We start from the raw sequence: 133,636 nt of genomic DNA on the forward strand, positions 1-133,636 counted from the left end.
GTTTGATTAGAATTCAACAGGTTATAGGTTTGAATCCTGGGTATGGTAGTTTGAGATGTGTTATTTAATAAAGTATGTTGTTCTGACTGCCGGCATCCTATCACCTGGGATATCATACTAAATAAATGGAGTTGATCAATTTTTTTTAATTTATTTTTTTAAACTAGGGACAATTTCCAGATACTTTTCTTTATAACTGAGATTGCCCCCTGGAACTTCACATCAGTTGACAACTATGCATGAGTGGGCAGTGCTTGCTCTGGATCTGCCCACCCATTTATGTGCCGTCATAAAAGAAAGCACAACTGACAGTTATCCTGGGCGTACACTACACAATTATCTGTCAGGCTATCTATCCAGTCTGGATGGATGGAATGAAAATCTGGTAATGTATAGGAGCAAATGTCAATTAACCATTTGCTCCCAAACACTAGAAAAGTGGTCAAAAATGGTCATTACACAAATTGGTTAAACCCAAAATTTAACCAATTTGTTTAGGGGACCATTTTTTGTCCATTTTCTAGTGTTTGAGAGTAAATCGTTGATGGTCATTTGCTCACATAGATAACCGGATTTCTATTCCAACCAGCCAGTGTTGGAGATATGGTCTGCCAGATTACATAATGCATACCAGAGCCATAACTAGACTTTTTGGTGCCCTGTGACAGATAATTATATGCCCCCCCCCTCCCCATTTTTGCAATATGGACAAAAGGCGCATGCCTTGTGGGGAAGGGGCATAACAAGATTGGTCTCAGAGAAAGCACATGAGATATGAAGATATATCTAGTATACTTGACACTCAATGGTTTGTGGTATTGCCGGGGTGCCCTCCTTAAATGCATATACAGTCACACATGGCGTGTTTGTGCAAATGGCATATCAGCAGTCAGCACTAACTGGTGACATGCCATTTGTACAAGTAAGCCATGTGTGACTAATATATAAACATACTTTATTAAATAACACCTCAAACTATCATACCCAGGATTCAAACCTATAACCTGTTGAATTCTAATCAAATACCCTACCCATTGAGCTACTTGATCCTGCATCTATTCTAACCTCCAAAAACAGATTCAGTTGCTTTTTCCAGCGTGTTTTGTTTGCGCCTTTGCAAATGTCTTACATCGACAAACTTATTTAGTACTATTTTGCAAATAGGGTTACATTGTCGCAACATTGTGCTCCCTAATTGCTTGATTTTTTTAAATGCAACAATTGATAAAGACACCTAATAATTGCTCTGTGGAGTCTTATTTTGTGTCTACTTCTTATCTACATTTAATTCCCTACCTCTAATCAAGGCATTTTTAAATGCTGGGGGCTGCCAGGACGTGAGGCCTACCTAGACTTTAGATCTGAATTTGAATGTACTTGTGAACTAACTTAATTTCCTACTTCTAAATTCATTCCTAAATTCACTACTTACATTAATCCTGTAGTTGGGCATTTTGAGCCTTCAATTGTGGGCATTGTTTTGTGTCCAGACCAGCAGCTGGTGGTGTGCATTTGCTGGAAAGGCATCGAAGACCTCCGATATGCTGCATCTCCTGATGTGTGTCTCCCTCAAGTGGCTGTCAGCAAATGCCTGCTAGACACCCCATTCCAAGCTGATTGTGACATCACGGAACATGCATCATAGAACAGGCATGCTAGAATATGGGTCTTCAACCTGCGAACCTCCAGCTGCTGTGGAACTACATATTCCAGCATGCCCTGCCTCAGTTTTAGCATACCTTAATAGCAAAACTGTGGCAGGGCATGCTGGGATGTGTAGTTTCACAGCAGCTGGAGGGCCACAGGATGAAGACCCATGTGCTAGAGCCAAGCCGCAGGTATATTGAATGCTAGCAAGCTGAATGTTTAAATCATTTTTGTTCCGCAGCATTCCAATGCGGAAGATTCCATGGAACCAGAGATTATTCCATTGAGAAGGACATGCTGCCTGGATGACTGCACTGTGCAAATTAAATCACGGAGCCAGTTGGCTTGTGGGTGGCTCTGGTGACTGGGTGGTTGGGTGGGCGGTGTGTCGGAGGTGGAGCACATGCAAATGAATGTGTATCATCCAGCTAGTGAGAGTGAAAACTTATGCAGGAGTGTGCCTGCTTGTCAGTGGGTTATGCACCTTGCCAGGCGTCAAATCTACATGGAGCAGCTGGAGGGGACAAGAGCAGGTTTGCAAAATATAGATAGAAGAGCATATATGCTGGCGCATTCTCCATGATTGTGTCAGCTTATGTTTTGGTGCACTGCACTTTCCTCCACTAAGTTTTAGCTATTTTGGTTAAACGCAAGTGTAGTTGCTTCTCGCCCTTTTGGCTGTGATCTTGTATCGTGGTTGAAGAGTCTGCTGGAGGGATTGTTTTCTTCATTGGCGAGAGACTGAAGATATTCCAGGATGGAAGGCTTGGGAACACTATCCGTTTTTCAGTTGTGGAAGAGTTGAAAGACCGGATTGGACTACATTCTATAGTAAAGGATATCTTTGTATTTATTAATCCTCCCTTTATATGTGTCTGTCTTTCAATAAAGCTTCGGGCTTGTGATTCCTTCACCCTCTTACACTCCACACCCATAGCATTATTAACTGTTGTATTATTGTATTGTTTAAATGTATAGTGCAGTTCATGATTTATAGTGTAGGCTGGCCTGTGCTGTAGTTCTTGAACTGTACTATACCGACAGCATTTGTATTGTGTTTTGGCTGTGCTGCAACACGGTACTTATGTGTGTAATGTTTATGTATGTTTTTTTGCTTCTTTAGGTCAATAAAGACTGCTTTTTCAATCCAATATCTGAAAACAATCAATGTTTATCTTTGATGGCAATAGAAGTGGTATGATATTTGCTGCTTTTGAAAGGCAATATCTGATATGTCCCCTATCTGGGAACCATATATTAAATGGCTTTTCAGAAAAGGGAGATGGGAGAAGAGCTTTCAGTACTTGTAGGACCGATGCTCATTTCCTATTCTAGCCTCCAAAAACAGATTCAGTTGCATTTTCCAGCGTGTTTTGGATGCGCCTTTGCAAATGTCTTACATCGACAAACTTATTTAGTACTATTTTGCAAATAGGGTTACATTGTTGCAACATTGTGTTCCCTAATTGCTTGATTTTTTAAATGCAACAATTGATAAAGACACCTGATAACTGCTCTGTGGAGTCTTATTTTGTGTCTACTTCTTATCTACATTTAATTCTCTACCTCTAATCAAGGCATTTTTAAATGCTGGGGGCTGCCAGGACGTGAGGCCTACCTAGACTTTAGATCTGAATTTGAATGTACTTGTGAACTAACTTAATTTCCTACTTCTAAATTCATTCCTAAATTCACTACTTACATGAATCCTGTAGTTGGGCATTTTGGGACTTCGATTGTGGGCATTGTTTTGTGTCCAGACCAGCAGCAGGTGGTGTGCATTTGCTGGAAAGGCATCGAAGACCTCCGATATGCTGCATCTCCTGATGTGTGTCTCCCTCAAGTGTCTGTCAGCAAATGCCTGCTAGACACCCCATTCCAAGCTGATTGTGACATCACGGTACATGCATCATAGAACAGGCATGCTAGAACATGGGTCTTCAACCTGCGACCCTCCAGCTGCTGTGGAACTACACATCCCAGCATGCCCTGCCTCAGTTTTAGCATACCTTAATAGCAAAACTGTGGCAGGGCATGCTGGGATGTGTAGTTTCACAGCAGCTGGAGGGCCACAGGATGAAGACCCATGTGCTAGAGCCAAGCCGCAGGTACATTGAATGCTAGCAAGCTGAATATTTAAATCCTTTTTGTTCCGCAGCATTCCAATGTGGAAGATTCCATGGAACCAGAGATCCTTCCATTGAGAAGGACATGCTGTTAGGGTCTCCTGCCCTGTGCTGCCACGTCGTCATGGCAACCGGGAGACAAGTGCTAGTGGAGTAACCTGAGCGCAGCTGATACTCCGGTTCGGGTCTTTTGCTGTGCAGTGGTTATAGGCTCTGTGCACGGCAGGGGATCCGGTGCTGGTTTTTGTGCTCACAGTCTGTGAGGTCTGAGTGGGGCGTGGACAGCACCTGCTTTATAAGGCCTCTTTTCAGGGTAAGCAGATGCTGCTGAATCTCTGTTGGTTAGTCAGTTCATGAAAGTTAGCCAGTACTGTGTAGCTTTGTATTTGTTTGTTGCTTACTGCAAATAGGCCTGGGGATTTGGTATTACACTCTGCCAATCCAGACCTAGCAGTAAGACTGGAGTCAGTCGTTTAGCTTGCTGGGGTTCTGTTATTACTCTGTGAACTTAGCAAGTTTGCGGCTGTATTCTAACACTTGCCTGTCTAATCCTGTCTCACTGTGCTAGGTGTCAGGGGTCAGTTTAGTGGCAGTAAGCTTAAACCTGTGCACTGCAAGTGAGAATCAGGATTGTGGAGGCTCTCCTTGTGTCTATCATTCCATCTCTGACCAAGGAGTTTACTGCCACACCCGTTGGTAACCCTTTAGGGTTTTGCTGTTGCCCTTAGCAACAGCATTTCGGGTTCTCTACGTATTAAAACACAACATCTTGCTTTTTACATCTGAGCAGTTCTAATACAAGGGAGATACCCAGTTCCTTAGCCTCTGGGCTTCTCTGTTCACTGTGTGTGTATTTTGTTACCCTATCACCTTCTGTGTACGTTATGTCATATTCCCCAGTTTGTCTGTGAGTCCATTTGTTTTGCATAACAGTTCAAACACCAGTACATTCCTGCAGACACTGGAGTGCATAACAGTTCTGACACTAGTACTTTCCTGCAGGCACTGGTGTGCATAACATATTCAGCAGCCTAATACTCCTGTTGAAATTTTGTGGGAATATGGAGCATACCCCTCAAAATACGTTGCAACAGGTGGTCGATCAGGTGCAGGTCCTGACTCGACAATTTAATGATTTGTCCATTAAAATGCACACCTCCCAGGCTGCTGGCGGAGCTCCCGCAGCAGCAGCACCTGCAGGGGTTAAGGAGCCGAAAGTAAATCTCCCGGATCGTTTTTCTGGAGATCGCTCGCAGTTCTTTTGTTTCAAGGAGAGCTGCAAGCTATACTTCCGGCTTAGGCCTCAGTCTTCTGGGTCGGAGATTCAGCGGGTGGGCATAGTGATTTCCTTGCTACAAGGAGACCCACAGGTCTGGGCATATGGGTTGCAGCCTGACTGTCCGTCGCTTAAAAGTGTTGATGCTTTTTTTACGGCACTGGGCATGTTGTATGATGACCCTGACAAGACGGCCTCAGCCGAGGCTCAGATTTCGATCCTTAAGCAAGGGCGAAGGCCAGTTGAGGTTTACTGTACGGAGTTTCGGAGGTTGGCCCATGATACCCAGTGGAATGACCCAGCCCTGAGACACCAGTACCGAAGAGGTCTTTCTAACCAGATAAAGGACCAACTGGTACAATATCCCTTGCCTGATAGCTTGGATCAGCTCATGCAGTTATCCATCCGGGTGGATAGACGGCTGAGAGAGCGTAGGCTTGAAAGGGAGACTGAGATTTCCTTCCTTCCCAAGGGAACCTCAGACTCTGAGGAATTTTCTGAGGAGCCTATGCAGATTGGGGCTACCCGCCTCTCCTCGCGTGAGAAGACGCGGAGGAGACAGCAGGGGTTGTGTTTGTACTGTGGGAATAAAGGTCATGTGGTAGTATCATGCCCAGAAAAGCCGGAAAACTTCAGGGCCTGAGGGTGATGGGAAATATCCTGTCAGGCCAGAAGTCAGAATTTCCCAAGAAGACTTTTATCATTCCGGTGACCTTGAAGATCCTCGGTCAAACTGTCAAGACTGAGGCCTTTGTGGACAGTGGGGCCGACGGGGTTTTTATGGACCGCCAATTCGCCCTAAAACACTCTGTTCCCTTAGTACCCTTGGCATCGGAAATTGAGATTTGTGGGTTAAACGGGGAACCATTATCCCAAGGTAAAATTACCTCTTGCACTAGCCAGATTTCTTTGTTTATTGGAGCCACACACTCTGAAAAATTGTCCTTTTATGTGACTGTCTGTACTTTTGCCCCATTGGTGTTGGGGTTACCCTGGTTAAGGGCCCACAATCCTCAATTTGACTGGGTCTCTGGGGAGATTCTTAGTTGGGGTACTGATTGTTTCAGGAGTTGCTTGAGCCTTCCAGTCAGGCTCTCGCAGCTAAGTTTGCCAGGATTGCCAGGGTGTTATGCAGATTTTGCGGACGTGTTCTCCAAAAAAGTTGCAGAGGTACTACCTCCCCATCGCCCCTATGACTGTGCCATTGATTTGTTGCCAAATGCTAAGCTTCCCAAGAGCAGGTTGTACTCCCTGTCACGTCCTGAGACTCAGGCTATGGCAGAGTACATTCAGGAGAACTTGGCTAAGGGATTTATCAGACCTTCACAGTCTCCAGTTGGGTCAGGGTTCTTCTTCGTGGGTAAAAAGGACGGTTCGTTGCGACCCTGCATCGACTTCAGGGAATTGAACCGTATCACGATTAAAAACTCATACCCACTGCCTCTCATTTCGGTCTTGTTTGACCAGCTTCGTACTGCCACCATTTTTTCTAAGATTGACCTACGCGGTGCGTACAATCTAATCCGAATAAGAGAGGGGGATGAATGGAAGACTGCCTTTAATACCCACTCAGGGCATTATGAATATTTGGTGATGCCTTTTGGGCTCTGTAATGCCCCGGCAGTCTTCCAGGATTTCATGAATGATGTGCTCAGGGAATATTTGGATAGATTCTTAGTTGTATACTTAGATGACATCCTAATCTTCTCCCATTCCCTGGAGGAACATCGGAAGCATGTACGCTTAGTCCTCCAGAAACTCAGAGACCACCGGCTTGGGGCGAAGCTGGAGAAGTGCGAATTTGAAGTTCAGCAAATCGCATTTCTAGGATATATTATCTCCCCAGAAGGTTTCCAAATGGAGGGTTCCAAGGTACAGGCAGTCCTGGATTGGGTGCAGCCCACTAGTTTGAAGGCGCTTCAGCGTTTCCTGGGCTTTGCGAATTTTTATAGACGATTTATCGCTGGATTTTCGTCTATAGTGGCGCCCTTGGTGGCACTCACTAAGAAAGGGGCGGATGTTGCTCACTGGTCTTGTGAGGCTAAAGCGGCTTTTGCCCGTCTCAAAAGGGCATTTGTTTCGGCCAAGGTGCTGCGACACCCAGATCCAGAGCGTCCTTTTGTGGTGGAGGTGGATGCCTCTGAGATGGGTATTGGGGCAGTGCTTTCTCAGATGGGAGTGTCTGATAATCGCCTTCATCCCTGTGCTTACTTTTCCCGTAAATTTTCGCCTGCCGAGATGAATTATGACGTGGGTAACCGGGAATTGTTGGCTATTAAGGATGCACTCGAGGAGTGGAGACACTGGCTTGAGGGGGCTAAGTTTGTGGTCTCAATTCTCACTGACCATAAGAATCTGGCATATTTAGAGTCAGCGAAGCGTCTCAATGCCAGGCAGGCACGATGGGCTTTGTTTTTTGCTCGCTTTAATTTTTTGATAACATATCGCCCTGGGTCAAAAAACATCAAGGCTGATACGCTCTCGCGGAGTTTTGCTCCAATCCAGGAGACCACCGAGGAGCCGTTGCCCATTGTTTCCCCATCATGTATTAAAGTGGGCATTACCCAGGACCTCTTATCATTAGTCCTTAGAGCACAGGAGCAGGCTCCTCCAGACCTTCCGGTAGGTCTTTTGTTTGTGCCTCCTAGGTTAAGACAGCGAGTGTTCCTGGAATTTCATGCCAAGAAGTCGGCAGGTCACCCGGGTATTGCCAGAACTCGGGAGTTGCTATCTAGGGCGGTGTGGTGGCCCTCGGTGGCTAAGGATGTGGATCAGTGGGTTCGGGCATGTGACATCTGTGCCCGAAATAAGACTCCTAGAGGGGTTCCTGTTGGCCCATTACATCCACTCTCTATCCCATCTAAGCCATGGACCCACATTTCAATGGATTTTGTGGTGGACTTGCCCAAATCCTTGGGGATGACAGCCATCTGGGTTGTCGTTGACAGGTTTTCGAAGATGGCGCACTTCGTTCCACTGGTTGGGCTGCCATCAGCCAGACGCCTGTCTGAATTATTTATGCTGCATGTTGTGCGTCTCCACGGGTTGCCACTTGATGTGGTCTCTGACCGCGGATCCCAGTTTGTGGCCAAATTCTGAAGGGCATTTTGTTCCGATCTCCAGATTTCTGTCAGCTTGTCGTCAGGCTACCATCCACAGTCTAATGGGCAGACTGAAAGGGTGAACCAGTCCTTGGAGCAGTTCCTCAGGTGTTATGTCTCCAAGTGTCAGACTGACTGGGTTGCTCATCTGTCCATGGCGGAGTTTGCCTATAACAACGCGGCTCACTCTGCTACAGGGATCTCTCCCTTCCTTTGTGTGTATGGGCATCATCCTAAGGCCAATTCTTTTGACCCCCTGGACTCCACGCCTGGTGGTTCCTCTGTGGTTTCGGTCCTTAGAGGTATTTGGCGGAAAGTGAAGAAAGCCCTTGTGTCTGTGTCATTAGTGACCAAAAGGGTTTTTGATAAGCGGAAAAGACCCTGCAGCTTCAAATTAGGAGACTTCGTCTGGTTGTCTACCAAGAATTTGAAGTTGAGACAGCCATCTCATAAGTTAGGGCCCCGGTTCATCGGCCCTTATAAGATCACCAGGGTTATCAATCCGGTGGCATTTCAGTTAGATCTGCCCCGTTCTTTGGGTATCAATAAAACATTTCATTGTTCCCTTTTAAAACGGGCGATTAGTAATCCTTCTTCCAGTGGAAGACCTTCCCCTCTTCTGATACGTGGCCAGAGGGAGTTTGTTGTTGAAAGGATTCTTGACTCCAAGGTGGTTCGGGGTCGGCTGTCATTTTTGGTGCACTGGAAGGGGTATGGCCCGGAGGAGCGGTCATGGGTGCGCAGTTGTGATCTTCATGCCCCCAGACTGATACGCTCTTTCTTCTCGCAGTTCCCCGATAAACCCGGTGGTAGGGGTTCTTTGACCCCTCGTCAGAGGGGGGGTACTGTTAGGGTCTCCTGCCCTGTGCTGCCACGTCGTCATGGCAACCGGGAGACAAGTGCTAGTGGAGTAACCTAAGCGCAGCTGATACTCCGGTTCGGGTCTTTTGCTGTGCAGTGGTTATAGGCTCTGTGCACGGCAGGGGATCCGGTGCTGGTTTTTGTGCTCACAGTCTGTGAGGTCTGAGTGGGGCGTGGACAGCACCTGCTTTATAAGGCCTCTTTTCAGGGTAAGCAGATGCTGCTGAATCTCTGTTGGTTAGTCAGTTCATGAAAGTTAGCCAGTACTGTGTAGCTTTGTATTTGTTTGTTGCTTACTGCAAATAGGCCTGGGGATTTGGTATTACACTCTGCCAATCCAGACCTAGCAGTAAGACTGGAGTCAGTCGTTTAGCTTGCTGGGGTTCTGTTATTACTCTGTGAACTTAGCAAGTTTGCGGCTGTATTCTAACACTTGCCTGTCTAATCCTGTCTCACTGTGCTAGGTGTCAGGGGTCAGTTTAGTGGCAGTAAGCTTAAACCTGTGCACTGCAAGTGAGAATCAGGATTGTGGAGGCTCTCCTTGTGTCTATCATTCCATCTCTGACCAAGGAGTTTACTGCCACACCCGTTGGTAACCCTTTAGGGTTTTGCTGTTGCCCTTAGCAACAGCATTTCGGGTTCTCTACGTATTAAAACACAACATCTTGCTTTTTACATCTGAGCAGTTCTAATACAAGGGAGATACCCAGTTCCTTAGCCTCTGGGCTTCTCTGTTCACTGTGTGTGTATTTTGTTACCCTATCACCTTCTGTGTACGTTATGTCATATTCCCCAGTTTGTATGTGAGTCCATTTGTTTTGCATAACAGTTCAAACACCAGTACATTCCTGCAGACACTGGAGTGCATAACAGTTCTGACACTAGTACTTTCCTGCAGGCACTGGTGTGCATAACACATGCTGCCTGGATGACTACACTGTGCAAATTAAATCACGGAGCCAGTTGGTTTGTGGGTGGCTCTGGTGACTGGGTGGTTGGGTGGGTGGTGTGTCGGAGGTGGAGCACATGCAAATGATTGTGTATCATCCAGCTAGTGAGAGAGAAAACTCATGCAGGAGTGTGCCTGCTTGTCAGTGGGTTATGCACCTTGCCAGACGTCAAATCTACATAGAGCAGCTGGAGGGGACAAGAGCAGGTTTGCAAAATATAGATAGAAGAGCATATATGCTGGCACATTCTCCATGATTGTGTCAGCTTATGTTTTGGTGCACTGCACTTTCCTCCACTAAGTTTTAGCCATTTTTGTTAAGCTCAAGTGTAGTTGCTTCTCGGCCTTTTGGCTGTGATCTTGTATCGTGGTTGAAGGGTCTGCTGGAGGGAGGGATTGTTTTCTTCATTGGCGAAAGACCAAAGATATTCCAGGATGGAAGGCTTGGGAACACTATCCGTTTTTCAGTTGTGGAAGAGCACAGAGGTTGGATTGGACTACATTCTATAGTAAAGGATACCTTTCTATTTATTGCCCCTCCCCTTATATGTGTCTGTGTTACCATAAAGCTTCGGTCTTGTGATTCCCTCACCCTCTTACACTCCACACACATAGCCTTATTAACTGTTGTATTATTGTATAGTTTAAATGTATAGTGCAGTTCATGATTTATAGTGTAGGCTGGCCTGTGCTGTAGTTCTTGAACTGTACTATACCGACAGCATTTGTATTGTGTTTTGGCTGTGCTGCAACACAGTACTTATGTGTGTAATGTTTATGTATGTTGTTTTGCTTCTTTATGTCAATAAAGACTGCTTTTTCAATCCAATATCTGAAAACAATCAATGTTTATCTTTGATGGCAATAGAAGTAGTATGATATTTGCTGCTTCTGAAAGGCAATATCTGATATGTCCCCTATCTGGGAACCATATATTAAATGGCTTTTCAGAAAAGGGAGATGGTAGAAGAGCTTTCAGTACTTGTTGGACCGATGCACATTTCCTATTCTAGCCTCCAAAAACAGATTCAGTTGCATTTTCCAGTGTGTTTTAAATGCGCCTTTGCAAATGTCTTACATCGACAAACTTATTTAGTACTATTTTGCAAATAGGGTTACATTGTTGCAACATTGTGTTCCCTAATTGCTTGATTTTTTAAATGCAACAATTGATAAAGACACCTGATAACTGCTCTGTGGAGTCTTATTTTGCGTCTACTTCTTATCTACATTTAATTCCCTACCTCTAATCAAGGCATTTTTAAATGCTGGGGGCTGCCAGGACGTGAGGCCTACCTAGACTTTAGATCTGAATTTGAATGTACTTGTGAACTAACTTAATTTCCTACTTCTAAATTCATTCCTAAATTCACTACTTACATGAATCCTGTAGTTGGGCATTTTGGGACTTCGATTGTGGGCATTGTTTTGTGTCCAGACCAGCAGCAGGTGGTGTGCATTTGCTGGAAAGGCATCGAAGACCTCCGATATGCTGCATCTCCTGATGTGTGTCTACCTCAAGTGGCTGTCAGCAAATGCCTGCTAGATACCCCATTCCAAGCTGATTGTGACATCACGGAACATGCATCATAGAACAGGCATGCTAGAACATGTGTCTTCAACCTGCGACCCTCCAGCTGCTGTGGAACTACACATCCCAGCATGCCCTGCCTCAGTTTTAGCATACCTTAATAGCAAAACTGTGGCAGGGCATGCTGGGATGTGTAGTTTCACAGCAGCTGGAGGGCCACAGGATGAAGACCCATGTGCTAGAGCCAAGCCGCAGGTACATTGAATGCTAGCAAGCTGAATGTTTAAATCCTTTTTGTTCCGCAGCATTCCAATGCGGAAGATTCCATGGAACCAGAGATTATTCCATTGAGAAGGACATGCTGCCTGGATGACTGCACTGTGCAAATTAAGTCACGGAGCCAGTTGGCTTGTGGGTGGCTCTGGTGACTGGGTGGTTGGGTGGGCGGTGTGTCGGAGGTGGAGCACATGCAAATGAATGTGTATCATCCAGCTAGTGAGAGTGAAAACTCATGCAGGAGTGTGCCTGCTTGTCAGTGGGTTATGCACCTTGCCAGACGTCAAATCTACATGGAGCAGCTGGAGGGGACAAGAGCAGGTTTGCAAAATATAGATAGAAGAGCATATATGCTGGCGCATTCTCCATGATTGTGTAAGCTTATGTTTTGGTGCACTGCACTTTCCTCCACTAAGTTTTAGCTATTTTGGTTAAACGCAAGTGTAGTTGCTTCTCGCCATTTTGGCTGTGATCTTGTATCGTGGTTGAAGAGTCTGCTGGAAGGATTGTTTTCTTCATTGGCGAGAGAAGATATTCCAGGATGGAAGGCTTGGGAACACTATCCGTTTTTAAGTTGTGGAAGAGTTGAAAGACCGGATTGGACTACATTCTATAGTAAAGGATATCTTTGTATTTATTAATCCTCCCTTTATATGTGTCTGTCTTTCAATAAAGCTTCGGGCTTGTGATTCCCTCACCCTCTTACACTCCACACCCATAACCTTATTAACTGTTGTATTATTGTATTGTTTAAATGTATAGTGCAGTTCATGATTTATAGTGTAGGCTGGCCTGTGCTGTAGTTCTTGAACTGTACTATACCGACAGCATTTGTATTGTGTTTTATCTGTGCTGCAACACAGTACTTATGTGTGTAATGTTTATGTATGTTTTTTTGCTTCTTTATGTCAATAAAGACTGCTTTTTCAATCCAATATCTGAAAACAATCAATGTTTATCTTTGATGGCAATAGAAGTGGTATGATATTTGCTGCTTTTGAAAGGCAATATCTGATATGTCCCCTATCTGGGAACCATATATTAAATGGCTTTTCAGAAAAGGGAGATGGTAGAAGAGCTTTCAGTACTTGTAGGACCGATGCACATTTCCTATTCTAGCCTCCAAAAACAGATTCAGTTGCATTTTCCAGCGTGTTTTGGATGCGCCTTTGCAAATGTCTTACATCGACTAACTTATTCAGTACTATTTTGCAAATAGGGTTACATTGTTGCAAAATTGTGTTCCCTAATTGCTTGATTTTTTAAATGCAACAATTGATAAAGACACCTGATAACTGCTCTGTGGAGTCTTATTTTGTGTCTACTTTTTATCTACATTTAATTCTCTACCTCTAATCAAGGCATTTTTAAGTGCTGGGGGCTGCCAGGACGTGAGGCCTACCTAGACTTTAGATCTGAATTTGAATGTACTTGTGAACTAACTTAATTTCCTACTTCTAAATTCATTCCTAAATTCACTACTTACATGAATCCTGTAGTTGGGCATTTTGGGACTTCGATTGTGGGCATTGTTTTGTGTCCAGACCAGCAGCAGGTGGTGTGCATTTGCTGGAAAGGCATCGAAGACCTCCGATATGCTGCATCTCCTGGTGTGTGTCTCCCTCAAGTGGCTGTCAGCAAATGCCTGCTAGACACCCCATTCCAAGCTGATTGTGACATCACGGTACATGCATCATAGAACAGGCATGCTAGAACATGGGTCTTCAACCTGCGACCCTCCAGCTGCTGTGGAACTACACATCCCAGCATGCCCTGCCTCAGTTTTAGCATACCTTAATAGCAAAACTGTGGCAGGGCATGCTGGGATGTGTAGTTTCACAGCAGCTGGAGGGCCACAGGATGAAGACCCATGTGCTAAAGCCAAGCCGCAGGTACATTGAATGCTAGCAAGCTGAATATTTAAATCCTTTTTATTCCGCAGCATTCCAATGTGGAAGATTCCATGGAACCAGAGATCCTTCCATTGAGAAGGACATGCTGCCTGGATGACTACACTGGGCAAATTAAATCACGGAGCCAGTTGGCTTGTGGGTGGCTCTGGTCACTGGGTGGTTGGGTGGGTGGTGTGTCGGAGGTGGAGCACATGCAAATGATTGTGTATCATCCAGCTAGTGAGAGAGAAAACTCATGCAGGAGTGTGCCTGCTTGTCAGTGGGTTATGCACCTTTCCAGACGTCAAATCTACATGGAGCAGCTGGAGAGGACAAGAGCAGGTTTGCAAAATATAGACAGAAGAGCTCTCCAGCTTAGTTTGCTGTCTGTTTCCACTTCTCTTTTCTTGAGCCGCTCCCTTCTATGCCCTTGCGCACTATCCTGACTTCTCCTCCTGTCTGCTTACTTTGTGCCTTCCAATGCACAATGCAAACTACAGGTAGTGCTGCAGGGCCCACAAACTTTTACTTGCATTACAGAGCAGCTCTGGAGCTGTTACAGTGCCAAGCTGCTGCAAGAAATCAGCTTGAATGCTTCAGGGGCTGGGGCATTGCCAACATGAGCCCCACACCGAAGGAGGGTGGGGGTGTTTAATGCGAACTAAGGGTCATCCAAGCGCCGCAAAAGGCCGCCATTCCCTGCATACCCCTTTTCTCTTTTCATATGCAGATGAGGGTTCCAGCCAACTTTGGCCCACTGCTTGGATGACATCACTGTATGCAAATCCGTCTTCTGCAGACCTTCCCCCAGGAATGCTTGTACTAGTTGTTGCATTTGGTTTGTTGTTTGGGGGTGCTTCAGTATTAGGCAGCCTTCTGCCCTCCCATGTTCATCTGAAAATATGTGTTCTCCCTGCAGTTGTTGTCCCCAGATGAGAGTTCCCTTGTGCTGCCTCAGTTGAATCTCCTTTACTTGACAGAGATGTGCCTGAGCAGCGGCCCTCCCCAGCCCTATCCCAAATCATACTTATTTTGCATAGGAGATATCATGGTAATGAAGACTGTTATCCCAGGGTGAGGTTCATTCATTGCATTCTGGGTATGCTGACCCCTGTGATTTCCCCAAATGTGGGAAACTCGACTTCATTATTTGTGGTAGTGGGGGGACTGTGTTTGTGCTTTCCTCTGGTCAGCTCTGGTAAAAGTCAGATTTCTTTGTCTCAGATCTTCCTCTAGCCTTGTTCTTCTTTCGAGAGTTCCCTTGTGCTGACTCAGTTGGATCTCCTTCACTTGACAGGGAAGTGCCCGAGCAGCGACCCTACCCAGCTCTAGCCCAACTCCTACTTACCTGCCAGGTGAGATACTATGATCATGAAGGTGCTTCTCCCAGGGCAAGGCTCACCCATTGCACTCTGGGTGTGCTGCTCTTGCGATTTCCCCAAATGTGGGAAACTTGACTGCATAATTTGTGTTTCCCCTGGTCGGCTCTCGTATAATTCAGATCTCTTTGTCTCAGGTCTCTCTCCAGCCTAGTTTGCTGTCTGTCTCCACTTCTCTTTTCTTGAGCCGCTCCCTTCTATGCCCTTGTGCACTATTATGACCTCTCCTGTCTGCTTACTTTGTGCCTTCCAACGTCAATGCAAACTACAGGTAGTGCTGCAGGGCCCACACCCTTTTACATGCTTTACAGAGCAGCTCTGGAGCTGTTACAGTGCCCAGCTGCTGCAAGAAATCAGCTTGAATGCTTCAGGGGCAGGGGCATAGCCAACATGAGCCCCACACCGAAGGAGGGTGGAGGTGTTTAATGTGAATTAGGGGTCATCCAAGCGCCGCAAAAGGCCGCCATGCCCTGCACATCCCTTTTTTCTTTTCATATGCAGACGAGGGTTGAAGCCAACTTTGACACACTGCTTGGATGACATCACCATATGCAAATCCATCTGCTGCAGGCCTTCCCCCAGGAATGCTTGCACTAGTTGTTGCATTTGGTTTGTTGTTTGGGGGTGCTTCAGTATTAGGCAGCCTTCTGCCCTCCCATGTTCATCTGAAAATATGTGTTCTCCCTGCAGTTGTTGTCCCCAGATGAGAGTTCCCTTGTGCTGCCTCAGTTGACTCTCCTTTACTTGACAGAGATGTGCCTGAGCAGCGGCCCTCCCCAGCTCTATCCCAAATCATACTTATTTTGCATAGGAGATACCATGGTCATGAAGATTGTTCTCCCAGGTTGAGGTTCATTCATTGCATTCTGGGTATGCTGACCCCTGTGATTTCCCCAAATGTGGGAAACTTGACTGCATTATTTGTGGTAGTGGGGGACTGTGTTTGTGCTTTCCTCTGGTCAGCTCTGGTAAAAGTCAGATTTCTTTGTCTCAGATCTTCCTCTAGCCTTGTTCTTCTTTCGAGAGTTCCCTTGTGCTGCCTCAGTTGGATCTCCTTCACTTGACAGGGGGGTGCCCGAGCAGCGACCCTCCCCAGCTCTAGCCCAACTCCTACTTACCTGCCAGGTGAGATACTATGATCATGTAGGTGCTTCTCCCAGGGCAAGGCTCACCCATCGCACTCTGGGTGTGCTGCCCCTGTGATTTCCCCAAATGTGGGAAACTTGACTGCATAATTTGTGTTTCCCCTGGTCGGCTCTCGTATTATTCAGATGTCTTTGTCTCAGGTCTCTCTCCAGCCTAGTTTGCTGTCTGTTTCCACTTCTCTTTTCTTGAGCCGCTCCCTTCTATGCCCTTGCACACTATCCTGACTTCTCCCGTCTGCTTACTTTGTGCCTTCCAACGCACAATGCGAACTACAGGTAGTGCTGCAGGGCCCACACCCTTTTACTTGCCTTACAGAGCAGCTCTGGAGCTGTTACAGTGCCCAGCTGCTGCAAGAAATCAGCTTAAATGCTTCAGGGGCTGGGGCATAGCCAACATGAGCCCCACACCGAAGGAGGGTGGAGGTGTTTAATGCGAACTAGGGGTCATCCAAGCGCCGCAAAAGGCCGCCATGCCCTGCACGCCCCTCTTCTCTATTCATATGCAGATGAGGGTTAAAGCCAACTTTGACCCACTGCTTGGATGACATCACCATATGCAAATCCATCTGCTGCAGGCCTTCCCCCAGGAATGCTTGCACTAGTTGTTGCATTTGGTTTGTTGTTTGGGGGTGCTTCAGTATTAGGCAGCCTTCTGCCCTCCCATGTTCATCTGAAAATATGTGTTCTCCCTGCAGTTGTTGTCCCCAGATGAGAGTTCCCTTGTGCTGCCTCAGTTGAATCTCCTTTACTTGACAGAGATGTGCCTGAGCAGCGGCCCTCCCCAGCTCTATCCCAAATCATACTTATTTTGCATAGGAGATATCATGGTCATGAAGATTGTTTTCCCAGGGTGAGGTTCATTCATTGCATTCTGGGTATGCTGACCCCTGTGATTTCCCCAAATGTGGGAAACTGGACTGCATTATTTGTGGTAGTGAGGGACTGTGTTTGTGCTTTCCTCTGGTCAGCTCTGGTAAAAGTCAGATTTCTTTGTCTCAGATCTTCCTCTAGCCTTGTTCTTCTTTCGAGAGTTTCCTTGTGCTGCCTCAGTTGGATCTCCTTCACTTGACAGGGGGGTGCCTGAGCAGCGACCCTCCCCAGCTCTAGCCCAGCTCCTACTTACCTACCAGGTGAGATACTATGATCATGAAGGTGCTTCTCCCAGGGCAAGGCTCACCCATTGCACTCTGGGTGTGCTACTCCTGCGGTTTCCCCAAATGTTGGACACTTGACTGCATAATTTGTGTTTCACCTGGTCGGCTCTCGTATAATTCAGATCTCTTTGTCTCAGGTCTCTCTCCAGCCTAATTTGCAGTCTGTTTCCACTTCTCTTTTCTTGAGTTGCTCCCTTCTATGCCCTTGCGCACTATCCTGACTTCTCCCGTCTGCTTACTTTGTGCCTTCCAACGCACAATGCAAACTACAGGTAGTGCTGCAGGGCCCACACCATTTTACTTGCCTTACAGAGCAGCTCTGGAGCTGTTACAGTGCCCAGCTGCTGCAAGAAATCAGCTTGAATGCTTCAGGGGCTGGGGCATAGCCATCATGAGCCCCACACCGAAGGAGGATGGAGGTGTTTAATGCGAACTAGGGGTCATCCAAGCACCGCAAAAGGCCGCCATGCCCTGCATGCCAATTTTATCTTTTCATATGCAGACGAGGGTTGAAGCCAACTTTGACCCACTGCTTGGATGACATCACCATATGCAAATCCATCTGCTGCAGGCCTTCCCCCAGGAATGCTTGCACTAGTTGTTGCATTTGGTTTGTTGTTTGGGGGTGCTTCAGTATTAGGCAGCCTTCTGCCCTCCCATGTTCATCTGAAAATATGTGTTCTCCCTGCAGTTGTTGTCCCCAGATGAGAGTTCCCTTGTGCTGCCTCAGTTGAATCTCCTTTACTTGACAAGGGAGGCATTTTGGATTTTTTCTTTGGGTACCCTTACACCTGATGGTCTGAATGAGAGCATCGAACTGAACAACATTGGCAGTCTCTGAAGATTTTATCTATTGATTTACCTAATATATTATTTATTGAATATCCATTTATTGTATGTTTAATAAATAAACAAAATTATTAGAAGTAGCTATTTTGGAAACAGCTTTCCTCTTAGGATGAAACTGTATAATCCTGTTGTGTGTGTTCCTTTAACGTTCTTTAGTAAAATCCACTAGTAATGATGAACATCAGATTTCTTCCTCCATCCTCTTTTTACACTTTCTCTTGGTTCTATATATATATATTTTTTTTTCTATTTTTATTTTTTCCCCCCTCCCTGTTTTAAATTTTAAAATCTTTAAATATTTAAATCTTCGAATCCTTAAATTGTCTGTTTAATATTTATTTTTTCTTCAATTCTTTTTGTTGTTTAAACAGCAATGTAATTATTCCAGGGGTTAAGATAATGAAATATAGAAATAATATTAACAAAAATTAAAGGTAAAAATGAATTGATAGAATGATCCCATTAAAAGTAAATAAATAATATGGATGTTAAGCTGAGCGGGTTGGATTCGAACATGGGACTAGCTGCATAGAGTGCAGGTGATGTTTCCCCTGCGCCACAAGAACTGCTTTAGTAGTGGCATGGATTTATGTTACCCTAAAAGGTTTTATATAAGTAAATGGGGATCCTTAGTGCTGAGTCTCTGAATTATGTATATGTGATTATAGATATGAGGTATTGATTGAAAGATTATAGGTTAATCTGTATATAGATTATATATTTTCTGTTATTTTTTAAACCACCTTGTTGCTTATTTTATTATTATTTTTAATCACCATGTTGCTTATTTTTATATTATGAAATGCCTTTATATGTGCAATTGCAATTAGAAAGTTGTTCCATATGTGAGTCATTACATGTATGCATCCAATTAGTACATGTATGTATCCAATCAACTAATTAGTAATGCTATTGGTCCGGTGCATTTTAAAAAGAGCCTGCTAGGCTGCTGATGTATCCTCTGACGAAACCGCTCTTGGATAACAGCGGAGAAACGCGTAAGAAAGGTGATTACCGGACACTCTGATTGCTGAGATATAAGCCCGTTCATAAACGAGATACATCACGGCGGACGTCTGATGTAAAGACAGCGGTGAAGGGGAAAAAGCAATTTGAGACCGAGCAAAAGGAGGTCTCTACCCCACGGCAGGGAGAAATATCCCGACCGCGAGTGCCAATAAGATCCAGCCACGGTTAACGGGGGTCGTAGCATACCGCTGTGTTTCACCAACCATCACAGCGCTCTCCCCCTGTTTTCTTTCATTACTCACGTGAGTTACATATGAACTTTAACTGCAGTAAATAAGAGGCGTTGGTTACAACTGTTGCTGTTCATCCACAAGAAGGAATTTAATGTATCAATTACAATTGGAAAGTAACGATTAAATTACAACAGCTGTATCCAGGAGGATTTTTTGGACACTTTAATAAACATTCCGTTGTCATCAAGGGCAATATGAAATAGATCCTGATTACATTTAGATATGGATAGTGGTGCCTATATATGTTGACTCCATTGTATTTTATTGAATGTGGGTTTCTTCTGTCTATATATATTTTTTAAAAATAAAGAGCTTGTATATTTTATTTTTTGCGCTCCCTTGATAACAAGTGTGATTATCTTTAAAATTTGGTTTATTATTGGTAGAACAGTACTACCTATGGGAGCAGCATTTTATAATATATGGTGAAAATTAATAGATGTATAAAGATTAAATAAGCAACAAATTGGTGAAATAGATAAGTTTTGATAGGAGCGCTGGGTTCTATATATATATATTGACATTTGGTTATATATATGTATAGACTTTATAAATTCTTGACAGAGATGTGCCTGAGCAGCGGCCCTCCCCAGCCCTATCCCAAATCAGACTTATTTTGCATAGGAGATACCATGGTCATGAAGATTGTTCTCCCAGGGTGAGGTTCATTCATTGCATTCTGGGTATGCTGACCCCTGTGATTTCCCCAAATGTGGGAAACTCGACTGCATTATTTGTGGTAGTGGGGGACTGTGTTTGTGCTTTCCTCTGGTCAGCTCTGGTAAAAGTCAGATTTATTTGTCTCAGATCTTCCTCTAGCCTTGTTCTTCTTTCGAGAGTTTCCATGTGCTGCCTCAGTTGGATCTCCTTCACTTGACAGGGGGGTGCCCGAGCAGCGACCCTCCCCAGCTCTAGCCCAACTCCTACTTACCTGCCAGGTGAGATACTATGATCATGAAGGTGCTTCTCCCAGGGCAAGGCTCACCCATTGCACTCTGGGTGTGCTGCTCCTGCGGTTTCCCCAAATGTTAGACACTTGACTGCATAATTTGTGTTTCCCCTGGTCGGCTCTCGTATAATTCAGATCTCTTTGTCTCAGGTCTCTCTCCAGCCTAGTTTGCTGTCTGTTTCCACTATTCTTTTCTTGAGTTGCTCCCTTCTATGCCCTTGCGCACTATCCTGACTTCTCCCGTCTGCTTACTTTGTGCCTTCCAACGCACAATGCAAACTACAGGTAGTGCTGCAGGGCCCACACCCTTTTACTTGCCTTACAGAGCAGCTCTGGAGCTGTTACAGTGCCAGCTGCTGCAAGAAATCAGCTTGAATGCTTCAGGGGCTGGGGCAAAGCCCCACACAGAAGGAGGGTAGAGGTGTTTAATGCGAACTAGGGGTCATCCAAGCGCCGCAAAAGGCCGCCATGCCCTGCACGCCCCTTTTTTCTTTTCCTACGCAGACGAGGGATGAAGCCAACTTTGACCCACTGCTTGGATGACATCACCATATGCAAATCCATCTGCTGCAGGCCTTCCCCCAGGAATGCTTGCACTAGTTGTTGCATTTGGTTTGTTGTTTGGGGGTGCTTCAGTATTAGGCAGCCTTCTGCCCTCCCATGTTCATCTGAAAATATGTGTTCTCCCTGCAGTTGTTGTCCCCAGATGAGAGTTCCCTTGTGCTGCCTCAGTTGAATCTCCTTTACTTGACAGAGATGTGCCTGAGCAGCGGCCCTCCCCAGCCCTATCCCAAGTCATACTTATTTTGCATAGGAGATACCATGGTCATGAAGATTGTTCTCCCAGGGTGAGGTTCATTCATTGCATTCTGGGTATGCTGACCCCTATGATTTCCCCAAATGTGGGAAACTCGACTGCATTATTTGTGGTAGTGGGGGACTGTGTTTGTTCTTTCCTCTGGTCAGCTCTTATAAAAGTCAGATTTATTTGTCTCAGATCTTCCTCTAGCCTTGTTCTTCTATCGAGAGTTTCCTTGTGCTGCCTCAGTTGGATCTACTTCACTTGACAGGGGGGTGCCCGAGCAGCGACCCTCCCCAGCTCTATCCCAAATCCTACTTACCTGCCAGGTGAGATACTATGATCATGAAGGTGCTTCTCCCAGGGCAAGTCTCACCCATTGCACTCTGGGTGTGCTGCTCCTGCGATTTCCCCAAATGTGGGAAACTTGACTGCATAATTTGTGTTTCCCCTGGTCGGCTCTCGTATAATTCAGATCTCTTTGTCTCAGGTCTCTCTCCAGCCTAGTTTGCTGTCTGTTTCCACTTCTTTTTTCTTGAGCCCCTCCCTTCTATACCCTTGTGCACTATCCTGACTTCTCCTCCCGTCTGCTTACTTTGTGCCTTACAATGCACAATGCAAACTACAGGTAGTGCTGCAGGGCCCACACCCTTTTACTTGCCTTACAGAGCAGCTCTGGAGCTGTTACAGTGCCCAGCTGCTGCAAGAAATCAGCTTGAATGCTTCAGGGGCTGGGGCATGGCCAACATGAGCCCCACACAGAAGGAGGGTGGGGGTATTTAATGCGAACTAGGGGTCACCCAAGCGCCGCAAAAGGCCGCCATGCCCTGCATACCCCTTTTCTCTTTTCATATGCAGATGAGGGTTCCAGCCAACTTTGGCCCACTGCTTGGATGACATCACCGTATGCAAATCCATCTTCTGCAGACCTTCCCCCAGGAATGCTTGTACTAGTTGTTGCATTTGGTTTGTTGTTTGGGGGTGCTTCAGTATTAGGCAGCCTTCTGCCCTCCCATGTTCATCTGAAAAAATGTGTTCTCCCTGCAGTTGTTGTCCCCAGATGAGAGTTCCCTTGTGCTGCCTCAGTTGAATCTCCTTTACTTGACAGAGATGTGCCTGAGCAGCGGCCCTCCCCAGCCCTATCCCAAATCATACTTATTTTGCATAGGAGATACCATGGTCATGAAGATTGTTCTCCCAGGGTGAGGTTCATTCATTGCATTCTGGGTATGCTGACCCCTGTGATTTCCCCAAATGTGGGAAACTTGACTGCATTATTTGTGGTAGTGAGTGACTGTGTTTGTGCTTTCCTCTGGTCAGCTCTGGTAAAAGTCAGATTTCTTTGTCTCAGATCTTCCTCTAGCCTTGTTCTTCTTTCGAGAGTTTCCTTGTGCTGCCTCAGTTGGATCTCCTTCACTTGACAGGGGGGTGCCCGAGCAGCGACCCTCCCCAACTCTAGCCCAACTCCTACTTACCTGCCAGGTGAGATACTATGATCATGAAGGTGCTTCTCCCAGGGCAAGGCTCACCCATTGCACTCTGGGTGTGCTGCTCCTGCGATTTCCCCAAATGTGGGAAACTTGACTGCATAATTTGTGTTTCCCCTGATCGGCTCTCGTATAATTCAGATCTCTTTGTCTCAGGTCTCTCTCCAGCCTAGTTTGCTGTCTGTTTCCACTTCTCTTTTCTTGAGCCGCTCCCTTCTATGCCCTTGCGCACTATCCTGACTTCTCCCGTCTGCTTACTTTTTGCCTTCCAACGCACAATGCGAATTACAGGTAGTGCTGCAGGTCCCACACCCTTTTATTTGCCTTACAGAGCAGCTCTGGAGCTGTTACAGTGCCCAGCTGCTGCAAGAAATCAGCTTGAATGCTTCAGGGGCTGGGGCATAGCCAACATGAGCCCCACACCGAAGGAGGGTGGAGGTGTTTAATGCAAGCTAGGGGTCATCCAAGCGCCGCAAAAGGCTGCCATGCCCTGCACGCCCCTTTTCTCTTTTCATATGCAGACGAGGGTTGAAGCCAACTTTGACCCACTGCTTGGATGACATCACCATATGCAAATCCATCTGCTGCAGGCCTTCCCCCAGGAATGCTTGCACTAGTTGTTGCATTTTGTTTGTTGTTTGGGGGTGCTTCAGTATTAGGTAGCCTTCTGCCCTCCCATGTTCATCTGAAAATATGTGTTCTCCCTGCAGTTGTTGTCCCCAGATGAGAGTTCCCTTGTGCTGCCTCAGTTGAATCTCCTTTACTTGACAGAGATGTGCCTGAGCAGCGGCCCTCCCCAGCCCTATCCCAAATCATACTTATTTTGCATAGGAGATACCATGGTCATGAAGATTGTTCTCCCAGGGTGAGGTTCATTCATTGCATTCTGGGTATGCTGACCCCTGTGATTTCCACAAATGTGGGAAACTCGACTGCATTATTTGTGGTAGTGGGGGACTGTGTTTGTGCTTTTCTCTGGTCAGCTCTGGTAAAAGTCAGATTTCTTTGTCTCAGATTTTCCTCTAGCCTTGTTCTTCTTTCGAGAGTTCCCTTGTGCTGCCTCAGTTGTATCTCCTTCACTTGACAGGGGGCTGCCCGAGCAGCGACCCTCCCCAGCTCTAGCACATGTAAGTTTGTTTTTATTTTACTACATTGTGGTTTGTGGCTCTATACCATGTAATGCATGTCTTTTAACAGTAGTCAAGTCTTCCAATGTGCTTGTTAGTGAAACCAAATACATAGCTTTATTTTATTTTGTTTCTTCAAATATTGAATGCATATGTCTTATAACTTTTTTTTTCAATATATAAACATTTTTATTATAAGATTTTCAATGACACAAGTACATCCAAGTTGCAGATTATGGGTTGTGAAGGACAAATCAACCATATAAACAATTTAAGCAATTTAAATTGCATGCAGGTAGTAGAATATCAAACTCCTTGGATGAGAGTTGGTCGTAATAAACTAGGATAGAAAAGAATAAAGTAGAAATTAAGATTTTAAACCTACCGGTAAATCTTTTTCTCGTAGTCCGTAGAGGGTGCTGGGGACTCCGTAAGGACCATGGGGATAGACGGGCTCCGCAGGAGACATGGGCACTTTAAGAAAGACTTTAGTTCTGGGTGTGCACTGGCTCCTCCCTCTATGCGCCTCTATGCCACAGTTAGAGAAACTGTGCCCAGAGGAGACGGACAGTATGAGGAAAGGATTTTGTTAATCCAGGGCAAGATTCATACCAGCCACACCAATCACACTGTATAACTTGTGATAAACTACCCAGTTATGAGTACGAAAAAACAACATACTGTAGCATCAGTGCAGGACCGATGCAACTATAACATAACCCTTATTGAAGCAATAACTATATACAAGTATTGCAGAAGTAGTCCGCACTTGGGACGGGCGCCCAGCATCCTCTACGGACTACGAGAAAAAGATTTACCGGTAGGTTTAAAATCTTATTTTCTCTAACGTCCTAGAGGATGCTGGGGGCTCCGTAAGGACCATGGGGATTATACCAAAGCTCCAAAACGGGCGGGAGAGTGCGGATGACTCTGCAGCATCGATTGAGCAAACATGAGTTCCTCCTCAGCCAGGGTATCAAACTTATAGTATTTTGAAAAGGTGTTTGAACCTGACCAAGTAGCAGCTCGACACAGCTGTAGTGCCGAGACCCCTCGGGCAGCCGCCCAAGAAGAGCCCACTTTCCTCGTGGAATGGGCCTAGACCGATTTCGGTAACTGCAATCCAGCCATAGAATGCGCTTGCTGAATCGTGTTACAAATCCAGCGAGCAATAGCCTGCTTTGAAGCAGGGGCACCAATCTTTTTGGTTGCATACAGGACAAACAGCGCTTCAGTTTTCCTGACTCTAGCCGTCCTGGCCACGTAAATTTTCAAAGCCCTGACCACATCAAGTAACTCGGAATCCTCCAAGTCACGCATAGCCAAAGGCACCACAATAGGTTGGTTCATATGAAAAGATGAAACCACTTTTGGTAGGAATTGAGGATGGGTCCGCAATTCCGCTCTATCCACATGGAACACCAAATATGGGCTTTTATGTGACAAAGCCGCTAATTCCGACACTCGCCTAGCCGAAGCCAAGGCTAATAACATGACCACCTTCCACGTGAGATATGTTAACTCCACCGTTTTAAGGCTGCTAAAAACTGCTAGCGAGCAATCAACTCAGAATGACCCCCATAGTGTATTGCAAGAAAATATCTGTAAACCCAATGGTACCGTAAGTGCGGTATATACTCGCACTTCTTTGCGGGGCGAGAACATCTCCCCTAAGTGAAGTCAGCCCTATGTATAGAGTTTGTGTGATCCCTGTGCAGCAGTCACAGAAAGGGTTCATCTCTGCAGTTTGTCACTCAAATTACATTGTTGCATTTTTTCTAGAAGTGGATCTGAGAGCTGTTACCCGCAGACCAGCTACAATAATTATCCTGGGATAGTGCGCAAGGGCATAGAAGGGAGCGGCTCAAGAAAAGAGAAGTGGAAACAGACAGCAAACTAGGCTGGAGAGAGACCTGAGACAAAGAGATCTGAATTATACGAGAGCCGACCAGGGGAAACACAAATTATGCAGTCAAGTTTCCCACATTTGGGGAAATCGCAGGAGCAGCACACCCAGAGTGCAATGGGTGAGCCTTGCCCTGGGAGAAGCACCTTCATGATCATAGTATCTCACCTGGCAGGTAAGTAGGAGTTGGGCTAGAGCTGGGGAGGGTCGCTGCTCGGGCACCCCCTGTGAAGTGAAGGAGATCCAACTGAGGCAGCACAAGGAAACTCTCGAAAGAAGAACAAGGCTAGAGGAAGATCTGAGACAAAGAAATCTGACTTTTACCAGAGCTGACCAGAGGAAAGCACAAACACAGTCCCTCACTACCACAAATAATGCAGTCAAGTTTCCCACATTTGGGGAAATCACAGGGGTCAGCATACCCAGAATGCAATGAATGAACCTCACCCTGGGAGAACAATCTTCATGACCATGGTATCTCCTATGCAAAATAAGTATGATTTGGGATAGGGCTGGGGAGGGCCGCTGCTCAGGCACATCTCTGTCAAGTAAAGGAGATTCAACTGAGGCAGCACAAGGGAACTCTCATCTGGGGACAACAACTGCAGGGAGAACACATATTTTCAGATGAACATGGGAGGGCAGAAGGCTGCCTAATACTGAAGCACCCCCAAACAACAAACCAAATGCAACAACTAGTACAAGCATTCCTGGGGGAAGGTCTGCAGAAGACGGATTTGCACACGGTGATGTCATCCAAGCAGTGGGCCAAAGTTGGCTGGAACCCTCATCTGCATATGAAAAGAGAAAAGGGGTATGCAGGGCATGGCGGCCTTTTGCGGCGCTTGGATGACCCCTAGTTCGCATTAAATACCCCCATCCTCCTTCTGTGTGGGGCTCATGTTGGCCATGCCCCAGCCCCTGAAGCATTCAAGCTGATTTCTTGCAGCAGCTGGGCACTGTAACAGCTCCAGAGCTGCTCTGTAAGGCAAGTAAAAGGGTGTGGGCCCTGCAGCACTACCTGTAGTTTGCATTGTGCATTGTAAGGCACAAAGTAAGCAGACGGGAGGAGAAGTCAGGATAGTGCACAAGGGTATAGAAGGGAGGGGCTCAAGAAAAATGAAGTGGAAACAGACAGCAAACTAGGCTGGAGAGAGACCTGAGACAAAGAGATCTGAATTATATGAGAGCCGACCAGGGGAAACACAAATTACGCAGTCAAGTTTCCCACATTTGGGGAAATCACAGGGGCAGCACACCCAGAGTGCAATGGGTGATCCTTGCCCAGGGAGAAGCAACTTCATGATCATAGTATCTCACCTGGCAGGTAAGTAGGAGTTGGGCTAGAGCTGGGGAGGGTCGCTGCTCGGGCAGCCCCCTGTCAAGTGAAGGAGATCCAACTGAGGCAGCACAAGGGAACTCTCGAAAGAAGAACAAGGCTAGAGGAAAATCTGAGACAAAGAAATCTGACTTTTACCAGAGCTGACCAGAGGAAAGCACAAACACAGTCCCCCACTACCACAAATAATGCAGTCGAGTTTCCCACATTTGTGGAAATCACAGGGGTCAGCATACCCAGAATGCAATGAATGAACCTCACCCTGGGAGAACAATCTTCATGACCATGGTATCTCCTATGCAAAATAAGTATGATTTGGGATAGGGCTGGGGAGGGCCGCTGCTCAGGCACATCTCTGTCAAGTAAAGGAGATTCAACTGAGGCAGCACAAGGGAACTCTCATCTGGGGACAACAACTGCAGGGAGAACACATATTTTCAGATGAACATGGGAGGGCAGAAGGCTACCTAATACTGAAGCACCCCCAAACAACAAACAAAATGCAACAACTAGTGCAAGCATTCCTGGGGGAAGGCCTGCAGCAGATGGATTTGCATATGGTGATGTCATCCAAGCAGTGGGTCAAAGTTGGCTTCAACCCTCGTCTGCATATGAAAAGAGAAAAGGGGCTTGCAGGGCATGGCAGCCTTTTGCGGCGCTTGGATGACCCCTAGCTCGCATTAAACACCTCCACCCTCCTTCGGTGTGTGTCTCATTTTGGCTATGCCCCAGCCCCTGAAGCATTCAAGCTGATTTCTTGCAGCAGCTGGGCACTGTAACAGCTCCAGAGCTGCTCTGTAAGGCAAATAAAAGGGTGTGGGACCTGCAGCACTTCCTGTAGTTCGCATTGTGCGTTGGAAGGCAAAAAGTAAGCAGACGGGAGAAGTCAGGATAGTGCGCAAGGGCATAGAAGGGAGCGGCTCAAGAAAAGAGAAGTGGAAACAGACAGCAAACTAGGCTGGAGAGAGACCTGAGACAAAGAGATCTGAATTATAAGAGAGCCGACCAGGGGAAACACAAATTATGCAGTCAAGTTTCCCACATTTGGGGAAATCGCAGGAGCAGCACACCCAGAGTGCAATGGGTGAGACTTGCCCTGGGAGAAGCACCTTCATGATCATAGTATCTCACCTGGCAGATAAGTAGGATTTGGGATAGAGCTGGGGAGGGTCGCTGCTCGGGCACCCCCCTGTCAAGTGAAGTAGATCCAACTGAGGCAGCACAAGGAAACTCTCGATAGAAGAACAAGGCTAGAGGAAGATATGAGACAAATAAATCTGACTTTTACCAGAGCTGACCAGAGGAAAGAACAAACACAGTCCCCCACTACCACAAATAATGCAGTCGAGTTTCCCACATTTGGTGAAACCATAGGGGTCAGCATACCCAGAATGCAATGAATGAACCTCACCCTGGGAGAACAATCTTCATGACCATGGTATCTCCTATGCAAAATAAGTATGACTTGGGATAGGGCTGGGGAGGGCCGCTGCTCAGGCACATCTCTGTCAAGTAAAGGAGATTCAACTGAGGCAGCACAAGGGAACTCTCATCAGGGGACAACAACTGCAGGGAGAACACATATTTTCAGATGAACATGGGAGGGCAGAAGGCTGCCTAATACTGAAGCACCCCCAAACAACAAACCAAATGCAACAACTAGTGCAAGCATTCCTGGGGGAAGGCCTGCAGCAGATGGATTTGCATATGGTGATGTCATTCAAGCAGTGGGTCAAAGTTGGCTTCAACCCTCGTCTGCATATGAAAAGAGAAAAGGGGCGTGCAGGGCATGGCGGCCTTTTGCGGCGCTTGGATGACCCCTAGTTCGCATTAAACACCTCCACCCTCCTTCGGTGTGGGGCTATGCCCCAGCCCCTGAAGCATTCAAGCTGATTTCTTGCAGCAGCTGGGCACTGTAACAGCTCCAGAGCTGCTCTGTAAGGCAAGTAAAAGGGTGTGGGCCCTGCAGCACTACCTGTAGTTTGCATTGTGCGTTGGAAGGCACAAAGTAAGCAGACGGGAGAAGTCAGGATAGTGCGCAAGGGCATAGAAGAGAGCAACTCAAGAAAAGAGAATTGGAAACAGACAGCAAACTAGGCTGGAGAGAGACCTGAGACAAAGAGATCTGAATTATACGAGAGCCGACCAGGGGAAACACAAATTATGCAGTCAAGTGTCCAACATTTGGGGAAACCGCAGGAGCAGCACACCCAGAGTGCAATGGGTGAGCCTTGCCCTGGGAGAAGCACCTTCATGATCATAGTATCTCACCTGGCAGGTAAGTAGGAGTTGGGCTAGAGCTGGGGAGGGTCGCTGCTCGGGCACCCCCCTGTCAAGTGAAGGAGATCCAACTGAGGCAGCACATGGAAACTCTCGAAAGAAGAACAAGGCTAGAGGAAAATCTGAGACAAAGAAATCTGACTTTTACCAGAGCTGACCAGAGGAAAGCACAAACACAGTCCCCCACTACCACAAATAATGCAGTCGAGTTTCCCACATTTAGGGAAATCACAGGGGTCAGCATACCCAGAATGCAATGAATGAACCTCACCCTGAGAGAACAATCTTCATGACCATGGTATCGCCTATGCAAAATAAGTATGATTTGGGATAGGGCTGGGGAGGGCCGCTGCTCAGGCACATCTCTGTCAAGTAAAGGAGATTCAACTGAGGCAGCACAAGGGAACTCTCATCTGGGGACAACAACTGCAGGGAGAACACATATTTTCAGATGAACATGGGAGGGCAGAAGGCTGCCTAATACTGAAGCACCCCCAAACAACAAACCAAATGCAACAACTAGTGCAAGCATTCCTGGGGGAAGGCTGCAGCAGATGGATTTGCATATGGTGATGTCATCCAAGCAGTGGGTCAAAGTTGGCTTCAACCCTCGTCTGCATATGAAAAGAGAAAAGGGGCGTGCAGGGCATGGCGGCCTTTTGCGGCGATTGGATGACCCCTAGTTCGCATTAAACACCTCCACCCTCCTTCGGTGTGGGGCTCATGTTGGCTATGCCCCAGCCCCTGAAGCATTCAAGCTGATTTCTTGCAGCAGCTAGGCACTGTAACAGCTCCAGAGCTGCTCTGTAAGGCAAGTAAAAGGGCGTGGGCCCTGCAGCACTACCTGTAGTTCGCATTGTGCGTTGGAAGGCACAAATTAAGCAGACGGGAGAAGTCAGGATAGTGCGCAAGGACATAGAAGGGAGCGGCTCAAGAAAAAAGAAGTGTAAATAGACAGCAAACTAGGCTGGAGAGAGACCTGAGACAAAGAGATCTGAATTATAAGAGAGCCGACCAGGGGAAACACAAATTATGCAGTCAAGTTTCCCACATTTGGGGAAATCGCAGGAGCAGCACACCCAGAGTGCAATGGGTGAGACTTGCCCTGGGAGAAGCACCTTCATGATCATAGTATCTCACCTGGCAGATAAGTAGGATTTGAGATAGAGCTGGGGAGGGTCGCTGCTCGGGCACCCCCCTGTCAAGTGAAGGAGATCCAACTGAGGCAGCACAAGGAAACTCTCGATAGAAGAACAAGGCTAGAGGAAGATCTGAGACAAATAAATCTGACTTTTACCAGAGCTGACCAGAGGAAAGAACAAACACAGTCCCCCACTACCACAAATAATGCAGTCGAGTTTCCCACATTTGGGGAAATCATAGGGGTCAGCATACCCAGAATGCAATGAATGAACCTCACCCTGGGAGAACAATCTTCATGACCATGGTATCTCCTATGCAAAATAAGTATGACTTGGGATAGGGCTGGGGAGGGCCGCTGCTCAGGCACATCTCTGTCAAGTAAAGGAGATTCAACTGAGGCAGCACAAGGGAACTCTCATCTGGGGACAACAACTGCAGGGAGAACACATATTTTCAGATGAACATGGGAGGGCAGAAGGCTGCCTAATACTGAAGCACCCCCAAACAACAAACCAAATGCAACAACTAGTGCAAGCATTCCTGGGGGAAGGCCTGCAGCAGATGGATTTGCATATGGTGATGTCATCCAAGCAGTGGGTCAAAGTTGGCTTCAACCCTCGTCTGCATATGAAAAGAGAAAAGGGGCGTGCAGGGCATGGCGGCCTTTTGCGGCGCTTGGATGACCCCTAGTTCGCATTAAACACCTCCACCCTCCTTCGGTGTGGGGCTATGCCCCAGCCCCTGAAGCATTCAAGCTGATTTCTTGCAGCAGCTGGGCACTGTAACAGCTCCAGAGCTGCTCTGTAAGGCAAGTAAAAGGGTGTGGGCCCTGCAGCACTACCTGTAGTTTGCATTGTGCGTTGGAAGGCACAAAGTAAGCAGACGGGAGAAGTCAGGATAGTGCGCAAGGGCATAGAAGGGAGCAACTCAAGAAAAGAGAAGTGGAAACAGACAGCAAACTAGGCTGGAGAGAGACCTGAGACAAAGAGATCTGAATTATACGAGAGCCGACCAGGGGAAACACAAATTATGCAGTCAAGTGTCCAACATTTGTGGAAACCGCAGGAGCAGCACACCCAGAGTGCAATGGGTGAGCCTTGCCCTGGGAGATGCACCTTCATGATCATAGTATCTCACCTGGCAGGTAAGTAGGAGTTGGGCTAGAGCTGGGGAGGGTCGCTCCTCGGGCACCCCCCTGTCAAGTGAAGGAGATCCAACTGAGGCAGCACATGGAAACTCTCGAAAGAAGAACAAGGCTAGAGGAAGATCTGAGACAAATAAATCTGACTTTTACCAGAGCTGACCAGAGGAAAGCACAAACACAGTCCCCCACTACCACAAATAATGCAGTCGAGTTTCCCACATTTGGGGAAATCACAGGGGTCAGCATACCCAGAATGCAATGAATGAACCTCACCCTGGGAGAACAATCTTCATGACCATGGTATCTCCTATGCAAAATAAGTATGATTTGGGATAGGGCTGGGGAGGGCCGCTGCTCAGGCACATCTCTGTCAAGAATTTATAAAGTCTATACATATATATAACCAAATGTCAATATATATATATAGAACCCAGCGCTCCTATCAAAACTTATCTATTTCACCAATTTGTTGCTTATTTAATCTTTATACATCTATTAATTTTCACCATATATTATAAAATGCTGCTCCCATAGGTAGTACTGTTCTACCAATAATAAACCAAATTTTAAAGATAATCACACTTGTTATCAAGGGAGCGCAAAAAATAAAATATACAAGCTCTTTATTTTTAAAAAATATATATAGACAAAAGAAACCCACATTCAATAAAATACAATGGAGTCAACATATATAGGCACCACTATCCATATCTAAATGTAATCAGGATCTATTTCATATTGCCCTTGATGACAACGGAATGTTTATTAAAGTGTCCAAAAAATCCTCCTGGATACAGCTGTTGTAATTTAATCGTTACTTTCCAATTGTAATTGATACATTAAAATCCTTCTTGTGGATGAACAGCAACAGTTGTAACCAACGCCTCTTATTTACTGCAGTTAAAGTTCATATGTAACTCACGTGAGTAATGAAAGAAAACAGGGGGAGAACGCTGTGATGGTTGGTGAAACACAGCGGTATGCTACGACCCCCGTTAACCGTGGCTAGATCTTTTTGGCACTCGCGGTTGGGATATTTCTCCCTGCCGTGGGGTAGAGACCTCCTTTTGCTCGGTCTCAAATTGCTTTTTTCCCTTCACCGCTGTCTTTACATCAGACGTCCGCCGTGATGTAGCTCGTTCATGAACGGGCTTATATCTCAGCAATCAGAGTGTCCGGTAATCACCTTACTTACGCGTTTCTCCGCTGTTATCCAAGAGCGGTTTCGTCAGAGGATACATAAGCAGCCTAGCAGGCTCTTTTTAAAATGCACCGGACCAATAGCATTACTAATTAGTTGATAGGATACATACATGTACTAATTGGATGCATACATGTAATGACTCACATATGGAATAACTTTCTAATTGCAATTGCACATATAAAGGCATTTCATAATATAAAAATAAGCAACATGGTGATTAAAAATAATAATAAAATAAGCAACAAGGTGGTTTAAAAAATAACAGAAAATATATAATCTATATACAGATTAACCTATAATCTTTCAATCAATACCTCATATCTATAATCACATATACATAATTCAGAGACTCAGCACTAAGGATCCCCATTTACTTATATAAAACCTTTTAGGGTAACATAAATCCATGCCACTACTAAAGCAGTTCTTGTGGCGCAGGGGAAACATCAAATGCACTCTATGCAGCTAGTCCCATGTTCGAATCCAACCCGCTCAGCTTAACATCCATATTATTTATTTACTTTTAATGGGATCATTCTATCAATTCATTTTTACCTTTAATTTTTGTTAATATTATTTCTATATTTCATTATTTTAACCCCTGGAATAATTACATTGCTGTTTAAACAACAAAAAGAATTGAAGAAAAAATAAATATTAAACAGACAATTTAAGGATTCGAAGATTTAAATATTTAAAGATTTTAAAATGTAAAACAGGGATGGGGGGAGGGAGGGGGGCCTTTTGGGAGAAGGAGGGGAAAAAAAATAAAAATAGAAAAAAAAAATATATATATAGAACCAAGAGAAAGTGTAAAAAGAGGATGGAGGAAGAAATCTGATGTTCATCATTACTAGTGGATTTTACTAAAGAACTTTAAAGGAACACACACAACAGGATTATACAGTTTCATCCTAAGAGGAAAGCTGTTTCCAAAATAGCTACTTCTAATAATTTTGTTTATTTATTAAACATACAATAAATGGATATTCAATAAATAATATATTAGGTAAATCAATAGATAAAATCTTCAGAGACTGCCAATGTTGTTCAGTTCGATGCTCTCATTCAGACCATCAGGTGTAAGGGTACCCAAAGAAAAAATCCAAAATGCCTCCCTTGTCAAGTAAAGGAGATTCAACTGAGGCAGCACAAGGGAACTCTCATCTGGGGACAACAACTGCAGGGAGAACACATATTTTCAGATGAACATGGGAGGGCAGAAGGCTGCCAAATACTGAAGCACCCCCAAACAACAAACCAAATGCAACAACTAGTACAAGCATTCCTGGGGGAAGGCCTGCAGCAGATGGATTTGCATATGGTGATGTCATCCAAGCAGTGGGTCAAAGTTGGCTTCAACCCTCGTCTGCATATGAAAAGAGAAAAGGGGCGTGCAGGGCATGGCGGCCTTTTGCGGCGCTTGGATGACCCCTAGTTCGCATTAAACACCTCCACCCTACTTCGGTGTGGGGCTCATGTTGGCTATGCCCCAGCCCCTGAAGCATTCAAGCTGATTACTTGCAGCAGCTGGGCACTGTAATAGCTTCAGAGCTGCTCTGTAAGGCAACTAAAAGGGTGTGGGCCCTGCAGCACTACCTGTAGTTAGCATTGTGCGTTGGAAGGCACAAAGTAAGCAGACGGGAGAAGTCAAGATAGTGCGCAAGGGCATAGAAGGGAGTGGCTCAAGAAAAGAGAAGTGTAAACAGACAGCAAACTAGGCTGGAGAGAGACATGAGACAAAGAGATCTGAATTATACGAGAGCCGACCAAGGGAAACACAAATTATGCAGTCAAGTTTCCCACATTTGGGGATATCGCAGGAGCAGCACACCCAGAGTGCAATTGGTGAGCCTTGCCCTCGGAGAAGCACCTTCATGATCATAGTATCTCACCTAGCAGGTAAGTAGGAGTTGGGCTAGAGCTGGGGAGGGTCGCTGCTCGGGCACCCCCCTGTCAAGTGAAGGAGATCCAACTGAGGCAGCACAAGAGAACTCTCGAAAGAAGAACAAGGCTAGAGGAAGATCTGAGACAAAGAAATCTGACTTTTACCAGAGCTGACCAGAGGAAAGCACAAACACAGTCCCCCACTACCACAAATAATGCTGTCAAGTTTAACACATTTGGGGAAATAACAGGGGTCAGCATACCCAGAATGCAATGAATGAACCTCACCCTGGGAGAACAATCTTCATGACCATGGTATCTCCTATGCAAAATAAGTATGATTTGGGATAGGGCTGGAGAGGGCCGCTGCTCAGGCACATCTCTGTCAAGTAAAGGAGATTCAACTGAGGCAGCACAAGGGAACTCTCATCTGGGGACAACAACTGCAGGAGGTACACATATTTTCAGATGAACATGGGAGGGCAGAAGGCTGCCTAATACTGAAGCACCCCCAAACAACAAACCAAATGCAACAACTAGTGCAAGCATTCCTGGGGGAAGGCCTGCAGCAGATGGATTTGCATATGGTGATGTCATCCAAGCAGTGGGTCAAAGTTGGCTTCAACCCTCGTCTGCATATGAAAAGATAAAATTGGCATGCAGGGCATGGCGGCCTTTTGCGGTGCTTGGATGACCCCTAGTTCGCATTAAACACCTCCACCCTCCTTCGGTGTGGGGCTCATGATGGCTATGCCCCAGCCCCTGAAGCATTCAAGCTGATTTCTTGCAGCAGCTGGGCACTGTAACAGCTCCAGAGCTGCTCTGTAAGGCAAGTAAAAGGGTGTGGGCCCTGCAGCACTACCTGTAGTTTGCATTGTGCGTTGGAAGGCACAAAGTAAGCAGACGGGAGAAGTCTGGATAGTGCGCAAGGGCATAGAAGGGAGCAACTCAAGAAAAGAGAAGTGGAAACAGACTGCAAATTAGGCTGGAGAGAGACCTGAGACAAAGAGATCTGAATTATACGAGAGCCGACCAGGTGAAACACAAATTATGCAGTCAAGTGTCCAACATTTGGGGAAACCGCAGGAGTAGCACACCCAGAGTGCAATGGGTGAGCCTTGCCCTGGGAGAAGCACCTTCATGATCATAGTATCTCACCTGGCAGGTAAGTAGGAGCTGGGCTAGAGCTGGGGAGGGTCGCTGCTCGGGCACCCCCCTGTCAAGTGAAGGAGATCCAACTGAGGCAGCACAAGGGAGCTCTCGAAAGAAGAACAAGGCTAGAGGAAGATCTGAGACAAAGAAATCTGACTTTTACCAGAGCTGACCAGAGGAAAGCACAAACACAGTCCCTCACTACCACAAATAATGCAGTCCAGTTTCCCACATTTGGGGAAGTCACAGGGGTCAGCATACCCAGAATGCAATGAATGAACCTCACCCTGGGAAAACAATCTTCATGACCATGGTATCTCCTATGCAAAATAAGTATGATTTGGGATAGAGCTAGGGAGGGCCGCTGCTCAGGCACATCTCTGTCAAGTAAAGGAGATTCAACTGAGGCAGCACAAGGGAACTCTCATCTGGGGACAACAACTGCAGGGAGAACACATATTTTCAGATGAACATGGGAGGGCAGAAGGCTGCCTAATACTGAAGCACCCCCAAACAACAAACCAAATGCAACAACTAGTGCAAGCATTCCTGGGGGAAGGCCTGCAGCAGATGGATTTGCATATGGTGATGTCATCCAAGCAGTGGGTCAAAGTTGGCTTCAACCCTCGTCTGCATATGAAAAGAAAAAAGGGATGTGCAGGGCATGGCGGCCTTTTGCGGCGCTTGGATGACCCCTAATTCACATTAAACACCTCCACCCTCCTTCGGTGTGGGGCTCATGATGGCTATGCCCCAGCCCCTGAAGCATTCAAGCTGATTTCTTGCAGCAGCTGGGCACTGTAACAGCTCCAGAGCTGCTCTGTAAAGCATGTAAAAGGGTGTGGGCCCTGCAGCACTACCTGTAGTTTGCATTGACGTTGGAAGGCACAAAGTAAGCAGACAAGAGAGGTCATAATAGTGCGCAGGGCATAGAAGGGAGCGGCTCAAGAAAAGAGAAGTGGAAACAGACAGCAAACTAGGCTGGAGAGAGACCTGAGACAAAGAGATCTGAATTATACGAGAGCCGACCAGGGGAAACACAAATTATGCAGTCAAGTTTCCCACATTTGGGGAAATCGCAAGAGCAGCACACCCAGAGTGCAATGGGTGAGCCTTGCCCTGGGAGAAGCACCTTCATGATCATAGTATCTCACCTGGCAGGTAAGTAGGAGTTGGGCTAGAGCTGGGTAGGGTCGCTGCTCGGGCACTTCCCTGTCAAGTGAAGGAGATCCAACTGAGTCAGCACAAGGGAACTCTCGAAAGAAGAACAAGGCTAGAGGAAGATCTGAGACAAATAAATCTGACTTTTACCAGAGCTGACCAGAGGAAAGCACAAACACAGTCCCCCACCACCACAAATAATGAAGTCGAGTTTCCCACATTTGGGGAAATCACAGGGGTCAGCATACCCAGAATGCAATGAATGAACCTCACCCTGGGATAACAGTCTTCATTACCATGATATCTCCTATGCAAAATAAGTATGATTTGGGATAGGGCTGGGGAGGGCCGCTGCTCAGGCACATCTCTGTCAAGTAAAGGAGATTCAACTGAGGCAGCACAAGGGAACTCTCATCTGGGGACAACAACTGCAGGGAGAACACATATTTTCAGATGAACATGGGAGGGCAGAAGGCTGCCTAATACTGAAGCACCCCCAAACAACAAACCAAATGCAACAACTAGTACAAGCATTCCTGGGGGAAGGTCTGCAGAAGACGGATTTGCATACAGTGATGTCATCCAAGCAGTGGGCCAAAGTTGGCTGGAACCCTCATCTGCATATGAAAAGAGAAAAGGGGTATGCAGGGAATGGCGGCCTTTTGCGGCGCTTGGATGACCCTTAGTTCGCATTAAACACCCCCACCCTCCTTCGGTGTGGGGCTCATGTTGGCAATGCCCCAGCCCCTGAAGCATTCAAGCTGATTTCTTGCAGCAGCTTGGCACTGTAACAGCTCCAGAGCTGCTCTGTAATGCAAGTAAAAGTTTGTGGGCCCTGCAGCACTACCTGTAGTTTGCATTGTGCATTGGAAGGCACAAAGTAAGCAGACAGGAGGAGAAGTCAGGATAGTGCACAAGGGTATAGAAGGGAGGGGCTCAAAAAAAAAGAAGTGGAAACAGACTGCAAACTAGGCTGGAGAGAGACCTGAGACAAAGAGATCTGAATTATATGAAAGCCGACCAGGGGAAACACAAATTATGCAGTCAAGTTTCCCACATTTGGGATATCACAGGGGCAGCACACCCAGAGTGCAATGGGTGAGCCTTGCCCTGGGAGAAGCACCTTCATGATCATAGTATCTCACCTGGCAGGTAAGTAGGAGTTGGGCTAGGGCTGGGGAGGGTCGCTGCTTGGGCACCCCCCTGTCAAGTAAAGGAGATCCAACTGAGGCAGCACAAGGGAACTCTCGAAAGAAGAACAAGGCTAGAGGAAGATCTGAGACAAAGAAATCTGACTTTTACCAGAGCTGACCAGAGGAAAGCACAAACACAGTCCCCCACTACCACAAATAATGCAGTCAAGTTTCCCACATTTGGGGAAATCACAGGGGTCAGCATACCCAGAATGCAATGAATGAACCTCACCCTGGGAGAACAATCTTCATGACCATGGTATCTCCTATGCAAAATAAGTATGATTTGGGATAGGGCTGGGGAGGGCCGCTGCTCAGGCACAATTCTGTCAAGTAAAGAAGATTCAACTGAGGCAGCACAAGGGAACTCTCATCTGGGGACAACAACTGCAGGGAGAACACATATTTTCAGATGAACATGGGAGGGCAGAAGGCTGCCTAATACTGAAGCACCCCCAAACAACAAACCAAATGCAACAACTAGTGCAAGCATTCCTGGGGGAAGGCCTGCAGCAGATGGATTTGCATATGGTGATGTCATCCAAGCAGTGGGTCAAAGTTGGCTTCAACCCTCGTCTGCATATGAAAAGAGAAAAGGGGCGTGCAGGGCATGGCGGCCTTTTGCGGCGCTTGGATGACCCCTAGTTCGCATTAAACACCTCCACCCTCCTTCGGTGTGGGGCTCATGTTGGCTATGCCCCAGCCCCTGAAGCATTCAAGCTAATTTCTTGCAGAAGCTGGGCACTGTAATAGCTCCAGAGCTGCTCTGTATGGCAAGTAAAAGGGTGTGGGCCCTGCAGCACTACCTGTAGTTCGCATTGTGCGTTGGAAGGCACAAAGTAAGCAGATGGGAGAAGTCAGGATAGTGCGCAAGGGCATAGAAGGGAGCGGCTCAAGAAAAGAGAAGTGGAAACAGACAGCAAACTAGGCTGGAGAGCTCTTCTGTCTATATTTTGCAAACCTGCTCTTGTCCTTTCCAGCTGCTCCATGTAGATTTGACGTCTGGAAAGGTACATAACCCACTGACAAGCAGGCACACTCCTGCATGAGTTTTCTCTCTCACTAGCTGGATGATACACAATCATTTGCATGTGCTCCACCTCCGACACACCACCCACCCAACCACCCAGTGACCAGAGCCACCCACAAGCCAACTGGCTCCGTGATTTAATTTGCACAGTGTAGTCATCCAGGCAGCATGTCCTTCTCAATGGAAGGATCTCTGGTTCCATGGAATCTTCCACATTGGAATGCTGCGGAATAAAAAGGATTTAAATATTCAGCTTGCTAGCATTCAATGTACCTGCGGCTTGGCTTTAGCACATGGGTCTTCATCCTGTGGCCCTCCAGCTGCTGTGAAACTACACATCCCAGCATGCCCTGCCACAGTTTTGCTATTAAGGTATGCTAAAACTGAGGCAGGGCATGCTGGGATGTGTAGTTCCACAGCAGCTGGAGGGTCGCAGGTTGAAGACACATGTTCTAGCATGCCTGTTCTATGATGCATGTACCGTGATGTCACAATCAGCTTGGAATGGGGTGTCTAGCAGGCATTTGCTGACAGCCACTTGAGGGAGACACACATCAGGAGATGCAGCATATCGGAGGTCTTCGATGCCTTTCCAGCAAATGCACACCACCTGCTGCTGGTCTGGACACAAAACAATGCCCACAATCGAAGTCCCAAAATGCCCAACTACAGGATTCATGTAAGTAGTGAATTTAGGAATGAATTTAGAAGTAGGAAATTAAGTTAGTTCACAAGTACATTCAAATTCAGATCTAAAGTCTAGGTAGGCCTCACGTCCTGGCAGCCCCCAGCACTTAAAAATGCCTTGATTAGAGGTAGAGAATTAAATGTAGATAAAAAGTAGACACAAAATAAGACTCCACAGAGCAGTTATCAGGTGTCTTTATCAATTGTTGCATTTAAAAAATCAAGCAATTAGGGAACACAATGTTGCAACAATGTAACCCTATTTGCAAAATAGTACTAAATAAGTTTGTCGATGTAAGACATTTGCAAAGGCGCATCCAAAACACGCTGGAAAATGCAACTGAATCTGTTTTTGGAGGCTAGAATAGGAAATGTGCATCGGTCCTACAAGTACTGAAAGCTCTTCTACCATCTCCCTTTTCTGAAAAGCCATTTAATATATGGTTCCCAGATAGGGGACATATCAGATATTGCCTTTCAAAAGCAGCAAATATCATACCACTTCTATTGCCATCAAAGATAAACATTGATTGTTTTCAGATATTGGATTGAAAAAGCAGTCTTTATTGACATAAAGAAGCAAAAAAACATACATAAACATTACACACATAAGTACTGTGTTGCAGCACAGATAAAACACAATACAAATGCTGTCGGTATAGTACAGTTCAAGAACTACAGCACAGGCCAGCCTACACTATAAATCATGAACTGCACTATACATTTAAACAATACAATAATACAACAGTTAATAAGGCTATGGGTGTGGAGTGTAAGAGGGTGAGGGAATCACAAGCCCGAAGCTTTATTGAAAGACAGACACATATAAAGGGAGGATTAATAAATACAAAGATATCCTTTACTATAGAACGTAGTCCAATCCGGTCTTTCAACTCTTCCACAACTGAAAAACGGATAATGTTCCCAAGCCTTCCATCCTGGAATATCTTTGGTCTTTCGCCAATGAAGAAAACAATCCCTCCCTCCAGCAGACCCTTCAACCACGATACAAGATCACAACCAAATTTTTTTTTTTTTTTTTTTTTTTAAAACCATTCAGGTTTGTTTTAAAAGTTTCAGTACTAACCCAAAGCTAGTCACCTCAAATGACAATTTGTCATAACTTTATAAAACATCTCATCATTCATGGTCTTTTGTCTTTTTTTATTTATCTTTTTCTCAAAATCTGTTCTTATACATCACAAGAAAATAATTTTCCATAATATCAGTTTAACAATACAACCCACCACCTTCCCACCCTCAAACTAAACTTTCACCAGGTGCTTCCATTTTTTTGTTTTCCAAAAACCTTCCGCATCTGAACCACTGCCGGTTTTACAATCCAATAAATAACTGACATATAATTTTCCCAACACCATCCTAATCGCATCCTTAACCGACAACACCTCATTCCTATACACATACAAGTTTCTTACATCCCATAGTACCTCTCTTACACATGCCATTATTACCCACATCAATCTCTCATTCACTTTACCACTCACCCCTAATCCAAACAATGCCACCTTCCAAGTCACCATACTAACCCCCACTACTTCCTTACATATTCCACTCAAACCCTTCCAAACTTTCCTTCCAAACCCACAATTCCAAAAAACATGATTAACAGTTTCATCCATTCCACAACGCTCTCTAGGACATATCTCCATTCTTACCAAATCTCTCCTCTTTTGCACCACACGCACCGGAAGAATATCATGCATACACATCCAAACAATATCACGCTGCCTATTTGTCACTCCATTTATACTCATTTTCTTCCACACCTCTTTCGACTCCACACCATTCAAACACTCAATCATACATATACTGTCTTTCTTTTTCAACATTCTAACCACCTTCTTTTTCTCCTTAAACTCACACATTTTAAACCCCATTAAATCAAATTTCCTCATGAATACTTCAACACCTTCATACCACTTCGGACAAAAAGCAGCCACAGGCTTACATAAATCTCTTTTCTCCCACCCCACTCCCATCAACATCCAACCTGCCAGATACTTTAACATACATGCAGCCATATTATCTTTCTCAATCAATCTACACACACTTGCCACTCCATTTACACCCAAATAAATCTCTAAATTAGGAAAACCAACACCACCTGCATATCTATCTCTCATCACATATTCTCTCCTCAGTCTCTCCATTTTACACCCCCAAAAGAACAAAAACAACATTCTATTCATTTTCTGCATACATCGCCCATTCATCGGAAACAGTTGCTACAAACAATAATAATGGCAAAATCACACTCTTTATAATCAAAACTTTTCCTAACATTGACAAATCTCTCAAACGCCAAAAATGTAACTTTCTCGCCACTTTCAGACCACATTCATTCCAACACTCATTACCTTTTAAATCTCTTTCAAACGTGACTCCAAGCACTCTTAAACCTCCTTTCACACATTCCACCCCCTCAATCTCCACACCACTATCCCCAAAACACTTGAATTTACTTTTTTCCCAATTTACCTTGAAAGCCGACGCACCGCAGAAAAAGCCAATTAATAATCGTGCCCTAGCCAGTGCCGCTTTACTCTCACATACCAGTGTCACATCATCCATATAACCCATCACGTTTAACATTCTACCACCACTCCCTGGAATTAAAAAACCCTTCACCACCTTATCCCTAATAATCATACGTAGCAGTGGCTCAATCACACAAATAAATACTATTGGGGACAGTGGACACCCCTGTCTCACACCTGACTCAACCGTGATATCCTTACTCACATAACCATTCACCAAAATCTTACTTGTTGCACCCGCATACAAACTTCTGATTCTCTCTACAAACATAACCGGAAAACCCATCCTTAATAACACACGAAACATAAAAGCATGCGAAACCCTATCATACGCCTTCTCAAAATCCAACGCAAGCACCATACATCTTCTCTCTCTTCTCATACAGTCTCCAATCACATCTCTTAATAAACATAAATTATCACCCATTCGTCTCCCAGGCACAGCACACACTTGCTCCTCACATACCACTTGCTCTACTACCTCACTCATTCTGTTTGCAATCAATTTGGCATATAACTTATAATCCGCATTTAATAAAGTTATAGGTCTCCAATTCTTCAACTCTCTTTTCTCCCCTTTTTTATAAATGAGCACCACCACACCTTCTTTCATAGACTCACACACACACCCTTCCCTCCACATATACTTAAAAACTTCCAACATATCTTTCCCAATTACCTCCCACATAACCAAATAAAATTCAACCACCAAACCATCCAAACCTGGAGTCTTATTCCTTCCTGCACTCTTCAACACTCTCTTAACCTCACATTCACCTATATCACTCATCAACCCTTCTCTTTCATCTTCATTCACCTTACTACACAATGCACTCAAAACCTCTTCTTCCATACTGACATCACACTTTCTCCTCTTATATAATTCCCTATAAAAATCCTCAGCCACTCCTATCATACTTTCCCCTTTCTTCACACATCCATTCCCATCCACCACCTCAACCATATCTTTCTTCCCCTCACATACCTTTTTAAAGAAAAATCTTGAACATTTCTCATCCTTTTCCATTCGCTCCACTTTCGCTCTAAACACAATCTCTCTACCCTTCTCATACATAAACTTCATCAGCACTTCTTTCTCACATACAATCTCATCATCCATATCCATACCCAACTCTTTCATTTTATACAAATAGATCAATCTTTTATTTGCCTCATCATACAACCTTCTCCTCCTTCCCGCAAGCTTATAACCCCATTTTCTGAAAAACTTTTTAAACTGCTTTTTTACCCAGTCCCACCAAAACAATACATTTACAAATTCCCCTTTCCTCCTCACCCATCTTTCATACCACCGACCAAAATCCTCTCTCACCTCTTCATTCTCTAACAACTTTTGATTTAATTTCCAAAAGCTTTTCCCATACGTCCCATCATACTCACCCTCAATCGTCCCCTTAATACATTCATGATCCGAATATCCAGTCTTTCTCTGCTCATACTTCTTACATACCACTCCCTTTGATACAAACAAATAATCCAATCTGGATGCAGACTTTCCGCTATCTGCCCAATAAGTAACCGGCAGTGGTTTCTTCAGACATTCCCCTGCCACGTCCAACAGTGAAAAATCAGCAACTATTTGCTTTAAAGCATTCCCTGTAACATCAATTTTTTTACACCCTTCACCAAACCCAACCCCCTTATCAATTGAACAATTAAAGTCACCTGCTACAATTATCGGAATCCTCCCAGGTAGAAACACCCTAATCTTATCAAATAATTCCCCCCTTTTCTTCTTATCCACATGTGCATAAATATTCATAATCCTAACCCGCCACCCCTTATAACATACCGTCACCAAAACACACCTTCCCACTTCTATCACCACAAAATTCTCCACATTGATACCCTTATTTTTAATTAATATGCCAACACCATCATTTTTGTTCTCCCCAGACCCAGACCAAAAGCACTTTTCAAACTTTCCTTCCTTCCTCTTTAATTCCCCTACTATCCCACACTCCTGCAGGCATATCCCCTCCATTCTCCCATATATCCTCCAACACTGCCACTCTTCTAGCTGCATTCTTAATTTGTCTTGCATTAAAGGAGATAATCCCCAAACTGCCTTTAGCAGAGATAGCACTCATATGCTATTTTATAAAGTCCAGGATCTAGCACACCAAAAATCAGCCATTATCATATTTTGCCAGTCCTCCAATTCTGGCTGCTCCTTCATCTGAGAACAGGGATCCTAGATTTAAATCACGTGCAGGTGAATAACCTATGCTATCACCAGGACTGCTGCTGATATCCATTTCATCCAGGAGGCTGAAAACCGGGACTGATTCAGGGCTGCTAATATCCTCTATACGTGGTTTTTTGGCAGCTCTTTTACTTTCAACTGATCTTTTATTGCCACTCTCCTCTTCATCTCCTCCAGCAGCCTCCTCCTGAGTATCAGTCCAGCTAATATCCACTTCTTCATCCTCAGAACCCTCCACACTCTCACAGTCCTGAATATTTGCAGTGCCTTGGACTTCCAGCATGCTGGTGCTTGGAACTGCTGTCATCTGTGTGGTCTCACCAGCACCTGTTTGCGATGATTCATGATCCTGTGCAGGTGAGTCCTCACTCTGTCTCACCTCAGGTGCATTAACCCCCTCCATACCATTACCCGGAGAAGCAGTTTGTTTTGGAGCTGAGTTTTCTTCCTGCTCTTTTTGCTCTTGTTTTTCAACTTCCTCCCTTTGTTTTTTCAACATTTCTTTCCTCGCACATTCTTGTTGCTTTAAATTCTGCCAATGTGGGCATCCCTTACACGTATGGTTTTGTTCCCCACAAATATCACAGGTTTTGGCTTTAGGACATGCACCTGCCTCATGCCCTTCTCTTCCACAATTTCTGCACACTTTCCCTTTCTTACAATTTTCTTTTGTGTGCCCATATTCATGACATTTACGGCAAAATTGAGGCTGATTCGGATAAAATAAATACCCTCTATTTCCGCCAATAGAGAAATTGGCTGGGGGATGCGTTACCCCACCAATGAATCTGCCATCTGGTCTCAGTCTTACCCAAAATTTCAATTTGCCATTAAAAATGCCCAAAGAGTTATACAACATGTCTCCTCCTTTCACAGAAATACAGTATCTGTACAAAAAACCCTTAATAAGGTCAAAATCCATCCAAGGATTATATAAATGCACTGTTACAGGGATTTCGTTCACAGCGAATAAAGGCATGGGAATGATACCCACCATAGAGGGATGCAAGGCATTTGTCCTCAAAGTTTCAAAAGTATTCATGCACTTGGCACTATTACCTAACGACACATCATAGTATCGCTGCCGAGCAAAGTCTTGTATGCAATAAATGTCCTCCTTTTCAAGACCACACAATTTAAACAGCAATTCCTCCTCAATAAATTTGAGATCACTTATCTCTCTCCGTCCATCCAGCACTGACAAGCGTATAGAGTTCTTCAGAGCAGCCATGATGCTGTAGATTCTCCACCCGTCTTCTTCCGCAAATCCAAAAGGCGATCTCTCCTCGACGTCCCAGGAGTCCCCCGGAAGGACCCCCAAACTCAAACCCCCTGGCCCAGACCAAGGCAATAAACCTTGATCTGAGCCAAAAGGCCGAGAAGCAACTACACTTGAGCTTAACAAAAATGGCTAAAACTTAGTGGAGGAAAGTGCAGTGCACCAAAACATAAGCTGACACAATCATGGAGAATGTGCCAGCATATATGCTCTTCTATCTATATTTTGCAAACCTGCTCTTGTCCCCTCCAGCTGCTCTATGTAGATTTGACGTCTGGCAAGGTGCATAACCCACTGACAAGCAGGCACACTCCTGCATGAGTTTTCTCTCTCACTAGCTGGATGATACACAATCATTTGCATGTGCTCCACCTCCGACACACCACCCACCCAACCACCCAGTCACCAGAGCCACCCACAAACCAACTGGCTCCGTGATTTCATTTGCACAGTGTAGTCATCCAGGCAGCATGTCCTTCTCAATGGAAGGATCTCTGGTTCCATGGAATCTTCCACATTGGAATGCTGCGGAACAAAAAGGATTTAAATATTCAGCTTGCTAGCATTCAATGTACCTGCGGCTTGGCTCTAGCACATGGGTCTTCATCCTGTGGCCCTCCAGCTGCTGTGAAACTACACATCCCAGCATGCCCTGCCACAGTTTTGCTATTAAGGTATGCTAAAACTGAGGCAGGGCATGCTGGGATGTGTAGTTCCACAGCAGCTGGAGGGTCGCAGGTTGAAGACCCATGTTCTAGCATGCCTGTTCTATGATGCATGTACCGTGATGTCACAATCAGCTTGGAATGGGGTGTCTAGCAGGCATTTGCTGACAGACATTTGAGGGAGACACACATCAGGAGATGCAGCATATCGGAGGTCTTCGATGCCTTTCCAGCAAATGCACACCACCTGCTGCTGGTCTGGACACAAAACAATGCCCACAATCGAAGTCCCAAAATGCCCAACTACAGGATTCATGTAAGTAGTGAATTTAGGAATGAATTTAGAAGTAGGAAATTAAGTTAGTTCACAAGTACATTCAAATTCAGATCTAAAGTCTAGGTAGGCCTCACGTCCTGGCAGCCCCCAGCATTTAAAAATGCCTTGATTAGAGGTAGAGAATTAAATGTAGATAAGAAGTAGACACAAAATAAGACTCCACAGAGCAGTTATCAGGTGTCTTTATCAATTGTTGCATTTAAAAAATCAAGCAATTAGGGAACACAATGTTGCAACAATGTAACCGTATTTGCAAAATAGTACTAAATAAGTTTGTCGATGTAAGAAATTTGCAAAGGCGCATCCAAAACACGCTGGAAAATGCAACTGAATCTGTTTTTGGAGGCTAGAATAGGAAATGAGCATCGGTCCTACAAGTACTGAAAGCTCTTCTCCAATCTCCCTTTTCTGAAAAGCCATTTAATATATGGTTCCCAGATAGGGGACATATCAGATATTGCCTTTCAAAAGCAGCAAATATCATACCACTTCTATTGCCATCAAAGATAAACATTGATTGTTTTCAGATATTGGATTGAAAAAGCAGTCTTTATTGACATAAAGAAGCAAAAAAACATACATAAACATTACACACATAAGTACCGTGTTGCAGCACAGCCAAAACACAATACAAATGCTGTCGGTATAGTACAGTTCAAGAACTACAGCACAGGCCAGCCTACACTATAAATCATGAACTGCACTATACATTTAAACAATACAATAATACAACAGTTAATAAGGCTATGGGTGTGGAGTGTAAGAGGGTGAGGGAATCACAAGCCCGAAGCTTTATTGAAAGACAGACACATATAAAGGAAGGATTAATAAATACAAAGATATCCTTTACTATAGAATGTAGTCCAATCCGGTCTTTCAACTCTTCCACAACTGAAAAACGGATAGTGTTCCCAAGCCTTCCATCCTGGAATATCTTCAGTCTCTCGCCAATGAAGAAAACAATCCCTCCAGCAGACTCTTCAACCACGATACAAGATCACAGCCAAAAGGGCGAGAAGCAACTACACTTGCGTTTAACCAAAATGGCTAAAACTTAGTGAAGGAAAGTGCAGTGCACCAAAACATAAGCTGACACAATCATGGAGAATGCGCCAGCATATATTCTCTTCTATCTATATTTTGCAAACCTGCTCTTGTCCCCTCCTGCTGCTCCATGTAAATTTGACGCCTGGCAAGGTGCATAACCCACTGACAAGCAGGCACACTCCTGCATGAGTTTTCACTCTCACTAGCTGGATGATACAAATTCATTTGCATGTGCTCCACCTCCAACACACCGCCTACCCAACCACCCAGTCACCAGAGCCACCCACAAGCCAACTGGCTCCGTGATTTAATTTGCACAGTGCAGTCATCCAGGCAGCATGTCCTTCTCAATGGAATAATCTCTGGTTCCATGGAATCTTCCGCATTGGAATGCTGCGGAACAAAAATGATTTAAACATTCAGCTTGCTAGCATTCAATGTACCTGCGGCTTGGCTCTAGCACATGGGTCTTCAACCTGCGACCCTCCAGCTGCTGTGGAACTACACATCCCAGCATGCCCTGCCTCAGTTTTAGCATACCTTAATAGCAAAACTGTGGCAGGGCATGCTGGGATGTGTAGTTTCACAGCAGCTGGAGGGCCACAGGATGAAGACCCATGCTCTAGCACATAGGTCTTCATCCTGTGGTTCTCCAGCTGCTGTGAAACTACACATCCCAGCATGCCCTGCCACAGTTTTGCTATTAAGGTATGCTAAAACTGAGGCAGGGCATGCTGGTATATGTAGTTCCACAGCAGCTGGAGGGTCGCAGGTTGAAGACCCATATTCTAGCATGCCTGTTCTATGATGCATGTTCCGTGATGTCACAATCAGCTTGGAATGGGGTGTCTAGCATGCATTTGCTGACAGCCACTTGAGGGAGACACACATCAGGAGATGCAGCATATCGGAGGTCTTCGATGCCTTTCCAGCAAATGCACACCACCAGCTGCTGGTCTGGACACAAAACAATGCCCATAATTGAAGGCTCAAAATGCCCAACTACAGGATTAATGTAAGTAGTGAATTTAGGAATGAATTTAGAAGTAGGAAATTAAGTTAGTTCACAAGTACATTCAAATTCAGATCTAAAGTCTAGGTAGGCCTCACGTCCTGGTAGCCCCCAGCATTTAAAAATGCCTTGATTAGAGGTAGGGAATTAAATGTAGATAAGAAGTAGACACAAAATAAGACTCCACAGAGCAATTATCAGGTGTCTTTATCAATTGTTGCATTTAAAAAAATCAAGCAATTAGGGAACACAATGTTGCGACAATGTAACCCTATTTGCAAAATAGTACTAAATAAGTTTGTCGATGTAAGACATTTGCAAAGGCGCAAACAAAACACGCTGGAAAATGCAACTGAATCTGTTTTTGGAGGTTAGAATAGATGCAGGATCAAGTAGCTCAATGGGTAGGGTATTTGATTAGAATTCAACAGGTTATAGGTTTGAATCCTGGGTATGATAGTTTGAGGTGTTATTTAATAAAGTATGTTTATATATTAGTCACACATGGCTTACTTGTACAAATGGCATGTCGCCAGTTAGTGCTGACTGCTAATATGCCATTTGCACAAACACGCCATGTGTGACTGTATATGCATTTAAGGAGGGCACCCCGGCAATACCACAAACCATTGAGTGTCAAGTATACTAGATATATCTTCATATCTCATGTGCTTTCTCTGAGACCAATCTTGTTATGCCCCTTCCCCACAAGGCATGCGCCTTTTGTCCATATTGCAAAAATGGGGAGGGGGGGGGGCATATAATTATCTGTCACAGGGCACCAAAAAGTCTAGTTATGGCTCTGGTATGCATTATGTAATCTGGCAGACCATATCTCCAACACTGGCTGGTTGGAATAGAAATCCGGTTATCTATGTGAGCAAATGACCATCAACGATTTACTCTCAAACACTAGAAAATGGACAAAAATGGTCCCCTAAACAAATTGGTTAAATTTTGGGTTTAACCAATTTGTGTAATGACCATTTTTGACCACTTTTCTAGTGTTTGGGAGCAAATGGTTAATTGACATTTGCTCCTATACATTACCAGATTTTCATTCCATCCATCCAGACTGGATAGATAGCCTGACAGATAATTGTGTAGTGTACGCCCAGGATAACTGTCAGTTGTGCTTTCTTTTATGACGGCACATAAATGGGTGGGCAGATCCAGAGCAAGCACTGCCCACTCATGCATAGTTGTCAACTGATGTGAAGTTCCAGGGGGCAATCTCAGTTATAAAGAAAAGTATCTGGAAATTGTCCCTAGTTTAAAAAAAAAATAAAAAAAAATTGATCAACTCCATTTATTTAGTATGATATCCCAGGTGATAGGATGCCGGCAGTCAGAACAACATACTTTATTAAATAACACATCTCAAACTACCATACCCAGGATTCAAACCTATAACCTGTTGAATTCTAATCAAACACCCTACCTATTGAGCTATTTGATCCTGCATAAAAATTGTGAACATTATATGAAGCTATTGGTACTTTGAAAAAAAAAGTATCAGCATTACAACGCAGCAGATCCATGCAGTTTGCAGCCACACACTACATGTATCTGCTCAGCCACAATGCTGATTATTTCTTCACAAAGTACAAGGTGAGCTCCAAACAGAATTCTCTAGCTTAGAATTATGCCAAACCTAGAAGTCGGGCCCCCCACCCTGGGATCCCCCAGAGGGAGGCCTGCACCGTCATGCAGCAGGCTTGTCCGTTTTGGAAGCAGGCTGATGGGCAGCCCAGGCTTGCTTCAGTCTGGGCTTGGCAGGTCTGGAAGCATGAGCTTGCTTTGGGTATGCCTGACCTTGGGTACGCTTTACCTTGAGGATGAAAGGGCCAAGGGAAAGTACTTTTAGCCTTCTGCGTGGTAGGAGTCATACTAGGTAGGCAAGCTGTTTTAGCAGTAGCCAGATCAGCTACAATCTTATTGAGGTCTTCTCCAAAGAGAGTGTCTCCTTTGAAAGGAAGCACCTCCAGGGTTTTCTTGGAATCCATATCCACCGACCAGGATCTCAACCAGCTGTATAAAGTATTACCTTGGAACTGGCTCTCCACTCCCCATTATCTGGTTATCATGGCTTCCTCCGCCAGTGTCCAGACTCGCTTGCTGAAGCTCGGCCACTTCTTCCTAGCAGCAGGCTCCTGGATCACTGGGCAGCAGAGGTGCTTGGGAGCCGGAAGGGGGCGGAGCAATCAGGCAGGCAGTTGCAGTGCTGCCCAGCTATCTGTGGTGTGAGAAGAAGCAGGTGCACCCCACCGCTGGCAGTGCTGCAGCTAGCGGTGGTTGCAGCGGCGAGGCTGCTGGGCTGGGTCTTGAAAAAGGTGGAAAGAAGGGTGTTACGGCATGGAATGTACAAACTGCGAGACCCTGCTGGTAGCGCCTTTGTCTATTTAGTAGGAAGGGCACGTAACAGCCGGAGGGCAATGGAGGAAGCCCCTTTAGGGCTGGAGCCCGGCGGCAACTGACTCCGTTGTCTCTGGCAGTTCCGCCCCTGGACTAGAGGAATGGTCAAGAACATGGCAACATTTAATGCCAAAAAATGCAAAATCATACACGTCTCAAAAATACAAAGGCTAACTATAATATTAAGGGCATTATAATGGCAAGAGGAAAGCTATCTAAGTATTACTATTTCAGGTGAGCAATGTAACAAAGCAATAGGAAAGGCAAGTCAGATGCTTGTTTGCATAGGTAAAGAACCAGTAGCAGAAAAAAGTAATACAGGTTGAGTATCCCATATCCAAATATTCCGAAATACGGAATATTCCGAAATACGGACTTTTTTGAGTGAGCCTGAGATAGTGAAACCTTTGTTTTTTGATGGCTCAGTGTACACAAACTTTGTTTAATACTCAAAGTTATTAAAAATATTGTATTAAATGAACTTCAGACTGTGTGTATAAGGTGTATATGACACATAAATGAATTCTGTGAATGTACACACACTTTGTTTAATGCACAAAGTTATAAAAAATATTGGCTAAAATGACCTTCAAGCTGTGTGTATATGGTATATATGAAACATAAATGCATTCTGTGCTTAGATTTAGGTCCCATCACCATAATATCTCGTTATGGTATGCAATTATTCCAAAATACAAAAAAATCCGATATCCAAAATTCCTCTGGTCCCAAGCATTTTGGATAAGGGATACTCAACCTGTAATGCCACTGTATAGGTCCTTGGTACAGCCACATTTAGAATCCTGTGTTCAGTTCCAGAAGCCATATCTCAAGCGCCTTGAGTCCTGTTGGAGAAAGAGCACTATATAAATAAATAGTATCAAAATTTGTTTCACGGCACCCCTAGGCCAAAGTTTTTTTTATTGAGAAATTCAGAAAAAAATATAAAATTAAGTAAATTGTGTTTATAGCATGTCATCCTCAGGTCCTGGACCACCAAACTATGCTACCAGTGCAAGAACCCCAGTTTGGAAACTACTGCCATAAAATAAACCTTTTTTGTTTTTTTTAAACTACATGTAATACACCTTAGATCTCAGTTCCTAAAAGGTTTTAAACCCTTGCATACAGTAAACTACACATATTTAAAAATCCTACACCGGGCACAAGTGCTCACGGGCCAATTTCATGGCAGTCTCGGATAGGAGGGCATTGTGGATTCACCAAGGGAATGCTGATGCTGACTCCAAGAAGCCTCTTCAAGATCGCAGGAGCAGAGTCCTCTGCTTCTGCCAAATCCACTGCATGACGCTGGGGCTCTCTTGCAGGAGCCCACACCAGTGGGGGGCACCAGGGGCGGAACTACTGGCAGGGCAGGCAGTGCATTGCACTGGGGCCCCGCCGCACTCAAGGGCCCACAGCCGCCGGCATTACAATGAGTCACAATGACTCATTGTATCATGCCGCAGCCGCACACCAGCGCTCCCGTCGGGTCTGCGTCCTGCGACTCCCGCCGCCCGCCCGTCGTAACGAACAGAACAGGCCAGGGCACTACGGCAGCAGCCGCAGCACCAGACACGCTGCCGCCTCTGTAACACACGAAGAGGGAGGAGGGTCGCTTGGAGATGAGAGGAGCAGCGGCACGGGGGGGAGGAGGAGGAGGAGGGAGGTGAAGGAAGGACCCGCAGCAGCGCTTTGTTACTGGTGGAGGCGCTGCTACTGCTGCCCCTCTGCTTCACTATAGGCTGTCTTCCGAGAACAGCCTATAGTGAAGCAGAGGGGCAGCAGCAGCAGCGCCTCCACCAATAAGACAGCGCTGCTGCGGCTCCCTCCTCCACCTCCCTCCTCCTCCTTCTCTACTGCCCGGGAATCGTCAAGCTGCACGAGGAGCCTGAGCCAGCGGAGAGGGTAAGTATAATTCTTCTTTCTTTCTTTCTTTCTTTCTTTCTTTCTTTCTTTCTTTCTTTCTTTCTTTCGTCTCTTTCTTTCTTTGTTGGGACTGCCTGCCGCTATGTGTAAAAAGGGGGAATCTGCCTGCCGCTATGTGTAAAAAGGGGGAATCTGCCTGCCGCTATGTGTAAAAAGGGGGAATCTGCCTGCAGCTATGTGTAAAAGGGGGGAATCTGCCTGCAGCTATGTGTTAAAAGGGGGAATCTGCCTGCAGCTATGTGTAAAAAGGGGGACTGCCTGCCGCAATGTGTAAAAAGGGGGAATCTGCCTGCCGCTATGTGTAAAAAGGGGGAATCTGCCTGCAGCTATGTGTAAAAAGGGGGACTGCCTGCCGCAATGTGTAAAAAGGGGGAATCTGCCTGCCGCAATGTGTAAAAAGGGGGAAGCTGCTTGCCGCAATGTGTAAAAAGGGGGAATCTGCTTGCCGCAATGTGTAACAAGGGGGAATCTGCCTGCCGTAATGTGTAACAAGGGGGATGCTGTCTGCCGTAATGTGTAACAAGGGCACGCTGTCTGCCATAATGTGTAACAAGGGCAAGCTGTCTGCTGTAATGTGTAACAAGGGCAAGCTGTCTGCTGTAATGTGTAAAAAGTGTACGATGTCTGCCATTATGTGTAACAAGGGCAGGCTGACTGCTGTTATGTGAAAAAAGTGTACGCTGTCTGCCGCTATGTTTAACAAGGGCCTATAGTGAAGCAGAGGGGCAGCAGCAGCAGCGCCTCCACCAATAAGACAGCGCTGCTGCGGCTCCCTCCTCCACCTCCCTCCTCCTCCTTCTCTACTGCCCGGGAATCGTCAAGCTGCACGAGGAGCCTGAGCCAGCGGAGAGGGTAAGTATAATTCTTCTTTCTTTCTTTCTTTCTTTCTTTCTTTCTTTCTTTCTTTCTTTCTTTCTTTCTTTCTTTCTTTCTTCGTCCCTTTCTTTCTTTGTTGGGACTGCCTGCCGTTATGTGTAAAAAGGGGGAATCTGCCTGCCGCTATGTGTAAAAAGGGGGAATCTGCCTGCCGCTATGTGTAAAAGGGGGGAATCTGCCTGCCGCTATGTGTAAAAGGGGGGAATCTGCCTGCCGCTATGTGTAAAAAGGGGGAATCTGCCTGCAGCTATGTGTAAAAGGGGGGAATCTGCCTGCAGCTATGTGTTAAAAGGGGGAATCTGCCGGCAGCTATGTGTAAAAAGGGGGACTGCCTGCCGCAATGTGTAAAAAGGGGGAATCTGCCTGCCGCTATGTGTAAAAAGGGGGAATCTGCCTGCAGCTATGTGTAAAAAGGGGGACTGCCTGCCGCAATGTGTAAAAAGGGGGAATTTGCCTGCCGCAATGTGTAAAAAGGGGGAAGCTGCTTGCCGCAATGTGTAAAAAGGGGGAATCTGCTTGCCGCAATGTGTAACAAGGGGGATGCTGTCTGCCGTAATGTGTAACAAGGGGGATGCTGTCTGCCGTAATGTGTAACAAGGGCACGCTGTCTGCCATAATGTGTAACAAGGGCAAGCTGTCTGCTGTAATGTGTAACAAGGGCAAGCTGTCTGCTGTAATGTGTAAAAAGTGTACGATGTCTGCCATTATGTGTAACAAGGGCAGGCTGACTGCTGTTATGTGAAAAAAGTGTACGCTGTCTGCCGCTATGTTTAACAAGGGCAGGCTGTCTGCCGTTATGTGTAAAAAGTGTACGCTGTCTGCCGCTATGTTTAACAAGGGCAGGCTGTCTGCCGTTATGTGAAAAAAATGTACGCTGTCTGCCGCTATGTGTAACAAGGGCACGCTGTCTGCCGTTGTGTAAAAAAGGGGGATGCTGTCTGCCGTAATGTGTAAAAAGGGGACGCTGTCTGCTGTAATGTGTAAAAAGAGGACGCTGTCTGCTGTAATGTGTAAAAAGAGGAATCTGTCCGCCGTAAGGTGTAAAAGGGTCTCTACCTGGTGTAGTGGTGCTACTGTGCGGCGTAATTTGAATAATGGAGACTACTGTGCACCGTTTTATGAATTGGTATTATTTTGTGGCCACACCCCTTAACCACGAAGCCACGCAACTATGTTTTTTTGCGCGCGCCTACGGCACGCACTGCCCCTGTTTTGCATGCAGGGGTGGGGCTCCAATGCCGTTTCTTGCACACACTGCTAAAATGTCTAGTTACGGCACTGTTGCTAGGTATCCACTTCCCTGAGCAGGCCCCCCTCACCAGATCCTCTCCAGGGGTGAGGGGGTGGACTTGGATGGGAAGGGATGGGGGGGGGGCCCAAGCCATTTTGTCGCACATGGGCCCACTGCTCGCTAGTTCCACCACTGGGGGGCACGTCTAAAACTCTTCAGTCAGTTCTGGATTCATTCGGACCTGGACTCGTGGGTTTTACAAATAGTGTCCCAAGGGTACAAACTGGGGTTTCAAGAAGTTCCCCCTCACCGATTGTTCAAATCAGCCTTAGTCAGCAGGGAGAAGGTTTTTATTCAAGCCTCTTCGTGGTCCCGAAGCCGGACGGCTCAGTCAGACCAATCTTAAATCTGAAATCCCTTAATTTCTACCTAAAGAAATTCAATTTCAAGATGGAATCTCTCAGGGTAGTGATCTCCAGTCCGGGGGATAAAGGAGATTTCCTGGTTTTGGTAGACATAAAGGATGCCTACTTACATGTTCCCATTTAGCCACTGCATCAAGCTACCTGAGGTTTGCAATTCAGGATTGTCATTACCAATTTCAGACGTTGCCGTTTGGTCTGTCCACGGCTCCGAGGATTTTCACCAGGGTGATGGCGGAAATGATGGTTCTCCTTCGCAAGCAAGGAGTCACAATTATCCCGTACTTGGATGATCTCCTGATAAAGGCGAGATCCAGGTACCAGTTGGTGCAAAACATCTACTCTCCCTGACAGTTCTTTAACAACATGGTTGGCTCCTAAACTTGCCAAAATCGCAGTTGGTCCTAATGACGCGGTTGTTGTTTTTGGGAGTGATACTGGACACAGAAGAGGTTTTCTTCTAGTGGAATGGCTCTGGAGATCCAGAGTCTGGTCAAACAAATTCTGAAACCAGCAAGAGTGTTAATCCATCAATGCATTCGGTTGCTGGGGAAGATGGTTGCGGTCTACGAGGCCATTCAGTTTGGCAGGCTCCATGCCAGAGTGTTCCAGTGGGACCTGTTGGACAAGTGGTCCGGATCCCACCTACACATGCACCGGAGGATAATCCTGTCTTCCATGACCAGAATCTCACTCCATTGGTGGCTGCACAGTTCTCACCACCTAGAGGGGCGATGGTTTGGGATCCAGGACGGGATCCTAGGGACCACGGATGCAACCCTCCGAGGCTGGGGAGCAGTCACACAGGGGGAAAACATCCAAGGAAGATGGTCAAGTCAGGAAAGTTGTCTCCACATAAATGTTCTGGAGTTAAGGGCCATTTAATAACTGCAGACACAGTACGCACTGGGACGGGTGCCCAGCATCCTCTACGGACTACACACAGGGAATGCTTTTTCTGAAGACAGTTTCCCCACAAGGCCCTTTGGAGAGACAGAGAGAGAGTATGCCAGCACACACCCCAGCGCTATATAACCCAGGAATAAAACTGTAACTTAATGTTTGCCCAGTAGTGCTGCTGTATGTAATTTGCGAATTATGTGCCCCCCCCCCCTCTTTTCAACCCTCTTGTCTAACGTGGTATAAGCAGGGTAGAGTCCGGTGAGCTTCCTCTCAGCGGTGCTGTGGAGAAAAAATGGCGCTGGTGAGTGCTGAGGGAGAAGCCCCGCCCCCTCCGAGGCGGGCTTCTGTCCCGCTTAAACTGTAAAATTGGTGGGGGCTCATACATATATACAGTGCCCAGCTGTATATATGTTATATTTTTGCGAAAGAGGTTTATATTGCTGCCCAGGGCGCCCCCCCTGCGCCCTGCACCCTTACAGTGACCGGAGTATGTGAGGTGTATGGGAGCAAAGGCGCACAGCTGCAGTGCTGTGCGTTACCTCAGTGAAGATCATGAAGTCTTCTGCCGCCTCTGAAGTCTTCTTTTCTTCTCATACTCACCCGGCTTCTATCTTCCGGCTCTGCGAGGGGGACAGAGGCGCGGCTCTGGGACGGACGGCGAGGGTGAGATCCTGCGTACCAATCCCTCTGGAGCTAATGGTGTCCAGTAGCCTAAGAAGCAGGACCTTGCAACTCAGAGAGGGAGTCTGTTGCCAGCAGTGCTCCCTGAAAATTAAAAACCTAACAAAATACTTTCTGTCAGAAAGCTCAGGAGAGCTCCTGAAAAGCACCCAGTCTCCACTGGGCACAGTATCAAACTGAGGTCTGGAGGAGGGGCATAGAGGGAGGAGCCAGTGTACACCCAGAACTAAAGTCTTTCTTAAAGTACCCATGTCTCCTGCGGAGCCTGTCTATCCCCATGGTCCTTACGGAGTCCCCAGCATCCTCTAGGACGTTAGAGAAAATAGGATTTTAATACCTACCGGTAAATCCTTTTCTCTTAGTCCGTAGAGGATGCTGGGCACCCGTCCCAGTGCGTACTGTGTCTGCAGTTATTAAATGGCCCTTAACTCCAGAATATTTATGTGGAGACAACTTTCCTGACTTGACCATCTTCCTTGGATGTTTTCCCCCTGTGTGACTGCTCCCCAGCCTCGGAGGGTTGCATCCGTGGTCCCTAGGATCCCGTCCTGGATCCCAAACCATCGCCCCTCTAGGTGGTGGGAACTGTGCAGCCACCAATGGAGTGAGATTCTGGTCTTGGAAGACAGGATTATCCTCCGGTGCATGTGTAGGTGGGATCCGGACCACTTGTCCAACAGGTCCCACTGGAACACTCTGGCATGGAGCCTGCCAAACTGAATGGCCTCGTAGGCCGCAACCATCTTCCCCAGCAACCGAATGCATTGATGGATTAACACTCTTGCTGGTTTCAGAATTTGTTTGACCAGACTCTGGATCTCCAGAGCCATTCCACTAGAAGAAAACCTCTTCTGTGTCCAGTATCACTCCCAAAAACAACAACCGCGTCATTAGGACCAACTGCGATTTTGGCAAGTTTAGGAGCCAACCATGTTGTTAAAGAACTGTCAGGGAGAGTAGATGTTTTGCACCAACTGGTACCTGGATCTCGCCTTTATCAGGAGATCATCCAAGTACGGGATAATTGTGACTCCTTGCTTGCGAAGGAGAACCATCATTTCCGCCATCACCCTGGTGAAAATCCTCGGAGCCGTGGACAGACCAAACGGCAACGTCTGAAATTGGTAATGACAATCCTGAATTGCAAACCTCAGGTAGCTTGATGCAGTGGCTAAATGGGAACATGTAAGTAGGCATCCTTTATGTCTACCAAAACCAGGAAATCTCCTTTATCCCCCGGACTGGAGATCACTACCCTGAGAGATTCCATCTTGAAATTGAATTTCTTTAGGTAGAAATTAAGGGATTTCAGATTTAAGATTGGTCTGACTGAGCCGTCCGGCTTCGGGACCACGAAGAGGCTTGAATAAAAACCTTCTCCCTGCTGACTAAGGCTGATTTGAACAATCGGTGAGGGGGAACTTCTTGAAACCCCAGTTTGTACCCTTGGGACACTATTTGTAAAACCCACGAGTCCAGGTCCGAATGAATCCAGAACTGACTGAAGAGTTTTAGACGTGCCCCCCAGTGGCGGAACTAGCGAGCAGTGGGCCCATGTGCGACAAAATGGCTTGGGCCCCCCCCCCATCCCATCCCATCCAAGTCCACCCCCTCACCCCTGGAGAGGATCTGGTGAGGGGGGCCTGCTCAGGGAAGTGGATACCTAGCAACAGTGCCGTAACTAGACATTTTAGCAGTGTGTGCAAGAAACGGCATTGGAGCCCCACCCCTGCATGCAAAACAGGGGCAGTGCGCGCCGTAGGCGCGCGCAAAAAAACATAGTTGCGTGGCTTCGTGGTTAAGGGGTGTGGCCACAAAATAATACCAATTCATAAAACGGTGCACAGTAGTCTCCATTATTCAAATTACGCCGCACAGTAGCACCACTACACCAGGTAGAGACCCTTTTACACCTTACGGCGGACAGATTCCTCTTTTTACACATTACAGCAGACAGCGTCCTCTTTTTACACATTACAGCAGACAGCGTCCCCTTTTTACACATTACGGCAGACAGCATCCCCCTTTTTTACACAACGGCAGACAGCGTGCCCTTGTTACACATAGCGGCAGACAGCGTACATTTTTTTCACATAACGGCAGACAGCCTGCCCTTGTTAAACATAGCGGCAGACAGCGTACACTTTTTTACACATAACGGCAGACAGCCTGCCCTTGTTAAACATAGCGGCAGACAGCGTACACTTTTTTCACATAACAGCAGTCAGCCTGCCCTTGTTACACATAATGTCAGACATCGTACACTTTTTACACATTACAGCAGACAGCTTGCCCTTGTTACACATTACAGCAGACAGCTTGCCCTTGTTACACATTACGGCAGACAGCGTGCCCTTGTTACACATTACGGCAGGCAGATTCCCCCTTGTTACACATTGCGGCAAGCAGATTCCCCCTTTTTACACATTGCGGCAAGCAGCTTCCCCCTTTTTACACATTGCGGCAGGCAGTTTCCCCCTTTTTACACATTGCGGCAGGCAGTCCCCCTTTTTACACATAGCTGCAGGCAGATTCCCCCTTTTTACACATAGCGGCAGGCAGATTCCCCTTTTTTACACATTGCGGCAGGCAGTCCCCCTTTTTACACATAGCTGCAGGCAGATTCCCCCTTTTAACACATAGCTGCAGGCAGATTCCCCCCTTTTACACATAGCTGCAGGCAGATTCCCCCTTTTTACACATAGCGGCAGGCAGATTCCCCCTTTTTACACATAGTGGCAGGCAGATTCCCCCTTTTTACACATAGCGGCAGGCAGATTCCCCCTTTTTACACATAGCGGCAGGCAGTCCCAACAAAGAAAGAAAGAGACGAAAGAAAGAAAGAAAGAAAGAAAGAAAGAAAGAAAGAAAGAAAGAAAGAAAGAAAGAAAGAAAGAAAGAAAGAAGAATTATACTTACCCTCTCCGCTGGCTCAGGCTCCTCGTGCAGCTTGATGATTCCCGGGCAGTAGAGAAGGAGGAGGAGGGAGGTGGAGGAGGGAGCCGCAGCAGCGCTGTGTTATTGGTGGAGGCGCTGCTGCTGCTGCCCCTCTGCTTCACTATAGGCTGTTCTCGGAAGACAGCCTATAGTGAAGCAGAGGGGCAGCAGCAGCGCCTCCACCAGTAACAAAGCGCTGCTGTGGCTCCTTCCTTCACCTCCCTCCTCCTCCTCCTCCCCCCCGTGCCGCTGCTCCTCTCCTCTCCAAGCGACCCTCCTCCCTCTTCGTGTGTTACAGAGGCGGCAGCGTGTCTGGTGCTGCGGCTGCTGCCCGTAGTGCCCTGGCCTGATCTGTTCGTTACGACGGGCGGGCGGCGGGAGTCGCAGGACGCAGACCCGACGGGAGCGCTGGTGTGCGGCTGCGGCATGATACAATGAGTCATTGTGACTCATTGTAATGCCGGCGGCTGTGGGCCCTTGAGTGCGGCGGGGCCCCAGTGCAATGCACTGCCTGCCCTGCCAGTAGTTCCGCCCCTGGTGCCCCCCACTGGTGTGGGCTCCTGCAAGAGAGCCCCAGCGTCATGCAGTGGATTTGGCAGAAGCAGAGGACTCTGCTCCTGCGATCTTGAAGAGGCTTCTTGGAGTCAGCATCAGCATTCCCTTGGTGAATCCACAATGCCCTCCTATCCGAGACTGCCATGAAATTGGCCCGTGAGCACTTGTGCCCGGTGTAGGATTTTTAAATATGTGTAGTTTACTGTATGCAAGGGTTTAAAACCTTTTAGGAACTGAGATCTAAGGTGTATTACATGTAGTTTAAAAAAAACAAAAAAGGTTTATTTTATGGCAGTAGTTTCCAAACTGGGGTTCTTGCACTGGTAGCATAGTTTGGTGGTCCAGGACCAATTAAAATTATTTATACTTTATTAAATTGGCAAAACCATTCCCTCACAACATAACTGAACCTGAGGATGACATGCTATAAACACAATTTACTTAATTTTATATTTTTTTCTGAATTTCTCAATAAAAAAAACTTTGGCCTAGGGGTGCCGTGAAACAAATTTTGATACTATTTATTTATATAGTGCTCTTTCTCCAACAGGACTCAAGGCGCTTGAGATATGGCTTCTGGAACTGAACACAGGATTCTAAATGTGGCTGTACCAAGGACCTATACAGTGGCATTACAGGTTGAGTATCCCTTATCCAAAATGCTTGGGACCAGAGGAATTTTGGATATCGGATTTTTCTGTATTTTGGAATAATTGCATACCATAACGAGATATTATGGTGATGGGACCTAAATCTAAGCACAGAATGCATTTATGTTTCATATATACCATATACACACAGCCTGAAGGTCATTTTAGCCAATATTTTTTATAACTTTGTGCATTAAACAAAGTGTGTGTACATTCACAGAATTCATTTATGTGTCATATACACCTTATACACACAGTCTGAAGTTCATTTAATACAATATTTTTAATAACTTTGAGTATTAAACAAAGTTTGTGTACACTGAGCCATCAAAAAACAAAGGTTTCACTATCTCAGTCTCACTCAAAAAAGTCCGTATTTCGGAATATTCCGTATTTCGGAATATTTGGATATGGGATACTCAACCTGTATTACTTTTTTCTGCTACTGGTTCTTTACCTATGCAAACAAGCATCTGACTTGCCTTTCCTATTGCTTTGATACATTGCTCACCTGAAATAGTAATACTTAGATAGCTTTCCTCTTGCCATTATAATGCCCTTAATATTATAGTTAGCCTTTGTATTTTTGAGACGTGTATGATTTTGCATTTTTTGGCATTAAATGTTGCCATGTTCTTGACCATTCCTCTAGTCCAGGGGCGGAACTGCCAGAGACAACGGAGTCAGTTGCCGCCGGGCTCCAGCCCTAAAGGGGCTTCCTCCATTGCCCTCCGGCTGTTACGTGCCCTTCCTACTAAATAGACAAAGGCGCTACCAGCAGGGTCTCGCAGTTTGTACATTCCATGCCGTAACACCCTTCTTTCCACCTTTTTCAAGACCCAGCCCAGCAGCCTCGCCGCTGCCACCACCGCTAGCTGCAGCACTGCCAGCGGTGGGGTGCACCTGCTTCTTCTCACACCACAGATAGCTGGGCAGCACTGCAACTGCCTGCCTGATTGCTCCGCCCCCTTCCGGCTCCCAAGCACCTCTGCTGCCCAGTGATCCAGGAGCCTGCTGCTAGGAAGAAGTGGCCGAGCTTCAGCAAGCGAGTCTGGACACTGGCGGAGGAAGCCATGATAACCAGATAATGGGGAGTGGAGAGCCAGTTCCAAGGTAATACTTTATACAGCTGGTTGAGATCCTGGTCGGTGGATATGGATTCCAAGAAAACCCTGGAGGTGCTTCCTTTCAAGGGAGACACTCTCTTTGGAGAAGACCTCAATAAGATTGTAGCTGATCTGGCTACTGCTAAAACAGCTTGCCTACCTAGTATGACTCCTACCACGCAGAAGGCTAAAAGTACTTTCCCTTGGCCCTTTCATCCTCAAGGTAAAGCGTACCCAAGGTCAGGCATACCCAAAGCAAGCTCATGCTTCCAGACCTGCCAAGCCCAGACTGAAGCAAGCCTGGGCTGCCCATCAGCCTGCTTCCAAAACGGACAAGCCTGCCGCATGACGGTGCAGGCCTCCCTCTGGGGGATCCCAGGGTGGGGGCCCCGACTTCTAGGTTTGGCATAATTCTAAGCTAGAGAATTCTGTTTGGAGCTCACCTTGTACTTTGTGAAGAAATAATCAGCATTGTGGCTGAGCAGATACATGTAGTGTGTGGCTGCAAACTGCATGGATCTGCTGCGTTGTAATGCTGATACTTTTTTTTTCAAAGTACCAATAGCTTCATATAATGTTCACAATTTTTATGCAGGATCAAATAGCTCAATAGGTAGGGTGTTTGATTAGAATTCAACAGGTTATAGGTTTGAATCCTGGGTATGGTAGTTTGAGATGTGTTATTTAATAAAGTATGTTGTTCTGACTGCCGGCATCCTATCACCTGGGATATCATACTAAATAAATGGAGTTGATCAATTTTTTTTATTTTTTTTTTAAACTAGGGACAATTTCCAGATACTTTTCTTTATAACTGAGATTGCCCCCTGGAACTTCACATCAGTTGACAACTATGCATGAGTGGGCAGTGCTTGCTCTGGATCTGCCCACCCATTTATGTGCCGTCATAAAAGAAAGCACAACTGACAGTTATCCTGGGCGTACACTACACAATTATCTGTCAGGCTATCTATCCAGTCTGGATGGATGGAATGAAAATCTGGTAATGTATAGGAGCAAATGTCAATTAACCATTTGCTCCCAAACACTAGAAAAGTGGTCAAAAATGGTCATTACACAAATTGGTTAAACCCAAAATTTAACCAATTTGTTTAGGGGACCATTTTTGTCCATTTTCTAGTGTTTGAGAGTAAATCGTTGTTGGTCATTTGCTCACATAGATAACCGGATTTCTATTCCAACCAGCCAGTGTTGGAGATATGGTCTGCCAGATTACATAATGCATACCAGAGCCATAACTAGACTTTTTGGTGCCCTGTGACAGATAATTATATGCCCCCCCCCCCCCCTCCCCATTTTTGCAATATGGACAAAAGGCGCATGCCTTGTGGGGAAGGGGCATAACAAGATTGGTCTCAGAGAAAGCACATGAGATATGAAGATATATCTAGTATACTTGACACTCAATGGTTTGTGGTATTGCCGGGGGGCCCTCCTTAAATGCATATACAGTCACACATGGCGTGTTTGTGCAAATGGCATATCAGCAGTCAGCACTAACTGGTGACATGCCATTTGTACAAGTAAGCCATGTGTGACTAATATATAAACATACTTTATTAAATAACACCTCAAACTATCATACCCAGGATTCAAACCTATAACCTGTTGAATTCTAATCAAATACCCTACCCATTGAGCTACTTGATCCTGCATCTATTCTAACCTCCAAAAACAGATTCAGTTGCATTTTCCAGCGTGTTTTGTTTGCGCCTTTGCAAATGTCTTACATCGACAAACTTATTTAGTACTATTTTGCAAATAGGGTTACATTGTCGCAACATTGTGTTCCCTAATTGCTTGATTTTTTTAAATGCAACAATTGATAAAGACACCTGATAATTGCTCTGTGGAGTCTTATTTTGTGTCTACTTCTTATCTACATTTAATTCCCTACCTCTAATCAAGGCATTTTTAAATGCTGGGGGCTGCCAGGACGTGAGGCCTACCTAGACTTTAGATCTGAATTTGAATGTACTTGTGAACTAACTTAATTTCCTACTTCTAAATTCATTCCTAAATTCACTACTTACATTAATCCTGTAGTTGGGCATTTTGAGCCTTCAATTGTGGGCATTGTTTTGTGTCCAGACCAGCAGCTGGTGGTGTGCATTTGCTGGAAAGGCATCGAAGACCTCCGATATGCTGCATCTCCTGATGTGTGTCTCCCTCAAGTGGCTGTCAGCAAATGCCTGCTAGACACCCCATTCCAAGCTGATTGTGACATCACGGAACATGCATCATAGAACAGGCATGCTAGAATATGGGTCTTCAACCTGCGACCCTCCAGCTGCTGTGGAACTACATATCCCAGCATGCCCTGCCTCAGTTTTAGCATACCTTAATAGCAAAACTGTGGCAGGGCATGCTGGGATGTGTAGTTTCACAGCAGCTGGAGGGCAACAGGATGAAGACCCATGTGCTAGAGCCAAGCCGCAGGTATATTGAATGCTAGCAAGCTGAATGTTTAAATCATTTTTGTTCCGCAGCATTCCAATGCGGAAGATTCCATGGAACCAGAGATTATTCCATTGAGAAGGACATGCTGCCTGGATGACTGCACTGTGCAAATTAAATCACGGAGCCAGTTGGCTTGTGGGTGGCTCTGGTGATTGGGTGGTTGGGTGGGCGGTGTGTCGGAGGTGGAGCACATGCAAATGAATGTGTATCATCCAGCTAGTGAGAGTGAAAACTCATGCAGGAGTGTGCCTGCTTGTCAGTGGGTTATGCACCTTGCCAGGCGTCAAATCTACATGGAGCAGCTGGAGGGGACAAGAGCAGGTTTGCAAAATATAGATAGAAGAGCATATATGCTGGCGCATTCTCCATGATTGTGTCAGCTTATGTTTTGGTGCACTGCACTTTCCTTCACTAAGTTTTAGCCATTTTGGTTAAACGCAAGTGTAGTTGCTTCTCGCCCTTTTGGCTGTGATCTTGTATCGTGGTTGAAGGGTCTGCTGGAGGGAGGGATTGTTTTCTTCATTGGTGAAAGACCAAAGATATTCCAGGATGGAAGGCTTGGGAACACTATCCGTTTTTCAGTTGTGGAAGAGTTGAAAGACCGTATTGGACTACATTCTATAGTAAAGGATATCTTTGTATTTATTAATCCTCCCTTTATATGTGTCTGTCTTTCAATAAAGCTTCGGGCTTGTGATTCCCTCACCCTCTTACACTCCACACTCATAGCCTTATTAACTGTTGTATTATTGTATTGTTTAAATGTATAGTGCAGTTCATGATTTATAGTGTAGGCTGGCCTGTGCTGTAGTTCTTGAACTGTACTATACCGACAGCATTTTTATTGTGTTTTATCTGTGCTGCAACACAGTACTTATGTGTGTAATGTTTATGTATGTTTTTTTGCTTCTTTATGTCAATAAAGACTGCTTTTTCAATCCAATATCTGAAAACAATCAATGTTTATCTTTGATGGCAATAGAAGTGGTATGATATTTGCTGCTTTTGAAAGGCAATATCTGATATGTCCCCTATCTGGGAACCATATATTAAATGGCTTTTCAGAAAAGGGAGATGGTAGAAGAGCTTTCAGTACTTGTAGGACCGATGCACATTTCCTATTCTAGCCTCCAAAAACAGATTCAGTTGCATTTTCCAGCGTGTTTTGGATGCGCCTTTGCAAATGTCTTACATCGACAAACTTATTTAGTACTATTTTGCAAATAGGGTTACATTGTTGCAACATTGTGTTCCCTAATTGCTTGATTTTTTAAATGCAACAATTGATAAAGACACCTGATAACTGCTCTGTGGAGTCTTATTTTGTGTCTACTTTTTATCTACATTTAATTCTCTACCTCTAATCAAGGCATTTTTAAGTGCTGGGGGCTGCCAGGACGTGAGGCCTACCTAGACTTTAGATCTGAATTTGAATGTACTTGTGAACTAACTTAATTTCCTACTTCTAAATTCATTCCTAAATTCACTACTTACATGAATCCTGTAGTTGGGCATTTTGGGACTTCGATTGTGGGCATTGTTTTGTGTCCAGACCAGCAGCAGGTGGTGTGCATTTGCTGGAAAGGCATCGAAGACCTCCGATATGCTGCATCTCCTGATGTGTGTCTCCCTCAAGTGGCTGTCAGCAAATGCCTGCTAGACACCCCATTCCAAGCTGATTGTGACATCACGGTACATGCATCATAGAACAGGCATGCTAGAACATGGGTCTTCAACCTGCGACCCTCCAGCTGCTGTGGAACTACACATCCCAGCATGCCCTGCCTCAGTTTTAGCATACCTTAATAGCAAAACTGTGGCAGGGCATGCTGGGATGTGTAGTTTCACAGCAGCTGGAGGGCCACAGGATGAAGACCCATGTGCTAAAGCCAAGCCACAGGTACATTGAATGCTAGCAAGCTGAATATTTAAATCCTTTTGATTCCGCAGCATTTTAATGTGGAAGATTCCATGGAACCAGAGATCCTTCCATTGAGAAGGACATGCAGCCTGGAAGACTACACTGTGCAAATTAAATCACGGAGCCAGTTGGCTTGTGGGTGGCTCTGGTCACTGGGTGGTTGGGTGGGTGGTGTGTCGGAGGTGGAGCACATGCAAATGATTGTGTATCATCCAGCTAGTGAGAGAGAAAACTCATGCAGGAGTGTGCCTGCTTGTCAGTGGGTTATGCACCTTTCCAGACGTCAAATCTACATGGAGTAGCTGGAGAGGACAAGAGCAGGTTTGCAAAATATAGACAGAAGAGCTCTCCAGCCTAGTTTGCTGTCTGTTTCCACTTCTCTTTTCTTGAGCCGCTCCCTTCTATGCCCTTGCGCACTATCCTGACTTCTCCCATCTGCTTACTTTGTGCCTTCCAACGCACAATGCGAACTACAGGTAGTGCTGCAGGGCCCACACCCTTTTACTTGCCATACAGAGCAGCTCTGGAGCTGTTACAGTGCCCAGCTTCTGCAAGAAATCAGCTTGAATGCTTCAGGGGCTGGGGCATAGCCAACATGAGCCCCACACCGAAGGAGGGTGGAGGTGTTTTTTATGCGAACTAGGGGTCATCCAAGTGCCGCAAAAGGCCGCCATGCCCTGCACGCCCCTTTTCTCTTTTCATATGCAGACGAGGGTTGAAGCCAACTTTGACCCACTGCTTGGATGACATCACCGTATGCAAATCCATCTGCTGCAGGCCTTCCCCCAGGAATGCTTGCACTAGTTGTTGCATTTGGTTTGTTGTTTGGGTGTGCTTCAGCATTAGGCAGCCTTCTGCCCTCCCATGTTCATCTGAAAATATGTGTTCTCCCTGCAGTTGTTGTCCCCAGATGAGAGTTCCCTTGTGCTGCCTCAGTTGAATCTTCTTTACTTGACAGAGATGTGCATGAGCAGCGGCCCTCCCCAGCCCTATCCCAAATCATACTTATTTTGCATAGGAGATACCATGGTCATGAAGATTGTTCTCCCAGGGTGAGGTTCATTCATTGCATTCTGGGTATGCTGACCCCTGTGATTTCCCCAAATGTGGGAAACTTGACTTTATTATTTGTGGTAGTGGGGGACTGTGTTTGTGCTTTCCTCTGGTCAGCTCTGGTAAAAGTCAAATTTCTTTGTCTCAGATCTTCCTCTAGCCTTGTTCTTCTTTCGAGAGTTCCCTTGTGCTGCCTCAGTTGGATCTCCTTTACTTGACAGGGGGGTGCCCAAGCAGCGACCCTCCCCAGCTCTAGCCCAACTCCTACTTACCTGCCAGGTGAGATACTATGATCATGAAGGTGCTTCTCCCAGGGCAAGGCTCACCCATTGCACTCTGGGTGTGCTGCCCCTGTGATTTCCCCAAATGTGGGAAACTTGACTGCATAATTTGTGTTTCCCCTGGTCGGCTTTCATATAATTCAGATCTCTTTGTCTCTGGTCTCTCTCCAGCCTAGTTTGCAGTCTGTTTCCACTTCTCTTTTTTTGAGCCCCTCCCTTCTATACCCTTGTGCACTATCCTGACTTCTCCTCCTGTCTGCTTACTTTGTGCCTTCCAATGCACAATGCAAACTACAGGTAGTGCTGCAGGGCCCACAAACTTTTACTTGCATTACAGAGCAGCTCTGGAGCTGTTACAGTGCCAAGCTGCTGCAAGAAATCAGCTTGAATGCTTCAGGGGCTGGGGCATTGCCAACATGAGCCCCACACCGAAGGAGGGTGGGGGTGTTTAATGCGAACTAGGGGTCATCCAAGCGCCGCAAAAGGCCGCCATTCCCTGCATACCCCTTTTCTCTTTTCATATGCAGATGAGGGTACCAGCCAACTTTGGCCCACTGCTTGGATGACATCACTGTATGCAAATCCATCTTCTGCAGACCTTCCCCCCAGGAATGCTTGTACTAGTTGTTGCATTTGGTTTGTTGTTTGGGGGTGCTTCAGTATTAGGCAGCCTTCTGCCCTCCCATGTTCATCTGAAAATATGTGTTCTCCCTGCAGTTGTTGTCCCCAGATGAGAGTTCCCTTGTGCTGCCTCAGTTGAATCTCCTTTACTTGACAGAGATGTGCCTGAGCAGCGGCCCTCCCTAGCTCTATCCCAAATCATACTTATTTTGCATAGGAGATACCATGGTCATGAAGATTGTTTTCCCAGGGTGAGGTTAATTCATTGCATTCGGGGTATGCTGACCCCTGTGACTTCCCCAAATGTGGGAAACTTGACTGCATTATTTGTGGTAGTGAGGGACTGTGTTTGTGCTTTCCTCTGGTCAGCTCTGGTAAAAGTCAGATTTCTTTGTCTCAGATCTTCCTCTAGCCTTGTTCTTCTTTCGAGAGTTCCCTTGTGCTGCCTCAGTTGGATCTCCTTCACTTGACAGGGGGGTGCCCGAGCAGCGACCCTCCCCAGCTCTAGCCCAGCTCCTACTTACCTGCCAGGTGAGATACTATGATCATGAAGGTGCTTCTCCCAGGGCAAGGCTCACCCATTGCACTCTGGGTGTGCTACTCCTGTGGTTTCCCCAAATGTTGGACACTTGACTGCATAATTTGTGTTTCCCCTGGTCGGCTCTCGTATAATTCAGATCTCTTTGTCTCAGGTCTCTCTCCAGCCTAGTTTGCTGTCTGTTTCCACTTCTCTTTTCTTGAGCCGCTCCCTTCTATGCCCTTGCGCACTATTATGAACTCTCCTGTCTGCTTACTTTGTGCCTTCCAACGTCAATGCAAACTACAGGTAGTGCTGCAGGGCCCACACCCTTTTACATGCTTTACAGAGCAGCTCTGGAGCTGTTACAGTGCCCAGCTGCTGCAAGAAATCAGCTTGAATGCTTCAGGGGCTGGGGCATAGCCAACATGAGCCCCACACCGAAGGAGGGTGGAGGTGTTTAATGTGAATTAGGGGTCATCCAAGCGCCGCAAAAGGCCGCCATGCCCTGCACATCCCTTTTTTCTTTTCATATGCAGACGAGGGTTGAAGCCAACTTTGACCCACTGCTTGGATGACATCACCATATGCAAATCCATCTGCTGCAGGCCTTCCCCCAGGAATGCTTGCACTAGTTGTTGCATTTGGTTTGTTGTTTGGGGGTGCTTCAGTATTAGGCAGCCTTCTGCCCTTCCATGTTCATCTGAAAATATGTGTTCTCCCTGCAGTTGTTGTCCCCAGATGAGAGTTCCCTTGTGCTGCCTCAGTTGAATCTCCTTTACTTGACAGAGATGTGCCTGAGCAGCGGCCCTCCCTAGCTCTATCCCAAATCATACTTATTTTGCATAGGAGATACCATGGTCATGAAGATTGTTTTCCCAGGGTGAGGTTCATTCATTGCATTCTGGGTATGCTGACCCCTGTGACTTCCCCAAATGTGGGAAACTGGACTGCATTATTTGTGGTAGTGAGGGACTGTGTTTGTGCTTTCCTCTGGTCAGCTCTGGTAAAAGTCAGATTTCTTTGTCTCAGATCTTCCTCTAGCCTTGTTCTTCTTTCGAGAGTTCCCTTGTGCTGCCTCAGTTGGATCTCCTTCACTTGACAGGGGGGTGCCCGAGCAGCGACCCTCCCCAGCTCTAGCCCAGCTCCTACTTACCTGCCAGGTGAGATACTATGATCATGAAGGTGCTTCTCCCAGCGCAAGGCTCACCCATTGCATTCTGGGTGTGCTACTCCTGTGGTTTCCCCAAATGTTGGACACTTGACTGCATAATTTGTGTTTCCCCTGGTCGGCTCTCGTATAATTCAGATCTCTTTGTCTCAGGTCTCTCTCCAGCCTAATTTGCAGTCTGTTTCCACTTCTCTTTTCTTGAGTTGCTCCCTTCTATGCCCTTGCGCACTATCCTGACTTCTCCCGTCTGCTTACTTTGTGCCTTCCAACGCACAATGCAAACTACAGGTAGTGCTGCAGGGCCCACACCCTTTTACTTGCCTTACAGAGCAGCTCTGGAGCTGTTACAGTGCCCAGCTGCTGCAAGAAATCAGCTTGAATGCTTCAGGGGCTGGGGCATAGCCATCATGAGCCCCACACCGAAGGAGGGTGGAGGTGTTTAATGCGAACTAGGGGTCATCCAAGCACCGCAAAAGGCCGCCATGCCCTGCATGCCAATTTTATCTTTTCATATGCAGACGAGGGTTGAAGCCAACTTTGACCCACTGCTTGGATGACATCACCATATGCAAATCCATCTGCTGCAGGCCTTCCCCCAGGAATGCTTGCACTAGTTGTTGCATTTGGTTTGTTGTTTGGGGGTGCTTCAGTATTAGGCAGCCTTCTGCCCTCCCATGTTCATCTGAAAATATGTGTACCTCCTGCAGTTGTTGTCCCCAGATGAGAGTTCCCTTGTGCTGCCTCAGTTGAATCTCCTTTACTTGACAGAGATGTGCCTGAGCAGCGGCCCTCTCCAGCCCTATCCCAAATCATACTTATTTTGCATAGGAGATACCATGGTCATGAAGATTGTTCTCCCAGGGTGAGGTTCATTCATTGCATTCTGGGTATGCTGACCCCTGTTATTTCCCCAAATGTGGTAAACTTGACAGCATTATTTGTGGTAGTGGGGGTCTGTGTTTGTGCTTTCCTCTGGTCAGCTCTGGTAAAAGTCAGATTTCTTTGTCTCAGATCTTCCTCTAGCCTTGTTCTTCTTTCGAGAGTTCCCTTGTGCTGCCTCAGTTGGATCTCCTTCACTTGACAGGGGGGTGCCCGAGCAGCGACCCTCCCCAGCTCTAGCCCAACTCCTACTTACCTGCTAGGTGAGATACTATGATCATGAAGGTGCTTCTCCTAGGGCAAGGCTCACCAATTGCACTCTGGGTGTGCTGCTCCTGCGATATCCCCAAATGTGGGAAACTTGACTGCGTAATTTGTGTTTCCCCTGGTCGGCTCTCGTATAATTCAGATCTCTTTGTCTCATGTCTCTCTCCAGCCTAGTTTGCTGTCTGTTTAAACTTCTCTTTTCTTGAGCCACTCCCTTCTATGCCCTTGCGCACTATCTTGACTTCTTCCGTCTGCTTACTTTGTGCCTTCCAACGCACAATGCGAACTACAGGTAGTGCTGCAGGGCCCACACCCTTTTAGTTGCCTTACAGAGCAGCTCTGGAGCTATTACAGTGCCCAGCTGCTGCAAGTAATCAGCTTGAATGCTTCAGGGGCTGGGGCATAGCCAACATGAGCCCCACACCGAAGTAGGGTGGAGGTGTTTAATGCAAACTAGGGGTCATCCAAGCGCCGCAAAAGGCCGCCATGCCCTGCACGCCCCTTTTCTCTTTTCATATGCAGACGAGGGTTGAAGCCAACTTTGACCCACTGCTTGGATGACATCACCATATGCAAATCCATCTGCTGCAGGCCTTCCCCCAGGAATGCTTGCACTAGTTGTTGCATTTGGTTTGTTGTTTGGGGGTGCTTCAGTATTAGGCAGCCTTCTGCCCTCCCATGTTCATCTGAAAATATGTGTTCTCCCTGCAGTTGTTGTCCCCAGATGAGAGTTCCCTTGTGCTTCCTCAGTTGAATCTCCTTTACTTGACAAGGGAGGCATTTTGGATTTTTTCTTTGGGTACCCTTACACCTGATGGTCTGAATGAGAGCATCGAACAGAACAACATTGGCAGTCTCTGATGATTTTATCTATTGATTTACCTAATATATTATTTATTGAATATCCATTTATTGTATGTTTAATAAATAAACAAAATTATTAGAAGTAGCTATTTTGGAAACAGCTTTCCTCTTAGGATGAAACTGTATAATCCTGTTGTGTGTGTTCCTTTAAAGTTCTTTAGTAAAATCCACTAGCAATGATGAACATCAGATTTCTTCCTCCATCCTCTTTTTACACTTTCTCTTGGTTCTATATATATATTTTTTTTTTTCTACTTTTATTTTTTTTCCCCTCCTTCTCCCAAAAGGCCCCCCTCCCTCCCCCCCCTCCCTGTTTTACATTTTAAAATCTTTAAATATTTAAATCTTCGAATCCTTAAATTGTCTGTTTAATATTTATTTTTTCTTCAATTCTTTTTGTTGCTTAAACAGCAATGTAATTATTCCAGGGGTTGAAATAAGGAAATATAGAAATAATATTAACAAAAATTAAAGGTAAAAATGAATTGATAGAATGATCCCATTAAAAGTAAATAAATAATATGGATGTTAAGCTGAGCGGGTTGGATTCGAACATGGGACTAGCTGCATAGAGTGCATTTGATGTTTCCCCTGCGCCACAAGAACTGCTTTAGTAGTGGCATGGATTTATGTTACCCTAAAAGGTTTTATATAAGTAAATGGGGATCCTTAGTGCTGAGTCTCTGAATTATGTATATGTGATTATAGATATGAGGTATTGATTGAAAGATTATAGGTTAATCTGTATATAGATTATATATTTTCTGTTATTTTTTAAACCACCTTGTTGCTTATTTTATTATTATTTTTAATCACCATGTTGCTTATTTTTATATTATGAAATGCCTTTATATGTGCAATTGCAATTAGAAAGTTGTTCCATATGTGAGTCATTACATGTATGCATCCAATTAGTACATGTATGTATCCAATCAACTAATTAGTAATGCTATTGGTCCGGTGCATTTTAAAAAGAGCCTGCTAGGCTGCTGATGTATCCTCTGACGAAACCGCTCTAGGATAACAGCGGAGAAACGCGTAAGTAAGGTGATTACCGGACACTCTGATTGCTGAGATATAAGCCCGTTCATGAACGAGCTACATCACGGCGGACGTCTGATGTAAAGACAGCGGTGAAGGGAAAAAAGCAATTTGAGACCGAGCAAAAGGAGGTCTCTACCCCACGGCAGGGAGAAATATCCCGACCGCGAGTGCCAATAAGATCCAGCCACGGTTAAGGGGGGTCGTAGCATACCGCTGTGTTTCACCAACCATCACAGCGCTCTCCCCCTGTTTTCTTTCATTACTCACGTGAGTTACATATGAACTTTAACTGCAGTAAATAAGAGGCGTTGGTTACAACTGTTGCTGTTCATCCACAAGAAGGAATTTAATGTATCAATTACAATTGGAAAGTAACGATTAAATTACAACAGCTGTATCCAGGAGGATTTTTTGGACACTTTAATAAACATTCCGTTGTCATCAAGGGCAATATGAAATAGATCCTGATTACATTTAGATATGGATAGTGGTGCCTATATATGTTGACTCCATTGTATTTTATTGAATGTGGGTTTCTTCTGTCTATATATATTTTTTAAAAATAAAGAGCTTGTATATTTTATTTTTTGCGCTCCCTTGATAACAAGTGTGATTATCTTTAAAATTTGGTTTATTATTGGTAGAACAGTACTACCTATGGGAGCAGCATTTTATAATATATGGTGAAAATTAATAGATGTATAAAGATTAAATAAGCAACAAATTGGTGAAATAGATAAGTTTTGATAGGAGCGCTGGGTTCTATATATATATATTGACATTTGGTTATATATATGTATAGACTTTATAAATTCTTGACAGAGATGTGCCTGAGCAGCGGCCCTCCCCAGCCCTATCCCAAATCATACTTATTTTGCATAGGAGATACCATGGTCATGAAGATTGTTCTCCCAGGGTGAGGTTCATTCATTGCATTCTGGGTATGCTGACCCCTGTGATTTCCCCAAATGTGGGAAACTCGACTGCATTATTTGTGGTAGTGGGGGACTGTGTTTGTGCTTTCCTCTGGTCAGCTCTGGTAAAAGTCAGATTTATTTGTCTCAGATCTTCCTCTAGCCTTGTTCTTCTTTCGAGAGTTTCCATGTGCTGCCTCAGTTGGATCTCCTTCACTTGACAGGGGGGTGCCCGAGCAGCGACCCTCCCCAGCTCTATCCCAAATCCTACTTATCTGCCAGGTGAGATACTATGATCATGAAGGTGCTTCTCCCAGGGCAAGTCTCACCCATTGCACTCTGGGTGTGCTGCTCCTGCGATTTCCCCAAATGTGGGAAACTTGACTGCATAATTTGTGTTTCCCCTGGTCGGCTCTCGTATAATTCAGATCTCTTTGTCTCAGGTCTCTCTCCAGCCTAGTTTGCTGTCTATTTCCACTTCTTTTTTCTTGAGCTGCTCCCTTCTATGCCCTTGCGCACTATCCTGACTTCTCCCGTCTGCTTAATTTGTGCCTTCCAACGCACAATGCGAACTACAGGTAGTGCTGCAGGGCCCACGCCCTTTTACTTGCCTTACAGAGCAGCTCTGGAGCTGTTACAGTGCCTAGCTGCTGCAAGAAATCAGCTTGAATGCTTCAGGGGCTGGGGCATAGCCAACATGAGCCCCACACCGAAGGAGGGTGGAGGTGTTCTCTCAGGGTGAGGTTCATTCATTGCATTCTGGGTATGCTGACCCCTGTGATTTCCCTAAATGTGGGAAACTCGACTGCATTATTTGTGGTAGTGGGGGACTGTGTTTGTGCTTTCCTCTGGTCAGCTCTGGTAAAAGTCAGATTTCTTTGTCTCAGATTTTCCTCTAGCCTTGTTCTTCTTTCGAGAGTTCCCTTGTGCTGCCTCAGTTGGATCTCCTTCACTTGACAGGGGGGTGCCCGAGCAGCGACCCTCCCCAGCTCTAGCCCAACTCCTACTTACCTGCCAGGTGAGATACTATGATCATGAAGTTGCTTCTCCCTGGGCAAGGATCACCCATTGCACTCTGGGTGTGCTGCCCCTGTGATTTCCCCAAATGTGGGAAACTTGACTGCGTAATTTGTGTTTCCCCTGGTCGGCTCTCATATAATTCAGATCTCTTTGTCTCAGGTCTCTCTCCAGCCTAGTTTGCTGTCTGTTTCCACTTCTTTTTTCTTGAGCCCCTCCCTTCTATACCCTTGTGCACTATCCTGACTTCTCCTGTCTGCTTACTTTGTGCCTTACAATGCACAATGCAAACTACAGGTAGTGCTGCAGGGCCCACACCCTTTTACTTGCCTTACAGAGCAGCTCTGGAGCTGTTACAGTGCCCAGCTGCTGCAAGAAATCAGCTTGAATGCTTCAGGGGCTGGGGCATGGCCAACATGAGCCCCACACAGAAGAAGGGTGGGGGTATTTAATGTGAACTAGGGGTCATCCAAGCGCCGCAAAAGGCCGCCATGCCCTGCATACCCCTTTTCTCTTTTCATATGCAGATGAGGGTTCCAGCCAACTTTGGCCCACTGCTTGGATGACATCACCATATGCAAATCCGTCTTCTGCAGACCTTCCCCCAGGAATGCTTGTACTAGTTGTTGCATTTGGTTTGTTGTTTGGGGGTGCTTCAGTATTAGGCAGCCTTCTGCCCTCCCATGTTCATCTGAAAATATGTGTTCTCCCTGCAGTTGTTGTCCCCAGATGAGAGTTCCCTTGTGCTGCCTCAGTTGAATCTCCTTTACTTGACAGAGATGTGCCTGAGCAGCGGCCCTCCCCAGCCCTATCCCAAATCATACTTATTTTGCATAGGAGAAACCATGGTCATGAAGATTGTTCTCCCAGGGTGAGGTTCATTCATTGCATTCTGGGTATGCTGACCCCTGTGATTTCCCCAAATGTGGGAAACTTGACTGCATTATTTGTGGTAGTGAGTGACTGTGTTTGTGCTTTCCTCTGGTCAGCTCTGGTAAAAGTCAGATTTCTTTGTCTCAGATCTTCCTCTAGCCTTGTTCTTCTTTCGAGAGTTTCCTTGTGCTGCCTCAGTTGGATCTCCTTCACTTGACAAGGGGGTGCCCGAGCAGCGACCCTCCCCAGCTCTAGCCCAACTAATACTTACCTGCCAGGTGAGATACTATGATCATGAAGGTGCTTCTCCCAGGGCAAGGCTCACCCATTGCACTCTGGGTGTGCTGCTCCTGCGATTTCCCCAAATGTGGGAAACTTGACTGCATAATTTGTGTTTCCCCTGGTCGGCTCTCGTATAATTCAGATCTCTTTGTCTCAGGTCTCTCTCCAGCCTAGTTTGCTGTCTGTTTCCACTTCTCTTTTCTTGAGCCGCTCCCTTCTATGCCCTTGCGCACTATCCTGACTTCTCCCGTCTGCTTACTTTTTGCCTTCCAACGCACAATGCGAACTACAGGTAGTGCTGCAGGTCCCACACCCTTTTATTTGCCTTACAGAGCAGCTCTGGAGCTGTTACAATGCCCAGCTGCTGCAAGAAATCAGCTTGAATGCTTCAGGGGCTGGGGCATAGCCAACATGAGCCCCACACCGAAGGAGGGTGGAGGTGTTTAATGCGAGCTAGGGGTCATCCAAGCGCCGCAAAAGGCTGCCATGCCCTGCACGCCCCTTTTCTCTTTTCATATGCAGACGAGGGTTGAAGCCAACTTTGACCCACTGCTTGGATGACATCACCATATGCAAATCCATCTGCTGCAGGCCTTCCCCAAGGAATGCTTGCACTAGTTGTTGCATTTGGTTTGTTGTTTGGGGGTGCTTCAGTATTAGGTAGCCTTCTGCCCTCCCATGTTCATCTGAAAATATGTGTTCTCCCTGCAGTTGTTGTCCCCAGATGAGAGTTCCCTTGTGCTGCCTCAGTTGAATCTCCTTTACTTGACAGAGATGTGCCTGAGCAGCGGCCCTCCCCAGCCCTATCCCAAATCATACTTATTTTGCATAGGAGATACCATGGTCATGAAGATTGTTCTCCCAGGGTGAGATTCATTCATTGCATTCTGGGTATGCTGACCACTGTGATTTCCACAAATGTGGGAAACTCGACTGCATTATTTGTGGTAGTGGGGGACTGTGTTTGTGCTTTCCTCTGGTCAGCTCTGGTAAAAGTCAGATTTCTTTGTCTCAGATTTTCCTCTAGCCTTGTTCTTCTTTCGAGAGTTCCCTTGTGCTGCCTCAGTTGGATCTCCTTCACTTGACAGGGGGCTGCCCGAGCAGCGACCCTCCCCAGCTCTAGCCCAACTCCTACTTACCTGCCAGGTGAGATACTATGATCATAAAGTTGCTTCTCCCTGGGCAAGGATCACCCATTGCACTCTGGGTGTGCTGCCCCTGTGATTTCCCCAAATGTGGGACACTTGACTGCATAATTTGTGTTTCCTCTGGTTGGCTCTCGTATAATTCAGATCTCTTTTTCTCAGGTCTCTCTCCAGCCTAGTTTGCTGTTTGTTTCCACTTCTCTTTTCTTGAGCCGCTCCCTTCTATGCCCTTGCGCACTATCCTGACCTCTCCCGTCTGCTTACTTTGTGCCTTCCAACGCACAATGCAAACTACAGGTAGTGCTGCAGGGCCCACACCCTTTTACATGCTTTACAGAGCAGCTCTGGAGCTGTTACAGTGCCCAGCTGCTGCAAGAAATCAGCTTGAATGCTTCAGGGGCTGGGGCATAGCCAACATGAGCCCCACACTGAAGGAGGGTGGAGATGTTTAATGCGAATTAGGGGTCATCCAAGCGCCACAAAAGGCCGCCATGCCCTGCCATCCCTTTTTTCTTTTCATATGCAGACGAGGGTTGAAGCCAACTTTGACCCACTGCTTGGATGACATCACCATATGCAAATCCGTCTGCTGTAGGCCTTCCCCAAGGAATGCTTGCACTAGTTGTTGCATTTGGTTTGTTGTTTGGGGGTGCTTCAGTATTAGGCAGCCTTCTGCCCTCCCATGTTCATCTGAAAATATGTGTTTTCCCTGCAGTTGTTGTCCCCAGATGAGAGTTCCCTTGTGCTGCCTCAGTTGAATCTCCTTTACTTGACAGAGATGTGCCTGAGCAGCGGCCCTCCCCAGCCCTATCCCAAATCATACTTATTTTGCATAGGAGATACCATGGTCATGAAGATTGTTCTCCCAGGGTGAGGTTCATTCATTGCATTCTGGGTATGCTGACCCCTGTGATTTCCCCAAATGTGGGAAACTCGACTGCATTATTTGTGGTAGTGGGGGACTGTGTTTGTGCTTTCCTCTGGTCAGCTCTGGTAAAAGTCAGATTTCTTTGTCTCAGATTATCCTCTAGCCTTGTTCCTCTTTCGAGAGTTCCCTTGTGCTACCTCAGTTGGATCTCCTTCACTTGACAGGGGGGTGCCCGAGCAGCGACCCTCCCCAGCTCTAGCCCAACTCCTACTTACCTGCCAGGTGAGATACTATGATCATGTAGGTGCTTCTCCCAGGGCAAGGCTCACCCATTGCACTCTGGGTGTGCTGCCCCTGTGATTTCCCCAAATATGGGAAACTTGACTGCATAATTTGTGTTTCCCCTGGTCGGCTCTCGTATAATTCAGATCTCTTTGTCTCAGGTCTCTCTCCAGCCTAGTTTGCTGTCTGTTTCCACTTCTCTTTTCTTGAGCCGCTCCCTTCTATGCCCTTGCACACTATCCTGACTTCTCCAGTCTGCTTACTTTGTGCCTTCCAATGCACAATGCGAACTACAGGTAGTGCTGCAGGGCCCACACCCTTTTACTTGCCTAACAGAGCAGCTCTGGAGCTGTTACAGTGCCCAGCTGCTGCAAGAAATCAGCTTGAATGCTTAAGGGGCCATCCAAGTGCCGCAAAAGGCCGCCATGCCCTGCATACCCTTTTCTCTTTTCATATGCAGATGAGGGTTCCAGCCAACTTTGGCCCACTGCTTGGATGACATCACTATGCAAATCCGTCTTCTGTAGACCTTCCCCCAGGAATGCTTGTACTAGTTGTTGCATTTGGTTTGTTGTTTGGGGGTGCTTCAGTATTAGGCAGCCGTCTGCCCTCCCATGTTCATTTGAATATATGTGTTCTCCCTGCAGTTGTTGTCCCCAGATGAGAGTTCCCTTGTGCTGCCTCAGTTGAATCTCCTTTACTTGACAGAGATATGCCTGAGCAGCGGCCCTCCCCAGCCCTATCCCAAATCATACTTATTTTGCATAGGAGATACCATGGTCATGAAGATTGTTCTCCCAGGGTGAGGTTCATTCATTGCATTCTGGGTATGCTGACCCCTGTGATTTCCCCAAATGTGGGAAACTCAACTGCATTATTTGTGGTAGTGGGGGACTGTGTTTGTGCTTTCCTCTGGTCAGCTCTGGTAAAAGTCAGATTTCTTTGTCTCAGATCTTCCTCTAGCCTTGTTCTTCTTTCGAGAGTTCCCTTGTGCTGCCTCAGTTGGATCTCCTTCACTTGACAGGGGGGTGCCCGAGCAGCGACCCTCCCCAGCTCTAGCCTAACTCCTACTTACCTGCCAGGTGAGATACTATGATCAGGAAGGTGCTTCTCCCAGGGCAAATCTCACCCATTGCACTCTGGGTGTGCTGCTCCTGCGATTTCCCCAAATGTGGGACACTTGACTGCATAATGTGTGTTTCCTCTGGTCGGCTCTCGTATAATTCAGATTTCTTTGTCTCAGGTCTCTCTCCAGCCTAGTTTGCTGTCTGTTTCCACTTCTCTTTTCTTGAGCCGCTCCCTTCTATGCCTTTGTGCACTATCCTGACTTCTCCCGTCTGCTTACTTTGTGCCTTCCAATGCACAATGCGAACTACAGGTAGTGCTGCAGGGCCCACACCCTTTTACTTGCCTTACAGAGCAGCTCTGGAGCTGTTACAGTGCCCAGCTGCTGCAAGAAATCAGCTTGAATGCTTCAGGGGCTGGGGCATAGCCAACATGAGCCCCACACCGAAGGAAAGTGCGAGGTGCGTCCTTTCTTGCCAGAGGTAGGGGCAGAGGAAAAAAGCTGCACAACACAGCTAGCTTCCAGGAACAGAAGTCCTCCCTGGCCTCTACAAAATCTACTGCATGACGCTGGGGCTCCACTGGCGGAGTCCGGCCCATGTGATGTCATGCTGCCGCTCTAACCACGCCTCCTGTTTCTCCGTTGCCGACCCAATATTGAAACCCTGCCCCCGCACCGCTCCATCTCCGACTTGGAAATGGAGTGTTGTTGACCCCCCTCCCCCCCCCCCCTGCACCGATTGACAGGCAGAGGCGATCGAATTATCTGCGGGGTGCCGCAGAAAATGCAGGCGGATGCGTATGCTCTTAGCAATTTTTGCAGTTGGATTGCTTATTGCGATTGCAATCCAACCTGAATCAGGCCCTATTACCTATCACAATGCACTGCGGGTAGTACAAAATGGGGTTAATATAGGAGAAAACCCCCCAGAGCTGTGCTCCTTAACTGTCCCTGGTGGCTAGTGGAGCAGCTGCCCAGTAATCAGTGTCCACGCCAGTGCGCACAATGCCCGCCCCCTACAGCCAAGCTGGATCACGGTATAGTGTGTGCACAGAAGCCCCTTACCACCCTTTCATCAGCGGCCTCGTGATCCCGGAGGGCGGTGTGTGTGTGACTGACCTTAGGAAGAAACCGGAGCCTCCGCTGCAGTGACCCAGCAACCGGGGCACGGGAGTATACTGCGCCGCTGGGAGTGATGGAGCTGCAGTAAATATGTCTATTAGACCTAGCCTGCTGCAGCCCTTGTAGATTCTTATTAAAAAAGTTCTTCTTTTCTTGTCAAAATTAATAGCTAAGAATAGGATGCCTGAGGCAGCCCCCTGTTAAGTGGCCTGCTACTGAAGGCACCAACTACAAACTGAGCTCCCTGTTCATGGAAGCGAGGTTATAGAGGAGGGGGGCGCTGAGTATCTTGGGAACAGTCAAAAGCTTTGAGATTGTTGGTGCCTCAGATCAAGGTCCTACTCTACACCCCAATGTGAATCCTTGTGGAGTCAAGTGTACCCCACAGAAGAAAAAAATGTGTCACAACCATTGGCAGCAACATTAGAATAGCTGCTGATGGGCACAATTGAGAAAGGAAGGGGGGAAAACATTTGAATCCAGAACATATATGTAATTCGAATATGTAATTTGTACCTTCCTACTTTAAAATGTAATGGATGAACCTCACCCTGTGAGAACTATCTTCATGATCAAGAGATCTCATATGCAAGATAAGTATGTGTTGGGATAGGGCTGTGGAGGGCGGCTGCTCGGGCACACCCCCGTCAAGTTAAGGAGATTCAACTGAGGAAGCACAAGGGAACTCTCATCTGGGGACAACAACTGCAGGGAGAACACATTTTCAGATGAATGTGGGAGGGCAGAAGGCTGCCTAATACTGAAGCACCCCCAAACAACAAACCAAATGCAACAACTAGTGCAAGCATTCCTGGGGGAAGGCCTGCAGCAGATGGATCCAGTAACAGCTCCAGAGTTGCTCTACAAGACAAGTAAAAGGGTGTGAGCCCTGCAGCACCACCTGTACTTTGCATACACACATATATAGGACAGCATCTCTTATATGCCCCAGGGTCAATAAAATAGTATCCTTATCTAGGGTATCCATCCCCTCAGATAAGGTATCCGTCCATGCTGCTACAGCACTACACACCCAGGCCGACGCAATTGCCGGTCTGAGTAAGGTACCCGAATGTGTATAAATTGACTTCAGGGTTATCTCCTGTTTGCGGTCAGCAGACTCTTTGAGGGTAGCCGTATCCTGGGACGGGAGGGCTACCTTCTTAGATAAGCGTGTTAATGCTTTGTCCACCCTAGGGGAGGATTCCCATCTTAACCTATCCATTGATGGGAAAGGATACGCCATAAGAATCCTTTTGGAAATCTGCAGTCTTTTATCTGGAGATTCCCAAGCTTTTTCACATAACTCGTTCAGCTCGTGTGAGGGGGGAAAGGTTACCTCAGGCTTCTTTCCCTTGTACTTATGTACCCTCTTGTCAGGGACAGGGGGTTCCTCTGTGATGTGCAAAACATCTTTTATGGGCCCTCATTCCGAGTTGATCGGTCGCAAGGCGAATTTAGCAGAGTTACACACGCTAAGCCGCCGCCTACTGGGAGTGAATCTTAGCTTCTTAAAATTGCGACCGATGTATTCGCAATATTGCGATTACTAACTACTTAGCAGTTTCAGAGTAGCTCCAGACTTACTCTGCCTGTGCGATCAGTTCAGTGCTTGTCGTTCCTGGTTGACGTCACAAACACACCCAGCGTTCGCCCAGGCACTCCCACCGTTTCTCCGGCCACTCCTGCGTTTTTTCCGGAAACGGTAGCGTTTTCAGCCACACGCCCCTGAAACGCCGTGTTTCCGCCCAGTAACACCCATTTCCTGTCAATCACATTACGTTCGCCGGAGCGAAGAAAAAGCCGTGAGTAAAAATACTTTCTTCATAGTAAAGTTACTTGGCGCAGTCGCAGTGCGAACTTTGCGCATGCGTACTAAGCGGATTTTCACTGCGATGCGATGAAAAATACCGAGCGAACAACTCGGAATGAGGGCCTTTGCCATAATCCTATATCGAATGGATTTTGCCAATTTTGGCTGTAACTTTGCATCATCGTAATCGACACTGGAGTCAGAATCCGTGTCAGTATCTGTGTCAACAATCTGGGATAGTGGGCGCTTATGAGACCCTGACAGTCCCTGCGACATAGGATCAGGCATGGGTTGAGACCCTGACTGTCCCGAAGCTTCAGCCTTGTCTAATCTTTTGTGCAATGAGTTTACACTAGCATTTAAAACATTCCACATATCCATCCAATCAGCTGTCGGCGGAGACACCACATTAATTTGCTCCCGCTCCTCTCTAATATAGCCTTCTTCCTCAGACATGTCGACACACGTGTACCGACACACCACACACACAGGGAATGCTTTTTCTGAAGACAGTTTCCCCACAAGGCCCTTTGGAGAGACAGAGAGAGAGAGTATGCCAGCACACACCCCAGCGCTATATAACCCAGGAATAACACAGTAACTTAATGTTTGCCCAGTAGTGCTGCTGTATGTAATTTGCGCCGAATTATGTGCCCCCCCCCCTCTTTTCAACCCTCTTGTCTACCGTGGTTTCAGCAGGGGAGAGTCTGGGGAGCTTCCTCAGCGGTGCTGTGGAGAAAAAATGGCGCTGGTGAGTGATGAGGGAGAAGCCCCGCCCCCTCAGCTGCGGGCTTCTGTCCCGCTTAAACTGTAAAATTGGCGGGGGCTCATATATATATACAGTGCCCAGCTGTATATGTGTTATATTTTTGGCAAAAAGAGGTTTATATTGCTGCCCAGGGCGCCCCCCCTGCGCCCTGCACCCTTACAGTGACCAGAGTATGTGAGGTGTATGGGAGCAATGGCGCACAGCTGCAGTGCTGTGCGTTACTTCAGTGAAGATCATGAAGTCTTCTTCCGCCGCTGAAGTCTTTCTTTTCTTCTCATACTCACCCGGCTTCTATCTTCCGGCTCTGCGAGGGGGACGGCGGCGCGGCTCTGGGACGGACGGCGAGGGTGAGATCCTGTGTACCAATCCCTCTGGAGCTAACGGTGTCCAGTAGCCTAAGAAGCAGGGCCTTGCAACTCAGAGAGTAGGGCTGCTTCTCTCCCCTCAGTCCCTCGATGCAGGGAGTCTGTTGCCAGCAGTGCTCCCTGAAAATTAAAAACCTAACAAAATACTTTCTGTCAGAAAGCTCAGGAGAGCTCCTGAAAAGCACCCAGTTTCCACTGGGCACAGTATCAAACTGAGGTATGGAGGAGGGGCATAGAGGGAGGAGCCACTGCACACCCAGAACTAAAGTCTTTCTTAAAGTGCCCATGTCTCCTGCGGAGCCCGTCTATCCCCATGGTCCTTACGGAGTCCCCAGCATCCTCTAGGACGTTAGAGAAAATAGGATTTTAATACCTACCGGTAAATCCTTTTCTCTTAGTCCGTAGAGGATGCTGGGCACCCGTCCCAGTGCGTACTGTGTCTGCAGTTATTAAATGGCCCTTAACTCCAGAACATTTATGTGGAGACAACTTTCCCGACTTGACCATCTTCCTTGGATGTTTTCACCCTGTGTGACTGCTTCCCAGCCTCGGAGGGTTGCATCCGTGGTCCCTAGGATCCAGTCCTGGATCCCGAACCATCGCCCCTCTAGGAGGTGAGAACTGTGCAGCCGCCAATGGAGTGATATTCTGGTCTTGGAAGACAGGATTATCCTCCGGTGCATGTGTAGGTGGGATCCGGACCACTTGTCCAACAGGTCCCACTGGAACACTCTAGCATGGAACCTGCCAAACTGAATGGCCTCGTAGGCCGCAACCATCTTCCCCAGCAACCGAATGCATTGATGGATTAACACTCTAGCTGGTTTCAGAATTTGTTTGACCAGACTCTGGATCTCCATAGCCTTTCCACTGGAAGAAAACCTCTTCTGTGTCCAGTATCACTCCCAAAAACAACAACCGTGTCATTGGGACCAACTGCGATTTTGGCAAGTTTAGGAGCCAACCATGTTGTTGAAGAACTGTCAGGGAGAGTGCAATGTTTTGCAACAACTGGTCCCTGGATCTCGCCTTTATCAAGAGATCATCCAAGTACGGGATAATTGTGACTCCTTGCTTGCGAAGGAGAACCATCATTTCCGCCATCACCCTGGTGAAAATCCTCGGAGCCGTGGACAGACCAAACGGCAATGTCTGAAATTGGTAATGACAATCCTGAATTGCAAACCTCAGGTAGCTTGATGCAGTGGCTAAACGGGAACATGTAAGTAGGCATCCTTATGTCTACCAAAACCATGAAATCTCTTTCCTCCGGACCGGAGATCCCTACCCTGAGAGATTCCATCTTGAAATTGAATTTCTTTAGGAAGAAATTGAGGGATTTCAGATTTAAGATTGGTCTGACTGAGCCGTCCGGCTTCGGGACCACGAAGAGGCTTGAATAAAAGCCTTCTCCCTGCTGACTAATGCCGATTTGAACAATCGGTGAGGGGGAACGTCTTGAAACCCCAGTTTGTACCCTTGGGACACTATTTGTAAAACCCACGAGTCCAGGTCCAAATTAATCCAGTACTGACTGAAGTGTTTTAGACGTGCCCCCACTGGTGTGGGCTCCTGCAAGAGAGCCCCAGCGTCATGCAGTGGATTTGGCAGAAGCAGAGGACGATCTCTGCTCCTGCGATCTTGAAGAGGCTACAGACCTCTTCCCTCTTCTCCTTCCTCTACCTGCAAAGAAATGGGAATCTTAACTTCTTGCATATCTATTGGGCCAAAATGACTGCGTTAGATAATGATGCGTCTTCATCCGTTGAGAGGGAACATAGGGCAAGAAGGTTGACTTACCTGCGGGAGCTGCCGAGATCAAATTAACTAGGCCGTCGCCAAACAAGGCTTCACCTTCAGAGGGAAGAGACTCCCTTTCTTCTTGGAGTCAGCATCAGCATTCCCTTGGTGAATCCACAATGCCCTCCTATCCGAGACTGCCATGAAATTGGCCCGTGAACTCAAGAGTCCTATATCCCTTGCAGTCGTAAGTATGCTGCAGTGTCCTTGATATGATCCAACGTAAGGAGCATCCCATGTCTCCAGGATATCTATATCGGATGACAAGATATTCGACCAATTCTTGAATACTACTACTCACCCATGCGCATGTAATGGCAGGTCTAAGTAATGTACCCGTGGTTACATAACTAGAAATAATGTAGCTTCCTGCATACGATCCGCTGGATTTGTGACAGGGCCCCGTGCAGAACAGGGGGTGACTCCCACTTTATTCTGTCCGCGGCAGGAAATAAATAAACAACCGGAAACCTTTTGGGGATTTGAAACCATCTTGTCGAGCTGGCCCAGACTTTCTCAAACAGAGATGAAGGAACGTTACATCAGCTTTCATTATATATCTATATATACATACAAATAGACCCCTTTGTCAGGAACAGCAGGGTCCTCAGTGATGTTAATATGTCCTTAATATCCACAATCATGTACTGAATGCTCCTTGCCAATATTGGATCTAATCAGGAAATATTATGGTCGACATAGGAATCAGTATCCGAGTCAGTATCAGTGTGTAGTAACTGGGCAAAATAACATTTTTGCGGGGCCTGAGGGAAAAGAAGCATAGCCATAAACATCACATCTTTTCTCTACGTCTGTGTCTGGGACACAGATTTATCCAACCTCACTCTGATATTACTGAAACTTTCACCCAGTCAGTTATTGGTGGTGCCAACAGGGCCACCATCATATGTCTGCATTCCTAATATAGTTTCCTCTTGGGAAAAACATTCAGCCACCGACATGTTGACACACATGTACCAAGTACCCACAGACACATCGGCTTATGGGGGATAGACCTACAGTAAATATGTCAGAGGGACAGATGGGATTTTTCAGCTCACAACCCAGCGTCAAAAGTACACAGTCTGGGAAATAATAAACTCTATAGTAATAGACTTGTAACGCTCTTTAGATGTGCTGGTGAGGTGAGGAAGAAGCCCCGCCGCTGTAATGGCATGCTTCTGTCCCGCTCAGAAACAAATAATTAATTACGCTGGTGGGGTAAGGACAGTGCCCAGGCACTAATGTCCACTTTTGCCAGCCTTTTGTGAGGAATTTATGCTGCCCAGGGTGCCCTCCCCCCACGCCCTGCACCCTGCAGTGCCTGTGTTTGTTTGGGAGCATGGCGCACAGCATTCCGCTCGCTGCGTGGTACCTCAGAATGCCATCTGTTCTTCTGCTACTCGCCTGTCTTCTGACTTCTGGCTCTGTAAGGGGGTGACGGCAGGCTACGGGAGTGGGCATCAAGGCGTACCCAGCGATCAGCACCCTCAGGAGCTAATGGTGTCCTGTCAGCCAGAAGTAGAGCCATTGAACTCACTAGAAGTTGGTCATACTTCTCTCCCCTAAGTCCCACGAAGCAGGGAGACTGTTGCCAGCAGCCTCCCTGAAAATAAGAAAAACTAACATAAGTCTTTTCAGAGAAACTCAGTAGAGCTCCCCTGTAGTGCATCCAGTCTCACTGGGCACAATTCTAAAACTGGAGTCTGGAGGAGGGGCATAGAGGGAGGAGACAGTTCACACCCTTTGAAAGTCTTAAAGTGCCCATGTCTCCTGCGGATCCCGTCTATACCCCATGGTTCTTAATGTGATCCCAGCATCCTCTAGGACGTATGAGAAAACAAATAACGCACACACGAGGAGGAGAGAACAAAGGAAGCTATAAGGAGGGGAGGGGAGGGGGGGGGGAAGGTAAGGTAGTAAAGGCATATTGGATAAACTACAACCTTATACATATTCATTAATGTACCAGTAGTTAGAAGTAGAAGAGCTCTAACAGAAACCACAAAGCTTATCTAAAGCCACACCACACTGGATATGCCCAATCTCATTTGATCTTTGAAGCAAAGCAGTATTGGACTTTGTTACTACCAAGCAGTCTCCCATATCAGATTCTTTAGGTGTTTTTAAACTACCAACACCCTTTTCTTGGTACATTTAATTTTTACACGTATTCTTTTATGTACCAGAAGTTAGAAGTAGAAAAGCTCTAGCAGAAACCACCAGCTCATCTACAGCCACAGCACACTGGATTTGCCCAATCTCTCCTGATCATGGAAGCTGAGCAGTGTTGGTCCTGGTTTTAGTACTTGGATGGGAGACCACCAGGAAATACCAGGAGCTGTGTGTATTTTTACAATACCAACACCGTTCTCTTGATGCATTCCATTTTGAAACATTGGGGCAGATCTATTAAGCCTGGTGAACTGATAAAGTGCAAGGTGATAAAGTACCAGCCAGTCAGCTCCTAACTGTCATTTTTCAAACCCAGCCTGTGACATGGCAATTAGGAGCTGATTGGCTGGTACTTTATCATTCCACCAGGTTTAATAAATCGGCCGCTTATTCATTTATGTACTAGTAGTTAGAAGTAGAAGAACTCTAACAGAAACCACTAAGTTCATCTACAGCCACACCACACTGTATATGCCCAATATCACCTGATCTTAGGCCTGGTTTGTTCTTGGATGTGAGACCACCTGGGAATACCAGGTGCTGTAGGTAGTTTTATACTACCAACACCGTTCTCTTGATGCATTCTATTTTGAAACTTATTCATTGATGTAGAAGTTAGAAACAGCAAAAATCATCTACAGCCGCATCACACTGGATATGTCCAATCTCATCTGATGTTGGAAGCTAAGCAGTGTTGTGCCTGGTTAGTTTTTGGATTTCAGGTCCTGCCTTCTGGTTTTGCCACGGCACCTCGGAAATTCACCAAGGTCATGGCCGTGATGACGACCCTTCACCATCGGTGGACCAGGGAGGAATCTCTCCTCCCGATAAACATTCTGGAATTGCGGGCAGTGTTCAATTCATTGATACTGGCCCTGCCTCTAGTACAGAACAGGCCTGTTCAAGTACAATCGGACAACGCCACCACGGTAGTGTACACAAATCATCAAGTCGGCACTCGAAACTGCATGGCAAAGCTGGAAGTATAAAAAAATCCTCAGTTGGGTAGAACGTCATCTGCCAGCAATATCGGCAGTGTTCATTCCCGGAGTCCTCAACTGGAAAGCGGATTTCCTCAGTCGTCAGGACGTTCACGCTGGAGAGTGGAGAGGCTGCAGCAGAAATATCTGCACTGGTGTCAGTAGGTGACTGAGGCAGGGATGACTGGGAGATAGTGGGTGACTGAAGCATGTATGAGTGGGAGATAGTGGGTGACTGAAGCCGGGGTGACTGGGAGATAGTGGGTGACTGATGCAGGGGTGACAGTGATAGTGGGTGACTGAGGCAGGGGTGACAGGGAGATAGTGGGTTACTGAGGGAGGGGTGATAGGAAGGGGTTGGGTAAGTATGGGAAGAAAGTGGGTGACAGGGATAATAAATGAATAAGGCAGGGATGATAGGGAGATAGTGGATGACTGTGGCAGGGGTGACAGGGACAGTAAGAGACTGAGGCAGGGTTGACAGGGATAGTGGGTGACTGAAGCAGGGGTGATAGGGTGACAGTGGGTGACTGAGGCAGGGGTGACAGGGATAGTGGGTGACTGAGGCAGGGGTCGCAGGTATAGTGGTTGACTGAGGCAGCGGTGACTGGGAGATAGTGGGTAACTGAGGCAGGGGTGACAGGGAAAGTGTGTGACTCAGGCAGGGGTGATAGGGAGATAGTGGGCAGCATATCTCTGCCTCACTGCAGCAGCACATTCCTGCTTCACTGACAGCAGCACATCCCTGCACCGTTGACAGCAACACATCCCTGCAACATTGACGGCAGCACATCCCTGCCTCATTGACGGCAGCACATCCCTGCCTCACTTATAGCAGCACATCCCTGCCTCACTGACAGCAGCACATCACTGCCTCGCTGACAGCAGCACATCACTGCTTCACTGACAGCAGCACATCACTGCTTCACTGACAGCAGAACATCCCTGCCTCACTGGCAGCAGCACATCCCTGCTTTACTGACAGCTGTATATAGGGCCTAATTAAGACCTGATCCCTGCTGTGCATATTCACACAACAGGAGATCAGGTCTGAAGTGCGTGTGTGCTGGTGCCACAGTGCACCGGCACATGCCAGAGATGCGATCAGCATCTCTGCCCAGTGAGCGCCTCTGTCTGATTGACAGGCAGAGGCGGTCACTGGGCAGGAGGAGTCGGGCCAGCTGCGTTGTGCCGCCATTTTGGGGGCACAGTCAGGACAACGCAGACATGACCGGACCGTATGGGGGCGGGCCGTGACGGCTGTGTGACCCGGACAGCAACGGGCCTTATTTACTAAAATCTCAGATAAATTTTATGGCATTTATGTGCAGTCTAGTTTGCACAGTTGATAGAGTGTTGATCTTGCACTATCAATGTAAGCCTCACATAGGTTTGATACACATGTAAGTTTGTTTTTATTTTACTACATTGTGGTTTGTGGCTCTATACCATGTAATGCATGTCTTTTAACAGTAGTCAAGTCTTCCAATGTGCTTGTTAGTGAAACCCAATACATAGCTTTATTTTATTTTGTTTCTTCAAATATTGAATGCATATGTCTTATAACTTTTTTTTTCAATATATAAACATTTTTATTATAAGATTTTCAATGACACAAGTACATCCAAGTTGCAGATTATGGATTGTGAAGGACAAATCAACCATATAAACAATTTAAGCAATTTAAATTGCATGCAGGTAGTAGAATATCAAACTCCTTGGATGAGAGTTGGTCGTAATAAACTAGGATAGAAAAGAATAAAGTAGAAAATAAGATTTTAAACCTACCGGTAAATCTTTTTCTCGTGGTCCGTAGAGGATGCTGGGGACTCCGTAAGGACCATGGGGATAGACGGGCTCCGCAGGAGACATGGGCACTTTAAGAAAGACTTTAGTTCTGGGTGTGCACTGGCTCCTCCCTCTATGCCACAGTTAGAGTAACTGTGCCCAGAGGAGACTGACAGTATGAGGAAAGGATTTTGTTAATCCAGGGCAAGATTCATACCAGCCACACCAATCACACCGTATAACTTGTGATAAACTACCCAGTTATGAGTACGAAAAAACAACATACTGTAGCATCAGTGCAGGACCGATGCAACTATAACATAACCCTTATTGAAGCAATAACTATATACAAGTATTGCAGAAGTAGTCCGCACTTGGGACGGGCGCCCAGCATCCTCTACGGACTACGAGAAAAAGATTTACCGGTAGGTTTAAAATCTTATTTTCTCTAACGTCCTAGAGGATGCTGGGGACTCCGTAAGGACCATGGGGATTATACCAAAGCTCCAAAACGGGCGGGAGAGTGCGGATGACTCTGCAGCACCGATTGAGCAAACATGAGTTCCTCCTCAGCCAGGGTATCAAACTTATAGTATTTTGAAAAGGTGTTTGAACCTGGCCAAGTAGCAGCTCGACACAGCTGTAGTGCCGAGACCCCTCGGGCAGCCGCCCAAGAAGAGCCCACTTTCCTCGTGGAATGGGCCTAGACCGATTTCTGTAACTGCAATCCAGCCATAGAATGCGCTTGCTGAATCGTGTTACAAATCCAGCGAGCAATAGCCTGCTTTGAAGCAGGGGCACCAATCTTGTTGGTTGCATACAGGACAAACAGCGCTTCAGTTTTCCTGACTCTAGCCGTCCTGGCCACGTAAATTTTCAAAGCCCTGACCACATCAAGTAACTCGGAATCCTCCAAGTCACACATAGCCAAAGGCACCACAATAGGTTGGTTCATATGAAAAGATGAGACCACTTTTGGTAGGAATTGAGGACGGGTCCGCAATTCCGCTCTATCCACATGGAACACCAAATATGGGCTTTTATGTGACAAAGCCGCTAATTCCGACACTCGCCTAGCCGAAGCCAAGGCTAATAACATGACCACCTTCCAAGTGAGATATGTTAACTCCACCGTTTTAAGGCTGCTAAAAACTGCTAGCAAACAATCAACTCAGAATGACCCCCATAGTGTATTGCAAGAAAATATCTGTAAATCCAATGGTACCGAAAGTGCGGTATATACGGGCGAGAACATCTCCCCTAAGTGAAGTCAGCCCTATGAATAGAGTTTGTGTGATCCCTGTGCAGCAGTCACAGAAAGGGTTCATCTCTGCAGTTTGTCACTCAAATTACATTGTTGCATTTTTTCTAGAAGTGGATCTGAGAGCTGTTACCCGCAGACCAGCTACAATAATTATCCTGGGTACTCACTAGACCAGTTGTTCTCAAACTGCACCCTGGGGTGCCTCAGGACACTTGCAGGGGTGCCTTGGATTGGTGGTCCAGGACCAATTCAAAATATTTATAGTTAGTGTTATAGGCAAAACCAGTGCTGTTGGCTGGCAATCATAACATATGTGCACAAGCAGAAGCAAATCCTGTCCCCTACCAAAGGGCCGGTGCTAGGGTGTTTGGCGCCTCCCTGCAAACTATTAATTTAAGCCCTCTCTCCAATACTTAATAAAGGCGCCTTAAAAAAAGAAGGTGTGGTATCACAAGGAAGGGGCATGGCCACACAATAGCACCCCAAATCAATATACGCCACACAGTAGCACTATCTTATTGTCATTACACCGCATGTAATAATAATAATAATAATAATAATAATAATAATAATAATACCCACAGTCGCAGTGCCCTTTATACACATAACCACCATATCAGTGCAGCTTACACACATAATGCCAACAGTAGCAATGCCCCTTCTACACATGCCCATGGTGGCAATCCTTTACATGGCAAAAATCAACCTGGTTTTGCCATGTAAAGGATTGACACTTTAAAAAACAAACAATCAAACAAAAACAAAAAAACAACAGGAAAAAAACACAAAATCTCTCACTTTCTGATTCTCACACCCTATTACATTCCTCCCTATATATTTAAATGTTTCTATTACTGTATGTTCCCTCTTCCCTTCTCCAAACTATACACATCAATATCTTTTAGTATTTCCAGGTAAGTTTTGTGATGTAGGCCATGCACCATTTTAGTTGCCCTAATGTAATTACAGCCTTCTGGAGATATGGCTTCTGGAACTGAACACAGGATTCTAAATGTGGCTGTACCAAGGACCTATACAGTGGCATTACAGGTTGAGTATCCCTTATCCAAAATGCTTGGGACCAGAGGAATTTTGGATATCGGATTTTTCTGTATTTTGGAATAATTGCATACCATAACGAGATATTATGGTGATGGGACCTAAATCTAAGCACAGAATGCATTTATGTTTCATATACACCTTAGACACACAGCCTGAAGGTCATTTTAGCCAATATTTTTTATAACTTTGTGCATTAAACAAAGTGTGTGTACATTCACAGAATTCATTTATGTTTCATATACACCTTATACACACAGTCTGAAGTTCATTTAATACAATATTTTTAATAACTTTGAGTATTAAACAAAGTTTGTGTACACTGAGCCATCAAAAAACAAAGTCTCACTCAAAAAAGTCCGTATTTCGGAATATTCCGTATTTCGGAATATTTGGATATGGGATACTCAACCTGTATTACTTTTTTCTGCTACTGGTTCTTTAACCTATGCAAACAAGCATCTGACTTGCCTTTCCTATTGCTTTGATACATTGCTCACCTGAAATAGTAATACTTAGATAGCTTTCCTCTTGCCATTATAATGCCCTTAATCTTATAGTTAGCCTTTGCATTTTTGAGACGTGTATGATTTTGCATTTTTTGGCATTAAATGTTGCCATGTTCTTGACCATTCCTCTAGTGCAGGGGTGGAACTGCCAGAGACAACGGAGTCAGTTGCCGCCGGGCTCCAGCCCTAAAGGGGCTTCCCCCATAGCCCCCCGGCTGTTACGTGCCCTTCCTACTAAATAGACAAAGGCGCTACCAGCAGGGTCTCGCAGTTTGTACATTCCATGCCGTAACACCCTTCTTTCCACCTTTTTTAAGACCCAGCCCAGCAGCCTCTAGCTGCAGCACTGCCAGCGGTGGGGTGCCCCTGCTTCTTCTCACACCACAGATAGCTGGGCAGTACTGCAACTTCCTGCCTAATTGCTCCGCCCCCTTCCGGCTCCCAAGCACCTCTGCTGCCCAGTGATCCAGGAGCCTGCTGCTAGGAAGAAGTGGCCGAGCTTCAGCAAGCGAGTCTGGACACTGGCGGAGGAAGCCATGATAACCAGATAATGGGGAGTGGAGAGCCAGTTCCAAGGTAATACTTTATACAGCTGGTTGAGATCCTGGTTGGTGGATATGGATTCCAAGAAAACCCTGGAGGTGCTTCCTTTCAAGGGAGACACTCTCTTTGGAGAAGACCTCAATAAGATTGTAGCTGATCTGGCTACTGCTAAAACAGCTTGCCTACCTAGTATGACTCCTACCACGCAGAAGGCTAAAAGTACTTTCCCTTGGCCCTTTCATCCTCCAGGTAAAGCGTACCCAAGGTCAGGCATACCCAATGCAAGCTCATGCTTCCAGACCTGCCAAGCCCAGACTGCCCATCAGCCTGCTTCCAAAACGGACAAGCCTGCCGCATGACGGTGCAGGCCTCCCTCTGGGGGACTTCTAGGTTTGGCATAGAAAGGTATAATTCTAAGCTAAAGAATTTTGTTTGGAGCTCACCTTGTACTTTGTGAAGAAATAATCAGCATTGTGGCTGAGCAGGTACATGTAGTGTGTGGCTGCAAACTGCATGGATCTGCTGCATTGTAATGCTGATACTTTTTTTTTGCAAAGTACCAATAGCTTCATATAATGTTCACAATTTTTATGCAGGATCAAATAGCTCAATGGGTAGGGTGTTTGATTAGAATTCAACAGGTTATAGGTTTGAATCCTGGGTATGGTAGTTTGAGATGTGTTATTTAATAAAGTATGTTGTTCTGACTGCCGGCATCCTATCACCTGGGATAGCATACTAAATAAATGGAGTTGATCAATTTCTTTTTTTTTTTTTTTTAAACTAGGGACAATTTCCAGATACTTTTCTTTATAACTGAGATTGCCCTCTGGAACTTCACATCAGTTGACAACTATGCATGAGTGGGCAGTGCTTGCCCTGGATCTGCCCACCCATTTATGTGCCGTCATAAAAGAAAGCACAACTGACAGTTATCCTGGGCGTACACTACACAATTATCTGTCAGGCTATCTATCCAGTCTGGATGGATGGCATGAAAATCTGGTAATGTATAGGAGCAAATGTCAATTAACCATTTGCTCCCAAACACTAGAAAAGTGGTCAAAAATGGTCATTACACAAATTGGTTAAACCCAAAATTTAACCAATTTGTTTAGGGGACCATTTTTGTCCATTTTCAAGTGTTTGAGAGTAAATCGTTGATGGTCATTTGCTCACATAGATAACCGGATTTCTATTCCAACCAGCCAGTGTTGGAGAGATGGTCTGCCAGATTACATAATGCATACCAGAGCCATAACTAGACTTTTTGGTGCCCTGTGACAGAGAATTATATGCCCCCCCCCTCCCCATTTTTGCAATATGGACAAAAGGCGCATGCCTTGTGGGGAAGGGGCATAACAAGATTGGTCTCAGAGAAAGCACATGAGATATGAAGATATATCTAGTATACTTGACACTCAATGGTTTGTGGTATTGCCCTCCTTAAATGCATATACAGTCACACATGGCGTGTTTGTGCAAATGGCATATCAGCAGTCAGCACTAACTGGTGACATGCCATTTATACAAGTAAGCCATGTGTGACTAATATATAAACATACTTTATTAAATAACACATCTCAAACTACCATACCCAGGATTCAAACCTATAACCTGTTGAATTCTAATCAAACACCCTACCCATTGAGCTACTTGATCCTGCATCTATTCTAACCTCCAAAAACAGATTCAGTTGCATTTTCCAGCGTGTTTTGTTTGCGCCTTTGCAAATGTCTTACATCGACAAACTTATTTAGTACTATTTTGCAAATAGGGTTACATTGTCACAACATTGTGTTCCCTAATTGCTTGATTTTTTAAATGCAACAATTGATAAAGACACCTGATAATTGCTCTGTGGAGTCTTATTTTGTGTCTACTTCTTATCTACATTTAATTCCCTAACTCTAATCAAGGCATTTTTAAATGCTGGGGGCTGCCAGGACGTGAGGCCTACCTAGACTTTAGATCTGAATTTGAATGTACTTGTGAAATAACTTAATTTCCTACTTCTAAATTCATTCCTAAATTCACTACTTACATTAATCCTGTAGTTGGGCATTTTGAGCCTTCAATTGTGGGCATTGCTTTGTGTCCAGACCAGCAGCTGGTGGTGTGCATTTGCTGGAAAGGCATCGAAGACCTCCGATATGCTGCATCTCCTGATGTGTGTCTCCCTCAAGTGGCTGTCAGTAAATGCATGCTAGACACCCCATTCCAAGCTGATTGTGACATCACGGAACATGCATCATAGAACAGGCATGCTAGAATATGGGTCTTCAACCTGCGACCCTCCAGCTGCTGTGGAACTACATATCCCAGCATGCCCAGCCTCAGTTTTAGCATACCTTAATAGCAAAACTGTGGCAGGGCATGCTGGGATGTGTAGTTTCACAGCAGCTGGAGGGCCACAGGATGAAGACCCATGTGCTAGAGCCAAGCCGCAGGTACATTGAATGCTAGCAAGCTGAATGTTTAAATAATTTTTGTTCCGCAGCATTCCAATGCGGAAGATTCCATGGAACCAGAGATTATTCCATTGAGAAGGACATGCTGCCTGGATGACTGCACTGTGCAAATTAAATCACGGAGCCAGTTGGCTTGTGGGTGGCTCTGGTGACTGGGTGGTTGGGTGGGCGGTGTGTCGGAGGTGGAGCACATGCAAATGAATGTGTATCATCCAGCTAGTGAGAGTGAAAACTCATGCAGGAGTGTGCCTGCTTGTCAGTGGGTTATGCACCTTGCCAGACGTCAAATCTACATGGAGCAGCTGGAGGGAACAAGAGCAGGTTTGCAAAATATAGGCCCTCATTCCGAGTTGTTCGCTCGCAAGCGGATTTTAGCAGATTTGCTCATGCTAAGCCGCCGCCTACTGGGAGTGAATCTTAGCATCTTAAAATTGCGAACGATGTATTCGCAATATTGCGATTACACACCTCGTAGCAGTTTCTGAGTAGCTTCAGACTTACTCGGCATCTGCGATCAGTTCAGTGCTTGTCGTTCCTTGTTTGACGTCACAAACACACCCAGCGTTCGCCCAGACACTCCTCCGTTTCTCCGGCCACTCCTGCGTTTTTTCCGGAAACGGTAGCGTTTTTTCCCACACGCCCATAAAACGGGCTGTTTCCGCCCAGTAACACCCATTTCCTGTCAATCACATTACGATCGCCAGAACGATGAAAATGCCGTGAGTAAAATTCCTAACTGCATAGCAAATTTACTTGGCGCAGTCGCAGTGCAGACATTGCGCATGCGCATTAAGCTTAAAATCGCTGCGATGCGAAGATTTTTACCGAGCGAACAACTCGGAATGAGGGCCCTTGTTAGAAGAGCATATATGCTGGCGCATTCTCCATGATTGTGTCAGCTTATGTTTTGGTGCACTGCACTTTCCTCCACTAAGTTTTAGCCATTTTGGTTAAACGCAAGTGTAGTTGCTTCTCGCCCTTTTGGCTGTGATCTTGTATCGTGGTTGAAGAGTCTGCTGGAGGGATAGTTTTCTTCTTTGGCGAGAGACTGAAGATATTCCAGGATGGAAGGCTTGGGAACACTATCCGTTTTTCAGTTGTGGAAGAGTTGAAAGACCGGATTGGACTACATTCTATAGTAAAGGATATCTTTGTATTTATTAATCCTCCCTTTATATGTGTCTGTCTTTCAATAAAGCTTCGGGCTTGAGAGTCCCTCACCCTCTTACACTCCACACCCTTTGGTTTCAATAGGTTCCTGACCAGAGTCATGAGTTCCTGGGCCTTTTCTATCGGAAGATAAACCTTTTTCTGGTCCGTATCCAGAATCATGCCCAAGCAAAGTCAGACGAGTCGTAGGAACCAACTGCGACTTCGGGATATTGAGAATCCAGCTGTGTTGCTGTAACACCTTCAGTGAAAGTTATACGCTGTTCAGCAACTGCTCTCTTGATCTCGCTTTTATGAGGAGATCGTTCAAGTACGGGATAATTGTGACACCTTGCTTTTGCAGGAGCACCATAATTTCCGCCATTACCTTGGTGAAAATTCTCGGGGAAAATTCTGGAGAGACCAAACGGCAACGTCTGAAATTGGTAATGACAATACTGTACCACAAATCTTAGGTACGCCTGATGAGGTGGATAATGGGTACATGAAGGTATGCCTCCTTTATGTCCAGAGATACCATAAAATCCCCCCCCCCCCCTCTAGGCTGGCGATGACCGCTCTTAGCGATTCCATCTTGAACTTGAACCTTTTCAAGTATAGGTTCAGGGATTTTAAATTTAATATGGGTCTGACCAAACCGTCCGGTTTCGGGACTACAAACAGGGTCGAATAATTTCCCCTTCCTTGTTGAAGCAGGGGAACCTTGACCGCCACCTGTTGAAGATACAATTTGTGAATTGCATTTAACACTATCTCCCTTTCCAGGGGAGAAGATGGTAGGGCCGATTTGAAAAACCGGCGAGGAGGCACCTCTTCGAATTCCAGCTTGTAACCCTGAGAAACAATTTCTATTGCCTAGGGATTCACCTGCGAATGAACCCAGATGTGGCTGAAAACTCGAAGACGTGCCCCCACTGGGGCGTACTCCTTTAGCGGAGCACCAGCGTCATGCAGTGGATTTTGTAGAGGCCGGGGAGGACTTCTGTTCCTGGGAACTAGCTGTGTTGTGCAGCTTTTTCCCTCTGCCCTTACCTCTGGCAAGAAAGGACGCACCTCGTACTTTCTTGTTTCTCTGTGATCGAAAGGACTGCATTTGATAATGTGGTGCTGTCTTAGGCTGTGAGGGAATATAAGGCAAAAAATTTGATTTACCAGCTGTAGCTGTGGAGACTAGGTCCGAGAGACCTTCCCCAAACAATTCCTCACCCCTGTAAGGTAAAACCTCCATATGCCTTTTTGAGTCGGCATCACCTGTCCATTGCCGGGTCCATAGGACTCGTCTAGCAGAAATCGACATAGCGTTTATTCTAGAACCCAGTAGACTAATGTCTCTTTGAGCATCTCTCATATATAGGACAGCATCTTTTATATGCCCTATGGTCAATAACATAGCATCCTTATCTAGGGTCTCAATCTCTGCTAATAAGGGATCTGTTCATGCTGCTACCGCGCTACAACCCCGGCCGACGCAATTGCCGGTCTGAGTAAGGTACCAGAATGTGTGTAAATGGACTTTAGGGTAACCTCCTGCTTGCGGTCAGCAGGGTCCCTGAGGGTAGCCGTATCCTGGGATGGCAGCGCTACCTTTTTGGATAAGTGTGTCAATGATTTATCCACCCTAGGGGAGGATTCCCACCGTATCCTGTCCATTGGCAGGAAAGGATACGCCATAAGAATCCTTTTGGGAATCTGCAGCTTTTTGTCTGGAGATTCCCAAGCTTTTTCACATAATTCGTTCAACTCATGTGAGGGTTGAAAGGTTATCTCAGGTTTCTTTCCCTTATACATGTGTACCCTCGTGTCAGGGACAGGGGGTTCCTCTGTGATGTGCAAAACATCTTTTATTGCAATAATCATATATCGAATACATTTAGCCAATTTTGGCTGTAACTTTGCATCATCGTAGTCGACACTGGAGTCAGAATCCGTGTCGGTATCTGTGTCAACTATTTGGGATAGTGGGCGCTTTTGAGACCCCGAAGGTCCCTGCGACATAGGGACAGGCATGGGTTGACTCCCTGACTGTTCCCTAGCTTCAGCTTTGTCTAATCTCTTGTGCAATAAGTTTACATTAGCACTTAAAACATTCCACATATCCATCCAGACAGGTGTCGGCGTTGTCGACGGAGACACCACATTAATTTGCTCCTGCTCCTCTCTAGGAGAGCCTTCTACCTCAGACATGTCGACACACGTGTACCGACACACCATACACTCAGGGAATCCTCTTATCTGAGGACAGTTCCCCAACAAGGCCCTTTGGAGAGACAGAGAGAGAGAGTATGCCAGCACACACCCCAGCACTATATGACCCAGGAAAAAAACATTGAGTTCACGGGCCAATTTCATGGCAGTCTCGGATAGGAGGGCATTGTGGATTCACCAAGGGAATGCTGATGCTGACTCCAAGAAGAAAGGGAGTCTCTTCCCTATGAAGGTGAAGCCTTGTTTGGCGACGGCCTAGTTAATTTGATCTCGGCAGCTCCCGCAGGTAAGTCAACCTTCTTGCCCTATGTTCCCTCTCAACGGATGAAGACGCATCATTATCTAACGCAGTCATTTTGGCCCAATAGATATGCAAGAAGTTAAGATTCCCTTTTCTTTGCAGGTAGAGGAAAGAGAAAGAAGAGGTCTGTAGCCTCTTCAAGATCGCAGGAGCAGAGATAGTCCTCTGCTTCTGACAAATCCACTGCATGACGCTGGGGCTTTCTTGCAGGAGCCCACACCAGTGGGGGCATGTCTAAAACTCTTCAGTCAGTTCTGGATTCATTCGGACCTGGACTCGTGGGTTTTACAAATAGTGTCCCAAGGGTACAAACTGGGGTTTCAAGACGTTCCCCCTCACTGATTGTTCAAATTGGCCTTAGTCAGCAGGGAGAAGGTTTTTATTCAAGCCTCTTCGTGGTCCCGAAGCCGGACGGCTCAGTCAGACCAATCTTAAATCTGAAATCCCTCAATTTCTTCCTAAAGAAATTCAATTTCAAGATGGAATCTCTCAGGGTAGTGATCTCCAGTCCGGAGGAAGGAGATTTCATGGTTTTGGTAGACATAAAGCATGCCTACTTACATGTTCCCATTTAGCCACTGCATCAAGCTACCTAAGGTTTGCAATTCAGGATTGTCATTACCAATTTCAGACGTTGCCGTTTGGTCTGTCCACAGCTCCGAGGATTTTCACCAGGATGATGGCGGAAATGATGGTTCTCCTTCGCAAGCAAGGAGTCACAATTATCCCATACTTGGATGATCTCCTGATAAAGGCGAGATCCAGGGACCAGTTGGTGCAAAACATTGCACTCTCCCTGACAGTTCTTCAACAACATGGTTGGCTCCTAAACTTGCCAAAACCGCAGTTGGTCCCAATGACGCGGTTGTTGTTTTTGGGAGTCATACTGGACACAGAAGAGGTTTTCTTCCAGTGGAAAGGCTATGGAGATCCAGAGTCTGGTCAAACACATTCTGAAACCAGCAAGAGTGTTAATCCATCAATGCATTCGGTTGCTGGGGAAGATGGTTGTGGCCTACGAGGCCATTCAGTTTGGCAGGTTCCATGCCAGAGTGTTCCAGTGGGACCTGTTGGACAAGTGGTCCGGATCCCACCTACACATGCATCGGAGGATAATCCTGTCTTCCAAGACCAGAATCTCACTCCATTGGTGGCTGCACAGTTCTCACCTCCTAGAGGGGCGATGGTTCGGGATCCAGGACTGGATCCTAGGGACCACGGATGCAACCCTCCGAGGCTGGGGAGCAGTCACACAGGGGGAAAACGTCCAAGGAAGATGGTCAAGTCAGGAAAGTTGTCTCCACATAAATGTTCTGGAGTTAAGGGCCATTTAATAACTGCAGACACAGTACACACTGGGACGGGTGCCCAGCATCCTCTTCAGACTAAGAGAAAAGGATTTACCGTCCTAGAGGAAGCTGGGGACTCTGTAAGGACCATGGGGATACACGGGCTCCACAGAGTTCATGATCTTCACTGAGGTAACGCACAGCACTGCAGCTGTGCGCCATTGCTCCCATACACCTCACATAATCCGGCCACTGTAATGGTGCAGGGCGCAGGGGGGGCGCCCTGGGCAGCACTATAAACCTCTTTTTGGCAAAAATATAACATATATACAGCTGGGCACTGTATATATGTATGAGCCCCCGCCAATTTTACAGTTTAAGCGGGACAGAAGCCCGCCGCCGAGGGGGCGGGGCTTCTCCCTCAGCACTCACCAGCGCCATTTTTTCTCCACAGCACCGCTGAGAGGAAGCTCCCCGGACTCTCCCCTGCTTATACCACGGTAGAGAAGACGGTTGAAAAGAGAGGGGGGGGGCATAATTCGGCGCAAATTACATACAGCAGCGCTACTGGACAAACATTAAGTTACGGTGTTATTCCTGGGTTATATAGCGCTGGGGTGTGTGCTGGCATACTCTCTCTCTGTCTCTCCAAAGGGCCTTGTGGGGAAACTGTCTTCAGAAAAAGCATTCCCTGTGTGTGTGGTGTGTCGGTACACGTGTGTCGACATGTCTGAGGAAGAAGGCTATAATAGAGAGGAGCAGGAGCAAATGAATGTGGTGTCTCCGCTGACACCTGATTGGATGGATATGTGGAATGTTTTAAATGCTAGTGTAAACTCATTGCACAAAAGATTAGACAAGGCTGAAGCTTTGGGACAGTCAGGGTCTCAACCCATGCCTGATCCTATGTTGCAGGGACTGTCAGGGTCTCATAAGCGCCCACTATCCCAGATTGTTGACACAGATACCGACACGGATTCTGACTCCAGTGTCGATTACGATGATGCAAAGTTACAGCCAAAATTGGCAAAATCCATTCGATATATGATTATGGCAATAAAAGATGTTTTGCACATCACAGAGGAACCCCCTGTCCCTGACAAGAGTGTACATATGTACAAGGGAAAGAAGCCTGAGGTAACCTTTGAGGGGGTCACACGAGCTGAACGAGTTATGTGAAAAAGCTTGGGAATCTCCAGATAAAAGACTGCAGATTTCCAAAAGGATTCTTATGGCGTATCCTTTCCCATCAACGGACAGGTTACGATGGGAATCCTCCCCTAGGATGGACAAAGCATTAACACGCACAGCTACAGCTGGAAAATCAAATTTTTTACCTTATGTTCCCTCACAGCATAAGAAAGCTCCGCATTATCAAATGCAGTCCTTTCGGTCACAAAGAAACAAGAAAGTGCGAGGTGCGTCCTTTCTTGCCAGAGGTAGGTGCAGAGGAATAAAGCTGCACAACACAGCTAGTTCCCAGGAACAGAAGTCCTCCCGGCCTCTACAAAATCTACCGCATGACGCTGGGGCTCCACTGGCAGAGTCTGGCCCATGTGATGTCATGCAGCTGCTCTGACCACGCCTCCTGTTTCTCCGTTGCCGACCCCATTTTGAAACCGTGCCCCCACACCGCTCCATCTCCGACTTGGAAATGAAGTGTTGTTGACCCCCCTCCCCCCCCCCCCTGCACCGATTGACAGGCAGAGGCGATCGCATTATCTGCGGGGTGCCGCAGAAAATGCAGGCGGATGCGTATGCTCTTAGCAGTTTTTGCAGTTGGATTGCAATCCAACCTGAATCAGGCCCCATTATCTATCACAATGCACTGCGGGTAGTACAAAATGGGGTTAATATAGGAGAAAAAACCCCAGAGCTGTGCTCCTTAACTGTCCCTGGTGGCTAGTGGAGCGGCTGCCCAGTAATCAGTGTCCACGCCAGTGCGCACACGGCCCGCCCCCATCAGCGGCCTCGTGATCCCGGAGGGCGGTGTGTGTGTGTGTGACTGACCTTAGGAAGAAACCGGAGCCTCTGCTGCAAGTGACCCAGCAACCGGGGCACGGGAGTATACTGCGCCACTGGGAGTGATGGAGCTGCAGTAAAGAGGTCTATTAGACCTAGCCTGCTGCAGCCCTTGTAGATTCTTATAAAAAAAGTTCTTCTTTTCTTGCCAAAATTAATAGCTAAGAATAGGCTGCCTGAGGCAGCCCCATGTTAAGTGGCCTGCTACTGAAGGCACCAACTACAAACTGAGCTCCCTGTTCATGGAAGTGAGGTTATAGAGGAGGGGGCACTAAACATCTTGGGAACAGTCAAAAGCTTTGAGCCTGTTGGTGCCTCAGATCAAGATCCTACTCTACACCCCAATGTGAATCCTTGTGGAGTCCAGTGTACCCCACAGAAGAAATGAATGTGTCACACCCATTGGCAGCAACATAAGAATAGCTGCTGATGGGCACAATTGAGAAAGGAAGGGGGGGAAACATTTGAATCCAGCACATATATGTAATTTGAATATGTAATTTGTACCTTCCTACTTTAAAATGTAATGGATGAACCTCACCCTGTGAGAACTATCTTCATGATCAAGAGATCTCATATGCAAGATAAGTATGTGTTGGGATAGGGCTGTGGAGGGCGGCTGCTCTGGCACACCCCTGTCAAGTTAAGGAGATTCAACAGAGGAAGCACAAGGGAACTCTCATCTGGGGACAACAACTGCAGGGAGAACACAATTTCAGACGAATGTGGGAGGGCAGAAGGCTGCCTAATACTGAAGCACCCCCAAACAACAAACCAAATGCAACAACTAGTGCAAGCATTCCTGGGGGAAGGCCTGCAGCAGATGGATTTGCATATGGTGATGTCATCCAAGCAGTGGGCATAGTTGGCTGCAACCCTCGTCTGCATATGAAAAGAGAAAAGGGTCACGCAGGGCATGGCGGCCTTTGTGGGGTTGCGCTTGGATGACCCCTAAATCGCTTTATACACCCCCATCCCCCATCAGTGTGGGGCTCATGTTGGCCATGCCCCAGCCCCTGAAGCATTTAAGCTGATTTCTTGCAGCAGCTGGACCCAGTAACAGCTCCAGAGTTGCTCTACAAGACAAGTAAAAGGGTGTGAGCCCTGCAGCACCACCTGTAGTTTGCATACACACACATATATAGGACAGCATCTCTTATATGCCCCAGGGTCAATAAAATAGTATCCTTATCTAGGGTATCCATCCCCTCAGATAAGGTATCCGTCCATGCCGCTACAGCACTACACACCCAGGCCGGCGCAATTGCCGGTCTGAGTAAGGTACCTGAATGTGTATAAATGGACTTCAGGGTTTGCGGTCAGCAGACTCTTTGAGGGTAGCCATATACTGGGACGGGAGGGCTACCTTCTTGGATAAGCGTGTTAATGCTTTGTCCACCCTAGGGGAGGATTCCCATCGTAACCTATCCATTGATGGGAAAGGATACGCCATAAGAATCCTTTTGGAAATCTGCAGTCTTTTATCTGGAGATTCCCAAGCTTTTTCACATAACTCGTTCAGCTCGTGTGACCTCCTCAAAGGTTACCTCAGGCTTCATTCCCTTGTACATATGTACCCTCTTGTCAGGGACAGGGGGTTCCTCTGTGATGTGCAAAACATCTTTTATTGCCATAATCATATATCGAATGGATTTTGCCAATTTTGGCTGTAACTTTGCATCATCGTAATCGACACTGGAGTCAGAATCCGTGTCGGTATCTGTGCCAACAATCTGGGATAGTGGGCGCTTATGAGACCCTGACAGTCCCTGCAACATAGGATCAGGCATGGGTTGAGACCCTGACTGTCCCAAAGCTTCAGCCTTGTCAAATCTTTTGTGCAATGAGTTTACACTAGCATTTAAAACATTCCACATATCCATCCAATCAGCTGTCGGCGGAGACACCACATTCATTTGCTCCTGCTCCTCTCTAATATAGCCTTCTTCCTCAGACATGTCGACACACGTGTACCGACACACCACACACACAGGGAATGCTTTTTCTGAAGACAGTTTCCCCACAACGCCCTTTGGAGAGACAGACAGAGAGAGAGTATGCCAGCACACACCCCAGTGGTATATAACCCAGGAATAACACAGTAACTTAATGTTTGCCCAGTAGTACTGCTGTATGTAATTTGCGCCGAATTATGTGCCCCCCCCCCCCCTCTTTTCAACTCTCTTGTCTACCATGGTATAAGCAGGGGAGAGTCCGGGGAGCTTCCTCTCAGCGGTGCTGTGAAGAAAAAATGGCGCTGGTGAGTGCTGAGGGAGAAGCCCCGCACCCTCGGCGGCGGGCTTCTGTCCCGCTTAAACTGTAAAATTGGCGGGGGCTCATACTGTGCCCAGCTGTATATGTGTTATATTTATGCCAAAAAGAGGTTTATATTGCTGCCCAGGGCGCCCACCCCCCTGCGCACTGCACCCTTACAGTGACCGGAGTATGTGAGGTGTATGGGAGCAATGGCGCACAGCTGCAGTGCTGTGCGTTACTTCAGTGAAGATCATGAAATCTTCTGCCGCCTCTGAAGTCCTCTTTTCTTCTCATACTCACCCGGCTTCTATCTTCCGGCTCTGCGAGGGGGACGGAGGCGCGGCTCTGGGACGGACGGCGAGGGTGAGATCCTGTGTACCAATCCCTCTGGAGCAAATGGTGTCCAGTAGCCTAAGAAGCAGGACCTTGCAACTCAGAGAGTAGGGCTGCTTCTCTCCCCTCAGTCCCTCGATGCAGGGAGTCTGTTGCCAGCAGTGCTCGCTGAAAATTAAAAACCTAACAAAATACTTTCTGTCTGAAAGCTCAGGAGAGCTCCTGAAAAGCACTCAGTCTCCACTGGGCACAGTATCAAACTGAGGTCTGGAGGAGGGGCATAGAGGGAGGAGCCAGTGTACACCCAGAACTAAAGTCTTTCTTAAAGTACCCATGTCTCCTGCGGAGCCTGTCTATCCACATGGTCCTTACGGAGTCCCCAGCATCCTCTAGGACGTTAGAGAAAATAGGATTTTAATACCTACCGGTAAATCCTTTTCTCTTAGTCCGTAGAGGATGCTGGGCACCCGTCCCAGTGCGTACTGTGTCTGCAGTTATTAAATGGCCCTTAACTCCAGAACATTTATGTGGAGACAACTTTCCTGACTTGACCATCTTCCTTGGATGTTTTACCCCTGTGTGACTGCTTCCCAGCCTCGGAGGGTTGCATCCTTGGTCCCTAGGATCCAGTCCTGGATCCCGAACCATCGCCCCTCTAGGAGGTGAGAACTGTGCAGCCACCAATGGAGTGAGAATCTGGTCTTGGAAGACAGGATTATCGCATTAAACACCTGCACCCTCCTTCGGTGTGGGGCTCATGTTGGCTATGCCCCAGCCCCTGAAGCATTCAAGCTGATTTCTTGCAGCAGCTGGGCACTGTAACAGCTCCAGAGCTGCTCTGTAAGGCAAGTAAAAGGGTGTGGGCCCTGCAGCACTACCTGTAGTTCGCATTGTGCGTTGGAAGGCACAAATTAAGCATACGGGAGAAGTCAGGATAGTGCGCAAGGGCATAGAAGGGAGCGGCTCAAGAAAAGAGAAGTGGAAACAGACAGCAAACTAGGCTGGAGAGAGACCTGAGACAAAGAGATCTGAATTATACGAGAGCCGACCAGGGGAAACACAAATTATGCAGTCAAGTTTCCCACATTTGGGGAAATCGCAGGAGCAGCACACCCAGAGTGCAATGGGTGAGCCTTGCCCTGGGAGAAGCACCTTCATGATCATAGTATCTCACCTGGCAGGTAAGTAGGAGTTGGGCTAGAGCTGGGGAGGGTCGCTGCTCGGGCACCCCCCTGTCAAGTGAAGGAGATCCAACTGAGGCAGCACAAGGAAACTCTCGAAAGAAGAACAAGGCTAGAGGAAGATCTGAGACAAATAAATCTGACTTTTACCAGAGCTGACCAGAGGAAAGAACAAACACAGTCCCCCACTACCACAAATAATGCAGTCGAGTTTCCCACATTAGGGGAAATCATAGGGGTCAGCATACCCAGAATGCAATAAATGAACCTCACCCTGGGAGAACAATCTTCATGACCATGGTATCTCCTATGCAAAATAAGTATGTTTTGGGATAGGGCTGGGGAGGGCCGCTGCTCAGGCACATCTCTGTCAAGTAAAGGAGATTCAACTGAGGCAGCACAAGGGAACTCTCATCTGGGGACAACAACTGCAGGGAGAACACATATTTTCAGATGAACATGGGAGGGCAGAAGGCTGCCTAATACTGAAGCACCCCCAAACAACAAACCAAATGCAACAACTAGTACAAGCATTCCTTGGGGAAGGTCTGCAGAAGACGGATTTGCATACGGTGATGTCATCCAAGCAGTGGGCCAAAATTGGCTGGAACCCTCATCTGCATATGAAAAGAGAAAAGGGGTATGCAGGGCATGGTGGCCTTTTGCGGCGCTTGGATGACCCCTAGTTCGCATTAAACACCCCCACCCTCCTTCGGTGTGGGGCTCATGTTGGCTATGCCCCAGCCCCTGAAGCATTCAAGCTGATTTCTTGCAGCAGTTGGGCACTGTAACAGCTTCAGAGCTGCTCTGTAAGGCAAATAAAAGGGTGTGGGACCTGCAGCACTACCTGTAGTTCGCATTGTGCGTTGGAAGGCACAAATTAAGCAGACGGGAGAAGTCAGGATAGTGCGCAAGGGCATAGAAGGGAGCGGCTCAAGAAAAGAGAAGTGGAAACAGACAGCAAACTAGGCTGGAGAGAGACCTGAGACAAAGAGATCTGAATTATACGAGAGCAGACCAGAGGAAACACAAATTATGCAGTCAAGTGTCCCACATTTGGGGAAATCACAGGAGCAGCACACCCAGAGTGCAATGGGTGATCCTTGCCCTGGGAGAAGCACCTTCCTGATCATAGTATCTCACCTGGCAGGTAAGTAGGAGATGGGCTAGAGCTGGGGAGGGTCGCTGCTCGGGCACCCCCCTGTCAAGTGAAGGAGATCCAACTGAGGCAGCACAAGGGAACTCTCGAAAGAAGAACAATGCTAGAGGAAGATCTGAGACAAAGAAATCTGACTTTTACCAGAGCTGACCAGAGGAAAGCACAAACACAGTCCCCCACTACCACAAATAATGCAGTCGAGTTTCCCACATTTGGGGAAATCACAGAGGTCAGCATTCCCAGAATGCAATGAATGAACCTCACCCTAGGAGAACAATCTTCATGACCATGGTATCTCCTATGCAAAATAAGTATGTTTTGGGATAGGGCTGGGGAGGGCCGCTGCTCAGGCACATCTCTGTCAAGTAAAGGAGATTCAACTGAGGCAGCACAAGGGAACTCTCATCTGGGGACAACAACTGCAGGGAGAACACATATTTTCAGATGAACATGGGAGGGCAGAAGGCTGCCTAATACTGAAGCACCCCCAAACAACAAACCAAATGCAACAACTAGTACAAGCATTCCAGGGGGAAGGTCTGCAGAAGACGGATTTGCATACGGTGATGTCATCCAAGCAGTGGGCCAAAATTGGCTGGAACCCTCATCTGCATCTGAAAAGAGAAAAGGGGTATGCAGGGCATGGCGGCCTTTTGCGGCTTGGATGACCCCTAGTTCGCATTAAACACCCCCACCCTCCTTCGGTGTGGGGCTCATGTTGGCTATGCCCCAGCCCCTGAAGCATTCAAGCTGATTTCTTGCAGCAGTTGGGCACTGTAACAGCTCCAGAGCTGCTCTGTAAGGCAAGTAAAAGGGTGTGGGCCCTGCAGCACTACCTGTAGTTCGCATTGTGCGTTGGAAGGCACAAAGTAAGCAGACGGGAGAAGTCAGGATAGTGCGCAAGGGCATAGAAGGGAGCGGCTCAAGAAAAGAGAAGTGGAAACAGACAGCAAACTAGGCTGGAGAGAGACCTGAGACAAAGAGATCTAAATTATACGAGAGCCGACCAGGGGAAACACAAATTATGCAGTCAAGTTTCCCACATTTGGGGAAATCGCAGGATCAGCACACCCAGAGTGCAATGGGTGAGCCTTGCCCTGGGAGAAGCACCTTCCTGATCATAGTATATCACCTGGCAGGTAAGTAGGAGTTGGGCTAGAGCTGGGGAGGGTCGCTGCTCGGGCACCCCCCTGTCAAGTGAAGGAGATCCAACTGAGGTAGCACAAGGGAAATGTCGAAAGAAGAACAAGGCTAGAGGAAGATCTGAGACAAAGAAATCTGACTTTTACCAGAGCTGACCAGAAGAAAGCACAAACACAGTCCCCCACTACCACAAATAATGCAGTCGAGTTTCCCACATTTGGGGAAATCACAGGGGTCAGCATACCCAGAATGCAATGAATGAACCTCACCCTGGAAGAACAATCTTCATGACCATGGTATCTCCTATGCAAAATAAGTATGATTTGGGATAGGGCTGGGGAGGGCCGCTGCTCAGGCACATCTCTGTCAAGTAAAGGAGATTCAACTGAGGCAGCACAAGGGAACTCTCATCTGGGGACAACAACTGAAGGGAGAACACATATTTTCAGATGAACATGGGAGGGCAGAAGGCTGCCTAATACTGAAGCACCCCCAAACAACAAACCAAATGCAACAACTAATACAAGCATTCCTGGGGGAAGGTCTGTAGAAGACGGATTTGCATACGGTGATGTCATCCAAGCAGTGGGCCAAAGTTGGCTGGAACCCTCATCTGCATTTGAAAAGAGAAAAGGGGTATGCAGGGCATGGCGGCCTTTTGCGGCGCTTGGATGACCCATAGTTCGCATTAAACACCCCCACCCTCCTTCGGTGTGGGGCTCATGTTGGCCATGACCCAGCCCCTGAAGCATTCAAACTTATTTCTTGCAGCAGCTGGGCACTGTAACAGCTCCAGAGCTGCTCTGTAAGGCAAGTAAAAGGGTGTGGGCCCTGCAGCACTACCTTTAGTTTGCATTGTGCATTAGAAGGCACAAAGTAAGCAGACGGGAGGAGAAGTCAGGATAGTGCACAAGGGTATAGAAGGGAGGGGCTCAAGAAAAAAGAAGTGGAAACAGACAGCAAACAAGGCTGGAGAGAGAACTGAGACAAAGAGATCTGAATTATACATGAGCCGACCAGGGGAAACATAAATTATGCAGTCAAGTTTCCCACATTTGGAGAAATCGCAGGGGCAGCACACTTAGAGTGCAATTTGTGAGCCTTGCCCTGGGAGAAGCACCTTCATGATCATAGTATCTCACCTGGCAGGTAAGTAGGAGTTGGGTTAGAGCTGGGGAGGGTCGCTGCTCGGGCACCCCCCTGTCAAGTGAAAAAGATCCAACTGAGGAAGCACAAGGGAACTCTCGAAAGAAGAACAAGGCTAGAGGAAGATCTGAGACAAATAAATCTGACTTTTACCAGAGCTGACCAGAGGAAAGCACAAACACAGTCCCCCACTACCACAAATAATGCAGTCGAGTTTCCCACATTTGGGGAAATCACAGGGGTCAGCATACCCAGAATGCAATGAATGAACCTCACCCTGGGAGTACAATCTTCATGACCATAGTATCTCCTATGCAAAATAAGAATGATTTGGGATAGGGCTGGGGAGGGCCGCTGCTCAGGTACAGCTCTGTCAAGTAAAGGAGATTCAACTGAGGCAGCACAAGGGAACTCTCATCTGGGGACAACAACTGCAGGGAGAACACATATTTTCAGATGAACATGGGAGGGAAGAAGGCTGCCTAATACTGAAGCACCCCCAAACAACAAACCAAATGCAACAACTAGTACAAGCATTCCTGGGGGAAGGTCTTCAGAAGACGGATTTGCATACGGTGATGTCATCCAAGCAGTGGGCTAAAGTTGGCTGGAACCCTCATTTGCATATGAAAAGAGAAAAGCGGTATGCAGGGCATGGCGGCCTTTTGCAGCGCTTGGATGACCCCTAGTTCGCATTAAACACCCCCACCCTCCTTCGGTGTGGGGCTCATGTTGGCTATGCCCCAGCCCCTGAAGCATTCAAGCTGATTTCTTGCAGCAGTTGGGCACTGTAACAGCTCCAGAGCTGCTCTGTAAGGCAAGTAAAAGGGTGTGGGCCCTGCAGCACTACCTGTAGTTCGCATTGTGCGTTGGAAGGCACAAAGTAAGCAGACGGGAGAAGTCAGGATAGTGCGCAAGGGCATAGAAGGGAGCGGCTAAAGAAAAGAGAAGTGGAAACAGACAGCAAACTAGGCTGGAGAGAGACCTGAGACAAAGAGATCTGAATTATACGAGAGCCGACCAGGGGAAACACAAATTATGCAGTCAAGTTTCCCACATTTGTGGAAATTGCAGGATCAGCACACCCAGAGTGCAATGGGTGAGCCTTGCCCTGGGAGAAGCACCTTCCTGATCATAGTATAGTAGGAGTTGGGCTAGAGCTGGGGAGGGTCGTTGCTCGGGCACCCCCCTGTCAAGTTAAGGAGATCCAACTCAGGCAGCACAAGGGAACTCTCGAAAGAAGAACAAGGCTAGAGGAAGATCTGAGACAAAGAAATCTGACTTTTACCAGTGCTGATCAGAGGAAAGCACAAACACAGTCCCCCACTACCACAAATAATGCAGTCGAGTTTCCCACATTTGGGGAAAAAACTGGAGTCAGCATACCCAGAATGCAATGAATGAACCTCACCCTGGGAGAACAATCTTCATGACCATGGTATCTCCTATGCAAAATAAGTATGATTTGGGATAGGGCTGGGGAGGGCCGCTGCTCAGGCACATCTCTGTCAAGTAAAGGAAATTCAACTGAGGCAGCACAAGGGAACTCTCATCTGGGGACAACAACTCCAGGGAGAACACATATTTTCAGATGAACATGGGAGGGCAGAAGGCTGCCTAATACTGAAGCACCCCCAAACAACAAACCAAATGCAAGAACTAGTGCAAGCATTCCTGGGGGAAGGCCTGCAGCAGATGGATTTGCATATGGTGATGTCATCCAAGCAGTGGGTCAAAGTTGGCTTCAACCCTCGTCTGCATATGAAAAGAGAAAAGGGGCGTGCAGGGCATGGCGGCCTTTTGCGGCGCTTTGATGACCCCTAGTTCGCATTAAACACCTCCACCCTCCTTCGGTGTGGGGCTCATGTTGGCTATGCCCCAGCCCCTGAAGCATTCAAACTGATTTCTTGCAGCAGCTGGGCACTGTAACAGCTCCAGAGCTGCTCTGTAAGGCAAGTAAAAGGGTGTGGGCCCTGCAGCACTACCTGTAGTTCGCATTGTGCGTTGGAAGGCACAAATTAAGCAGACGGGAGAAGTCAGGATAGTGCGCAAGGGCATAGAAGGGAGCGGCTCAAGAAAAGAGAAGTGGAAACAGACAGCAAACTAGGCTGGAGAGAGACCTGAGACAAAGAGATCTGAATTATACGAGAGCCGACCAGGGGAAACACAAATTATGCAGTCAAGTTTCCCACATTTGGGGAAATCGCAGGATCAGCACACCCAGAGTGCAATGGGTGAGCCTTGCCCTGGGAGAAGCACCTTCCTGATCATAGTATATCACCTGGCAGGTAAGTAGGAGTTGGGCTAGAGCTGGGGAGGGTCGCTGCTCGGGCACCCCCCTGTCAAGTGAAGGAGATCCAACTGAGGTAGCACAAGGGAAATGTCGAAAGAAGAACAAGGCTAGAGGAAGATCTGAGACAAAGAAATCTGACTTTTACCAGAGCTGACCAGAAGAAAGCACAAACACAGTCCCCCACTACCACAAATAATGCAGTCGAGTTTCCCACATTTGGGGAAATCACAGGGGTCAGCATACCCAGAATGCAATGAATGAACCTCACCCTGGAAGAACAATCTTCATGACCATGGTATCTCCTATGCAAAATAAGTATGATTTGGGATAGGGCTGGGGAGGGCCGCTGCTCAGGCACATCTCTGTCAAGTAAAGGAGATTCAACTGAGGCAGCACAAGGGAACTCTCATCTGGGGACAACAACTGAAGGGAGAACACATATTTTCAGATGAACATGGGAGGGCAGAAGGCTGCCTAATACTGAAGCACCCCCAAACAACAAACCAAATGCAACAACTAATAAAAGCATTCCTGGGGGAAGGTCTGTAGAAGACGGATTTGCATACGGTGATGTCATCCAAGCAGTGGGCAAAAGTTGGCTGGAACCCTCATCTGCATATGAAAAGAGAAAAGGGGTATGCAGGGCATGGCGGCCTTTTGCGGCGCTTGGATGACCCATAGTTCGCATTAAACACCCCCACCCTCCTTCGGTGTGGGGCTCATGTTGGCCATGACCCAGCCCCTGAAGCATTCAAACTTATTTCTTGCAGCAGCTGGGCACTGTAACAGCTCCAGAGCTGCTCTGTAAGGCAAGTAAAAGGGTGTGGGCCCTGCAGCACTACCTGTAGTTTGCATTGTGCATTAGAAGGCACAAAGTAAGCAGACGGGAGGAGAAGTCAGGATAGTGCACAAGGGTATAGAAGGGAGGGGCTCAAGAAAAAAGAAGTGGAAACAGACAGCAAACAAGGCTGGAGAGAGAACTGAGACAAAGAGATCTGAATTATACGAGAGCCGACCAGGGGAAACATAAATTATGCAGTCAAGTTTCCCACATTTGGAGAAATCGCAGGGGCAGCACACTTAGAGTGCAATGGGTGAGCCTTGCCCTGGGAGAAGCACCTTCATGATCATAGTATCTCACCTGGCAGGTAAGTAGGAGTTGGGTTAGAGCTGGGGAGGGTCGCTGCTCGGGCACCCCCCTGTCAAGTGAAGGAGATCCAACTGAGGCAGCACAAGGGAATTCTCGAAAGAAGAACAAGGCTAGAAGAAGATCTGAGACAAAGAAATCTGACTTTTACCAGAGCTGACCAGAGGAAAGCACAAACACAGTCCCCCACTACCACAAATAATGCAGTCGAGTTTCCCACATTTGGGGAAATCACAGAGGTCAGCATTCCCAGAATGCAATGAATGAACCTCACCCTAGGAGAACAATCTTCATGACCATGGTATCTCCTATGCAAAATAAGTATGTTTTGGGATAGGGCTGGGGAGGGCCGCTGCTCAGGCACATCTCTGTCAAGTAAAGGAGATTCAACTGAGGCAGCACAAGGGAACTCTCATCTGGGGACAACAACTGCAGGGAGAACACATATTTTCAGATGAACATGGGAGGGCAGAAGGCTGCCTAATACTGAAGCACCCCCAAACAACAAACCAAATGCAACAACTAGTGCAAGCATTCCTGGGGGAAGGCCTGCAGCAGATGGATTTGCATATGGTGATGTCATCCAAGCAGTGGGCCAAAGTTGGCTGGAACCCTCATCTGCATATGAAAAGAGAAAAGGGGTATGCAGGGCATGGCGGCCTTTTGCGGCGCTTGGATGACCCATAGTTCGCATTAAACACCCCCACCCTCCTTCGGTGTGGGGCTCATGTTGGCCATGACCCAGCCCCTGAAGCATTCAAACTTATTTCTTGCAGCAGCTGGGCACTGTAACAGCTCCAGAGCTGCTCTGTAAGGCAAGTAAAAGGGTGTGGGCCCTGCAGCACTACCTGTAGTTTGCATTGTGCATTAGAAGGCACAAAGTAAGCAGACGGGAGGAGAAGTCAGGATAGTGCACAAGGGTATAGAAGGGAGAGGCTCAAGAAAAAAGAAATGGAAACAGACAGCAAACAAGGCTGGAGAGAGAACTGAGACAAAGAGATCTGAATTATACGAGAGCCGACCAGGGGAAACATAAATTATGCAGTCAAGTTTCCCACATTTGGAGAAATCGCAGGGGCAGCACACTTAGAGTGCAATGGGTGAGCCTTGCCCTGGGAGAAGCACCTTCATGATCATAGTATCTCACCTGGCAGGTAAGTAGGAGTTGGGTTAGAGCTGGGGAGGGTCGCTGCTCGGGCACCCCCCTGTCAAGTGAAGGAGATCCAACTGAGGCAGCACAAGGGAACTCTCGAAAGAAGAACAAGGCTAGAGGAAGATCTGAGACAAAGAAATCTGACTTTTACCAGAGCTGACCAGAGGAAAGCACAAACACAGTCCCCCACTACCACAAATAATGCAGTCGAGTTTCCCACATTTGGGGAAATCACAGAGGTCAGCATTCCCAGAATGCAATGAATGAACCTCACCCTAGGAGAACAATCTTCATGACCATGGTATCTCCTATGCAAAATAAGTATGTTTTGGGATAGGGCTAGGGAGGGCCGCTGCTCAGGCACATCTCTGTCAAGTAAAGGAGATTCAACTGAGGCAGCACAAGGGAACTCTCATCTGGGGACAACAACTGCAGGGAGAACACATATTTTCAGATGAACATGGGAGGGCAGAAGGCTGCCTAATACTGAAGCACCCCCAAACAACAAACCAAATGCAACAACTAGTGCAAGCATTCCTGGGGGAAGGCCTGCAGCAGATGAATTTGCATATGGTGATGTCATCCAAGCAGTGGGTCAAAGTTGGCTTTAACCCTCGTCTGCATATGAAAAGAGAAAAGGGGCGTGCAGGGCATGGCGGCCTTTTGCGGCGCTTTGATGACCCCTAGTTCGCATTAAACACCTCCACCCTCCTTCGGTGTGGGGCTCATGTTGGCTATGCCCCAGCCCCTGAAGCATTCAAACTGATTTCTTGCAGCAGCTGGGCACTGTAACAGCTCCAGAGCTGCTCTGTAAGGCAAGTAAAAGGGTGTGGGCCCTGCAGCACTACCTGTAGTTCGCATTGTGCGTTGGAAGGCACAAATTAAGCAGACGGGAGAAGTCAGGATAGTGCGCAAGGGCATAGAAGGGAGCGGCTCAAGAAAAGAGAAGTGGAAACAGACAGCAAACTAGGCTGGAGAGAGACCTGAGACAAAGAGATCTGAATTATACGAGAGCCAACCAGGGGAAACACAAATTATGTAGTCAAGCTTCCCACATTTGAGGAAATCGCAGGAGCAGCACACCCAGAGTGCAATGGGTGAGCCTTGCCCTGGGAGAAGCACCTTCATGATCATAGTATCTCACCTGGCAGGTAAGTAGGAGTTGGGCTAGAGCTGGGGAGGGTCGCTGCTCGGGCACCCCCCTGTCAAGTGAAGGAGATCCAACTGAGGCAGCACAAGGAAACTCTCGAAAGAGGAACAAGGCTAGAGGAAGATCTGAGACAAAGAAATCGGACTTTTACCAGAGCTGACCAGAAGAAAGCACAAACACAGTCCCCCACTTCCACAAATAATGCAGTCGAGTTACCCACATTTCGGGAAATCACAGGGGTCAGCATACCCAGAATGCAATGAATGAACCTCACCCTGGGAGAACAATCTTCATGACCATGGTATCTCCTATGCAAAATAAGTATGATTTGGGATAGGGCTGGGGAGGGCCGCTGTTCAGGCACATCTCTGTCAAGTAAAGGAGATTCAACTGAGGCAGCACAAGGGAACTCTCATCTGGGGACAACAACTGCAGGGAGAACACATATTTTCAGATGAACATGGGAGGGCAGAAGGCTGCCTAATACTGAAGCACCCCCAAACAACAAACCAAATGCAACAACTAGTGCAAGCATTCCTGGGGGAAGGCCTGCAGCAGATGGATTTGCATATGGTGATGTCATCCAAGCAGTGGGTCAAAGTTGGCTTCAACCCTCATGTGCATATGAAAAGAGAAAAGGGGCGTGCAGGGCATGGCGGCCTTTTGCAGCGCTTGGATGACCCCTAGTTCGCATTAAACACCTCCACCCTCCTTCGGTGTGGGGCTCATGTTGGCTATGCCCCAGCCCTTGAAGCATTCAAGCTGATTTCTTGCAGCAGTTGGGCACTGTAACAGCTCCAGAGCTGCTCTGTAAGGCAAGTAAAAGGGTGTGGGCCCTGCAGCACTACCTGTAGTTCGCATTGTGCGTTGGAAGGCACAAAGTAAGCAGACGGGAGAAGTCAGGATAGTGCGCAAGGGCATAGAAGGGAGCGGCTCAAGAAAAGAGAAGTGGAAACAGACAGCAAACTAGGCTGGAGAGAGACCTGAGACAAAGAGATCTGAATTATACGAGAGCCGACCAGGGGAAACACAAATTATGCAATCAAGTTTCCCAAATTTGGGGAAATCGCAGGATCAGCACACCCAGAGTGCAATGCGGGGAGCCTTGTCCTGGGAGAAGCACCTTCCTGATCATAGTATATCACCTGGCAGGTTAGTAGGAGTTGGGCTAGAGCTGGGGAGGGTCGCTGCTCGGGCACCCCCCTGTCAAGTGAAGGAGATCCAACTGAGGCAGCACAAGGGAACTCTCGAAAGAAGAACAAGGCTAGAGGCAGATCTGAGACAAAGAAATCGGACTTTTACCAGAGCTGACCAGAGGAAAGCACAAACACAGTCCCCCACTACCACAAATAATGCAGTCAAGTTTCCCACATTTGGGGAAATCACAGGGGTCAGCATACCCAGAATGCAATGAATGAACCTCACCCTGGGAGAACAAACTTCATGACCATGGTATCTCCTATGCAAAATAAGTATGATTTGGGATAGGGCTGGGGAGTGCCTCTGCTCAGGCACAACTCTGTCAAGTAAAGGAGATTCAACTGAGGCAGCACAAGGGAACTCTCATCTGGGGACAACAACTGCAGGGAGAACACATATTTTCAGATGGACATGGGAGGGCAGAAGGCTGCCTAATACTGAAGCACCCCCAAACAACAGACCAAATGCAACAACTAGTACAAGCATTCCTGGGGGAAGGTCTGCAGAAGACGGATTTGCATACGGTGATGTCATCCAAGCAGTGGGTCAAAGTTGGCTGGAACCCTCATCTGCATATGAAAAGAGAAAAGGGGTATGCAGGGCATGGCGGCCTTTTGCGGCGCTTGGATGACCCCTAGTTCGCATTAAACACCTCCAGCCTCCTTCGGTGTGGGGCTCATGTTGGCTGTGCCCCAGCCCCTGAAGCATTCAAGCTGATTTCTTGCAGCAGCTGGGCACTTAACAGCTCCAGAGCTGCTCTGTAAGGCAAGTAAAAGGGTGTGGGCCCTGCAGCACTACCTGTAGTTTGCATTGTGCGTTGGAAGGCACAAATTAAGCATACGGGAGAAGTCAGGATAGTGCGCAAGGGCATAGAAGGGAGCGGCTCAAGAAAATAGAAGTGGAAACAAACAGCAAACTAAGCTGGAGAGAGACCTGAGACAAAGAGATCTGAATTATACGAGAGCCGACCAGGGAAACACAAATTATGCAGTCAAGTTTCCCACATTTGGGGAAATCGCAGGAGCAGCACACCCAGAGTGCAATGGGTGAGCCTTGCCCTGGGAGAAGCACCTTCATGATCATAGTATCTCACCTGGCAGGTAAGTAGGAGCTGGGCTAGAGCTGGGGAGGGTCGCTGCCCGGGCACCCCCCTGTCAAATGAAGGAGATCCAACTGAGGCAGCACAAGGAAACTCTCGAAAGAAGAACAAGGCTAGAGGAAGATCTGAGACAAAGAAATCGGACTTTTACCAGAGCTTACCAGAGGAAAGAACAAACACAGTTCCCCACTACCACAAATAATGCAGTCGAGTTTCCCACATTTGGGGAAATCATAAGGGTCAGCATACCCAGAATGCAATGAATGAACCTCACCCTGGGAGAACAATCTTCATGACCATGGTATCTCCTATGCAAAATAAGAATGATTTGGGATAGGGCTGGGGAGGACCGCTGCTCAGGCACATCTCTGTCAAGTAAAGGAGATTCAACTGAGGCAGCACAAGGGAACTCTCATCTGGGGACAACAACTGCAGGGAGAACACATATTTTCAGATGAACATGGGAGGGCAGAAGGCTGCCTAATACTGAAGCACCCCCAAACAACAAACCAAATGCAACAACTAGTGCAAGCATTCCTGGGGGAAGGCCTGCAGCAGATGGATTTGCATATGGTGATGTCATCCAAGCAGTGGGTCAAAGTTGGCTTCAACCCTCGTCTGCATATGATAAGAGAAAAGGGGTATGCAGGGCATGGCGGCCTTTTGCGGCGCTTGGATGACCCCTAGTTCGCATTAAACACCTCCACCCTCCTTCGGTGTGGGGCTCATGTTGGCTATGCCCCAGCCACTGAAGCATTCAAGCTGATTTCTTGCAGCAGCTGGGCATTGTAACAGCTCCAGAGCTGCTCTGTAAGGCAAGTAAAAGGGTGTGGGCCCTGCAGCACTACCTGTAGTTCGCATTATGCGTTGGAAGGCACAAATTAAGCATACGGGAGAAGTCAGGATAGTGCGCAAAGGCATAGAAGGGAGCGGCTCAAGAAAAGAGAAGTGGAAACAGACAGCAAACTAAGCTGGAGAGAGACCTGAGACAAAGAGATCTGAATTATACGAGAGCCGACCAGGGAAACACAAATTATGCAGTCAAGTTTCCCACATTTGGGGAAATCGCAGGAGCAGCACACCCAGAGTGCAATGGGTGAGCCTTGCCCTGGGAGAAGCACCTTCATGATCATAGTATCTCACCTGGCAGGTAAGTAGGAGTTGGGCTAGAGCTGGGGAGGGTCGCTGCTCGGGCACCCCCCTGTCAAATGAAGGAGATCCAACTGAGGCAGCACAAGGAAACTCTCGAAAGAAGAACAAGGCTAGAGGAAGATCTGAGACAAATAAATCTGACTTTTACCAGAGCTGACCAGAGGAAAGAACAAACACAGTCCCCCACTACCACAAATAATGCAGTCGAGTTTCCCACATTTGGGGAAATCATAGGGGTCAGCATACCCAGAATGCAATGAATGAACCTCACCCTGGGAGAACAATCTTCATGACCATGGTATCTCCTATGCAAAATAAGTATGATTTGGGATAGGGCTGGGGAGTGCCGCTGCTCAGGCATAACTCTGTCAAGTATAGGAGATTCAACTGAGGCAGCACAAGGGAACTCTCATCTGGGGACAACAACTGCAGGGAGAACACATATTTTCAGATGAACATGGGAGGGCAGAAGGCTGCCTAATACTGAAGCACCCCCAAACAACAAACCAAATGCAACAACTAGTACAAGCATTCCTGGGGGAAGGTCTGCAGAAGACGGATTTGCATACGGTGAAGTCATCCAAGCAGTGGGTCAAAGTTGGCTGGGACCCTCATCTGCATATGAAAAGAGAAAAGGGGCGTGCAGGGCATGGCGGCCTTTTGCGGCGCTTGGATGACCCCTAGTTCGCATTAAACACCTCCACCCTCCTTCGGTGTGGGGCTCATGTTGGCTATGCCCCAGCCCCTGAAGCATTAAAGCTGATTTCTTGCAGCAGCTGGGCACTGTAACAGCTCCAGAGCTGCTCTGTAAGGCAAGTAAAAGGGTGTGGGCCCTGAAGCACTACCTGTAGTTCGCATTGTGCGTTGGAAGGCACAAATTAAGCATACGGGAGAAGTCAGGATAGTGCGCAAGGGCATAGAAGGGAGCGGCTCAAGAAAAGAGAAGTGGAAACAGACAGCAAACTAAGCTGGAGAGAGACCTGAGACAAAGAGATCTGAATTATACGAGAGCCGACCAGGGGAAACACAAATTATGCAGTCAAGTTTCCCACATTTGGGGAAATCGCAGGAGCAGCACACCCAGAGTGCAATGGGTGAGCCTTGCCCTGGGAGAAGCACCTTCATGATCATAGTATCTCACCTGGCAGGTAAGTAGGAGTTGGGCTAGAGCTGGGGAGGGTCGCTGCTCGGGCACCCCCCTGTCAAGTGAAGGAGATCCAACTGAGGCAGCACAAGGAAACTCTCAAAAGAAGAACAAGGCTAGAGGAAGATCTGAGACAAATAAATCTGACTTTTACCAGAGCTGACCAGAGGAAAGAACAAACACAGTCCCCCACTACCACAAATAATGCAGTTGAGATTCCCACATTTGGGGAAATCATAGGGATCAGCATACCCAGAATGCAATGAATGAACCTCACCCTGGGAGAACAATCTTCATGACCATGGTATCTCCTATGCAAAATAAGTATGATTTGGGATAGGGCTGGGGAGGGCCGCTGCTCAGGCACATCTCTGTCAAGTAAAGGAGATTCAACTGAGGCAGCACAAGGGAACTCTCATCTGGGGACAACAACTGCAGGGAGAACACATATTTTCAGATGAACATGGGAGGGCAGAAGGCTGCCTAATACTGAAGCACCCCCAAACAACAAACCAAATGCAACAACTAGTGCAAGCATTCCTGGGGGAAGGCCTGCAGCAGATGGATTTGCATATGGTGATGTCATCCAAGCAGTGGGTCAAAGTTGGCTTTAACCCTCGTCTGCATATGAAAAGAGAAAAGGGGTATGCAGGGCATGGCGTCCTTTTGCGGCGCTTGGATGACCCCTAGTTCGCATTAAACACCTCCACCCTCCTTCGGTGTGGGGCTCATGTTGGCTATGCCCCAGCCCCTGAAGCATTCAAGCTGATTTCTTGCAGCAGCTGGGCACTGTAACAGCTCCAGAGCTGCTCTGTAAGGCAAGTAAAAGGGTGTGGGCCCTGCAGCGCTACCTGTAGTTCGCATTGTGCGTTGGAAGGCACAAATTAAGCTTACGGGAGAAGTCAGGATAGTGCGCAAGGGCATAGAAGGGAGCGGCTCAAGAAAAGAGAAGTGGAAACAGACAGCAAACTAGGCTGGAGAGAGACCTGAGACAAAGAGATCTGAATTATACGAGAGCCGACCAGGGGAAACACAAATTATGCAGTCAAGTTTCCCAAATTTGGGGAAATCGCAGGATCAGCACACCCAGAGTGCAATGGGTGAGCCTTGCCCTGGGAGAAGCACCTTCCTGATCATAGTATATCACCTGGCAGGTAAGTAGGAGTTGGGCTAGAGCTGGGGAGGGTCGCTGCTCGGGCACCCCCCTGTCAAGTGAAGGTGACCCAACTGAGGCAGCACAAGGGAACTCTCGAAAGAAGAACAAGGCTAGAGGAAGATCTGAGACAAAGAAATCTGACTTTTACCAGAGCTGACCAGAGGAAAGCACAAACACAGTCCCCCACTACCACAAATAATGCAGTCGAGTTTCCCACATTTGGGGAAATCACAGGTGCCAGCATACCCAGAATGCAATGAATGAACCTCACCCTGGGAGAACAAACTTCATGACCATGGTATCTCCTATGCAAAATAAGTATGATTTGGGATAGGGCTGGGGAGTGCCGCTGCTCAGGCACAACTCTGTCAAGTAAAGGAGATTCAACTGAGGCAGCACAAGGGAACTCTCATCTGGGGACAACAACTGCAGGGAGAACACATATTTTCAGATGAACATGGGAGGGCAGAAGGCTGCCTAATACTGAAGCACCCCCAAACAACAAACCAAATGCAACAACTAGTACAAGCATTCCTGGGGGAAGGTCTGCAGAAGACGGATTTGCATACGGTGAAGTCATCCAAGCAGTGGGTCAAAGTTGGCTGGAACCCTCATCTGCATATGAAAAGAGAAAAGGGGTATGCAGGGCATGGCGGCCTTTTGCGGCGCTTGGATGACCCCTAGTTCGCATTAAACACCTCCACCCTCCTTCGGTGTGGGGCTCATGTTGGCTATGCCCCAGCCCCTGAAGCATTAAAGCTGATTTCTTGCAGCAGCTGGGCACTGTAACAGCTCCAGAGCTGCTCTGTAAGGCAAGTAAAAGGGTGTGGGCCCTGCAGCACTACCTGTAGTTCGCATTGTGCGTTGGAAGGCACAAATTAAGCATACGGGAGAAGTCAGGATAGTGCGCAAGGGCATAGAAGGGAGCGGCTCAAGAAAAGAGAAGTGGAAACAGACAGCAAACTAAGCTGGAGAGAGACCTGAGACAAAGAGATCTGAATTATACGAGAGCCGACCAGGGAAACACAAATTATGCAGTCAAGTTTCCCACATTTGGGGAAATCGCAGGAGCAGCACACCCAGAGTGCAATGGGTGAGCCTTGCCCTGGGAGAAGCACCTTCATGATCATAGTATCTCACCTGGCAGGTAAGTAGGAGTTGGGCTAGAGCTGGGGAGGGTCGCTGCTCGGGCACCCCCCTATCAAATGAAGGAGATACAACTGAGGCAGCACAAGGAAACTCTCGAAAGAAGAACAAGGCTAGAGGAAGATCTGAGACAAATAAATCTGACTTTTACCAGAGCTGACCAGAGGAAAGAACAAACACAGTCCCCCACTACCACAAATAATGCAGTCGAGTTTCCCACATTTGGGGAAATCATAGGGGTCAGCATACCCAGAATGCAATGAATGAACCTCACCCTGGGAGAACAATCTTCATGACCATGGTATCTCCTATGCAAAATAAGTATGATTTGGGATAGGGCTGGGGAGTGCCGCTGCTCAGGCACAACTCTGTCAAGTAAAGGAGATTCAACTGAGGCAGCACAAGGGAACTCTCATCTGGGGACAACAACTGCAGGGAGAACACATATTTTCAGATGAACATGGGAGGGCAGAAGGCTGCCTAATACTGAAGCACCCCCAAACAACAAACCAAATGCAACAACTAGTACAAGCATTCCTGGGGGAAGGTCTGCAGAAGACGGATTTGCATACGGTGAAGTCATCCAAGCAGTGGGTCAAAGTTTGCTGGAACCCTCATCTGCATATGAAAAGAGAAAAGGGGTATGCAGGGCATGGCGGCCTTTTGCGGCGCTTGGATGACCCCTAGTTCGCATTAAACACCTCCACCCTCCTTCGGTGTGGGGCTCATGTTGGCTATGCCCCAGCCCCTGAAGCATTAAAGCTGATTTCTTGCAGCAGCTGGGCACTGTAACAGCTCCAGAGCTGCTCTGTAAGGCAAGTAAAAGGGTGTGGGCCCTGCAGCACTACCTGTAGTTCGCATTGTGCGTTGGAAGGCACAAATTAAGCATACGGGAGAAGTCAGGATAGTGCGCAAGGGCATAGAAGGGAGCGGCTCAAGAAAAGAGAAGTGGAAACAGACAGCAAACTAAGCTGGAGAGAGACCTGAGACAAAGAGATCTGAATTATACGAGAGCCGACCAGGGAAACACAAATTATGCAGTCAAGTTTCCCACATTTGGGGAAATCGCAGGAGCAGCACACCCAGAGTGCAATGGGTGAGCCTTGCCCTGGGAGAAGCACCTTCATGATCATAATATCTCACCTGGCAGGTAAGAAGGAGTTGGGCTAGAGCTGGGGAGGGTCGCTGCTCGGGCACCCCCCTGTCAAACGAAGGAGATCCAACTGAGGCAGCACAAGGAAACTCTCGAAAGAAGAACAAGGCTAGAGGAAGATCTGAGACAAATAAATCTGACTTTTACCAGAGCTGACCAGAGGAAAGAACAAACACAGTCCCCCACTACCACAAATAATGCAGTCGAGTTTCCCACATTTGGGGAAATCATAGGGGTCAGCATACCCAGAATGCAATGAATGAACCTCACCCTGGGAGAACAATCTTCATGACCATGGTATCTCCTATGCAAAATAAGTATGATTTGGGATAGGGCTGGGGAGTGCCGCTGCTCAGGCACAACTCTGTCAAGTAAAGGAGATTCAACTGAGGCAGCACAAGGGAACTCTCATCTGGGGACAACAACTGCAGGGAGAACACATATTTTCAGATGAACATGGGAGGGCTGAAGGCTGCCTAATACTGAAGCACCCCCAAACAACAAACCAAATGCAACAACTAGTACAAGCATTCCTGGGGGAAGGTCTGCAGAAGACGGATTTGCATACGGTGAAGTCATCCAAGCAGTGGGTCAAAGTTGGCTGGAACCCTCATCTGCATATGAAAAGAGAAAAGGGGTATGCAGGGCATGGCAGCCTTTTGCGGCGCTTGGATGACCCCTAGTTCGCATTAAACACCTCCACCCTCCTTCGGTGTGGGGCTCATGTTGGCTATGCCCCAGCCCCTGAAGCATTCAAGCTGATTTCTTGCAGCAGCTGGGCACTGTAACAGCTCCAGAGCTGCTCTCTAAGGCAAGTAAAAGGGTGTGGGCCCTGCAGCACTACCTGTAGTTCGCATTGTGCGTTGGAAGGCACAAATTAAGCATACGGGAGAAGTCAGGATAGTGCGCAAGGGCATAGAAGGGAGCGGCTCAAGAAAAGAGAAGTGGAAACAGACAGCAAACTAAGCTGGAGAGAGACCTGAGACAAAGAGATCTGAATTATACGAGAGCCGACCAGGGAAACACAAATTATGCAGTCAAGTTTCCCACATTTGGGGAAATCGCAGGAGCAGCACACCCAGAGTGCAATGGGTGAGCCTTGCCCTGGGAGAAGCACCTTCATGATCATAGTATCTCACCTGGCAGGTAAGTAGGAGTTGGGCTAGAGCTGGGGAGGGTCGCTGCTCGGGCACCCCCCTGTCAAATGAAGGAGATCCAACTGAGGCAGCACAAGGAAACTCTCGAAAGAAGAACAAGGCTAGAGGAAGATCTGAGACAAATAAATCTGACTTTTACCAGAGCTGACCAGAGGAAAGAACAAACACAGTCCCCCACTACCACAAATAATGCTGTCGAGTTTCCCACATTTGGGGAAATCATAGGGGTCAGCATACCCAGAATGCAATGAATGAACCTCACCCTGGGAGAATAATCTTCATGACCATGGTATCTCCTATGCAAAATAAGTATGATTTGGGATAGGGCTGGGGAGTGCCGCTGCTCAGGCACAACTCTGTCAAGTAAAGGAGATTCAACTGAGGCAGCACAAGGGAACTCTCATCTGGGGACAACAACTGCACGGAGGACACATATTTTCAGATGAACATGGGAGGGCAGAAGGCTGCCTAATACTGAAGCACCCCCAAGCAACAAACCAAATGCAACAACTAGTACAAGCATTCCTGGGGGAAGGTCTGCAGAAGACGGATTTGCATACGGTGAAGTCATCCAAGCAGTGGGTCAAAGTTGGCTGGAACCCTCATCTGCATATGAAAAGAGAAAAGGGGTATGCAGGGCATGGCGGCCTTTTGCGGCGCTTGGATGACCCCTAGTTCGCATTAAACACCTCCACCCTCCTTCGGTGTGGGGCTCATGTTGGCTATGCCCCAGCCCCTGAAGCATTAAAGCTGATTTCTTGCAGCAGCTGGGCACTGTAACAGCTCCAGAGCTGCTCTGTAAGGCAAGTAAAAGGGTGTGGGTCCTGCAGCACTACCTGTAGTTCGCATTGTGCGTTGGAAGGCACAAATTAAGCATACGGGAGAAGTCAGGATAGTGCGCAAGGGCATAGAAGGGAGCGGCTCAAGAAAAGAGAAGTGGAAACAGACAGCAAACTAAGCTGGAGAGAGACCTGAGACAAAGAGATCTGAATTATACGAGAGCCGACCAGGGAAACACAAATTATGCAGTCAAGTTTCCCACATTTGGGAAAATCGCAGGAGCAGCACACCCAGAGTGCAATGGGTGAGCCTTGCCCTGGGAGAAGCACCTTCATGATCATAGTATCTCACCTGGCAGGTAAGTAGGAGTTGGGCTAGAGCTGGGGAGGGTCACTGCTCGGGCACCCCCCTGTCAAATGAAGGAGATCCAACTGAGGCAGCACAAGGAAACTCTCGAAAGAAGAACAAGACTAGAGGAAGATCTGAGACAAATAAATCTGACTTTTACCAGAGCTGACCAGAGGAAAGAACAAACACAGTCCCCCACTACCACAAATAATGCAGTCGAGTTTCCCACATTTGGGGAAATCATAGGGGACAGCATACCCAGAATGCAATGAATGAACCTCACCCTGGGAGAACAATCTTCATGACCATGGTATCTCCTATGCAAAATAAGTATGATTTGGGATAGGGCTGGGGAGGGCCGCTGCTCAGGCACATCTCTGTCAAGTAAAGGAGATTCAACTGAGGCAGCACAAGGGAACTCTCATCTGGGGACAACAACTGCAGGGAGAACACATTTTCAGATGAACATGGGAGGGCAGAAGGCTGCCTAATACTGAAGCACCCCCAAACAACAAACCAAATGCAACAACTAGTGCAAGCATTCCTGGGGGAAGGCCTGCAGCAGATGGATTTGCATATGGTGATGTCATCCAAGCAGTGGGTCAAAGTTGGCTTCAACCCTCGTCTGCATATGAAAAGAGAAAAGGGGTATGCAGGTCATGGCGGCCTTTTGCGGCGCTTGGATGACCCCTAGTTCGCATTAAACACCTCCACCCTCCTTCGGTGTGGGGCTCATGTTGGCTATGCCCCAGCCCCTGAAGCATTCAAGCTGATTTCTTGCAGCAGCTGGGCACTGTAACAGCTCCAGAGCTGCTCTGTAAGGGAAGTAAAATGGTGTGGGCCCTGCAGCACTACCTGTAGTTCGCATTGTGCGTTGGAAGGCACAAATTAAGCATACGGGAGTAGTCAGGATAGTGCGCAAGGGCATAGAAGGGAGCGGCTCAAGAAAAGAGAAGTGGAAACACACAGCAAACTAGGCTGGAGAGAGACCTGAGACAAAGAGATCTGAATTATACGAGAGCCGACCAGGGGAAACACAAATTATGCAGTCAAGTTTCCCACATTTGGGGAAATCGCAGGAGCAGCACACCCAGAGTGCAATGGGTGAGCCTTGCCCAGGGAGAAGCACCTTCATGATCATAGTATCTCACCTGGCAGGTAAATAGGAGTTGGGCTAGAGCTGGGGAGGGTCGCTGCTCGGGCACCCCCCTGTCAAGTGAAGGAGATCCAACTGAGGCAGCACAAGGAAACTCTCGAAAGAAGAACAAGGCTAGAGGAAGATCTGAGACAAAGAGGAGAGTAGGGGAGAGGTCTGGAGAGGAAAGATAGATTTGAGTGTCATCAGCATAGAGATGATATTGGAAACCAAAAGAACTAATGAGCTTACCTAGTGAGGACGTATAGAGAGAGAAGAGAAGAGGACCAAGGACAGAACCTTGGGGTACCCCTACAGTTAGTGGAAGTGAGGGGGAGGTAGAGTCATGAGAGGAGACAGAGAATGAACGGTCAGAAAGGTAGGACGACAACCAAGAGAGGGCTGTGTTACGCAGACCAATGGAGTGAAGGATTTGCAGTAGGAGAGGATGGTCCACAGTGTCAAAAGCAGCAGAGAGATCAAGTAGAATAAGTAGAGAGTAGTGTCCCTTAGATTTAGCAGCATGGAGGTCATTGCATACTTTTGTAAGGGCAGCTTCAGTGGAGTGGAGAGGACGGAAGCCAGACTGGAATGGGTCAAGCAGTGAGTGTGAGGAAAGAAAGGAAGTAAGGTGGTTGTAGACAATACGCTCAAGGAGTTTGGAGGCAAAAGGGAGGAGAGAGATGGGTCGGTAGTTGGAGAGAATGTTTGGATCAAGGGTAGGTTTTTTAAGAATAGGAGAGATGAGAGCGTGCTTGAAGGCAGAGGGGACAGTGCCTGATGAGAGGGAGAGATTGAGAAGGTGGGAAAGATGGGAAAAAGCAGAAGAAGAGAGGTGGCAAAGGAGGCGGGAGGGGATTGGGTCAAGTGGGGAGGTGGTGAGGGGACAGGAACGAATGAGGGCCATGACTTCCTCTCCAGATGCATGGGAGAAAGATGACAGAGTTGGTGCGAGGGATGGGGAGGGTTGGTAAGGGGTGGGAGAAGGCTGGTTACTGATAGTCTGGTGTGATGTGATGTCCTGACGTATGGAGTCAATTTTGGATGTGAAGTAAGTGGCAAAGTCAAGAGCAGAGAGTGAGGACGGGAGACGAGGTGGAGGTGGGCAGAGGAGTGAGTTGAGAGTGGCAAAGAGGCGCCGGGGGTTGGAAGACTGGGAGGAGATGAGGTTCTTGAAGTATGACTGTTTAGCAAGAGAAAGGGCAGCACTGAAGGATGAGAGCATAAGTTTGAAATGGAGGAAGTCTGCCTTAGAGCGTGATTTCCTCCAGTGTCGCTCAGCAGTACGTGAGCATTTTTGCAGATATCTGATGCATTTGGTGTGCCAGGGTTGAGGTGTTAATTTGCGAGGGTGAATAGTGGTTGGTGGAGCAACAGAGTCAAGAGCAGAAGTAAGGGAAGCATTGTATGTGGAAGTGGCTTGTTCAGGGCATGAGAGAGAGAGAATAGGAGAGAGAAGTGAGTCAAACAGGGAGGAAAGGAATGTGGTGTCAATAGCTTCAATGTTACGCTTAGTGATGGTAGCCTTAGGAGGTAGAGATGGGGAAGTCGAGAGAGATAGGTTGAAGGAGAGCAGGTGGTGGTCAGAGAGGGGAAATGGGGAGTTGGAAAAATCAGAAATATCACAGCGGTGAGTGAAGACCAGATCCAGTGAGCTCCCATTCACATGGGAGGGTGAGGAGGTCCACTGGGAGAGACCAAGTGAAGAGGTGAGGTTAAGGAGTTTAGAGGCAGGGGATTCTGTGGGGATGTCAATAGGGATGTTGAAATCGCCTAGGATAATGGTGGGAATGTCAGAAGAGAGGAAGTGAGGAAGCCAGGAAGCAAAGTTGTCGATTAATTTGGAAGCAGTGCCAGGGGGGCGGTAAATGACAGCTACTGGTTGGAAGAGGCATATGGCGTGGACCTCAAATGTAGAGAATATAAGGGATGGTTCTGGTGGTATGAGTTGGTAGGAGTAACTAGAAGGTAAAAGGACCCCAACACCACCCCCATGGTGACCCCCAGGTCGGGGTGTGTGTGTGAATGTAAGGCCCCCAGCAGAGAGAGCAGCAGCAGAAGTAGTGTCAGAGGGCGTAATCCAAGTTTCAGTATTGGCTAGTAGGTGTAGGGAGTTGGAAATGAAAAGGTCATGAGTGGGGACCAGTTTGTTATAAACAGATCTGGCATTCCAGAGGGCACAGGATAGGGGGTATGAGTTTGTGGGAGAGATGTGAATTAGATTTTCAGGGTTGCTGTAGCGATGAGGTGGGATTAACTTTGAGGGCAGGGATGATGAGAGAGTAGTGATGGTACGGGTGCCTGAGCTAGGAGGGGAAACTGCAGGAGGTGGGCAGGGAGGGAGGTCAGTATGATGTGGATGGGGGTGTGGGGAGGTGACAGGGAAGGGAGAGAGGGAGCAGGGCTGAGTTGTGGGGTAGCAGGACCATGGGGCAGAGGTGAATGAAAGTGGGGTAACAGGAAAGGTGGGGGAAGGAAACAGAGGGATGGAGGGGAGACAGAGGAGGGGAGAGAGGAGGAGGTGGAGGAGACTAGGGGGGAAGGCTAAAGATACATTATTAGGTAGACACTGAGTGATGTGGGGAGTATAAGAAAACCTTGACATAGTGTTAAGTAGGTAAATAGGTTGAGGGAAAGTGGAAGTAGGAGAGGAGACTGTTAGGCAATCCGAGCAGAAGAATTGCAGAAATGCAGGTGAGAAAAGCAGTGTAGGCTCAAGGGGTGTAGATTTAGTATGAAATGAGTCAAAAGCGTAGATAAAGTGGGTGCAGAAAAGTATTTGGAGTGTAAGAAATGAAAGGATTGTGAGAGGTTTAAGAAGCAATGGTAATTATGTTAGATGTTTTAAGTGTTTGCAGGTAAAATTGCATTGGTGCAGCTGTGCTTAAAAAACAAAATTACAATAATACAGATACAGGCATTTGTAGGTGAAATGGATGGTTTATGAAATGTCCAAGTAAGGTAGTTCTGTGTTATGTAATCAGATGCAACAATAAGGAGGTGAGTGATCTGAGGAGTAAGTGACTCACATTTGTTATTAGTTCTTCAGTTTTCTTTGTTTTGTTAGATTGGTGTGCTTCTGTTTTCCTTCTTTTTCACTTCGATTGAACGCTGATTGAACACTGCTGTTATGTGTCAATTTTATCACGCTTTGATAAAAATGCACGCTTAGATCAATAAATGCACAGCCAAATGGCTTTGCACAGCCTACACCATTGGACTTAAGTAGAAGACTATTACAAGTGAAACCAATAATTGAAATCTGTAACCACACCCCACCCCCTCAAATGCCAGGCAATAAATTACCTTAAAAACAACAACCAGGCATTCCACAAAGATTAAACTGGGTCTATATCATTCAAAACTTCAAAAAAGTACTTCAAAATCACATACTATGCAATAATGTTTCAATTTGCATTACCCAGCAGAATTAGCTTTGCATATATAGATATAGTGCAGCAGAATATATTGGTGGTTGTAGTCAATTGTAATTACCTGTAGGTGACAAGAAGAGAAGAAACGTCAATTCACAATCGATATCAGCTGAAGATAAATTAATGCTGATTGAACACTGCTGTTATGTGTCAATTTTATCACGCTTTGATAAAAATGCACGCTTAGATCAATAAATGCACAGCCAAACGGCTTTGCACAGCCTACACCATTGGACTTAAGTAGAAGACTATTACAAGTGAAACCAATAATTGAAATCTGTAACCACACCCCACCCCCTCAAATGCCAGGCAATAAATTACCTTAAAAACAACAACCAGGCATTCCACAAAGATTAAACTGGGTCTATATCATTCAAAACTTTAAAAAAAGTACTTCAAAATCACATACTATGCAATAATGTTTCAATTTGCATAACCCAGCAGAATTAGCTTTGCATATATAGATATAGTGCAGCAGAATATATTGGTGGTTGTAGTCAATTGTAATTACCTGTAGGTGACAAGAAGAGAAGAAACGTCAATTCACAATCAATATCAGCTGAAGATAAATTAACGCTGATTGAACGCTGCTGTTATGTGTCAATTTTATCACGCTTTGATAAAAATGCACGCTTAGATCAATAAATGCACAGCCAAATGGCTTTGCACAGCCTACACCATTGGACTTAAGTAGAAGACTATTACAAGTGAAACCAATAATTGAAATCTGTAACCACACCCCACCCCCTCAAATGCCAGGCAATAAATTACCTTAAAAACAACAACCAGGCATTCCACAAAGATTAAACTGGGTCTATATCATTCAAAACTTCAAAAAAGTACTTCAAAATCACATACTATGCAATAATGTTTCAATTTGCATTACCCAGCAGAATTAGCTTTGCATATATAGATATAGTGCAGCAGAATATATTGGTGGTTGTAGTCAATTGTAATTACTCAGCAGAATTAGCTTTGCATATATAGATATAGTGCAGCAGAATATATTGGTGGTTGTAGTCAATTGTAATTACCCAGCAGAATTAGCTTTGCAAATATAGATATAGTGCAGCAGAATATATTGGTGGTTGTAGTCAGTTGTAATTACCCAGCAGAATTAGCTTTGCATATATATAGTGCAGCAGAATATATTGGTGGTTGTAGTCAATTGTAATTACCCAGCAGCAGCTCTACTGCACTCAACATCACCAGTGCTCACAATATATATAATGCTATATACTATGCCATAGTGGTGCTTACTATATAACACCTCCTACTGCGTTCCCCCTGGCAATGAGCATGACACCCAGAGAGTGAAACCCCTGGCAATGAGCATAACACCCAGCACGTGAAACTCTTGGCATTGAGCAGTTTTTGTAAAAGTAATTAGAAGCTTTACTGTAGGGCATAGTGTATCACAGATATTGTGGTCAGTGACATAATATGTTCCAAAGGGCATTAATGTGTGGGGCTTAACATGGTGGAAATTACTGTACTTTTTTCCCTGTGGTGGCCGAGGTCTGTTGGTGCAGGGTCAAGAACTGGGGTGTAAGGTAGTCTTTGCCTGCAAGGCTACGCCCATTTTATGGAGACCATACCCATTTTTGTGAGGTCACGCCCCCCCATCCCGTCCGGAGCGCTCACGCAAGTATAGTTTTTTTTATATATATATATATGGGGGAGGGGCACAATTTTTAATGCCAATGGTGGCGGGGGGCACGCGTTTGAAGCCAAATTGTTTAGAAACACCCCTGCAAGAAAATATCTGCAAATCCAATGTTACCATAAGTGTGGCATATACCTGCGCTTGCTCG

At 46.9% G+C, this 133,636-nt stretch overlaps 82 non-coding genes and 7 pseudogenes across 82 annotated transcripts; 33 read left to right on the forward strand and 56 right to left on the reverse strand.

Moving 5' to 3' along the window:
• The first annotated feature begins 14,682 nt into the window (after positions 1–14,682).
• On the forward strand, positions 14,683–14,847 carry LOC135040148 (U1 spliceosomal RNA). Its single transcript, XR_010234090.1, has one exon. It is a non-coding gene; the product is annotated as a U1 spliceosomal RNA (small nuclear RNA).
• A 152-nt stretch (positions 14,848–14,999) lies between these two features.
• Positions 15,000–15,162, forward strand: LOC135040163 (U1 spliceosomal RNA). The gene has a single exon (XR_010234105.1). It is a non-coding gene; the product is annotated as a U1 spliceosomal RNA (small nuclear RNA).
• A 670-nt stretch (positions 15,163–15,832) lies between these two features.
• Positions 15,833–15,996, forward strand: LOC135040223 (U1 spliceosomal RNA). Its single transcript, XR_010234157.1, has one exon. It is a non-coding gene; the product is annotated as a U1 spliceosomal RNA (small nuclear RNA).
• A 152-nt stretch (positions 15,997–16,148) lies between these two features.
• Positions 16,149–16,311, forward strand: LOC135040173 (U1 spliceosomal RNA). The gene has a single exon (XR_010234113.1). It is a non-coding gene; the product is annotated as a U1 spliceosomal RNA (small nuclear RNA).
• Positions 16,312–16,982: 671 nt separating this feature from the next.
• Positions 16,983–17,146, forward strand: LOC135040231 (U1 spliceosomal RNA). The gene has a single exon (XR_010234165.1). It is a non-coding gene; the product is annotated as a U1 spliceosomal RNA (small nuclear RNA).
• Positions 17,147–17,298: 152 nt separating this feature from the next.
• LOC135040189 (U1 spliceosomal RNA) lies at positions 17,299–17,461 on the forward strand. The gene has a single exon (XR_010234125.1). It is a non-coding gene; the product is annotated as a U1 spliceosomal RNA (small nuclear RNA).
• A 2,594-nt stretch (positions 17,462–20,055) lies between these two features.
• Positions 20,056–20,219, forward strand: LOC135040200 (U1 spliceosomal RNA). Its single transcript, XR_010234134.1, has one exon. It is a non-coding gene; the product is annotated as a U1 spliceosomal RNA (small nuclear RNA).
• A 152-nt stretch (positions 20,220–20,371) lies between these two features.
• On the forward strand, positions 20,372–20,534 carry LOC135040186 (U1 spliceosomal RNA). The gene has a single exon (XR_010234122.1). It is a non-coding gene; the product is annotated as a U1 spliceosomal RNA (small nuclear RNA).
• A 660-nt stretch (positions 20,535–21,194) lies between these two features.
• LOC135040202 (U1 spliceosomal RNA) lies at positions 21,195–21,358 on the forward strand. Its single transcript, XR_010234136.1, has one exon. It is a non-coding gene; the product is annotated as a U1 spliceosomal RNA (small nuclear RNA).
• Positions 21,359–21,510: 152 nt separating this feature from the next.
• LOC135040168 (U1 spliceosomal RNA) lies at positions 21,511–21,673 on the forward strand. The gene has a single exon (XR_010234109.1). It is a non-coding gene; the product is annotated as a U1 spliceosomal RNA (small nuclear RNA).
• Positions 21,674–22,347: 674 nt separating this feature from the next.
• LOC135040227 (U1 spliceosomal RNA) lies at positions 22,348–22,511 on the forward strand. Its single transcript, XR_010234161.1, has one exon. It is a non-coding gene; the product is annotated as a U1 spliceosomal RNA (small nuclear RNA).
• A 152-nt stretch (positions 22,512–22,663) lies between these two features.
• LOC135040151 (U1 spliceosomal RNA) lies at positions 22,664–22,826 on the forward strand. Its single transcript, XR_010234093.1, has one exon. It is a non-coding gene; the product is annotated as a U1 spliceosomal RNA (small nuclear RNA).
• A 671-nt stretch (positions 22,827–23,497) lies between these two features.
• On the forward strand, positions 23,498–23,661 carry LOC135040221 (U1 spliceosomal RNA). The gene has a single exon (XR_010234155.1). It is a non-coding gene; the product is annotated as a U1 spliceosomal RNA (small nuclear RNA).
• A 2,075-nt stretch (positions 23,662–25,736) lies between these two features.
• LOC135040156 (U1 spliceosomal RNA) lies at positions 25,737–25,899 on the reverse strand. Its single transcript, XR_010234098.1, has one exon. It is a non-coding gene; the product is annotated as a U1 spliceosomal RNA (small nuclear RNA).
• Positions 25,900–26,050: 151 nt separating this feature from the next.
• Positions 26,051–26,214, reverse strand: LOC135040212 (U1 spliceosomal RNA). Its single transcript, XR_010234147.1, has one exon. It is a non-coding gene; the product is annotated as a U1 spliceosomal RNA (small nuclear RNA).
• A 695-nt stretch (positions 26,215–26,909) lies between these two features.
• Positions 26,910–27,051, reverse strand: LOC135040184 (U1 spliceosomal RNA; annotated as a pseudogene).
• A 152-nt stretch (positions 27,052–27,203) lies between these two features.
• Positions 27,204–27,367, reverse strand: LOC135040213 (U1 spliceosomal RNA). The gene has a single exon (XR_010234148.1). It is a non-coding gene; the product is annotated as a U1 spliceosomal RNA (small nuclear RNA).
• Positions 27,368–28,059: 692 nt separating this feature from the next.
• LOC135040175 (U1 spliceosomal RNA) lies at positions 28,060–28,201 on the reverse strand (annotated as a pseudogene).
• A 152-nt stretch (positions 28,202–28,353) lies between these two features.
• LOC135040234 (U1 spliceosomal RNA) lies at positions 28,354–28,517 on the reverse strand. Its single transcript, XR_010234168.1, has one exon. It is a non-coding gene; the product is annotated as a U1 spliceosomal RNA (small nuclear RNA).
• Positions 28,518–29,178: 661 nt separating this feature from the next.
• LOC135040177 (U1 spliceosomal RNA) lies at positions 29,179–29,341 on the reverse strand. Its single transcript, XR_010234115.1, has one exon. It is a non-coding gene; the product is annotated as a U1 spliceosomal RNA (small nuclear RNA).
• Positions 29,342–29,493: 152 nt separating this feature from the next.
• Positions 29,494–29,657, reverse strand: LOC135040224 (U1 spliceosomal RNA). The gene has a single exon (XR_010234158.1). It is a non-coding gene; the product is annotated as a U1 spliceosomal RNA (small nuclear RNA).
• A 691-nt stretch (positions 29,658–30,348) lies between these two features.
• On the reverse strand, positions 30,349–30,490 carry LOC135040176 (U1 spliceosomal RNA; annotated as a pseudogene).
• Positions 30,491–30,642: 152 nt separating this feature from the next.
• On the reverse strand, positions 30,643–30,806 carry LOC135040203 (U1 spliceosomal RNA). The gene has a single exon (XR_010234137.1). It is a non-coding gene; the product is annotated as a U1 spliceosomal RNA (small nuclear RNA).
• A 661-nt stretch (positions 30,807–31,467) lies between these two features.
• On the reverse strand, positions 31,468–31,630 carry LOC135040178 (U1 spliceosomal RNA). The gene has a single exon (XR_010234116.1). It is a non-coding gene; the product is annotated as a U1 spliceosomal RNA (small nuclear RNA).
• Positions 31,631–31,782: 152 nt separating this feature from the next.
• Positions 31,783–31,946, reverse strand: LOC135040197 (U1 spliceosomal RNA). Its single transcript, XR_010234131.1, has one exon. It is a non-coding gene; the product is annotated as a U1 spliceosomal RNA (small nuclear RNA).
• A 2,627-nt stretch (positions 31,947–34,573) lies between these two features.
• On the reverse strand, positions 34,574–34,736 carry LOC135040193 (U1 spliceosomal RNA). The gene has a single exon (XR_010234127.1). It is a non-coding gene; the product is annotated as a U1 spliceosomal RNA (small nuclear RNA).
• Positions 34,737–34,888: 152 nt separating this feature from the next.
• LOC135040146 (U1 spliceosomal RNA) lies at positions 34,889–35,052 on the reverse strand. The gene has a single exon (XR_010234088.1). It is a non-coding gene; the product is annotated as a U1 spliceosomal RNA (small nuclear RNA).
• Positions 35,053–35,723: 671 nt separating this feature from the next.
• LOC135040181 (U1 spliceosomal RNA) lies at positions 35,724–35,886 on the reverse strand. Its single transcript, XR_010234119.1, has one exon. It is a non-coding gene; the product is annotated as a U1 spliceosomal RNA (small nuclear RNA).
• Positions 35,887–36,038: 152 nt separating this feature from the next.
• LOC135040143 (U1 spliceosomal RNA) lies at positions 36,039–36,202 on the reverse strand. Its single transcript, XR_010234085.1, has one exon. It is a non-coding gene; the product is annotated as a U1 spliceosomal RNA (small nuclear RNA).
• A 669-nt stretch (positions 36,203–36,871) lies between these two features.
• LOC135040164 (U1 spliceosomal RNA) lies at positions 36,872–37,034 on the reverse strand. Its single transcript, XR_010234106.1, has one exon. It is a non-coding gene; the product is annotated as a U1 spliceosomal RNA (small nuclear RNA).
• A 152-nt stretch (positions 37,035–37,186) lies between these two features.
• Positions 37,187–37,350, reverse strand: LOC135040150 (U1 spliceosomal RNA). Its single transcript, XR_010234092.1, has one exon. It is a non-coding gene; the product is annotated as a U1 spliceosomal RNA (small nuclear RNA).
• Positions 37,351–38,024: 674 nt separating this feature from the next.
• LOC135040174 (U1 spliceosomal RNA) lies at positions 38,025–38,186 on the reverse strand. The gene has a single exon (XR_010234114.1). It is a non-coding gene; the product is annotated as a U1 spliceosomal RNA (small nuclear RNA).
• A 152-nt stretch (positions 38,187–38,338) lies between these two features.
• LOC135040201 (U1 spliceosomal RNA) lies at positions 38,339–38,502 on the reverse strand. Its single transcript, XR_010234135.1, has one exon. It is a non-coding gene; the product is annotated as a U1 spliceosomal RNA (small nuclear RNA).
• Positions 38,503–68,169: 29,667 nt separating this feature from the next.
• Positions 68,170–68,333, forward strand: LOC135040230 (U1 spliceosomal RNA). The gene has a single exon (XR_010234164.1). It is a non-coding gene; the product is annotated as a U1 spliceosomal RNA (small nuclear RNA).
• A 152-nt stretch (positions 68,334–68,485) lies between these two features.
• Positions 68,486–68,648, forward strand: LOC135040162 (U1 spliceosomal RNA). The gene has a single exon (XR_010234104.1). It is a non-coding gene; the product is annotated as a U1 spliceosomal RNA (small nuclear RNA).
• A 675-nt stretch (positions 68,649–69,323) lies between these two features.
• Positions 69,324–69,487, forward strand: LOC135040228 (U1 spliceosomal RNA). The gene has a single exon (XR_010234162.1). It is a non-coding gene; the product is annotated as a U1 spliceosomal RNA (small nuclear RNA).
• A 152-nt stretch (positions 69,488–69,639) lies between these two features.
• Positions 69,640–69,802, forward strand: LOC135040183 (U1 spliceosomal RNA). Its single transcript, XR_010234121.1, has one exon. It is a non-coding gene; the product is annotated as a U1 spliceosomal RNA (small nuclear RNA).
• Positions 69,803–70,472: 670 nt separating this feature from the next.
• Positions 70,473–70,636, forward strand: LOC135040144 (U1 spliceosomal RNA). Its single transcript, XR_010234086.1, has one exon. It is a non-coding gene; the product is annotated as a U1 spliceosomal RNA (small nuclear RNA).
• A 152-nt stretch (positions 70,637–70,788) lies between these two features.
• On the forward strand, positions 70,789–70,951 carry LOC135040194 (U1 spliceosomal RNA). The gene has a single exon (XR_010234128.1). It is a non-coding gene; the product is annotated as a U1 spliceosomal RNA (small nuclear RNA).
• A 671-nt stretch (positions 70,952–71,622) lies between these two features.
• On the forward strand, positions 71,623–71,786 carry LOC135040233 (U1 spliceosomal RNA). Its single transcript, XR_010234167.1, has one exon. It is a non-coding gene; the product is annotated as a U1 spliceosomal RNA (small nuclear RNA).
• Positions 71,787–71,938: 152 nt separating this feature from the next.
• Positions 71,939–72,101, forward strand: LOC135040191 (U1 spliceosomal RNA). Its single transcript, XR_010234126.1, has one exon. It is a non-coding gene; the product is annotated as a U1 spliceosomal RNA (small nuclear RNA).
• A 2,629-nt stretch (positions 72,102–74,730) lies between these two features.
• Positions 74,731–74,894, forward strand: LOC135040198 (U1 spliceosomal RNA). Its single transcript, XR_010234132.1, has one exon. It is a non-coding gene; the product is annotated as a U1 spliceosomal RNA (small nuclear RNA).
• A 152-nt stretch (positions 74,895–75,046) lies between these two features.
• Positions 75,047–75,209, forward strand: LOC135040172 (U1 spliceosomal RNA). Its single transcript, XR_010234112.1, has one exon. It is a non-coding gene; the product is annotated as a U1 spliceosomal RNA (small nuclear RNA).
• Positions 75,210–75,448: 239 nt separating this feature from the next.
• Positions 75,449–75,630, forward strand: LOC135040192 (U1 spliceosomal RNA; annotated as a pseudogene).
• A 152-nt stretch (positions 75,631–75,782) lies between these two features.
• LOC135040185 (U1 spliceosomal RNA) lies at positions 75,783–75,924 on the forward strand (annotated as a pseudogene).
• A 692-nt stretch (positions 75,925–76,616) lies between these two features.
• On the forward strand, positions 76,617–76,780 carry LOC135040226 (U1 spliceosomal RNA). Its single transcript, XR_010234160.1, has one exon. It is a non-coding gene; the product is annotated as a U1 spliceosomal RNA (small nuclear RNA).
• A 152-nt stretch (positions 76,781–76,932) lies between these two features.
• Positions 76,933–77,095, forward strand: LOC135040149 (U1 spliceosomal RNA). The gene has a single exon (XR_010234091.1). It is a non-coding gene; the product is annotated as a U1 spliceosomal RNA (small nuclear RNA).
• A 671-nt stretch (positions 77,096–77,766) lies between these two features.
• Positions 77,767–77,930, forward strand: LOC135040145 (U1 spliceosomal RNA). Its single transcript, XR_010234087.1, has one exon. It is a non-coding gene; the product is annotated as a U1 spliceosomal RNA (small nuclear RNA).
• Positions 77,931–78,082: 152 nt separating this feature from the next.
• LOC135040182 (U1 spliceosomal RNA) lies at positions 78,083–78,245 on the forward strand. Its single transcript, XR_010234120.1, has one exon. It is a non-coding gene; the product is annotated as a U1 spliceosomal RNA (small nuclear RNA).
• Positions 78,246–78,915: 670 nt separating this feature from the next.
• LOC135040199 (U1 spliceosomal RNA) lies at positions 78,916–79,079 on the forward strand. Its single transcript, XR_010234133.1, has one exon. It is a non-coding gene; the product is annotated as a U1 spliceosomal RNA (small nuclear RNA).
• A 152-nt stretch (positions 79,080–79,231) lies between these two features.
• On the forward strand, positions 79,232–79,394 carry LOC135040171 (U1 spliceosomal RNA). The gene has a single exon (XR_010234111.1). It is a non-coding gene; the product is annotated as a U1 spliceosomal RNA (small nuclear RNA).
• A 603-nt stretch (positions 79,395–79,997) lies between these two features.
• Positions 79,998–80,161, forward strand: LOC135040196 (U1 spliceosomal RNA). The gene has a single exon (XR_010234130.1). It is a non-coding gene; the product is annotated as a U1 spliceosomal RNA (small nuclear RNA).
• Positions 80,162–80,313: 152 nt separating this feature from the next.
• LOC135040180 (U1 spliceosomal RNA) lies at positions 80,314–80,476 on the forward strand. The gene has a single exon (XR_010234118.1). It is a non-coding gene; the product is annotated as a U1 spliceosomal RNA (small nuclear RNA).
• Positions 80,477–107,572: 27,096 nt separating this feature from the next.
• LOC135040157 (U1 spliceosomal RNA) lies at positions 107,573–107,735 on the reverse strand. The gene has a single exon (XR_010234099.1). It is a non-coding gene; the product is annotated as a U1 spliceosomal RNA (small nuclear RNA).
• A 152-nt stretch (positions 107,736–107,887) lies between these two features.
• Positions 107,888–108,051, reverse strand: LOC135040222 (U1 spliceosomal RNA). Its single transcript, XR_010234156.1, has one exon. It is a non-coding gene; the product is annotated as a U1 spliceosomal RNA (small nuclear RNA).
• Positions 108,052–108,722: 671 nt separating this feature from the next.
• On the reverse strand, positions 108,723–108,885 carry LOC135040161 (U1 spliceosomal RNA). Its single transcript, XR_010234103.1, has one exon. It is a non-coding gene; the product is annotated as a U1 spliceosomal RNA (small nuclear RNA).
• A 152-nt stretch (positions 108,886–109,037) lies between these two features.
• Positions 109,038–109,201, reverse strand: LOC135040207 (U1 spliceosomal RNA). Its single transcript, XR_010234141.1, has one exon. It is a non-coding gene; the product is annotated as a U1 spliceosomal RNA (small nuclear RNA).
• Positions 109,202–109,891: 690 nt separating this feature from the next.
• LOC135040169 (U1 spliceosomal RNA) lies at positions 109,892–110,033 on the reverse strand (annotated as a pseudogene).
• A 152-nt stretch (positions 110,034–110,185) lies between these two features.
• On the reverse strand, positions 110,186–110,349 carry LOC135040214 (U1 spliceosomal RNA). The gene has a single exon (XR_010234149.1). It is a non-coding gene; the product is annotated as a U1 spliceosomal RNA (small nuclear RNA).
• Positions 110,350–111,034: 685 nt separating this feature from the next.
• Positions 111,035–111,186, reverse strand: LOC135040190 (U1 spliceosomal RNA; annotated as a pseudogene).
• Positions 111,187–111,338: 152 nt separating this feature from the next.
• LOC135040216 (U1 spliceosomal RNA) lies at positions 111,339–111,502 on the reverse strand. Its single transcript, XR_010234151.1, has one exon. It is a non-coding gene; the product is annotated as a U1 spliceosomal RNA (small nuclear RNA).
• Positions 111,503–112,473: 971 nt separating this feature from the next.
• On the reverse strand, positions 112,474–112,637 carry LOC135040147 (U1 spliceosomal RNA). The gene has a single exon (XR_010234089.1). It is a non-coding gene; the product is annotated as a U1 spliceosomal RNA (small nuclear RNA).
• A 671-nt stretch (positions 112,638–113,308) lies between these two features.
• LOC135040167 (U1 spliceosomal RNA) lies at positions 113,309–113,471 on the reverse strand. Its single transcript, XR_010234108.1, has one exon. It is a non-coding gene; the product is annotated as a U1 spliceosomal RNA (small nuclear RNA).
• Positions 113,472–113,623: 152 nt separating this feature from the next.
• On the reverse strand, positions 113,624–113,787 carry LOC135040215 (U1 spliceosomal RNA). Its single transcript, XR_010234150.1, has one exon. It is a non-coding gene; the product is annotated as a U1 spliceosomal RNA (small nuclear RNA).
• Positions 113,788–114,461: 674 nt separating this feature from the next.
• On the reverse strand, positions 114,462–114,624 carry LOC135040187 (U1 spliceosomal RNA). The gene has a single exon (XR_010234123.1). It is a non-coding gene; the product is annotated as a U1 spliceosomal RNA (small nuclear RNA).
• A 152-nt stretch (positions 114,625–114,776) lies between these two features.
• Positions 114,777–114,940, reverse strand: LOC135040208 (U1 spliceosomal RNA). Its single transcript, XR_010234142.1, has one exon. It is a non-coding gene; the product is annotated as a U1 spliceosomal RNA (small nuclear RNA).
• Positions 114,941–115,614: 674 nt separating this feature from the next.
• Positions 115,615–115,777, reverse strand: LOC135040188 (U1 spliceosomal RNA). The gene has a single exon (XR_010234124.1). It is a non-coding gene; the product is annotated as a U1 spliceosomal RNA (small nuclear RNA).
• Positions 115,778–115,929: 152 nt separating this feature from the next.
• LOC135040209 (U1 spliceosomal RNA) lies at positions 115,930–116,093 on the reverse strand. Its single transcript, XR_010234143.1, has one exon. It is a non-coding gene; the product is annotated as a U1 spliceosomal RNA (small nuclear RNA).
• A 671-nt stretch (positions 116,094–116,764) lies between these two features.
• On the reverse strand, positions 116,765–116,927 carry LOC135040179 (U1 spliceosomal RNA). Its single transcript, XR_010234117.1, has one exon. It is a non-coding gene; the product is annotated as a U1 spliceosomal RNA (small nuclear RNA).
• A 152-nt stretch (positions 116,928–117,079) lies between these two features.
• LOC135040229 (U1 spliceosomal RNA) lies at positions 117,080–117,243 on the reverse strand. Its single transcript, XR_010234163.1, has one exon. It is a non-coding gene; the product is annotated as a U1 spliceosomal RNA (small nuclear RNA).
• A 671-nt stretch (positions 117,244–117,914) lies between these two features.
• On the reverse strand, positions 117,915–118,078 carry LOC135040195 (U1 spliceosomal RNA). Its single transcript, XR_010234129.1, has one exon. It is a non-coding gene; the product is annotated as a U1 spliceosomal RNA (small nuclear RNA).
• A 152-nt stretch (positions 118,079–118,230) lies between these two features.
• On the reverse strand, positions 118,231–118,394 carry LOC135040218 (U1 spliceosomal RNA). The gene has a single exon (XR_010234152.1). It is a non-coding gene; the product is annotated as a U1 spliceosomal RNA (small nuclear RNA).
• A 671-nt stretch (positions 118,395–119,065) lies between these two features.
• LOC135040152 (U1 spliceosomal RNA) lies at positions 119,066–119,226 on the reverse strand. The gene has a single exon (XR_010234094.1). It is a non-coding gene; the product is annotated as a U1 spliceosomal RNA (small nuclear RNA).
• Positions 119,227–119,378: 152 nt separating this feature from the next.
• Positions 119,379–119,542, reverse strand: LOC135040142 (U1 spliceosomal RNA). The gene has a single exon (XR_010234084.1). It is a non-coding gene; the product is annotated as a U1 spliceosomal RNA (small nuclear RNA).
• Positions 119,543–120,214: 672 nt separating this feature from the next.
• Positions 120,215–120,375, reverse strand: LOC135040153 (U1 spliceosomal RNA). Its single transcript, XR_010234095.1, has one exon. It is a non-coding gene; the product is annotated as a U1 spliceosomal RNA (small nuclear RNA).
• A 152-nt stretch (positions 120,376–120,527) lies between these two features.
• Positions 120,528–120,691, reverse strand: LOC135040204 (U1 spliceosomal RNA). The gene has a single exon (XR_010234138.1). It is a non-coding gene; the product is annotated as a U1 spliceosomal RNA (small nuclear RNA).
• A 671-nt stretch (positions 120,692–121,362) lies between these two features.
• LOC135040158 (U1 spliceosomal RNA) lies at positions 121,363–121,525 on the reverse strand. The gene has a single exon (XR_010234100.1). It is a non-coding gene; the product is annotated as a U1 spliceosomal RNA (small nuclear RNA).
• A 152-nt stretch (positions 121,526–121,677) lies between these two features.
• LOC135040219 (U1 spliceosomal RNA) lies at positions 121,678–121,841 on the reverse strand. The gene has a single exon (XR_010234153.1). It is a non-coding gene; the product is annotated as a U1 spliceosomal RNA (small nuclear RNA).
• Positions 121,842–122,512: 671 nt separating this feature from the next.
• On the reverse strand, positions 122,513–122,675 carry LOC135040170 (U1 spliceosomal RNA). Its single transcript, XR_010234110.1, has one exon. It is a non-coding gene; the product is annotated as a U1 spliceosomal RNA (small nuclear RNA).
• Positions 122,676–122,827: 152 nt separating this feature from the next.
• LOC135040225 (U1 spliceosomal RNA) lies at positions 122,828–122,991 on the reverse strand. The gene has a single exon (XR_010234159.1). It is a non-coding gene; the product is annotated as a U1 spliceosomal RNA (small nuclear RNA).
• A 672-nt stretch (positions 122,992–123,663) lies between these two features.
• LOC135040154 (U1 spliceosomal RNA) lies at positions 123,664–123,824 on the reverse strand. Its single transcript, XR_010234096.1, has one exon. It is a non-coding gene; the product is annotated as a U1 spliceosomal RNA (small nuclear RNA).
• Positions 123,825–123,976: 152 nt separating this feature from the next.
• LOC135040205 (U1 spliceosomal RNA) lies at positions 123,977–124,140 on the reverse strand. Its single transcript, XR_010234139.1, has one exon. It is a non-coding gene; the product is annotated as a U1 spliceosomal RNA (small nuclear RNA).
• A 672-nt stretch (positions 124,141–124,812) lies between these two features.
• On the reverse strand, positions 124,813–124,973 carry LOC135040165 (U1 spliceosomal RNA). Its single transcript, XR_010234107.1, has one exon. It is a non-coding gene; the product is annotated as a U1 spliceosomal RNA (small nuclear RNA).
• Positions 124,974–125,125: 152 nt separating this feature from the next.
• LOC135040206 (U1 spliceosomal RNA) lies at positions 125,126–125,289 on the reverse strand. Its single transcript, XR_010234140.1, has one exon. It is a non-coding gene; the product is annotated as a U1 spliceosomal RNA (small nuclear RNA).
• Positions 125,290–125,961: 672 nt separating this feature from the next.
• On the reverse strand, positions 125,962–126,122 carry LOC135040155 (U1 spliceosomal RNA). Its single transcript, XR_010234097.1, has one exon. It is a non-coding gene; the product is annotated as a U1 spliceosomal RNA (small nuclear RNA).
• Positions 126,123–126,274: 152 nt separating this feature from the next.
• Positions 126,275–126,438, reverse strand: LOC135040232 (U1 spliceosomal RNA). Its single transcript, XR_010234166.1, has one exon. It is a non-coding gene; the product is annotated as a U1 spliceosomal RNA (small nuclear RNA).
• Positions 126,439–127,110: 672 nt separating this feature from the next.
• Positions 127,111–127,271, reverse strand: LOC135040159 (U1 spliceosomal RNA). The gene has a single exon (XR_010234101.1). It is a non-coding gene; the product is annotated as a U1 spliceosomal RNA (small nuclear RNA).
• Positions 127,272–127,423: 152 nt separating this feature from the next.
• On the reverse strand, positions 127,424–127,587 carry LOC135040210 (U1 spliceosomal RNA). Its single transcript, XR_010234144.1, has one exon. It is a non-coding gene; the product is annotated as a U1 spliceosomal RNA (small nuclear RNA).
• A 669-nt stretch (positions 127,588–128,256) lies between these two features.
• LOC135040160 (U1 spliceosomal RNA) lies at positions 128,257–128,419 on the reverse strand. The gene has a single exon (XR_010234102.1). It is a non-coding gene; the product is annotated as a U1 spliceosomal RNA (small nuclear RNA).
• Positions 128,420–133,636: the final 5,217 nt, after the last annotated feature.

Source organism: Pseudophryne corroboree, unplaced genomic scaffold (genome assembly GCF_028390025.1).
Source record: "Pseudophryne corroboree isolate aPseCor3 unplaced genomic scaffold, aPseCor3.hap2 scaffold_734, whole genome shotgun sequence".
NCBI lineage: Eukaryota > Metazoa > Chordata > Amphibia > Anura > Myobatrachidae > Pseudophryne > Pseudophryne corroboree.